General features: G+C 42.3%; 3 protein-coding genes across 4 annotated transcripts; all 3 read right to left on the reverse strand.

Moving 5' to 3' along the window:
- Window positions 1-11,493: 11,493 nt before the first annotated feature.
- HGO (homogentisate 1,2-dioxygenase) lies at window positions 11,494-62,968 on the reverse strand. Its single transcript, XM_087390823.1, has 9 exons — window positions 62,586-62,968; window positions 61,308-61,541; window positions 39,716-39,795; window positions 39,404-39,571; window positions 38,518-38,693; window positions 37,925-37,994; window positions 37,639-37,793; window positions 37,448-37,531; window positions 11,494-11,869 (listed from the first exon to the last, which is right to left on the reverse strand). The coding sequence occupies exons 1-9, from the start codon at window positions 62,786-62,788 to the stop codon at window positions 11,663-11,665; spliced, it is 1,377 nt and encodes a 458-aa protein (XP_087246949.1). The 5' UTR covers window positions 62,789-62,968; the 3' UTR covers window positions 11,494-11,662.
- A 29,258-nt stretch (window positions 62,969-92,226) lies between these two features.
- Window positions 92,227-93,622, reverse strand: LOC147905178 (uncharacterized). The gene is made up of 4 exons (XM_087397400.1): window positions 93,456-93,622; window positions 92,917-93,321; window positions 92,707-92,809; window positions 92,227-92,498 (listed from the first exon to the last, which is right to left on the reverse strand). Exons 2-4 carry the CDS (start codon window positions 93,153-93,155, stop codon window positions 92,445-92,447), a joined length of 396 nt encoding a protein of 131 aa, XP_087253526.1. The 5' UTR covers window positions 93,156-93,321; window positions 93,456-93,622; the 3' UTR covers window positions 92,227-92,444.
- Window positions 93,623-134,820: 41,198 nt separating this feature from the next.
- LOC147905179 (uncharacterized) lies at window positions 134,821-136,646 on the reverse strand. Of its 2 annotated transcripts, none has more exons than XM_087390838.1 (2): window positions 135,845-136,020; window positions 134,821-135,718 (listed from the first exon to the last, which is right to left on the reverse strand). In XM_087390838.1, exons 1-2 carry the CDS (start codon window positions 135,876-135,878, stop codon window positions 135,252-135,254), a joined length of 501 nt encoding a protein of 166 aa, XP_087246964.1. In that variant the 5' UTR covers window positions 135,879-136,020; the 3' UTR covers window positions 134,821-135,251. The 2 variants fall into 2 exon arrangements, 1 of the variants encoding a protein (XP_087246964.1); XR_015542765.1 differs by having other exon boundaries at window positions 135,579-135,718; window positions 135,845-136,646.
- Between the last annotated feature and the right edge of the window lie 7,533 nt (window positions 136,647-144,179).

The raw sequence follows: 144,179 nt of genomic DNA on the forward strand, positions 1-144,179 counted from the left end.
TAAACAAGTGAAAAATAAGAAATCATAAGGGATTAAAGTTGTTAAAATGTGTATACTTACATAAGATAAATCACTTTGATCTAATTGACAATGTTTGCAGTAGTTGAAAAGATAGGACTATGAGCACAAGATAACCAATGGAAATTATTAAAGAAATTAGAATTACTAGTGTAGAATAGATGAAAAATATTCAAGCAAGTTTCAATGATGAGGATTCCAAATCAAAACAAATATAGATGCTGATGATAACATAAATACTTGAAAATATAGTGATGTATGGAGTTTTTCTAAAAGAAAGGAGGTTCCTTTATACCTAAACACACTACCAAAAACATAATACATGGACAACACAATACAAAAAATTTGAGAAAAGACATCACACTATGAATACTTTCTCCAATGTTTAAACCAACAAGAAAAAACACGACTGGAGAAAATTACTAACTACAAAATTTGAATTTTTGAGCTGAGTATAAAAATATTAATAATGCAAGTATGCAATGGTAATGAAGCAAATAGTTAAATGTATTTTTTCCAAATACACATCACTTGTGGAAGTAAGCCTTTTAGCATAGAAACAACCACTTAGTCATTTTTTCAATTGTAAGGATAAGCTTCAATCAATGTGAGAACCTAAATCTACATGGGTAAATAATTAAGCAGTGTTTGGGTAAGCCTTCATTAGAGAGTGCCATTAGTATTATCAAGTTAGATAAACCTCTAGTTGTGAGAACCACACTCACTTAGGGCAAGCTTCCATAAGTTAGAACCTCTAGGAAAAGAATGGCTAAGACTCCAAGAGTGAACGCCATTGTCATTAATCATGGGTAGTTTTGATAAGCCTTTAGTAAGAAGCAACATCAATTATGTAATACCCTTGCCAAGAGGATTGCAATTAATAGCTGGGAATCATTGATAGATGATATTCCAATTCAAATCATTGGTATCTTTGATATGCCATGCCTAGCAACATGAACAACATCAGATTTGGAACGATAAAAATTTCTTGATATTAATCAAGAAACATAGTTTGATAACATATGGAGAAACTCCAATATAACAATCAAACAGGTATCCAACAATAATCTGAAGATACACACCTACATCAAATGTTAAGAGAGATTTAAAAAACATTTTGAAGCCACAAAGGATGAAAATTTCTAACAAGCAAAAGTATTCAAAAGGGACAACCAATGTTATAATTACATCAAGGGGATTAATTGCATAAAAAGATTCTAGCTTAGATGAACACAATTTTAGACACAATCACTAGGCACACTGGCATGCAATATTCACTCAAATTTTCAAAATCATGAAATACTCAATGCAATAGATAATGCACTATTAGAAGTTGCACAAGACCCAAATTTCTAGCAAGTTAGAATTCTTCAAAAGACATGGTCAACCTTATAGTCACATCAAGGGGATTTGCTACATAAAGATATTTCATCTCATATGAAGATAATTTTGACAAGTCATTAACATTGCACTGGTGTGCAATATTCATTTATATTCTTCAAATCATGAAGTACCTAATGCAGCATATCATAAGTGTTCATGTTTATTTAAAACCCCATAGCTCATGCTCATTTCCAATTAGCAAGGATATTTTTCATAATGATGAGGTTGATGTCTCCCCCCAAAGCATGGTACAGATCAATTCTAAGGATTGATGGTAGGTTTTCTTCTTGCTATAAGGTGCCATCTTGTGCACTTCACTCTCCCCCCAATCCTCCAACATGTTATCACATCCGCTCATGCTCTATCCTTTGTGAGAGACTGTAACCCCTTGCTTCAATCAATTATTGAGGTATCTTCTCCATATGTTTTCTCATCCTTTAGAGCTCAATATCCTCTTTGTTTTGCCATAGGAAGTTCGTCAACCTAAGGTTTTGAACCTTCTTGAGTATTATAGTGTTCATGAGTTTATGAGAGAGTTCGAGTATCTTATGAGAAATAGTTCTCTAGGTTTTCTCTTTGAAATTTGTTCATCTCAAGATTTTCTCAAGTGTCTAATTCTATGGTATGTGCTTTTCAACCTTGTGGACTGTGATTGTAGCCAAGAAGGATCATGGTGCATCATGCCCCCTTGCTAACTGTTGAGCCCTAGTTGAGATTTTTTCCACAACTAGTGACTAGACCTACAAATTAAAAGCTTAGAGAAACAAAGAGAGAGATAGCCAGGTATTCAAAGTCTAGCTATGCTCTAGATGGATAGCAAGGAATGCAAGCAAACAAGATGACTAGGTGCATGGCAAGTCTAGAAAATCCTACAGCTAACCACAACAAAGCAACTAATTGAGTGAAGACAAACTTTAGCCTCAACACATGCCTTAGCCATAGAGCAAGCAAAGAAAATGTAGAAGACCAATGCGATTTTCAATATGATCATGAACACAACGCAAAAGCGGAAAAGATAGCTCAATTGGTAATGAATGAGGCAGTAATGAACACAAAGCCAAGCTACCTAACCAAATACAACAAAGATCAGAGAGCATAACAAAAGGGTCAAGAACACCAACTATAAGACAAGCTATGAGCAAATCCAACAACAGATGAAGACTCAATACCACACCATCATTGACACCTCAAACTATGACATCATAAGACACGTGGTAGTTCCATATATCTATGGCCATGTCAACAACCACATCATTATCCAATTTGGCAATTAACATGTCATGCCACATAATAGTACCATATTAACATGGTAAGTCATAACGCCACATCATGTGCACGAAGCATATTGTGCTCCACAAGAACAATTTGGCATGCAGGGTATGCACGTAGAGTGCCACATTACCATGCATGCTACGTGAACATTTGATTGTTCCATGGACAAAGATTGACAAATTTCCAAGTGGCCATAACTTTTGATTCTTAAGGAATTTTGTAGTGCTGTAAAAAGAAAAAATGTTCAACAACTCATGCTCTACATGAGAATTAATTTTTAACTTACACAAAGTTCATAATTATTCAATCCTAAAAATAAAAACAACCTCTTAAACCATTTTAGCCTCTTCAAACTAGCACATTAAATGAGCTACTATAAAACCTTTTACTACATTTTAGGTATTGGCATATAGTCTAGTTGTAGACTAGCATAGCCTTAGAGGAGATCAAAACCCACCAATCCAAGTGATCCGTGGATTGATGAACCACCCAATTTGTTTCCACCAATGTCAGTCCCCTTAGCTCTATCATTGGTACTCATATTCACAGATCTTATATACCACCTCAGTACATTTGGCAATGTACATCTCATCATAATAAAGATACACTTGGTAGATTGATCTTGTTTTAGATTTAGGATAGCTGCACACGTTGGCACATAGCTCATCATATCAAAGATACACTCGGTAGAGTGACCTTCCTTTAGATCTAGGATAGTTTTGAAGGACAAATTGATATGATGGGGTGTACCTGGGGGTACAAGGTTTGTGTGTGTCACCACATGGTGGTTAGTGTATCCCAAGTCCCTCACTATTATCAATATGCAAAGGACCTTGGCTTTTTATTTCATTGCTTGTAACATGCATCTATGTGGTGATGGTTCTTTTTGAATTGTAAGGGACTAGACACTGCCACATCAGTGGTAAGACCTTCCCTATGGCCTCCAAAATCAAGATAGATAAGTTTGAGGGAGAGGGTTTTCATACTTGGCAGACCAAACTGAAATTTATTCTCATGAAAAAGGGGATCTGGAATGTGGCTAATGGAAAAGAAAAGAAACCAACCACTAGGGAAGGAGAAGCTTTATGGCTCCCTAAGGATGAAAAAGCACTAGCCATAATTGCTGTTGGATTAAGTGAATCTTTTATCCACCACATTGGTGGCTGTGAGAGTGCTCATTCTACATGGAATCATCTTGAGCTTGTCTTTAGAGCACAGGAAAGGTTCCAAGTTTAGCTTGCTCATCAAATTCTTTGATCTGAAATTGGATAGAGGAGAATCCATCTCTTCACATTTAAACTCCATGAAGATCATACTAACTCAGTTATCTGGCATCAAGTTTAATCTTGATGATGACATTGTAATTGCTATCTTACTCAGAAGCCTAATTGAGGAATATGGCACTATTGTCACTACTCTCACCAATACACCAAAGATTAGTTTGGTGGAAATTGAGGCATCCCTCTTGGAAGAGGAAAGGAAAATCAAACAAAGGAATGACTACAAAGAACATGGGGCATATTTGGCCAAAAGCAACTTCAAGAGCAAGAGCAAGATGAAGTGCAACTTTTGTGGAAAACTTGGACATTTTGAGAAAGAGTGCTATGCAAAGAAGAAATGTTCAGCAAACCTTGTGGAAGAAGCAGAGATAGGAGAAGAAGAAGATGTTCAAGCTCTCACAATAATGGTTTTCTGCCATGGATAGTCCATCCTTAAATGATTGTTAGTCTTTTGTTTGAGGTTTTACCTTGTTGGACCCATGGGGATTTCCATACATAGTCATTGTCTAACCCTCCAATTGTAAACCAAGAGTCCTAGGAGTGAGTCACAGGTTGGGGCCATGTGCGTTGCCACATGATGGTGGGCAAGCATCCCACGTACTACTGCTGAGGGATGAGGTCATCAATTTGTGGGGAGGATGAAGGACAAATTGATGTAATGGGGTGTACCTAGGGGTACAACGTTTGTGTGTGTCACCACATGGTGGTTAGTGTGACCAGGTTAGCTGGTAGAAGATTCTAGTAGGTGTGTTGAGAGATTCATGGGCTTGATTGAGAAATCAATGGAGTGATTTGTGGATCTAGATGCTCTACTGAGATCACATATGATGTCACTCTTGGATGTAACTTATGCCTATATATTGGGCATATCTCTCATGAATAAACTCCTCCATTTGCTTCATTTGCTAAATCCTTCTTGCTACTTCAACAAGTTTCACACATTTTCACACATATGCTACCCTTGTAAAGCTACTTTTGTAGACTATTTTTGGCATGGATTCCTAAACACATGCGTTGCCTTGTAAAACCTCTTGGCTCTTCCCAACACATTGTTGCGATATCACATGCTTGATATTTGGCACTCTTTGTTCCACTCCTCTCACATTTACTAAGCACTCCTCTCACATCCATGTAGGTTGGGTCATGTCTACAAAGCACCTTGTTTTGAGAGGGAGCATTAGAGCCTTTGTTTAGGTTTAGCATAAAATCCACACAATGGGGAAGCTCATAGCAGAAGACCCATACTGAAATGTGGCAGACACTCTTAATAGAGCATAGGTAAGTCTTTGGCACAAAGCACTAGACGATCTCAGCATGGACTTATTCACGTTCATTAGTGATGGCATATCAATCATGACTCCAAATGAGATTCGTGAATGAAAAGAGGACTACTTGGATCTTTTCTTACCAAAGGGTATGTATTGATGTACAGTTTTGATTCAAACCTCAAGGTGTGAATAGACTTAAAACAAAGTATCACATGCTTGCATGGATCAGCCTGCACATTCTAACCATGCACATTTATATCAAATCTTTCCACCTCGTTCGAAGAAGTCCCTTCCCTTTTCTATTTCCGAGTCTTCATTTATTGATTGAGGGAAGGGTTTGGCCTCTGCTTCCTCTCCATTAGCATAGGCAGAGATTCTTAGCACTCTGATGCCCTTCTGGAGGATCAGAGGAACTCTTTCTCTTCTCTAGTTGATCTTGGAGAGACTGAGTTTGGACATTCTATAAGTTTTGGGCATTTTGATTAACAGGGTGTCTCCTTCCATGGGTGTGAGATCTTTGTCTATTGTGGATTTTCCTCCTTTTCAAAGCTATTCCAGGAGACCTTTGGCACAAGAGATAGTCATTTTTGCCACGAGGTCAGGCAAGGCATCCCATCCTAAATTCTCTCGCCAATTAAGAGGATTATTAGCTAGAACATATAGGGCTTGGGTATTGTGCCTCATGCCACCGGAGGCGATTGATTTATAATTAGCTTCGTCCATGTGTCACTGGGAGACCTATTAACATTCTCTTTATCCAAGAACACAAATTGGGTTCTAGAGTCTTCTCAAAGTTAGGTACAATACTTTTAGGTCCTACTTTTGGACACCCTAGAGGTGGAACTTGCAGTTTAGTGTGTAATGTTGAGTTAGTAATACATTAACTGTTATGAAAACCTCAATAACAAACATAGGTTCAAGATTCAACATAGCTGAGAGGGAGACTTCCCCCATATTTCTAGAGATGATGATTAAAATACTGAAGGTTCATGCCATTTGAAAGACGAAAGGGTTGAACAATGTCAAGCAAGTTTGCACATTTGTACGATTGTTGCGTTTCTATTGGAGGCTCATGAAGCAGCTAATTGGAATGGTTGAAACTAGTGCACATCATCTCACAAGGCAAGAAATAAAGTTTGAATGGAACAATGAATAAGGGTTGATTTTGATTGAACTTGGAGAGAGCATGGATTTCCCAACCTCTATGCTTTCAATTGCAGAGAACAATTACTCTGCAATTGAGGGAAGCACTATGAATGGTGTATGATTGAGGGAAGCACTGGCACATAAGGATTACTCCTCTATTGAGGCAAGTACTATGAATGGTGTACAATGTTTAAAAGTTTTGTTACTAGCTAGGCAACCCTTTCGTGACCTTTGTGGCGACAAAGCATTCCTATACTTGATTAACAAAACAATCATGAAACTCAGATTGATAAGGTCGCTTCTATTGCAAGAGTTTTATTTCAAGATAATTTATGACCCTGGTTTGTCTCATTGTAAGGCGTATTATTTGTCTTGCATTGCAAATCAAAGATCCAAATAGGTGATGGATGATGAGCTACCTCAATGGTGTAACCTAGGTTTGGTTAGGAGGAAGCACTAAAGAAGAAGCTTGACAACTGATGAATTGTATCTGAGGACAACCTAATTGCACACCCATTAGGAAAAGACGGAGCTCATTTTGGGGCCTTTTATGTTAGACAAAAATAAAGATTGAGAGAGAGGCCAACGTTACATTGAAAATGCTTTTCTTATTTCAAAAAAATGGACTTTATCTCTCTAGAGACTCTTGTCACACTGACATTTTGAAGTTCCCACTCTTGTTTTCTAGTATATCATAAATGCTACACCAAATCCCAAAACAAATAAACTGACATTTTGAAGTTCCCGCTTGAGCGTTTTTTACTATGTCATAAATGTCATCCTAGAGAGGTCAAAATGACCGAATTAAGTGCTTGACAAGAATGTGCTTAAGAAAGAGATTTGGGCACTTGGCCCAAATCACTTTCTTAAGCACAATCTTGTCACGCCCCTATTTTGGTCATTCTAACCCCTCTTAGAGGCCAAATTTAGTGATTTAAATGTCATTTTGGGGGTTTCCTCCTGCTTCGGACACAATGGTGATGCTAAAACCACCAAATTCTACATCAAAATGGTAAAAACCCATTTGGGTCCTTGGACATAGCATTTATGACACACTAAAGAACACTGGAGCGGGAACTTTAAAATGTCAACTTATTTGTTTCGCAATTTATATCTCCAATTGAATGCTCAACCGTAAATTTTTTATTTTGAGCCAAGAAATTTAGAAAATCACAAATTTCTTACAGGGCCTCAAAATGAGCTCTGCTTTTTCCTAATGATAATTCAGAGGGGGAGGAAGGGTTGCATGAATGAGACATCAAACTGAAGAAATTCATAAAGGCATTTTTCTCTTACTCTATAGTGCTAAGCTAAGGGCTAAGAAACAAAGTCTTCATCAATTGTGGATCGGGCTGTATAAGGTCAAACAATATGGGAGAGTGATCCTTGAAGATTTGAAGGGGAAAATTTTACCAAAACCAATAATGGCATGAAGATCAAATAGTACTGACCCAAAGCATACTATGTTGCATTAGACTAGGAGGGACCCATGATAATTAACTGGATTGGGAACAATAGGCTAATAGTTGTTACATGTTAAATCAAGTCCAATGAGATGAAGGGAATTGATCATAAATGAAATTTTATCTTGCTCTATAAGGCTCTAAAAGAAACAAAATCTACATCAATTCTGGATCAGGCCATATAAGATCCAATGCTATCATGATAATGGGAGAGTGATCCTTGACACTTTGGAGGGAAAAATTTTAGCAAAACCAGTTAATGGCATGAAGATCAAAGAGTACTTGCCTAAAGCACAATATATTAAATTAGAGTGGGAGGGACTCATGGTAGCAATTGGATTGGAATACTAGGCTAGAGCCTAGCGGTTGTTACATGTTTAATCAGGTTTACTCAGACAAAGGCAAATGATTATGAAAAAATGAGGAGTTCAATATGGGCAAGATTCCTTAAAAGATAGGAGCATTAAATGGGACATGATGCCATAGTAGATGACATTCCATGATGAAGATGACATCACAAATTTTAATTGGTAGTGACTTGGCATGACAATTTGATGTATAATCATGGGGAGGCAGCTTAAATCCCCCATAATTTGGAGGGGAAATTTTTTGTAAAACCAATAAATGGCATGAAGATCAAAGAGTACTCACCCAACACACACTATATTACATTAGAGTAGGAGGGACCCTTGGTAATTAATTGGATTGGAATAGTAGGCTAGCAATTGTTACATGTCAAATCAAGTCTACTCAGATGAAGGGAAGTGATCATGAAAAAATAAGGGATTAAATATGGCCAAGATTCCTTAAAAGATAGAAGCATTAAATAGATATGATGCCATAGTAGGACATTCCATGATGAAAATGACATCACAAAGTTTAATTGGTAGTGACTTGACATGACAATTTGATGTATAATCATGGGGAGGTAGCTTAAATCCCCCACTATTTATATTTACGACAATTGGATGCGTTCTTTTACAAAACCATAGTGCTCAACATACACATTCCCCCTCCTTGTATTCACCACCTTGCTTCCATAGCTTAGCAATTCTTTCACATATAGATTTCAAGTCACAAATTTCCCGTAAGAGTTTTGTGTGCATTGCAAGGACTAACGATGTAGGTGGAAAAGCAAAAGAGGCAATAACAAAGATCATGGTAAACATTCCATCTAGCAAGAGATTCATCATTGTCTCTGAAGAAATCAAAGACATAAGAGAGCCAAAGGGGATCAACATCCAAGGGTTGCTATGTGCCACATTATTGCTAAGGAATCACATACATAGGAGAGCCAAAGGGACCACACCACCACATTGGTGCTATGAGCATAGTGATCCGAGTATTGCAGCATAAAAGTAGGGGCCAAGGTGCAAGAATGGTGCTATGTTCTACTAAAAGGCATCGCAAAATTGACAAGGCATGAGAACTTGTGAAACTTTTGTGCTCAACTATCATGACTTGTTGTGCAAGACGTGCCCTGGCTGCGTAGGTCATTGTGAAGATTGGCCCCACAAAGACTGTCCCTAAGTAGGTGTAGGACTATACGATCTCCACTGGCTTTGGTGAAGCTATGCCAACGAAGTGCTACCCATGAGGTGTTAAAAATCATAACCTTGGCCTTGTCAAGGTTAACTGTCAAAAATCTCTCTGCAAAACATCTCTAGGGCATCTAGGTGTCATTGTAATCCTACTCCTAAGGAGGATAGAAGGACTATGTCATCTATGTAAAATAGTATTTATATCATCAAATCAGCCTACCACAATCCCTCACCTGCCAAGCAATCAATGAATGTCATGATCTCATCAATATATAACCCAGATAGTGTTGGTGAGAGGGGGCATCCCTATGTCACCTCTATTGTGCTCTCGATCCAACGTAAGCATGGTAGAGAGGAGGGGGGGCACACGCGAGAGAGAGAGAGAGAGAGAGAGAGAGAGAGAGAGAGAGAGAGCATGGAGAGTCATAGAGAGAGCATGGAGAGTGGTAGAGAGAAAGCATGGAGAGATAGCATGGTAGGAAGAAGATGGAAAGAGAAGGGAGAAAAAGGGGGGTGAAGGCGAGTGGGGAGAGAGAGTTGTTGCATCATTTCCATACATGTGCTTTAGACTTTGCAACTTGAAATAGATCTTCAAGTTTTGTCCAAATGCCTAATCTCCGCACACAACAAAAAGAGCTTGAAATTTGAAACCACCTCAATCTGAGATATGCATCAAAAGTATGTCCATTGAAGTTCTATCTATGTATATGTGAAAGGGCACCCCCTACCCCTCTAGAAGAACAAAAGGACCACATGGCATTTCCCCTTGACTGCATGACATTTCGACCATCGAAATGCCACATGGCCCTTTCGTGTTGTTTTTATGGGGGGAGGGGACTTTCTTATTACTCAAAACTTCAAAGGATCATAGCTTAACTCAAATTAAAGTGGTTCAAAAGAAAAAACTACTCAAAATTTCAAGCTTTTTCTTCTTATGCTAAGTATTAAGGTCTATTTCAAGCTGCAAGTTTTAAACGTGTGTGTGGGAATGATGCACAAGCACTTAAAAGAGGGGTATTAAGCATAAAATACTTTACGGTGGCTGCATTACTGTTGGGAATAAATTAAACCTATTTCCCTGAAGGTAGAATCATTATAAAAGTGTAAATCCTATTAATCACATATAGGGAACTTGCATTCGATAGATCATAATTGTCTACACGCAATTCATATGGTGATGGTCCAAGGATAAAGGTGTTTCAAAGGTTTTGAGAATTAGATGCGTTTGGTTCTCATACTTTGTATTTGATGCCATTAATAGAGAGAGAGAGAGAGAGAGGGGAGGGGGGGAGAGTCATAGAGAGAACAGCACAGCCAAAAAATTGCACCCATATATATATATATATATATATATATATATAGAGAGAGAGAGAGAGAGAGAGAGAGCTGCCCAAGGAGAAGAGGAAAGGGAAGGGATAGGTTGAAGGAAACACAGGCTGCCCAGCAGCCTGTAGAAGCTGAGAATTGCAGGAACGAGGGAGGAAGGAGCTGCAAGGCAGCCTGAAAGGGCTGCAAGGAAGGAGGATGGAGCTGCATGGCAGCACAAAAGGCTGCCCACTGCTAGGGAGGGCTGCAAAATGCAGCAAGGGAGGAGGGAGCTGTGTGGCAGCCTAGAAAGGCTGTGACATGCAGCAAGGAGGGAGGAGAGAGCTGCAAGGATGCAAAATGCAGCAAGGAGGGAGAAGGGAGCTACAAAGAGCATACACACAGCTAGGGAGGGCTGCCCAAGGCAGCCTAGAGGGAGCAGAGAAGCAAATCGAGAGGTAGGGGCTAGGAAAGGCCAAGGGGATGGAGGGGGGAGGGAGCGGAGAGGGAGAGGGAGAGGAGGCTGAGAGACAGGGAGAAGAAGACTGCAATGCAGCTTGGGGGAAGGGGAGGGGGAGGAAAGGTGGGGCGGGGGAGGAGGGCGGAGGGCAGAGGGAGGGAGAGGGAGGGGAGGGCTGTTTTAGCAGAGGGAGTGGCAGGGAGCCACAGGGAGCTGATGCATGTAACTTTCAGCGATAGCCATTGGAAGCAAAGACTCTGGAATCAAACAGGATGCTAGTCCCTGTGTGATTTTGATGGCAAACTCCCTAGTCCTCTCATCGATCAAGACACAACCCCACACAATTTACCACTTCCAAATACACGTGCCATAAAAAGTTCAGATTAATGATTCAATACATATACACGACACTATACAATCTTGTTCTTTGCTAATTATAAACATGCTGGAAAACCCTTGTGCCATATTCAACTGAATGGCCTGTACATAATTTGGGTTTGACACCTGGTGAACGAGTACCTCTGGATCAGCCTCTAGCATGCGCATTCCCATTAATACTTTCATCGTGGAAATGTGACTTCAGTCCAACCCAGCCCTTGTAGTAATCTTTATCAAGGTGAGGGCTATCAAGGGACCATGTCGTAACCTTGGGAATGAGGGAGGATTCAAACATGAAGGCCAATGTTTCTTCTGAAATTTTGGTTGGACCTCCACAACCTTTGGAAACAGCATTCTGTTATAGCACAAGAGAGAAGCCCAACAATCAGCATGCAAGCATATTTACGATCCATTCATTTATGGTATCTCAAATTGAATTCGCCTTTACTTTATTGCCCAATTTAGTATTCCCCAAGTTTGTAACTATCAAAATCATGCAGCCCCCTGCCTCTGCACCCCTTTGCTCCTCCTCTCTACCCTTTCCCCTTTCTCTTTCTCTCTGCTCAGCTTAGCTCTCTGCTCTCCCCCTCGCTTAGCTCCCCCTATCCCTCAGCTTCCCAATAAACGCGCCGCTTGTGGGGCCATCAGCACTTGCAGGCAGATCACCTCTCCAACCGCTTGTCCCTCCGCTCGAACAGCTCCACTCAGTTCTGCTTCAGCTCTGCTCTAAATTGGGCTCTCCCCCGGGCCGGTTCTGGGGGATAGTTTCAGCAAAAACCGTCATATTGGCAGGCAGCAAGACAAGATGCAGAGTAAGGCAGCCTCTAAGTTATCCTCAATGCCCCAAGGGGCCAACCACATCGACAGTCCACACAAGCAGATCGACGATACACACAAATATATGCAGCAATGACACCCTCCAGGTTGCTCGCCCCTTCCCGCAATCATATAAGTGCAATATAAGTCTACTTAATATGCAAGAACACATTTTTTCACAAAAGCAAGAGATTGCAAGGCTCAAAGCACGTCTGCAACAAATGGCAAAATATTGAAAGAGACAGATAACATAGCTAGAAAAGAAGTAATCCATGGAGTGATCCAAGAATGCATTTCCTCCCCGGCACCTCAAGTGATGTCCACTTTGAGTGAGTCAGCCAATATACAGGTTACTCAAACCCAAGGGAAAGTAATAGATGCAGTTCATGAGAAAATGATTGATGTGACTCACAAGGATGTGAAATTGAAGATACACAAGGAAATTAAGGAAGATGCGGAGACAAGGAAAAAAGCACTCAATGTTAGGATGGGGGGCCTCCCAAAGGATGACTGGTACTGTGAAGGCTGCTTCCACACTTGTCTTACAAATCTAAAGGAAACCATACCAGAGTATGGCGCTCTATTTAGATGGCCAGCATTGACAACATTGGAAGGCATGCCATTGTTACTTTTGAATCACCTAAGGGAAAATGTGAGTTTCTCAAGCAAGGCCAGGGATTGAAAGGTACAAAGATCTAGACAACAGTCAAAGAAGCTAGGAAAGCAGGGAAATGGGCTGTCTACAGGGATGGAAGACAATAATCAGAGAGTCCGTCTAAAACTGATATATGGTCCTAGTATGTTGTCTCAATGATAGAATGTTGTTAGACCTTAGGGGTGCTATAGGCAACTCTAGCTCCCCTGAGAGGAATCCAGTTGCTGGTTTTCTTTCTTGGTTTCTCTCTCTCTCTCAGCCAAAAGATGCAACACCTTCCCAAATAGCAAGAGAGCCATTGCAACTTTCAAGCATTGAGCAGACTTGAGTGAAATTCAAAGAGAAAACAGCCTTCAATGATAGGGAATTATATCCTATGCACGTTTTATAGAGTAAGGATACTTACAGAAGATTTTTTTATGTTTCAAACGCACCTTGTATCCCAGGTCGCATGGTGAATGTTGAAAGCACTAGATAAAGAGGGATTAACCAAGACGACAGGACTTGTAAAATGTGCAGTTTCCAAGAGATTCGCTATGGATGATATACACAGTTAAGGTATTAATGAGGTCAGAAACTTGACCCAAGAGTCGTCTTAACCTCTTGGAAACAGCTTAGGAGCTACATTCAAGATGTCTTCAATCCTGGAAAAAGATACCCAATTTGTTGCCTCGTTTGTCACTTTCTCTCTAGCTAGGGGGCAGCCAGATATATTTCTGATAAACTAAGTAGGCAGTTCGTACCTTTTCTACAGCAATTTTTGTCATTGTATATGTGACTCTGTTCCATAGATATTGATAGTCTTTAGTGGGCATTAGCCTCTCTCTCTCTTCCCCCCCCCCCCCTCCTATATATGTGTGTGTGTGTGTGTGTGTGCGCGCGCGCGCGTGGGAGTCCAAGAACATGCCCAAACTCATCCTCTAAAAACACAATAGTGCAGTTTCAATCTCATAATAGTCACTCATAAGGTTGAAAACCATAAACTCCATCACGCATAGCAAGGACTAGCTACTATGATATCCCCACCCACACATACTTGAGTATCCATTTATACAAAGTCTTCGTACTGAGTTTCTATCAACACTCCAGAGGTAAAGGGAAGACTCAGCCATGACAAAGGCTAGCACTAAAGGAGAAGCCTAATCAAAAGGTAGTCCAAAATCTCTTCATTCAAGCTACAGCTGCTTGTGAAGACTAAACGATTTCATTTTAGTCTCTCCCAAACGAACATCTCTCTCTCTCTCTCTCTCTCTCTCGGCAAAATGTACCTTTTCTATAGCAATTTTTGCCATTATATATGTGATTGTTGTTCTATAGATCTTGATAGTATTTAGTAGAGATGTGACTATTGATGTGGCCCACCGGATACAGAGAGCCCGGAGACCATGCCCCAAACCACGGCTTGAGATGACTAGACAGGTATAGATACGAAACATTTTTGCAGATCACAGAGGGCCACCTTCTGACTTCTACTCTGAGACTCTGAGACCGAGTCTAGCTATTAGTCCCTAGTTTTGGACTTGTGGATGAAAAGAAGATGAAACTTCAATGTAGTGCCCATATTCATAAAGAACCCTCACCAAAACAGACTCGTCATGCGCGGATCTCTGTCACTCACGATAGATTGAGGCATCCCATGATATTTAAAGATGTTCTACATGAACAATCTTGTCATGTGATCCGTTGTAACTTTCTTCCTCCCCGGAGTGAAATGTGCCTACTTGTTGAACCAGCATATAATCGTCCAAAGGCCATCATTTCCCGTAGGTTTCCTAGGAAGATCAAATATAAAATCCATGGGAATGCTCTCCCACGGTCTATCTGGGATTGGCAATGGCTGCAACAATTAGTTGTCTTCTTTCAGTCAAACATGACCTGATAGATGATGCATGTTCTAAACAAGGCATCCACATCTGGTCTCAAAGCTTGCCAATAGACAAATTGCTTGTCACGGGGGCGTGAAATTCTAAGTACTTTAATGTACTTCAAGACCGTGACAACTTTGGTTTTAAAAGTCCAAGCATGGGCTTAATAATGTGTAATTAAACGCGGCATGGTGCCTAGCACATAAGCGTAATTAATCCCTAGGCCCAAAGGCATTCCAAGGAATTAAAAGAGTGGTTGTTGGGAAATGATGATGGCATTTTTAATGGGTCCCCTAGAGGGCCATGTACCTTCAGTGGCCCCCCTAGAGTTCCAAGTGGCTCTAGTGCCTTCTACATGCTCCTTTGCCATTCATGGACCTTCCTGGGCCTTCTAAGCTTCACATGTATGGTTTTCTCTCTCATCTTCTCCCTTTGTTGAGATTTTGGACTAATTTTTCAGCCTCCTTCAGCTGAATTCCGTTTTTCTTCATAACTCCTCACCCGTTTGGATTCCTGGACTTCCGTTTGGCCCGATGACTTCCCCTCTGCCTCCCCTTCGCAGTGATATGCTTTTCCCTCCGTGTGTTTGGTAGAACGGGCAAAGCTGAGCACTTCTTTTGCTGGTCGAATTTGCAAAAGTGTCTTTTTTTGGACCTTTTCGCTTCTACAGCCTCCTGGGCCTCTCCTCTTGCAAAGCTACAACTTTCTGTTGAATTTCGAGTGATCCACGTGCTGGTTGACTGGTTTTTCTCAATTTTGGAGGACTTTCCGACGATGAAACTTCTCCAAAACCTTCTCAATGCATTCCTCTCTGAAGCACGCTTCTTTTGAGCCCAAGAACTCCTACTTCTTCACGACAGAAGTGCTTCTTTTCACATTTTTCAGTGGAATTCTTGTTGGTCGGCTCTTGTAAATGCTCTTTCTTCATGCCTTTGCACTCCTCTTTGGCTGAGAATGCAATTGGGCATTGGCTACTATGTCCTCTTGGCGATTGAGGACTTGGTTCAAGTTTTCAGGGCTTGATGAGTTGTGATTTTGCTGCTGCAATTTCTTTTTGCCATAAGCTATTGGTTGGCCTCGTGTGCTGTCTCTTTCTTGGTTCACAGGTGCCCAGGCCACTAGTGCTACATGAGTCATTCTTTGGTTGGGTACTTTGCTGATTTTATTTTGGAGCTTTGAAAAGCTTTGTGAATGCCATCTGGAAACCACTAAAAGAGAGTGCAGCTGGGTGCAGTGTGATTGCATCTAGACAATCAATGGAATTGCACTCGGAAAAGAGAATGCCTTTGGGTTGAGCCTATGGGTTAAGTGCACTTATGTGATGGTGTTCTATGCTTGAAAGCCTTGCGAAGGCTCAGTGAATTGGGACTGCGTGCTCAGTTTTAGGGAAGGTCTCCTAGATGCAACTTGTAATCATTTCACTATGAAATATGAAGAAATACCGAAAGTGGCACCACGGTGTTTGGGGCCAATCGGGTGCATTTGTCTATGTTTGTTGAGCAGGGGCATTCTAGCCTCCATCCCTTTTTCAATGGTTTTGTTTGTGAACAAATGGGTAAATGCCAAATGGTGATCATGCAATGGTTAATGGTTGTGATATATGCTTTGTTAGCTGTAAATAAGTGCTAAAGTGATTAAAGGTTTAGTTCCACTGCCCTCTGAGTGATTAGAGGCCGGTTTCATTGGTTCCATTGCCGGGATACCACACACTCTTTCTCAAGAGGTGGGCCTCAGTAGTTTGGTGGAAGGATATCTTTGCTGCACTTTTTGACAGCTGAATATTACAACCATAAACATGGTGAGTACCCATGAGCAAGAGAGCTCCACAACTCCTCAAAGGAGAAGGCAAGAAAGCCTCAATGATCCAGCTAGTGTACAATTGCAAGGAGCACAAAAAATGCCTTCTGAGCAAGCCACACATGAAGCTACAACTGAGCTCAACGGTGATACTAGTTCTAGCAATGAGTCACATGATGCTACTATGTTGAATGCACAACTTGCAAGTGCAGTGACTGCTTTGACTCAGCTGACTCAAAATTTGGCTCAGATTATGCAAACAACTACCAAGAAGAAGAAGAAATCAAGAAAGCACAAGCACGGAAAGAGTGAGTATACACATGCATCAGCTTCTCATGGCAGACAGCACACTCATGCATCAGTTTCCCATGAGGGACAGCCATAAAAAATGACTCCAAAAGTAACTTTCAACAGAGAGGAATCCCCCAAAAGAGCACTTGAGAAAGAGGTACAAAAAGTACAACCAGTGCAACAGTATGAGCAGCCAGCACAAGGCCTTGGTTTTGGTACTTCTACTCCTCAAAATAATAATGTGCAGTCCATAAATGTGGCTCAGCCACCTCAGCCATATTTGAGGCAGCAACCTAAATATTTTGGTACAGATTCTATGTTTGATGCTATGTTGATTTCACCGCCAACTGGGCATAGAAAGCAAGCCATGTATGACAATGTGGGAATGCAGCCGCCTATGCAAGCCACAGCATATGCTCCCATGCCTAATGTTCAGCCAAGCATGGCTCTCCCTAGTGAAGGGAATGCTGCAAAAATACAGCCATCTTTGGGACAGCCAATATCAAATGTATATAAAGAATTTAAGGATGGCAGTTCTCATGTCAAGTTTGAGACATATAATGGAGTATAGGACTGTAACCGTCCTTCAGTTTCCTAAAGGGCAGTAGACCATAACTTGCATTGCACTTTCATTATTCACAACCACATCGCATCATTTCCAACCACTTAACTTTAAACAATACCACTTAGAAATGCAATACACTGCCCCTCTGGCACTCTCCCAGGCACACCGTTTGTAACTGAGTGTCTGCTTAAGCCTGTAAGGTCCAGAGGAAACTCCAAACAACAAACGGAACAACAACAAGCTTTAAAAAAATCACCACATGCAATCACATGAAAGGGATAGTGACAAGAGAACTCAAACCAGCTTCAGACAACTTCAATCCAGCCCCAGATCAGCTCCGAGGAACTCCAATCCGCCGGTCTAGGAAACCTCCATGGGCAACAGATCCAATGTGCAGGCTAACAGGAGGCAATGACAGCTTGGAGAGGGGAGGGAAGAGAGAGATAACGGGCTGGCATCTGAAAAAGAGAAAGAGCAAGAGGATCACGGGCAGAAGAGAGAAGGAGAGCAGCTAGCCATGAGCGTTGGGGAGTCTAAATGGGCCGTACAAACAGCCAAAACAGCCTTGGGCTGTGTGAAAACAGTCCGTACAGCAATAGCCACACCTTGGGATGTGTACTAACTGATCCGTACAGCAGCGATGAATACTCCATACAATCAGCCTTGGGGTGTGTACCTCTCCCGTACAGCCAGCAATGAATGCAATTCAGCCACCTTGGCTCACGTGCCAATCAAAAGTTCTGTCTGTACAGCAGGCTAGCAATCCGTACAGCAGCATTGAAAGCACCGTACAGCAGCACTTATGGAATCCATGCAGCAGCCTGTACACTTGCAGCCAGCCTCGATCAGCAGCCTGTACAGCAGTACGGCTGCTTCGAATCACCAGCAGCAGGTCCATACAGCCGTACGGTGACCTCGAGGAGCGTGCAATAGCCGTACAGCATGCAGCGTGCGTAGGATTCCGTACAGCCAACGATCAAAGCGCCTTGGGATTCGTGCCAAAAATGCGAGCAAAGGAGCAGCCTCCAAAATCGTGCAACAGCCAGTAACGTGGGGAAAAGGCGATCTCCCCAAAAGAATGCATGAAAAATGAATCCCCCCCATAGAAAACGTACGTTGGCCTTGGAAGGAGAGGAAGAGGGTAGGTATGCATGAGGAAATGCCACGTGGCCCCCTCATTAAAGCTCTAACCCTTGCAAACCAATGGAACATTGGTTTGCCCCTCACAATAAAATCCTAACCCCTTCTAACCAATGAAACATTGGTTTCCTTGGGCCTAACTTTAAGACCCCTCTAAACCTTGCCTTGCCCCTAGCAAGTAGGCCTAGTGTGTGCACCTAGGGACTTCTGGGACGTGTCTCTTCCCTTGGGCTAGCCCCCTAAGCCAAAGTAAGTCACGGTTCCTAACTTCACGTCCCCGTGACATACCCTCCTCTTGAAACAACAAACTATCAAGTTTGCTGCTATAAACAAAAACCACCAGCAATGATGATATGGTCTAGGAGAGCGCGCGTGTCCGTCCATATATCAATGCATCATCCGTGTGGAGTGACTAGTACACTCATCATAGAAGTCCCGTAGCAGATGTATTGTCAGCAAACAACACCTCGGGTGAGACATACAATGTCACCAAGCGACTTCTAGATATCGTGAGCCTGTCTGTTGACAAGGGGGTGGAGGAACTACCCCCTTGAGCATCAGGCAATGCTCCAGACCTATGCTTTGCTGAGCCTAAAGGAGCTACAACCGAAGTCAGCTCAAAGCACAACAACTGAGTGGACTAGACCACTCTGAAAGAAAGAAAGAAAGAAAGTTTATTAAAGTCTTCGGAAGACCGATGGGTCTATGAGACTGTGAAAATCCTGATACAACGAGCTGTGGTAGTGGAGCTACTAAACGAGCGTCCATACCAATGCAAAATGCAAAATGCCAAAATGTAGAGTGGCAGTACTAAGTCCTATGTACAACATAGTGATGTCGGTGGTCGACTATATATCAATCTCAGCATCATCATCAATATCATCATCATCATCATCCCCAGCAATAGCAAGATATCAGGATGGATGACGCAGTGGAGGCATGAAGTCAGCAATAGAGTGCTGTCGGCCACTCAGAGGTGCGGTCCTGGCACGTCTCTTGGTCGTAGCCCTACGTCTAACCAAGGCTACTGTGACCCCCGTCAGTCGGGCTCCAACTCTAAATAAGGAGGGGATGTCTCCAAGTGTGATCTGTGTGTCGACCCTCTGTCTGAGCTGTCGGGTCACGGGTTCCGGGTCACGGTCATGTCGAGGCCTCGTCTCGTTGGGATCCATGTGATCTAGCTGAAAGAACTCCGTGATAGAGCTCTGAGAGGGATCAACCGAGGAAGAAGTCTGCTCCTGTCTCCGTGCTCGGAGTATCCTTTCGCGGTGTCTAAGTGCCTCATGAGTGAAATCTGCTAGTTCACTCGCCTCCAATAACTTGAACCACACACGCATGGCAATAATGGAACATAGATCCTTTTAGACTTGCATCACCACAAGCTGAATCAGTTCAGCCGATCTATGCTAGACTTGGATCCTTGTACTCGATATCCTTTCAGACTTGCATCACCACAAGCTGAATCGGTTCAGCCGATCTATGCTAGACTTGGATCCTTGTCTCATGGTTCAAATCAAAAACCAACTAGCATGTACTAGATGGATTTACTGCTCGAGCCATGCCGGGCAACAAAAGCATCCAAAACAGGCATGTGATACATGGATGTGCTGCTCTAGCCATGCCGGGCAACAAGAGCAATCCAACAGTAACAAGGACTACTTATTCTGCAATTTACCATTCAGCCTAGAAGAGGAGACTCTCCATCTTCTGACTGATACAAAAATCAACAAAACTAGCAAGGAAGAACCTTCCTGCAAATTACCATGCAAAGCTAGCAGGGAATAAACATCCTGCAAATAACAAAGCAGCCTAGAAAGAGGAGACTCTCCAATTTCTGGCTGTTACAAATATTCATACCAATATTACTGCTTTTTACCAAAGGAAAACAAATCTCCTAGCGCGCGTGGCTGTCCTTTTTCGCTTCTTGTGCTCCCATAGGTTGTTTCCGTTTACGATTGGGGCAATCTTTGGCCTGATGGCCCTCTTCTTTGCAAAGGAAACACTTTCCAGCTTCAAATAGGGCTTGCCGTTCCTCAGGAGACAATCTCTCTTTGGTATTGGGCTTACTATTAGGTCGCTGGTCCACATCAAACTTGACTTTGGTTGTCTTGGCAAATTTCCTTTTCGTGAAAGAGTCATCTTGCTGCTTACCTTTGAATCCTGGGGTCATCCCTTGCATGAGAGCATAGGCTGTAGTAGCATTCTCAATCAGCTGAGAGATGTTGGAGACCTTTGTCTTGGTGCAATAGTCACGTAGCTCCTTTGGCAGCCCACAACAATACTTTTCCACCTGCTCAGACAATGATACGGTCCTATACGAACTGACTGGTAATAAGGCCTCCCAGAAATAAGGCCTCCCAGAACTTTTTGCTATACTCTTCAAGATTCTTATAGTTTGCGGCATCCAGCTTATGCCATGCTGTCATTATATCCACTTCAAAAGCGGTGGTGAGCCAAGCAGATGAGAAAACTTGCTTGAACTCAATCCAAGTGTTAGGGGCTTTACCCTGCAAAAGCAAATTGGTCCACCATTGGAGTGTGTTACCCTTCAAGAAGGTGGCTGCCTTTCGTACCTTGGAAGACTCTGTGAAATGACCACCGGAATAGGCAGCATCAAACTGTTGCACAAATGTCAGAGCCTTCAATCTATCCTGCATCCCATTGAAGGTTTCAAACTTCATAGCTGCCCTCCCTCCTTATAATCTTTCAGCTTACCTTTGGGAGTAAGATTATCATAAACTGGGGGCTGTAAATATGGTGGAGGCATCGTGGATCCCATATTCTGTACCATATCGCCTGTGCCCATGGTGGGGTTGACCATTCCAGATCCCATTCCTTGCATCTGTGGCACACTCCAAGTGTTGCTTATCATTCCTGGCATCCCTGTCTGCATACCAGGCTGCATCCCTATGTTTGCATACATCATATTGGCATTTGCAGGGGGCATTCCACCCTCCATATGCTGCTGCAAATTCTGCATTCCTGGCTGGAAACTACCCAAGTATGTACCAGGCTGTCCTTGATTAACTGAATGAAAAGTATTGACATTACCCATTACAGGGGTGACTGTGGACATCTCTGGTGGCTGTCCACCAGAATAAGCTTGCATAATCTCCAAGAAAGTCTATTGCAACTGTGACAGGGCTCCCACTGCACTTTGCATTTGTAACTGAAAAAGGGCATTGGGATCAAGCTCCTCTGTCTCATCCACCTCGTCTTGCGAATCCTCAGTGGCATGCTCAAGAGAAACATGCTGTCCCTCATCATTTTGCTCTTCTTCACCCTCACTGGTATTGTGCGCCTCGTCAAAGCTGTCTGTTTCCTGCTCGGAGTTAGTCAGTGATCTCTCGCGGTGTGACATGATTCTTGATGATATGGCTGTAACAAAAAATGCAATGGGGCTTTCTTCACCCAACACTCCTAGGGCTCACCTTTGTAGGAAGATGGTGATATCCCAGCAATGGAACCACTGTAACTGGCCTTCATTTTCCTAAAGGGCAGTAGACCATAACTTGCATTGCACTTTCATTATTCACAGCCACATTGCATCATTTCCAACCACTTAACTTTAAACAATACCACTTAGAAACAACTTGAGAAATAACTGGATGGAGGCTAGAGTGCCCCTAGTACAAGACACCACACTGGCCCCAAACACTTGGTGCCCCTTCCGGTATTTACTTATTTATTTAGGAATGAAATTGGTACATACAACAAGGGCTCTCCCTTGTGCTCTGCCCCACAGGCAATTCCACTGTCCAAGCCAAACCTTGGCTATAAACTGCATTCCATCCTAGTGCACACACTAGCACCCAAGTGCCAAGGCAAAGCTAAGGCATTCACCATTTGTCCATGGCCAACTATAAAAGTAGCCAAGCATTCCACAAAGACTGTAACCAACTGTTAATGACCAGGCATCCAGACACTTCCCGAAATGCTCTAGCAGCCGCAAGGATTCCAAATGCAGTACACTGCCCCTCTGCACTCTCCCAGGCACACCCTCTGTAACTGAGTGTCTGCTTAAGCCTGTAAGGTCCAGAGGAAACTCCAAACAACAAACGGAACAACAACAAGCTTTAAAAAAATCACCACATGCAATCACATGAAAGGGATAGTGACAAGAGAACTCAAACCAGCTTCAGACAACTTCAATCCAGCCCCAGATCAGCTCCGAGGAACTCCAATCCGGTCTAGGAAACCTCCATGGGCAATAGATCCAATGTGGAGGCTAACAGGAGGCAATGACAGCTTGGAGAGGGGAGGGAAGAGAGAGATAACGGGCTGGAATCTGAGAGAGAGAAAGAGCAAGAGGATCACTGGCAGAAGAGAGAAGGAGAGCAGCTAGCCATGAGCGTTGGGGAGTCTAAATGGGCCGTACAAACAGCCAAAACAGCCTTGGGCTGTGTGAAAACAGTCCGTACAGCAATAGCCACACCTTGGGATGCGTACTAACTGATCCGTATAGCAGGCCCGTTCCGTACAGCAGCGATGAATACTCCGTACAATCAGCCTTGGGGTGTGTACCTCTCCCGTACAGCCAGCAATGAATGCAATTCAGCCACCTTGGCTCACGTGCCAATCAAAAGTTCTGTCTGTACAGCAGGCTAGCAATCCGTACAGCAGCGTTGAAAGCACCGTACAGCAGCACTTATGGAATCCGTGCAGCAGCCTGTACACTTGCAGCCAGCCTCAATCACCAGCCTGTACAGCAGTACGGCTCGAATCACCAGCAGCAGGTCCGTACAGCCGTACGGTGACCTCGAGGAGCGTGCAATAGCCGTACATCATGCAACGTGCGTAGGATTCCGTACAGCCAACGATCAAAGCGCCTTGGGATTCGTGCCAAAAATGCGAGCAAAGGAGCAGCCTCCAAAATCGTGCAACAGCCAATAACGTGGGGAAAAGGTGATCTCCCCAAAAGAATGCGTGAAAAATGAATCCCCCCCATAGGAAACGTACGTTGGCCTTGGAAGGAGAGGAAGAGGGTAGGTATGCATGAGGAAATGCCACGTGGCCCCCTCATTAAAGCTCTAACCCTTGCAAACCAATGGAACATTGGTTTGCCCCTCACATTAAAATCCTAACCCCTCCTAACCAATGAAACATTGGTTTCCTTGGGCCTAACTTTATGACCCCTCTAAGCCTTGCCTTGCCCCTAGCAAGTAGGCCTAGTGTGTGCACCTAGGGACTTCTGGGAAGTGTCTCTTCCCCTGGGCTAGCCCCCTAAGCCAAAGTAAGTCACGGTTCCTAACTTCACGTCCCCGTGACATGGACAGGTACAAAGCTCTCACATTCCTTCAACAGTTTGATGCTGCATTTCTCCAAGATGAGGAAGGTTGCCACATTTTCGAAAGGCAATGCACTTAAGTGGTACACCAACCTTATGCTTCATGGAGATGCACCTGCTACTTGGCTAGAATTTAAGCAAGTGTTCTCTTCTACTTGGCTTACTCCAACTTTTCAAGTTGAAGTAATTTCACACTGGCATGACTTATCATACAAACTTTGCAAGAATCTTGATGATTATACACAGAGGTTTTGGGATGTTTTACTGCCATTGAGCTCTTACAAGCATGTTTCTTTGAAAAAGCAAATAGAGAGGTACTGTTGTGGATTGCCTAGTGAGCTACCTGATTATTGCATCAAAACCAAGGTGGGTTCTATGACTCAATTAATTGAGAATGCAAGGACAGCATATGCATGGACGCAGGAGAAGAATTTGGGCTTTATGGACAGCAAGAAAGAAGACAACAAACGGGCTGCCAAACACCAAGATAAGGACATCAAATCTGAAAATAAGAATTATGGCAAACGACCGTTTCAAAAGGGAGGAAAAGCCCAATTCAAAGTTGGTCAAAGACGTGGACAGCCTAATAAACAGCCCCCTACCAAGTTATCTGATGAAGAGAAAAAGTCACTCATGGAGCAAAACAAATGTTTTATATCCAAAGGAGAGAAGGGCAAAAGGCCTAAACCTTCCGCAGACTTCTTCCAGATGTGATTGGGAGTTTGCCACATGCACATGATGAAGAGGAAATGAAAAAGATTGAGATGTGTAGAGCATGGGGCAAAATCAGAAATCAGAATTGCTTGTTTTTCTTTGATTTTGGGACAAAGGCAAATTTCATAACTCCTGATATGGCAGGAAGGCTTGACATCAAGCCTGAGGAAATGGGGCATCCGGCATGTGTGATATGGCCAACCCTGAACTCAACACACCTGTCACTCCTATCATTGGCAAGTTAAGGATGCATATCCAGGGATATCAGGATGCAGAGGACTTCTACATTATGCCTTTGCCAGAGTGTGATGCTTTGCTTGGGATGCCTTGGATGTACAGGGTGGGGGCTGATGTGCAGATGAGAAACAAGAAGATTTCTTTAACTCATAGAGGCAAAAATCATGTACTTGATGTAAAGTTGAAAGGGGAGTCCATCCCTGTAGTTTCAGCTTCTTGTATTTCCAATGTAATAAAGCGTCATATTTCAGCGTACTTGATTTTTATCAAAGAGGACAGCCAACCAATTCAGGAAGGCTCTACTCTTTCTGCTTTAGATAGAGAAAGGTCTGCTTTTATTTCAGATTTTCAGGATTGTTTCTCAAATGCACTTCCTCAAGAATTACTTCCCAAGAGGCCCGAGGATCATCAAATTGATATAATTCCAAGAAGCTCACCGCCTAATATACCTCCCTATTACAACTGTTTTTTGACATTTTGAGGTCCGATTTCGACGTTTTTTGACATTTCAATGATTGGATGGGTATGTTCTCAGCTGAGGACAAGCTCAATGGACCCAATTATCCCATGTGGTCATACATGGTGAAACATTTGCTGGTTACCAAAAAATTTTGGGGTATTGTCTGAGGATCGGATCTTTGACCTTCCTCTATGGCATCCATTTCTGCTCTGCTATAGTTGGTGTAGCTGCTACAGCCACTTCTGGATCTACTGCCACCGCTGGTGTAGCTGTTACAGCCACCTCTGTTATAGGGCTTTGAATAAAGTCACAATTAAGAACCGTTTTCCAATTCCACGCATTGATAATATATTGGATCGGTTGGAAGGTTCCTCAATGTTCGGTCGTATAGACCTTAAAAGTGAATACCATCAGATAAGGATACGGCCTGAAGATGTCTACAGGACTGCCTTCCGCACTTCATTTGGCTTATATGAGTTCCTTGTGATGCCTTTTGGTTTGACTAATGTACCTGCCACTTTCAATAGAATCATGGACATAATTTTTAGAGCACACAAAAAGTCTGTGGGCACTTTCATCGATCACATCATTGTGTTCTCTAAAAATGAGCAGGAGCACAAGAAACACCTCACTATTGTGTTTCAAGAATTGAAAAGACACAAGCTATTAATAAACACCTAGAAAAGTGAGTTCTTTATGCATGAGATTCATTTTCTCGGTCATATAGTGTCAAAGGATGTGGATCCTAGAAAAGTTGAGGCCATAAGGAGTTGGCCAATTCTGAAAAATCTGCATGAAGTCAGAAGCTTCCTTGGGTTGTGTTCATACTATCGGAGGTTTATAAAGTACTTCGCAGAAATTCCTTCTCCCTTGCATGCTTTACAAAAGAAAGCTATACCGTTTCGGTGGGGACCAAAGGAAAATGCAGCTTTTGAAGAGTTGAAGCAAAAGTTGTGTTCTGAACCCGTTATTATCTTGCTAGATCTTGCAAAACCCTTTGTTGTAACTTGCGATGCATGCGGGAACAGCATAGGAGGCACTTTGATGCACGATGGCAGAGTGGTTGCATATGAGAGTAGAGTTCTCAAAGATGCTGAATTGTACTTGTAGACATACGAGAAGGAAATGTCAGCAGTGATACATGCTTTGACCACATGGAAACATTACCTTCTTGGAGCTGATTTTTATGTGCAAACAGATCATCAGTCACTTAGATATTTTCTCACGCAGAGAAAATTATCTGAAAAGCACATGAGATGGGCTCACTTCCTCTCAATGTTTCATTTTCAAATTGTACATGTGCCGAGTAACAAAAATGTTGTTGCTGATGCACTTTCCAGGAAACCACAGCCTGAAGCAATCTCCAAGAAACCCAGTGTGAAATATAAAGAAATTACCGAAAGGGGCGCCACAGCGTTTGGGGCCAATCGGATGCACTTGTCTATGTTTGTTGAGTAGAGGCATTCTAGCCTCCATTCCTTTTTCACTGGTTTTGTTTATGAACAAATGGGTGAATGCCAAATGGTGATCATGCAATAATTAATGGTTGTGATATGCCATCTGGAAACCACTCAAAGAGAGTGCAACTGGGGTGCAGTGTGATTGCATTTAGACAGCCAATGGAATTGCACTCGGAAAAGAGAATGCCTTTGGGTTGAGCCTATGGGTTAAGTGCACTTATGTGATGGTGTTCTATGCTTGAAAGCCTTGCGAAGGCTCAGTGAATTGGGGCTGCGTGCTCAGTTGCAAGGAAGGTCTCCCAGATGCAACTTGTAATCATTTCACTGTAAAATATAAAGAAATGCCGAAAGGGACGCCACGGTGTTTGGGGCCAATCGGGTGCACTTGTCTATGTTTGTTGAGCAAGGGCATTCTAGCCTCCATCCCTTTTTTAGTGGTTTTGTTTGTGAACAAATAGGTAAATGCCAAATGGTGATCATGCAATAATTAATGGTTGTGATATATGCCTTGTGAGCTGTAAATAAGTGCTGTAGTGATTAAAGGTTTAGTTCCACTGCCCTCTGAGTGATTAGAGGCTGGTTTCAATGCTCCACTGCCTTCACCATGGCATCAATGCCTGTATGCCCTACGTATAGTGAAGCATGACTTTCTATCATAACCTTTGACCCCTGCTTTGTGACACAAAGGCGACCATGCATCATAAGAAAGCCATCTCTGAGAGTATAATGCTCATTACGCTAAGTATTAGAAAGCTGGTCATAAATCCTTGAGAAATCCTCATCCTGAGCATACTGGTCCTTCATTGCATCCAACTCACCGTGGTAGGCAATGGTTATTGCGAAAACCTTAACAATGCATTAGCCACTACATTCTTTTTTCCCTCCACATGCACTATCTAAAAGTGAAATATGGATAAGGAATTGGCCCAACGCATATGCTTCTCAGATAACTTCGCTTGAGTGAGGAAATATCTCAAAGACTGATGATCTATCTGCACTGTGCAATCAGTCCCAAGTAAATAGCGCTTTCATGTAGCAAGGGCATGAATTACAGCCAGCAATTCCTTCTCATAAATGCCTAGATGTTTTTCATCATCATGCAAAATCCTACTCCCAAAGGCCACCACCCGTCCATCTTGCATAATGATTGCTCCAAGGCCATTCTTCCACGTGCATCTACTTGGACAGCAAAAGCTTTTCACAAATTTGGTAGGATCAATACTAGATCCGAAGTAAGATTTTCCTTTAGCATCTCACATGCTGTAATCTGATTTTCAGCCCATATAAAAGATGCTCCCTTCTTCTGCATTGCATAGAGGGGTGAAGCAATTTCAGCAAAGTGGCATATGAACCGCCTATAGTACAAGCATAAGCCCAAAAAGCTTCGTACTTCACGCAAATTTGTCAACTGAGGCCAATTGTGGATTGCTTCAATCTTAGCGAGGTCCATGTGCACTCCGTCCTTAAAGACAATGTGTCCCAGAAAGTGAATCTCAGGCATAAAGAAATTACATCTTCTTTGCATTTACGATCAAGGAGTTGTCCAATATACTTGGACTGAGACATCATGATACCCCCCTCAACATGAGCAAACTGAATGCCCAAATAATAGTGGAGCTGTCCCATGTCTGACATTTCAAAAACCTGCTGCAAATCAGCCTTGAAAAATGCAATTTGCTGAGTATCTGGGCCCGTGATGAGCATATCATCCACATATAAAATCAGCACTAAAAAATCAGATCCACTCCCGCAGACATAAAGAGTGGGTTCTGTGGGGCTATTCTGAAAACCAAGGGATAGTAAGTGTGCATGAATTTTGGCATACCACGCCCTGGGTGCCTACTTCAAACCATAAAGGGCTTTTCTAAGCCGGCATACCTTATTTTCAGAATTAACAACCTCAAAGCCAGGAGGTTGTGTGACATATACTTCTTCCTGCAGATCCCCATGAAGAAAAGCAGTCTTGATGTCAAGTTGGTGCACTTGCCAATGATGATGGGCTGCAATGGCAATGACACATCTAATGGTAGTAATCTTGGATGTGGGAGCAAATGTCTCCTCAAAGTCAATGCCTTGTTGTTGGGCATACCCTTTTGCAACAAGACGGGCTTTGTATCGATCTATACTGCCATCAGATTTCCTTTTTAATTTGTAGACCCACCGGGTTCCAATGGCATGCTTGCCGGGAGGGAGATCTACTAATTCCCATGTGTCATTTTTAGCAATGGAATGTAACTCAACTCTCATTGCATCCATCCACTCTTTGCTGTCAAAAGCATCTTTATGGCACAGAGGCTCTTCATTGCAAGCTATAGCAAGGAGTGCAAACTCAAGAAAGTGACCATGCTGTCTATTCCCTGATCTTGTCCGGGCAGCAAAAGGCTGATCTTGTTTGCTGTCCCTGTATCAAGAAGCCATCTAGAAACTTGCCTTTGCTGTCTATTGACAGCTCTTTCTTCAATGATTGCATCATGAATAGTGGGATCATTTTGTGCCGGAAGAGAAACCTGCAAATCAGCATGAGGTAGTGGCTGATTATTGCTTGGTGGAGGGCCTGCAGGAGGCTCATGTTGCTGGTCAAAGTCCTCTTCTGAGGATGGCAGAGGTAACCAAGATTCAAAGGCATCAAACATGTCAACATCTGGCTTAGCTTTGCAATCCACAAGAGGAGAAGCTGAATGTTCAGCAAAGATTACATCTCTACTGACAATAATCTTCCCAGTATTTGGTTGGTATAACCGATACCCTCTGCTCTCCTGGCTGTAACCAATATATATGCATTTGATTGCCTTGTCATCAAGCTTATGTCTTAGCTGAGATGGTACATGAACATATGCAAGAGACCCAAAAACTCTCATGTGTGACAGTGAAGGCTTCCTGCCTTTCCATGCTTCATAAGGTGTAACAGTCTTCAATGCTTGTGTAGGTGATCTATTCAGCACATAGTTGGCACACATCACTGCATCAAGCCAAATTTTATTGGGCAAAGACTTGGCCTTAAGCATGCATCTGGCCATCTCCATTGTGGACCTGTTTTTCCTTTCAAAAACAGGATTCTGTTGAGGAGTGTAAGGAGTAGTACATGAGTGAATAAAGACAGAAATGCATCAAACTCCTTTGACATATACTCTCCCCCCCTATCTGTGTTGAGGGTGACAAGCTTGCATCCTGATTCATTCTCAACCATATTCAGCCATCTCTGAAAGCATAAGAAAACTTCAGATTTGGCTTTTAAAGGATATATCCAGCAATATCTTGTGAAATCATCAATGAGAGTCATGAAATACTTGTACCCCCCAATGGCATTTGTCCTCATTGGGCCACAGACATCACTGTGCACTAGCTGCAATTTCCTTTGTGAGAGTTTTGAACAATTCTTTTGAAAAGGAAATCGATGCATCTTACCCAAAAGACAACCCTCACACACATGTTTGGAAACTGTGTGAGTTTGAGGTACATCATTTGCCATCTGCTGTGAATGTAGCTTTGCAAGAGCTCTATAATTGAGATGACCCATTCTCTCATGCCAAAGATGAGTTTTAGCAAGCTGTGAATCTGAAATAGCAAATGCTTCAATAGAAAGTGCAGCTAAGTGATGATCAAGGTGATAAAGCCCCTTTTGCAAAGTGCTAGTGAGAACTATGGCATTGTCATCACGAAGATCATAAACTAGGCATCTGTAGCCATCAAAAATCACTCTGAGACCTGAAGTAACAATTGCTGAAATTGAGATCAGGTTGACTTCAATTCCAGGCACAAAGAGAACATTTGTCAAAGTGACAGGATGACTTGAAATAGATGTGAGCTGCACATCTCCAATTCCTTTTACAGCATATGAAGCATTATTAGCACATGTGACAGTCCCCCCTCGAGGTGCGTCAGCTAAAGAGTGAAACAACTGTCTGCAAGATGTGACATGCTTGGAAGCACCACTATCAAAGTACCAGGACTGAGCATCATTAGCAGTAAAGAGTGCATCAGCTTTAGAGGGGTCAAATGAGCAATGGACAGCCCATGCCCAATCATCCTGAAGAGCATGTGCATGAGAAGCATCTACTGACTCATGGGATTCAATAGCATGTGAGGCATTAACTGTCAATCCTGCTTTCTTTTTCTCCACAGCAACGCGCGTCCTCCATTCTGAAATGTCATGTCCAGGCTTGCGACAATAGTTGCATCTTTTCTTCTTTGACTTATCTGCTGTACTTTTAGATGCATGAGAGGAATCGCAGCTGCTATGCGCAGATTTTGGCTTGCCCATAGGCTTGGAAGCCTTGCCTCTTCATGTTTGCTGTGAAGCAAATGCATAATCAGGAATAATGGCTTGTCTATTAGCTCTACTTTGCTCTTCCTGCAAAAGCAAAGTAACTAGCTGATCAAAAGAATAGTGGTCTGGATTACCCATGGCCACTAATCGAAGGGTTGTAGCAAACCCTTGATATGTATCTGGCAGTCCATTCAATGTGGTACTGACAAGCTGTGAATTTGGCACCACCTCATCAATGTTGACAAGTTGTTCCATGAGGTCCTTGACCTTTGTCAGGTATGCATCCATAGAGTCACCTTCATTCATGCTGACTTCCTGTAATTGCCTTCTCAAATATGCAACACGTGCCTCATTGCGAATCTGATAGAGAGAAGCAAATTTATCCCAAGCATCCTTTGCTGTCCTGCAAGACCGGATGTGTGGAATAATGATTCTCTTGCATGATAAAGCAATACATGAATGTGCATTTGCGTCTCTTGCATCCCATCTTGATTGTTCCTGAGTTGGAAGAGCAGTAGCAGGAGTGCTAGAGGATGAGGCATCAGGAGTAGTACCCCCTGCAGAGGGACCAGCAGTAGAGGCAACCAGTGTGGCATTGGCTGGCCTCAGATCAACCCCAGAAACAATATTCCACAAATGCTTTGCAACAAGAATACGTTTCATGAGATAAGACCACATCGGATAGTTGGTGCCATCCAACTTATCATCTTCACGAAGAACACCAAATAAATCTTGATTGTTCCCAGCCATAGCAAATGTGATACCCTGAAAGAGACCTGAAAACCCAAAAGCCTCAAGGCTATCACTGCAAAAAGCTGGCTGTCCAAAAATGACAGCAAATATATGCAAATTTCCGACCCAAATCAAAGGGCAAATGTAGATCTGACCCAAATGTGACTGTGGCAGGCAATGTTCACTGCAAAAACAGCAAATCTGGCAAAAGCCCCAAATTTATTGAGGGCAAATAGGCCAAAAAGAGGGCAAATGCAGAAAAGCCCCAAATTTTGCTGAGATGTTTGCAAATGTGACCCGATGTACGATAATCTGACTCAATGTCCTGCAGAAAAGACTCAATGTCTAATAATCAGACCCGATGTATAGCCTCAAGGCTTTAAACTGCAAAAGTATGATTTACTGTCCCAAACACCAGTTGAAATTGAGCTCCCAACACAAAAGCCCCAAATTTTGTTGACCTGAGTGATGACATGGCACAATGTGACAGTCCTAAACCTGAAATTAACTGAAAACTTCAATTTTTGGAAGGATTTCAGTTGTCAACCTTGTCCAAAGTATTGTATTGATAGGTTGAAGGTCCAGATGTCAAAAGCCCTAAATTTTCTGTTGGAAATTAGGGTTTGACAGTAAAAACTGTCAAAAACAGTAAAAGACTGCAAACATTGCTTGTGAATCAGCATCTGGTCCTCTGAACTTAAAGCTGAGACTTAAAAGACCTCTGTAGGTAGATTATAACAGACCACGGAGCTGCTGCAGCAGGTCAAAGTGCAAAAAACGGCTTGCTGCCCTGATTAACTCGCCACCAGGATCATAAATAGATTGCTGCAATGGAGCACCCGTACATTAGGCATTACTTAAGGCTGTCCATTGAATGGCATGGAACCACGAGAATCCTTCTAAGCCCCACTAGTTTCCGCTGGATGTGAATGACTCTTTTTCTTTTTACACTTAAAAGGACTCGGCAAACCTTGGGTCCTGCATGAGATAAGCAAGTTCTCCCACTGCACTTAATAACTGTGCTTTAAACAATGCATCAGCCTCCTCTACATCCTAAGCATCATTAGACCCTCCAGGCTGTGTTTCATTCCTGAGAAGTTTCCCTGTGCATCCTGCTCATACTAAGAGGACTCCTCTTCCATATCCCAATCATCATCTATAAGAGATATACTTGCTGTGTTTCCCTTTCGACAACTAACCAGCCAATGCTTATACCTAGATGAATCCAGGAACATTCCCAAACTCATCCTCTAAAAACACAACATAGTGCAGTTTCAATCTCACAATAATCACTCATAAGATTTAAAACCATAAACTCCATCACGCATAGCAGGGACTAGCTACTATGAGATCCCCACAAAGGGAGGGGGCTGCCACATGGGCAGGACCTCACAGCCAAGAGAGAGGAAAAGGGGCTGCCATGTGGGCAGCACAGCAGCCTGGCAGAGGGCTGACAGAGGCGCAACACGAGCAGTCTGGAACATGCCTCTGATAGAGGCGCATAGGGACGGAATAAAGCTGGCACATTGCACAGCATGGTGGGCCAAAGGGTGCCTGCAAAGGGCTACAAAAGGCGAGGGTATTGGGCAAGCAAATGGCCTGCATGAGGCTCCTGCAGTGGTAGAAGCAGCATCCCAAAAGGGCCTGGCAAAGGCCCTTTTATAGGGCTGTTGGACCAGCCAACCTAGTCGGTTTTTACACACAGTCTGGTCAGTTCTAGTCAACAGCCCTTGGGGTCTATAAAATGAGCCCTCATTAGTCATTCTCTGGAGCAGCCTTCACACAAGAGGCAGGAGCAGTCTTCTCACACATACAAATCCACACACCCACACATACTTGAGCATCCATTTATACAAAGTCTTCATACTAAGTTTCTGTCGGCACTCCGGAGGTGAAGGGCAAACTCAGCCATGACGAAAGCTAGCACTAAAGGAGAAAGCTAATCAAAAAGTAGTCCAAATCTCTTCATTCAAGCTACAACTGCTTGTGAAGTCTAAACGATTTCATTTTAGTCTCTCCCAAACGCAAACGACATCTAAATCTAAATCTAGCTGACAGGACAACGCACCAATTAAGATAGAAAGAATTATCGCAATACCAGTAGGCCGCAACTTGGACGAAAACTTCACAAGGTGAAATTTGCATGTCCGTTAATACGGCAAAAGCATATACCTAGATGAATCCAAGAACATTCCCAAACTCATCCTCTAAAAACACAACATAGTGCAGTTTCAATCTCACGATAGTCACTCATAACATTTAAAACCATAAACTCCATCACGCATAGCAAGGACTAGCTACTATGACATCCCCACTGACGTCATCAGCGCCCAATAGTGGGTGTAGACCATAGTATAAAAGTATGCGAAGTCTAAACGATTTCATTTTAGTCTCTCCCAAACGCAAACGAGCATCTAAATCTAAATCTAGCTGATAGGGCAACGCACCATTTAAGATAAAAAGAATTATCGCAATACCAGCAGGCCGCAACTTAGACGAAAACTTCACAAGGTGAAATTTGCATGTCCGCTAATACGGCAGAAGCATATACCTAGATGAATCTAGGAGCATTGCCAAACTCATCCTCTAAAAACACAACATACTGCAGTTTCAATCTCACGATAGTCACTCATAAGATTTAAAACCATAAACTCCATCACGCATAGCAGGGACTAGCTACTATGACATCCCCACTGACATCATCAGCACCCAACAATGGGTGTAGACCATAGTATAAAAGTATGCTCTCACACATACAAATCCACACACCCACACATACTTGAGCATCCATTTATACAAAGTCGTCATACTGAGTTTCTGTCGGCACTCCGGAGGTGAAGGGCAATATTCTCAGCAAATATCCCAAGCACAAATTGGGAGCTAGAGTGCTCTTGCTCAAGAACAAGGACACAAATTGACCCCAAACATTGGCGCCCCTTATGGTATTTCTTATTAATTGGAGAAACCAGCAAAAGATACACAGTGAATTCAATCTCACTTGCATTCAATGCATTTCCCACTTTCAGAAGGCATCAGTATCCCAAGAAATAACCCTGCTGGGTTCTGCTCTCACACCGCAAACGGAATAGGCATCCACACCCTATCTCAAACACCTGCGTTGTTGCTAGCAGCCCACGTGGGGTTACCCAACTTCCCTCACTGCCACAAGTGTCCACGGGTTCACTGAAATACCCAAGCAATGGGCGAGAGCATAACCACAACCTCGAGAAGAAGAACCTGAACTGCAAGTATCCACTGTCAACCACCCTGCCAACTAAGTCTCTCTAAAACATCTCACAGCCAAAAGCCATCACTATGAAGCAAATGTGAACTCTTAATCAGCTTGGGAGCTCAAGCCTCAAACCCAACTCATTCATGAGCTAATGCATACCTTGCAGGCTGAACCACTTCTCACGCTGCCACGCTAGCAACATCCCCGTACAGCCCACATCCATACAGCTGATCAGATCCGTTCAGCTCCATACACCACTGAGCACCCCAGTCCATACACAGAAGGGATTCTGTACTGCACGGCAGCCTCCAATTCCATCCATACAGCAAGCTCGTACTAGTCCGTACACAGCATACGGCTAGCCCGTACACCAATTTGCCCATACCATACAGCAATAGAATTTCATACCTTCCTGTGCCAAGCGATCTGTACAGCCACTGCAATCCGGACCAGCCTCCACGACGTGAATGAGTTCTTGGTTTCTTCTGTCGTCATCAACTAGCAGTTACATGCAAAATCCTTAGATCCCTCCATAGGCAACCTTGCTAATTCCATCGAGGCATGGGAAATGCCACGTGGCATCCCCCTCTTCATTTGGCCCCATTGTCACCTCTAGTGGAGCAATTTTAAGGGCCTTACCAATGGCCCAACTTACAAACATTAGGGCCCTTTGCCCCCTCTTTGGAGTCTGGACCAATTCACTAATTCACCCCCAAGGCACCAATCCCTGTGGGGGATTTTGCATACCCACACCCTATGGCCTTGCCCACTCAGTTTTCCAGGGCCCTGTCCACATGCAAGTTCAAACTGATGCCCTCGTTACAGTTGCCAACCTCAAGTTCAACTACACTTGAATTCATGGATCAAATCGGATCTCTAGATCCATCTTATTTAGATTGTCAGCGACCCCAAGTTAGACAACGCTCGAATTCATGGATCAAATCACATCCCTAGACCCATCTTATTAGAGGAGGTGGGAGTGAGTGAGCGGAGAGGAGATCTCAAATACTAATTGTACACTACATTATAATGAAGATGATGAATATATACAGCTTCACCCCTTAGGGTTAGAGTTGCCCTTTTATTGTCCTCCTAAATTAGTATTCTTGACACCTCCTCTTAAAATACATTCGATAAGTAGAGGGTGCGTGTACAAGGTATCTTGTTGGATTCTCCATACAATAGCAACCAAGAGTGAAAAAGGAAAAACTGAAAATATCATAGCATATATGCTTGAGCACAATGACTCTACAACGGAAATCTGTACATTGAGTACATCTTGTACAACTTAACCTCACTCCTCTTCAATTCTAGCTGACAAAGACCAAGCTGTTGCCAAAAATATGAGAAGAAAGTGGCTTTATGACGCTATCTGCTACTGATCTTGTGTTGGACAGTGAACAAAGTGTATTTCTTCTTTGCTCGGATGAACTGGTAATGCACTTCAGAATTTCAATCTGTGATAAATGCCTTCTGAACCAAACTACTTCACAGGCATCATTGGTAGATCCTCAATATTCTACTTCTATTGAGGATGAGGCCACTACCCAGTAAAATCTCCGTGCAGTCTCCAATCTGGTTGTGATAAATCACCCGCCCGAATCCAGTAGGACTTGTGCTAATTGATAAGAACTCCCGAAGCAAGGCAAAACACAAACAAATGCCTGGAAGTCGTCTACTCCATCAAAATATACTGCCTTATCATCTGCAAACTTTGCATCAAGAATCTGCTCCAAAGCTGCAATGGGCATCTTGGTACCACGAATACCTGCACCTCTGTCTCTCTGAAAACTGCTCATAGCTGAAAAGGGGCCAAGGGACATCCTTCACTGATTTGGCTATATGAAATCTGTCCCCTCCTCAGGAGGGTCTCCCCTGACTAAAATTTGGCTATGCACCAAGGAGTAGAGTGGTGAAACCCCTGCCATTCACTATCTTGGGAAGCCCATCCTATCCAGAGTTCCCTCAAGAAACTCTCAATCCACCCTCTCATACACCTTCTCAAAGTCAAGAACAAAACCACTTAAAACTCGTGGCGGAACCATGCCAACACTATGGCCTCCCCTAAAAATGCAATAGTCCTGTACAAAGCCTGAAAGAGGAACGGACATTGACAGTGATCGCCTGGCAATGTTAATGCCTAACTTATCCAAATGCCTTTCAGAAAAAAATTGTGTTATTCAAGCCACAAAAATATCTGAAACGCATTTGGATCAGTTAGGCATAAGGACTGCCAATTGATCCACTAGCCACTGGCCATTCCTCTTTCAGCCCCTTGAAATCAAACACAGACTTTAACTACTTGACAACTCTTCAATGACTCTTTGTTAGACTGATTAATACTTCACTGATTGCATAACATCAAGCATAAACTGTCTTTATCTTCATCACAGCATCTGCCTTGGTCAGGCTTACCTCATAAGTGATAGTATCAACACCATGTGGAGTCATGCAATTATGCAAACTTGAACCCCCAGGCACAAAGCCTTCTGCTTTACCCTGCATGCACATTTTTATAGCTGAAGAGTATTATACATGTTCAGCCCTGCAGAAATTTAATCATAAGTTTAAGAAATTGGACAGCGCAGCATTGGAAAGTCTTCCACCTCATAAACACCATAGATAAGACCCATGAACTCGCTCATACAGTTCCGATGGAAATAGGGGGGGCGAAACGTATGTTCTGCTGTCAACCACCGTGGTGGGAATACCACTAAATCAATAACCGCAACCCCAGGCTTCTCTGATGGAACCGTTAGGACTGCATAACAAGTATAATGATATGAGATAACGCTGGTGTAAATGAGCAGAACATCACAATTGACAAACGAAACCAATCAGCCATATGCCATTTGAGATTTCGGCAATTCGCTTGTTCCCAAAAAATGATACCTGTATTGATGGAGGGATCTGCATGGTCGAAAAGGACAGTGCTGAAGGGGCAAAACTTCCTTAAATCATACTGCAAACCTCAGGAGAATTTAAAAAGTCATTTTCACCCTTCCAACACATGGAACTGCATGCATGTAGAACTCCTGCAAATAATATCTAGCTAAAACCCAGAATATTACAGACTTATAATGAAAAAAGATAAGTTAAAAATTTTGCAATTGTTAATCTTGTGATAGTAAACCAATAAGTTACGAATTATATCAAATCAATCATGTATAGCTACTATGGGTACCACACGAAGTCAGCTCTGCTCAAGGGTAGGTGTGAAATTATTGATAAACACATCCACATGCACATCCCCTCCCCCACACACACCCCCACAACATGTACTTGGAGTTTAGCTTAATCCCTATTTGGTTCATTTGTGAAACAAATAATGGAGAATCATAAACGATCAGCTTCATCCTTCGTAAGTGTAGTCGAGTCCCTATCCCATTAGAAAATGTATTTTCACAATTGCTAATAGATTGCGTCCAGAAGGACATTAATATTGGAATACTTGAGACTGTAGATTACACCTCAAAAATATCTACCTTATAGGGAGCGTAGTTTCCATGCCATGCCACCACATTGAAAGGAGAAAAGTCCTGTTTGGCTTCAAAGAGCTCTCCTCCAAACTTCTGAACAATTTTATAATCAGAGTAATGGGAGTCGTCAAACCAAGAAACTGGAATTAAAAAGTCTCGAGGTGCAGCAAGACCATTTGCACCTGTACACAATGCTTCAAGATTAACCCACAATACAGTTTTTTTATTTGCATTTTTTTCTTCATTTTATTTATTTATTTTGGGAGGAGCAGGACACCAAAAGTTTGTGAAACATGAAGAACATTTGGTAAAAATGAAACATAACAAATGCCCAATACTTCGAAGCAGACGAGGAGACAGGAACCCAACAACAAAAAATTTGCCTTGCCATGTATAAGAATCCAGGTCAGTACCAATTACAGAATCATAAAATTCGCAATCAAGAGACTAATTACTGAGACTCACTCAATGACAAAAGAAGTCCCTTTCTACATCACCATTGAATAGACATGCAAATGTACATTCTTTTCAAAGACGGAAAGATTACAGAACTTCAGATTTGATATATAAGTCTTTTGCCATTATAGACTCCACAATTGCAATCAAGAAACATTCAATCAACAAGAACCCCTTTTTATAGTGCCAAAGAATAAACACACAATGCAAATCCCAGAAAGCTTAGAGAGTTAGAGACGTGACACATAAGCCCTTGCCACAGGAAAACAAGTATCTCTTTTCTCTTCTCTTGTCTAAAGAAGCACACACTCACATTAACAAATGCTAAAACTGGGCTACAAACCTCTTCTCAGAGCATGGAAACACATTTATGAGTGACATCAAACAAAGTTTTGTCACCTTTATCAAAGAAACTAGTAAGTAAAAGAAACTGCACCAATGGGGCCAAGTTCAGGAAGTTGGAAATGGCCACTAAAGACTTCTGCAACATATCCTCGTGAGGGTCCATCTGGTAAGCTGACAGTAAACCTGAAACCCTGCTGTAGAACCACTACTTCACCAGGGGAGACTTGCAACTTTCCAAACTCTGTTTTTATTAGCAACCCTGCCAAGCACAAAACATATTTGCAAGTATCATTGGCATAGACTACTATAATGATATATTTATTTACTAAGATAGGTCCCCCTGCAGATGGCAGTTGTGTGGCATGTAAACAGAGCCCAAAATAGTAAGTCAATTGAATCTTACGCCCTTCCTGTGGAACAATTAAAAAGTCCCCATCGGCATTTGCAAATGCATAGTTTTCCATAGACTTGTTGGCAGCATACCTGTAAATTGAACATTGACATGACTGTTGAACTCTTCATTTACGGCTCTCCTACAACTTAGAGACCATACAGGTTGAACTTTACCAATCCATCCACAATTACTTCAAAACGGATCTCTCCACGAATATTAAAGTAGAATTGTAACCCAAATTTCACAAATGCCACAACCATTGGTCCCCACCACACACATCACAATTCATACATCTACGCTTCTTCAAGAAAATGGTAAAAATAAAAACATATGAAGTACTAACGGAAAAGTCAGAGTTTGTAAAGGACCAGAAAGACAAAGCCTAAACTTGATGCCTTTTAGAAGAACACAAGCATGCATCTCTTTTATTTACAATGTTCTAAGTGAATAGCAACTAAAGTACACTCAGAGGGGTAGAACACAATTAATAAGTTAAGTGCAATGGTAAGTGGACTTGAGTTAAAATAAACCTAATCACAAGTCTCATGTCTCTACATCCTCCACGCAGTAAACCCGATCTCTAAAAGTTACAATCGTTTGAGGCTGATAAAAAGGCTTCAATTTGATAGCATCTTTACTTCCACTTTGCCTGCATGATAGATACATGACGACACATAGTAGACAGACGTTATGGAAAGTGCATTTCATGCTACAGCAAGAACATGCACCCTATGTTTCAACCATGCATCAGCATTTTATATACACCATGCATGTTTCATGTAGCGCATACCATTGTCCACATGCATCACACATACTCATTGACAAGAAAAGTGCATGCTGCATGAAGCCCACCTCCTCTATGTGCAAGCAAAAACTCAACTCATGTTCAAGCAAGCACTATAATTTAGCATGAAAACTGAACGATTGTGCATGCTGCACATATTTGAGCATGCAGTAAATTATTATACTCTAAAGGAAGTCCTTTCTTCTTTACAAAAAAAAATCATTTTTATTTGCATCCCTACTTTTCTCGTTTTGCTCAAAGCCCTCATTTTATGTCTTAAAGTGAGAGATTTATCTCTTGATCTCATGCCTCATCTTCCCTTTGAGGCAAGGAGAACCACTGGTCCGTGCATCCATGTGTTAGGGTAGCGGAGGGGGATTCGCGCCCAGAGATTTAGGGGAACATCAGAAACTTCCCTCAGTTTATGTGAAACCATGATGCAAGGTGAGTGAAGAGAATGGCCAGTTACCTTCAATCATGGAGTTTAACATCTTCAACCAAAACCATTTTAAGAAGAGAATTTGCATGAGCTCGTCACCTTTTACCTCTCTCACAGGAACAGAAAGGAAGGCCGCACATCTTGTAATGAAGGCTAGAGCAGATATAGGCAGGGGCAAAGGTTAACATGAGTTTTGAAGGAGCACTGCTTAAAGGGGTGGGAAGGTGCTAGCTCTAATGGAGAGAGTAACCGTGTGGACTGATATTTTACTTTTGGTATTCCATCCATGAGTTGCAGAATTTTGCTTTGGAGATCAAAAGACTAAATTTCCCATCTCCACTATTCAAAGCCACGAGAGGGGATCGTGTGTGCATGCACACTACCTAACTTCACATTCCAACCTGCATTTTTTCACAAGCTTGAGGAGCAACTCTGTCCCCTCTGTTTGCAGTCATGACCCCTGCTAGAGCCTTTAAACAGTTTTTGGAAGGCTACAACGTGATTCCAGCACGTGTAGCAGGCCTGCTTCCAGGCCAACCATGCCCAATAGATTTATGAAAGGCTCTATGCAACTTATAACCTCAAGTCTGTGCTCGAGGTGAAGGCCCTACCCTGCTTGGAGGATAACATTCTTCAACATTGTCAACAATTGTCTACAGCACATCATCTCACCGATCCACAGAGGATGTGACCTCCTCAGCCATAGGTGGCAGCTCAGAAAATTTGTACATTCTAACCCACATGCGGTTTCTTAGTGAGGCATTGTAACAGTCATAGATTTTCAAGTGGGTAGTAGCCACATTTCATATGCTACGTGCCGAACTCTCGGGATAATCTTGTAGGGGGCAGGGTTGATATGCACTGCTGAGGGTATTCGACTTAAGGGATGCCAGTCTATGTACAAGCCATATAGCCTACTCAGAAGACAATTTGTGAAGTAGCTGCTATGTACTAAAATCAGAAATGAGCCTAGAAATGAAGACTGGCACTGCATCATGTACTTGCTGAAAGAAGGAAGACAAAACTGAGAAAAAATTAGAGTGCACAGTACAAGGGGATGAGCACACTATTCAAAACCACACCGATAGAAGAAAGATGAGATACTTCAGAAAATTTGAGCAGGAACTATATATATACCTTTTACCACTAGAATATATCCAATCGTACAAATTTAGAAACGAAACCAATTTTGTACTTCAGAAAATTTGAGCAGGAACTAAACCAAAAGGTAAGAGAAGTATAAAGAGAAATTGATAAAGGGCTGAGATGAAGGAAGAAAAGGGGGGAAGAGCCTGGGTAAGAAGATGTACTGCTTGAAGCACAAACAGCCAAAAAAATGCTCACATGGTCAAAACTCTGAATTAAGGAAAAAAGAAATGGAGGGGAAAAGGAAGAATTGGAGAGAGGGGAGAAAAGGGCAGAAGAGAAGACAGGGACAAGTTTGGTAGAAATGAAAGAGATGAGGTGGGCGGGAGAGGGACAGGGTAACAGCAGGGGCAGTAAAGTCAAAGAGCTGCCAAATTCTTACATCTAAGACACTTGAAGGAGGATTTTATGTTTGTCATAGTAGTTACATTACAATCAATGAAATAAGTTACATCATAGTAGTTACATCCAACGAAATAAGTTAAGTTATTTCCTTCAAGTAAATCTGTTCGTTTTGGTCGTGTGTGTCTAATGTTCCTGTTCAAAGGCAAAGTGACTATTTCTGTGATTGTGCCACTAGAATTAAGTTAAAACATGTTGAAATATAAGGGCCTTGTGTGCAACACCGCCCATGGCACCCTCAGACTACGTGAATTAATGAAGAAATGGGAGGCCTGAAGGCCTTGTGGACTCGTGCATCGACACATGGCAGTGTGGCTTGGGGAATAATCCCATAAGCAAAGTGTGGACTATGTGAACTTGGATATAAGTACTTGGTGAACCCCCCCCCCCCCCCTTACATATCTCACCTGGGACTTTTGGCTGTGAGGCGGCTTGTGTGTGGCTATGCCCGCACCCGGCGCACACCTGGGTGACACATGGCATCCTGCCACACTATTCTTCAACTGTGGCGATGACACATGGAAGCCAGGCACGGGAGAGCTGTGTGTAAACTGCAGTTCTTGGCGGCGGATAGTTACAGAGGCCTGCAATAGACTGTGCATTGATGCTGGCCTGCTACGGGCTGTGCATTGATGACTGTGTGAATGCCACAGGATGTGGCAACCTGTGCACACTCTAACTCGCAGTCTGACCTTAGTGATAGCAACTCCATGATTGGATGTGACTGGTGCATTTCACAGGAGGTAGCAGCCTGCGTATGTGATCTGTCTACTCAGTGAATTGACCACGACCTGTGAAACCGGCCTCTAATCACTTAGAGGGCAGTGGAACAAAACCTCTAATCACTTCAGCACTTATTTACAGCTCACAAAGCATATATCACAACCATTAACCATTGCATGATCACCATTTGGCATTTACCCATTTGTTCACAAACAAAACCACTGAAAAAGGGATGGAGGCTAGAATGCCACTGCTCAACAAACATAAACAAGTGCACCTGATTGGCCCCAAACACCGTGGCGCCCCTTTCGGTATTTCTTTATATTTCACAGTGAAATGATTACAAGTTGCATCTGGGAGACCTGTTAGAAACTCACTATGCCCACCTGTGAGCCCCCAATTTGAGGGGTGGTTGCAGCCTGCAACAGCAGGTAAAACAGGGCTTTAGGCCTCACATGGAGGCTCCTGCAGCAGAGCAGACTGGCTGCACAGGGCACCCTTATATAGGGGCCTGTGGCAGGCCAAGTCGGCCCAACCAGGGCCACCGACCAGGGTTGGGGCCACCGACCAGGGCCAACCCTGGTCGGTTTTCTAGGGCCCATATGGTCGGCCACCAGACAGGATACCGACCCTGCTGGTCGGTCAACTCAAGGGGCTTGGGCAGTGCCTGTAAAAGGCCCACTCCTCCATTCATTCCAGCATCCAGTGCAAGACTGAAAGCCCCTCTCCAAGGCTATGTTCAGCACTCAGATCTGGAGCAGGTTGTGAGAGAGAGTCCATCAGTTTTCTCCAGCAGTCTGCTGTGTTTTGTACTACTCCCTTGGAGCTATTTTTCTGCCCACCATCTGGTGGATGAATATACTCTCTTTCTCTCTCCATCCATATTTATTTCTGAGTGAGGGTTTGTTGCATATGTGATCATCTATCTACTTTTGCAAATTCGACCAGCAAAAGAAGTGCACAGCTCTGCCCGTTCTACCAGACGCACGGAGGGAAAAGTATATCACTCCGAAGGGAAGGCAGAGGGGAAGCCATCAAGCCAAACAGAAGTCGAGGAATCCAAACGGGTGAGGAGATATGAAGAAAAACGGAATTCAACTGAAGGAGGCTGAAAAACCAGTCCAAAATCTCAACAAAGGGAGAAGATAAGAGAGAAAACCACACATGTGAAGTTTTGAAGGCCCAGGAAGGTCTAGGAATGGCAAAGGAGCATGTAGAAGGCACCAGAGCCACCTGGAACTCTAGGGGGGCCACTGAAGATACATGGCCCTCTAGGAGGCCCATTAAAAATGCCACGTCATCATTTTCCAACAACCATTCTTTTAATTCCTTGGAATGCCTTTGGGCCTAGGGATTAATTACGCTTATGTGCTAGGCACCATGCCGCATTTAATTACACATTATTAAGCCCACGCTTGCACTTTTAAAACCGAAGTTGTCCACGGTCTTGTAGTACATTAAAGTATTTAGAATTTCACACACCCCATGACATACCCCTCTTTTGAAACAGCAAACCACAATTTGCTGCCACAAAACACAGGAACGAGCATGAAATATAACATGAAAGAGTATACAAGAAAGCCGCAACTATAGTATACAAAGACAGTGAAAATATGGCTAGGAGCGGCATGCATCCATCCATATACACTGCTCAAAATCTATGTGATCCTCGGCGATCAATAGTCAAGATGCATCAATATCATGAAATCTCACAGCACAAATACTCTCAGCTCAATATCTCGGATGAAACATACAATGTCATTAAGCGACCTCATGAAATCACGGTGAGCCCGTCTGTACTGAGGTAGTGGAGGTGCTACTCTTCTCTCGAACACTAGGTAACACTCCAGACGCTCGCTCTGCTGAACTATCTGTAGGAGCCCGGATCGCAGTCCGCTCTAACTGAAAAGCATCAAGGTAAAGCTGCAATATCCAAGGTGAATCTGCTAGTTCACCTTCCTCCATCCATTTCGCATTGAGTGATGGGTAATTTTAAAATTTTACCAAGTAGCGACAGATAACTTTACTCTTGAGCTTTCTATCTCTGTGTGCCAGAATCTGCTCTAGGACCAGAAGTTCATCCTGTTCTTTCACTTTAGGCTGTACCTCATCAGGTAAATCCTCGGGAACATCTCCATGATATTGCTTTAACAAACTCACATAAAAGGCATTATGTATCTTCCAATGCGGAGGCAACTTCAACCTGTAAGCTACCTCGTTTATCTTTTCAGAAACCTAAAAGGACCATAGTAACGCATGTTCAGCTTTGTGTACAACCTTTCCTTGACTTTCTTATTTTTCAGCCTTGCCTTCTGAAAACGCAGCAAAACCCAATCACCTTCTGTGAATACCGATTCCCTGCAATGCTTATCTGCTGCTCTTTTCTGCTTGTCCTGACTTCTTTGCAAGGCATATTTGATCTTCTTGTAAGCCTCTTCAAGGCTTTTCACAAAACGATCAGCTTCGAAGATTTTCTCTTTTGTATGCAAAATGGGAGGTATCTTCTTGGCACCTTCCACTATTTCAAAGGGTGCTTTACCTGTGGATGTGTGCACCGTTTTATTGTAAGCATATTCCAGCAAAGGCAAATAATGCTCCCATTTGCTTTTGTGGTTTGAGACATAGCACTTAAACATATCCAAGATGGTAGAGTTTTCCTACTCCGATTGTCCATCAGACTGAGGGTGAAAAGATGACGAAAAATTCAGCGTAGTGCCCATATTTTCAAACAGCCCTCTCCAAAAGAGGTTGGTCATCCTCGGATCTCTATCACTGATTATGGATTCAGGCATCCCATGATACTTGAAGACATGATGCAGAAACAATTTGGCCATTTGATCTGCGGTAATTTGAAGACATGATGCAGAAACAATTTGGCCATTTGATCTGCTGTAATTTTCTTTCTTACTGACACAAAGTGGGCTTGTTTGCTAAACCTGCAAATTATTGTCCACAATCCATCATGTCCAATAGGAGTACGTGGAAGATCAAACACAAAATCCATAGCTATGCTTTGCCATGGTCTATCCGGAATTGGCAAAGGGTGCAACAACCCAGGTGCCTTCTGCCTGTCAAACTTTGCTTTCTGACAAACCATGCATGTTCTCACATATTCTTCCACATTTTTCCTCAAAGATGGCCAATAAAAGTATTGCTCCACTGCTGTAATTGTTGCTGTAATTCCCCTATGTCCTACATATGGAGGAGCATGACTTTCCATTATGACTTTTTGTCGCATCTGATCAGTGACACAAAGTCGTCCATGCATCAACATGAAACCCTCTTTCAACATATAGTGATCATGCCTTTGACCATCAGAAAGCTGATCATAAATAGTTGAAAAATCAGCATCATTAACATACTAATCTTTCATCACATCTAACACATTGTTGTAATCAATGCTCACTGCTGAAACACTGTGTTTCTTGGAGACTGCTTCAGGCTGTGGTTTCCTGGAAAGTGCATCAGCAACGACAGTTTTGTTACCCAGCACATGTACAATTTGAAAATGAAACACTGAGAGGAAGTTAGCCCATCTCATGTGCTTTTCAGATAATTTTCTCTACGTGAGAAAATATCTAAGTGACTGATGATCTGTCTACACATAAAAATCAGCTCCAAGAAGGTAATGTTTCCATGTGGTCAAAGCATGTATCCCTGCTAACATTTCCTTCTCGTATGTCTGCAAGTACAATTCAGCATCTTTGAGAACTCTACTCTCATATGCAACCACTCTGCCAATTATGTGACCAGGGAATGGCAGAAACTGAAGAACACATGGTAATGATATGCCCTTACTATACTCACATCCGGAAAGCATTTAGCTCTCTTCTCGAGGGACATAACAGACTGGCTGATATGCTACATAGCGGGTCACCCCCAGCTTTAGGAACGTTTGTCTATAAGCTTTTCAAGCACAGGAACTCACCTAAGACATAAAGGCAGTTTCTCTTAATACCCTCCCCTCCAAGGGAGGAGTCTTTGTGTACGAGGATTTTGTATTGCTCAGGTCCCATAGGCCGATTTTGGGTCTTCAGAGGACGATAATATATTATTCTTCTTCTTCTTCTTCTGCCATCCTGCATCAGAGTGCCTCCTATGCTGTTCCCACATGCATCACAAGTTACAGCAAAGGGTTTTGCAAGATCTGGCAAGATAATAACGGGTTCAGAACACAACTTTTGCTTCAGCTCTTCAAAAGCTGCATTTTCCTTTGGTCCCCACCAAAACAGTACAGCTTTCTTCTGTAAAGCATGCAAGAGCGAAGCAATTTCTGCAAAGTACTTTATAAACCTCTGATAGTATGAACACAACCCAAGGAAGCTTCTGACTTCATGCAGATTTTTCAGAATTGGCCAACTCCTTATGGCCTCAACTTTTGCAGGATCCATCTTGACTCCATTCTTCGACACTATATGACCGAGAAAATGAATCTCATGCATAAAGAACTCACTTTTTCTTGGTGTTTATTAACAGCTTGTGTCTTTTCAACTCTTGAAACACAATAGTGTAGTGTTTCCTGTGCTCCTGCTCATTTTAGAGAACACAATGATGTCATCGAAGAAAGTGCCCACAAACTTTCTGTGTGCTCTAAAAATTATGTCCATCATTCTATTGAAAGTGGTAGGTGCATTAGTCAAACCAAAAGGCATCATAAGGAACTCATATAAGCCAAATGAAGTGCGAAAGGCAGTCTTGTAGACATCTTCAGGCCGTATCCTTATCTGATGATATCCACTTTTAAGGTCAATACGACTAAACATTGAGGAACCTTCCAACCAATCCAATATATCATCAATGCGTGGAATTGAAAAACAGTTCTTAATTGTGACTTTATTCAAAGTCCTATAATCAATACACATTCTCCAACTGCCATCCTTCTTTTGCACAAGCAATACAAGGGAATAGTAAGGAGAATTACTTCGCTATATTAATCCCTTTTCCAAGAGTTCCTTCACTTGTGACATCATCTCTTCCTATTGTGCCTTACTGACACGATAGGGAGGTATATTAGGCGGTGAGCTTCCTGGAATTATATCAATTTGATGATCCTCGAGCCTCTTGGGAGGTAATTCTTGAGGAAGTGCATCTGAGAAACAATCCTGAAAATCTGAAATAAAAGCAGCCCTTTCTCTATCTAAAGCAGAAAGAGTAGAGCCTTCCTGAACTAGTTGGCTGTCCTCTTTAACAAAAATCAAGTACGCTGAAATATGACGCTTTATTACATTGGAAATACAAGAAGCTGAAACTACAGGGATGGACTTCCCTTTCAACTTTACATCAAGTACATGATTTTTGCCTCTATGAGTTAAAGAAATCTTCTTGTTTCTCATCTGCACATCAGCCCCCACCCTGTACATCCAAGGCATCCCAAGCAAGGCATCACACTCTGGCAAAGGCATAATGTAGAGGTCCTCTGCATCCTGATATCCCTAGATATGCATCCTCAACTTACCAATGATAGGAGTGACAAGTGTGTTGAGTTTAGGGTTGGCCATATCACACATGCCGGATGGCCCCATTTCCTCAGGCTTGATGCCAAGCCTTCCTGCCATATCAGGAGTTATGAAATTCGCCTTTGCCCCAAAATCAAAGAAAAACAAACAATTCTGATTTCTGATTTTTTTCAATGCTCTGCACATCTCAGTCTTTTTCGTTTCCTCTTCATCATGTGCATGTGGCAAACTCCCAATCACATTTGAAAGAAGTCCTGCCCAGTCAAGCCTTGTTTTGCATGTGTGTCTTCAGGGACTCGTGGCTATTCTTGCATGACTCCTTTACTTCAGATTACATCTCAAGGAGTCCTTGTTGAGCTCCCTAATTGCAAGCTTGGCCCTCCTTGCTTCTTTCCATAATGGGGCTGGTTCCTTCCTGCGGGGACCCAGCCCCTTCCTTCATGCCGCTTTCCCTTTCCTTGATTTGAGCTTCTCGGTTGTGCAGGCTCGGCCCTTCTTGCTCCTTTCCTGAAGGGGGCTTGAGGGCTGGTTCCTCCCTTCACGCTCTTTTTCCTTGCAGTTAGGCTCGGTCTTGGGCCTTATCTTTTGTATCTTTTTGTAGCAGGCAGGCACATTTGATTCCTCCATGACATGGGCAATGGCAAATGGCATTCTCTACACGGCGATTTTGTATGCACAAACACCCCAAAGCAAAAAACGTGCATAAGGTGGTAGCATACAGGCCATTGGATACAGCAGTCATCTATGATGGGTATGGCAGACCATGCATTTCAGACCCTGCTACATAGCAGAATAGGCATCCAATTTAACTATTACGGCCGTCAACATCATAGTCTTGCTCTATACACGATGAAGTTGCTTCTTGATTTCTTCCTCCTTCATCCTATAAGGCTACGAATGTTCTCCTTCATCTCCTCCCCTTTTGACTCATTCTGTGCAACAGCTTCATCTGAATCCCTCAGCATCTGTTGAAGCTACGTAAATTGCTGAAAAACATCTTCATGGGACGTTTTTTAGACTTCCACTCTAGTTTCGAAATCTCTCAGGACGACGGACTGCTTTTCATAACTGTCAAAAGCCACAGCAAGCTCGTACACACATCTATCGTGATCTTCTTGCAAGGTCTTGTAGCTTACTCTTTGGACTTCCAACAGTGTTTCGAAAAAACAACCCTCACCGTGGCTTAGTATTGTTTCCTTTCTTTAAATTGCACATAAGTAAAATAGAGATTGCAAAGATTAAAGCATAATAATATTTTTATTTCCAAATTGCATGTAAGTGAATTTGAAATTGTAAAGACAAAGTCACAGATTGCAAATGATGTGGGAAAAATGTAACTTCATTATATAAAAAGAAGCCAAATACAAGATTGAGGTCATCGAAGGTAGAATACACACATCAAACCTAACTACTATCACCCAAGGCATAGTATAGCAAAAAAACCTAGGTATCTTTGGCTTGCCTAGGACATACAATTATTTGCATATCCTTTGTGGTCACGGTGACCTGGCTGTTGTGGATGGCAGCCATCTGGACATCATCCATGAGGTCTACCAAGTAGGCCTTAGCTGCATGCTTTAGGGCAGCCACTATATGCCAAGGCCATCCTAGTACTGATTTAGGCCTTTTGCCCTTCCGATCAGCCTGTTTATCATCATCTGACCTGTCTCTTTTCTTGAATGGGCAATCATAAGAGCGATGTCCCTCTCCTTTGCATATAAAACATTTGTTTTGCTCCATGAGTGACTTTTTCTCTTCATCAAATACTTGGTACAGGGCTGTTTATTAGGCTGTCCACACCTTTGACCAGCTTTGAATTGGGCTTTTCCTCCCTTTTGAAACGATCATTTGCCATAATTTTTATTTTTAGATTTGATGTCCTCCTTATCTTGGTGTTTGGCAACCCGTTTGCTGTCTTCTTTCTTGCTGTCCATAAAGCCCAAATTCTTCTCCTGCATCCATGCATATGCTGTCCTTGCATTCTCAATTAATTGAGTCATAGAACCCACCTTGGTTTTGATGCAATAATCACGTAGCTCACTAGGCAATCCACAACAGTACCTCTCTATTTGCTCTTTCAAAGAAACATGCGTGCAAGAGCTCAATGGCAGCAAAACATCCCAAAACCTCTGGGTGTAATCATCAAGATTCTTGCAAAGTTTGTATGACAAGTCATCCCAGTGTGAAAGTACTTCAACTTCAAAAGTTGGAGTAAGCCAAGTAGAAGAGAACACTTGCTTAAATTCCAGCCAAGTAGCAGGTGCTGCATCTCCATGAAGCATAAGGTTGGTGTGCCACTTACGTGCATTGCCTTTCAAAAATGTGGCAACCTTCCTCATCTTGGATGCTTCTGTAAACAAACCCCCAAGAAATGCAGCATCAAACTGTTGAAGGAATGTGAGGGCTTTGTACATGTCCTGTACTCCATTATATGTCTCAAACTTGACATGAGAACCACCATCCTTAAATTCTTTATATACATTTAATGTTGGCTGTCCCAAAGATGGCTGTATTTTTGCAGCATTCCCTTCACTAGGGAGAGCCATGCTTGGCTGAACATTAGGCATGGGAGCATGTGCTGTGGCTTGCATGCTTGGCTGCATTCCCACATTGTCATACATGGCTTGCTTTCTATGCCCAATTGGCGGTGAAATCAACATAGCATCAAAGATAGAATCTGTACCAAAATATTCAGGTTGCTGCCTCAAATATGGCTGAGGTGAATAAGCCACATTTATGGACTGCACATTATTATTTTAAGGAGTAGAAGTATCGAAACCAAGGCCTTGTGCTGGCTGCTCATACTGTTGCACTGGCTGTACTTTTTGTACCTCTTTCTCAAGTGCTCTTTTGGGGGATTCCTCTCTTTTGGAAGTCACTTTCTGAGTCATTTTTTATGGCTGTCCCTCATGGGAAACTGATGCATGAGTGTGCTGTCTGCCATGACAAGCTGATGCATGTGTGTACTCACTCTTTCCATGCTTGTGCTTTCTTGATCTGGCATTTGTTTGCACAATCTGAGCCAAGTTTTGAGTTAGTTGAGTCAAAGCAGTCACTGCACTTGCAAGCTGTGCATTCAACATAGTGGCATCATCTGACTCGCTGCTAGAACTAGTATCACCGTTGAGCTAAGTTGTAGCTTCATGTGTGGACTGCTCAAAAGGCATTTGTTGTGCTCCCTGCAGCTGTACACTAACTGGATCATTAAGGCTTTCCTGCCTTCTTCTTGAGGAGTTGCGGAGCTCTCTTGCTCATGGGTACTCACCATGTTTATGGTTGTAATATTCAGTTGTCAAAAAGTGCAACAAAGATATCCTTCCACCAAACTACCAAGGCCCACCTCTTGAGGAAGAGTGTGGGGACAATGGAACCGATGAAACCAGCCTCTAATCACTCAAAGGACAATGAAACTAAACCTTTAATCACTTCAGCACTTATTTACAGCCCACAGCATGTATCACAACCATTAACCATTGCATGACCACCATTTGGCATTTACCCATTTGTTCACAAACAAAACCACTGAAAAAGGAATGGAGGCTAGAATGCCCCTACTCAACAAACATAGACAAGTGCACCCGATTGGCCCCAAACACCGTGGCACCCCTTTCGGTATTTCTTTATATTTCACAATGAAATGATTACAAGTTGCATCTGGGAGACCTTCCCTACATGCGAAAAGAAGCACTTCTATTGCGAAGAAGTAGGAGTTCTTGGGCTTAAAAGAAGCGTGCTTCAGAGAGGAATGCATTGAGAAGGTTTTAGAGAAGTTTCATCATCGGAAAACTAAGAAAAAACAGTCAACCAGCGAGTGGGACCACTTGAAATTCAACAAAAAGCTGTAGCTTTGCAAAAGGAGAGACCCAGGAGGCTGTAGAAGCAAAAAGATCCAGAAAAAGCCACTTTTGCAAATTCGACCAGCAAAAGAAGTGCTCAGCTCTGCCCGTTCTACCAAACGCACGGAGGGAAAAGCATATCACTGCGAAGGGGAGGCAGAGGGGAAGCCATTGGGCCAAACGAAAGTCGAGGAATCCAAATGGGTGAGAAAAACGGAATTCAACTGAAAGAGGCTGAAAAACAGGTCCAAAATCTCAACAAAGGGAGAAGATGAGAGAGAAAACCACACATGTGAAGTTTTGAAGGCCCAGGAAGGTCCAAGAATGGCAAAGGAGCATGTAGAAGACACTAGAGCTACCTGGAACTCTAGGGGAGCCACTGAAGGTACATGGCCCTCTAGGGGGCCCATTAAAAATGCCACGTCATCATTTCCCAACAACCACTCTTTTAATTCCTTGGAATGCCCTTGGGCCTATCGATTAATTACGCTTATGTGCTAGGCACCATGCCGCATTTAATTACACATTATTAAGGCCACACTTTGACTTTTTAAAAGCAAAGTTATCACGGTCTTGTAGCACATTAAAGTACTTAGAATTTCACGCCCCCGTGACAACCTGACTTGACACTCTTGTGTGTGGCACCTAATTGGCGGCTCTTCATGAGTGGTCCAGTTGTTTGCTGACTCTGTACTGCATAAGGTGGTCTAGTATTGATTGGCTCTCTGGTTGGCGTTTGGTTTGGTCAAGTCAATGTATGCTCGTGGTGTTAAGACCAAGGAGGGGTGTTGAAATATAAGGGCCTTGTGTGGTCCTAACGGCCCCCATGGCACCCTAGGACTACATGAATTAATGGAGAAATGGGAGGCATGAAAGCCTTGCGGACTAGTGCATCAACACGTGGCAGTGTGGCTGGGGGGATAATCCCATAAGCAAATGTGTGAACGATGTGACCTTGGATACAAGTACTTGGTGAAGACCCTCCTCATATCCCACCCAGGGCTTTTGGGTGTGAGGAGGCTTGCGCATAGCTATGGGGTGGGGAGTGGGACCCCCACGGCACACCTAGATGACACGTGGTAGCCTGACACACCATTCTTCAACAAAAAAAAGGGTATAAGAAGTAATGAGCAGATCTGAATTTGATTCACCACTTCATTGTTTCATACGCTGCAACAGGACTGCTCCTAACTGATAGTAAACACACCCAAATTTGGTAGAATATGCAGGAAGGTTAGAATACAGTAGTACCTTATGTTTTAGGAAAAAGGTAGGGGTAGAAGGTCATGGGCTGGACCTGCAACAGAGACTTGTGAGGGGCTGCACAAGGACAGGAGGAAATCAATCCTTTTTAGAATTCAGCTGAGTATTGAACTCTTGCTGTAAGTTCTATTTCAGTAATGAAGTACAAGTCATGAATTGCCTTGCCAAGTACAACTAGAGCCTTTATATAGGTATGGCCCAGGGCAGCACAAAGCAGTATTGCTTATGGGATTACCTCCTAGGATGCCACGTGGCAACTTATGGTATCCCCTAAAAAAAGAAAAGAACACTTACAAGCCAATGAAGGCCTTTCTACTAACATTTAGCCTAAGTTGAGCCTAAGTAAAAAGTAACCATATGTTACAATCCTCCCTCCTCAAATTTGAAAAGGATGTAACCTGGACATACAATGCTCCTTGTAAACCTAAACAGCTCAATTCTGGTCATATCAGCTGAACAATGAAGTTTCTTAGTCAAATACCCTGTAGGCATGCTGATCTGTAAATGGATCATATAATATTCCCAAGAAATCAAGCAATCAGGCGGAAGAGTTATGCTGTCCAACATAAGAGATCTGATCATATGATCCAGTGAGAGACATGCTGATCTGAGAAAGGATAGTGAATGCTGGCTGCAGCATGTCCATATACGCCATATAGCAAGAGAAAATCAAATCTGCTCATAAAGACTCAATTTTGGCCATAGAATTCAGCTAAGCAATTGAGGGTACTGCTCCACAATTGTAGATGGCTGCCAAGAAGACTCCTCATCAGGTAGACCTCTCCATTTGATAAGATATTCCATGTAGGACTTGTTCCTCAGCACATGATCTCTAAATCCAAGGATCTTTTCAGGAATATACTCAATTTGGCCCTCTTCATCCATAGGAGGTAGCTCTTCCATAACTTGCTCCTTGGGTCCCAAATACTTCTTGAGCAGTGATACATGGAATACTTTGTGTATTCTAGAGGATGGTGGAAGCTCCAACTCATAAGCCACTTCCCCAACTTTCCTCAAAACCTTGTAAGCTCCATAATACCTATGAGCAAGTTTAACATTGGTATTACCTTTCAAGGAAGCATGCCTAGACTTATGTAATCTGAGAAATACATAATCCTCTTCTTCAAAATAAAGCTCTCTCCTATGCTCATCAGCATAATCCTTCATCCTTGCTTGGGCCCTTACCATATTATCTTTACATTGCTGTAATAGAGCAGTCATGTGAGCCAAATCATCCTTGGCTTGCTGGCTTGTCAATGGTTGATCAATAATGGTTGATGGAACATGAGCTTTACAGCCAAACATGGCTTCAAAAGGGCTCATGCCAATTGAAGTATGCTTGGTGGTATTATAACAAAATTCAGCTAGATGCAACCATTGATCCCACGATGCTTGGGTATCAAAGCAAAAATGCCTTAGATACTCTTCCAACCAGCGGTTAACCCTCTCTGTTTGCCCATCAGTTTGAGGGTGATCTGCTGTACTTGGGGTAAGAAGTGTTCCCATAGAACTGAAAAGCTCTTGCCAAAAATGCCCCATGAACTTAGCATCACGATCACTCACAATTTCCTGAGGGAGTCCATGTAATTTAAACACATTCTCCATGAATTGCTTAGCCACCTTGGAAGCTGTAAATTGGGTCTTAGTAGGAATGAAGTGGGCAGCTTTGGTAAGTCTATCAACAACCACAAAGATACTGTTCCAACCCTTAGAGGTCACTGGTAGGCCTGTAATAAAGTCCATGCTGATATGTGTCCATTTACCTTGAGGTATAGGTAGAGGTTGTAGTAGACTAGCTGGCCTCAAATTCAACTCCCTGTTTTGTTGACAGGGCTTACAGCTTTGAACATAAGCAAGAACATCCTTCCAAAGTCCCTTCCAGTAAAAACTCTATTTTACCTAATCATACATCTTGTTGAGGCCTATATGCCCAGCCATAGGAGATGAGTGAAATTCCTGTAAGATTAGCAGCTTATAGGAGGAATTTTCAGTAAGAAATATTCTATCATTATACCACAAGAGCCCATTGTGCAACTTGAAATTGAGATATTGCTGACAGTCAGGATCTTGCAGGTCTTGGAACATAGCAGCTGCTTGAGGATCATTGAGATACTCTTCTTGAATGCCATGGATCCAATCTTTATAAACCTCACTAATAGATGATAAAGTACAAGTCCATATCCTGGAAAGAGAATCTGCCACAATATTTTCTTTGCCCATCTTGTAATCTATGTCAAAGTCATAGTTTTGCACAATGGATAGCCATCTCCTTTGCTTGGGTGATAGAGAAGACTGAGATAGAAAATATCTGAGAGTCTTATGATTAGTCTTGACCTTGAAATGGCTGCCATAAATGTAGTGGTGCCACTTTTTGATTGCATGAAGTATTGCCAACTTCTCTTGGTCATAAATGTGGAAACTTGACTCCTTGTCATCCAATTTCCGACTTTCAAAGGCAATAACTCCATGACTCTGCTTTAGGACAGCTCCAATGCCCCTTCCACTAGCATCAGCCTCAATTATAAAAGGTTAAGAGAAGTCAGGACAAACCAAGATAGGCACTGAAGTTAATGCCTCCTTTAATGCTTCAAAGCTCTTATTGGCACTGTCAGACCATTGGAAAGCATTCTTTTTTAGGAGATCAGTGAGAGGAGCTGCCAATTTGGCAAAATGCCTTATAAACCTTCTATAAAATGATGCTAGACCAAGGAACCCTCTCAGCTGGGTGATATTCTGAGGTATAGGCCAATCCTTTACACACTTCACCTTGCTGGGATCCACCTTAATGCCAGTACTGCTGACAATATGGCCCAAATATTCCACTTCTTTAGCCATGAAAGTGCATTTACTTGATTTGGCATACAACTGGTGTGTCCTCAATACTTCCAATACTTGTTGGACATGCAATAAATGTTCTTCTTTCGTTTTGCTGTAGATCAATATATCATCAAAGAATACCAACACAAATTTATAGAGGAAAGGCTGCAATACCTTGTTCATTAGGGCCTGGAAAGTTGCAGGTGCATTGGTTAGACCAAATGCCATCACTTTGAATTGATAAAGCCCACATTCTATCCTGAAGGCAGTTTTATGTTCATCTCCCTCCTTCATCCTTATTGACCTTAAGTCAATCTTTGTGAAGTACTTTGCCCCTCTAAGCTCATCCAGTAGATCATCAATTCTAGGGATACGAAACCTATTCTTAACTGTCATTTTGTTCAAATCCCTGTAATCAATACACATTCTAAATGAGCCATCCTTCTTCTTGACCAATAACACAGGAGAGGCAAAGGGTGACTGACTGTGTGTAATAAATTCCTTGTCAAGGAGTTCCTTTATTTGCCTTGCCACCTCTTCCCTTTCAGCTCGAAAGTCTATATGGAGCCTTGTTGATTGGCTTAGATCCTGGCTCCAACACAATTGCATGATCCACATCTCTCATGGGAGGGAGATGGTTAGGAAGATCAGCAAATACATCAGAGTATTGCTGTAATAGGGACTGCAAGTCTTTATCCTCCACTAACAACCCATTACCTTCTTGAGACTTGGTCAACTGAATAGCATAGACTCCAAACACTTTTAAGGTCTCTGGTCATTCTTCTTGCAGAAATTAAGAACAATTTAGGAGATTAGTGACCCATCAAAGTGATGTGCTTACCTTCATGCATAAACTTCATATATAGCCTGTCAAGGTCCATAGAGAATTCTCCCAAGGTTCTCAACTATTCACAACCAAGGACAATGTCAATAGGTCCCATTTCCAAGACAAATAGATCTCCATGAAAAGTATAGTCTTGAGAAAGTTGCACTTGAGCAGCCTGACAATATTGCTTACTGTGGGAATGCTGACCATTAGCCACCTCAACTTTGATCCCATGATCCAAAGTGGATGGGCATAACCTCATTGTTTGAAGTGTCTTTGCATTGATGAAGTTATGAGTGCTCCCACTGTCAACCAAAATGTGGACTGGTCTGTTATTGATTGTTCCTTTTAACCTAAGGGTTTGAGAGTCCTTGCAGCCCATAAAAACATCTGGAGATATGCTGTACACAACTAATTGTGTATCCCAATATACTTCATCATCATCAACAGCATCATTTTCATCAGAATTTCTGATCTCATCCTCATAATCTTCAACAACTTCAATGTTCCATTGTCTAGATCTATTTGAGCACCTTGGTAAACTATCATCCCTAAGCATGGTGTCAAACATGGATAACCCACTTGGATCAAAGGGAAAGATGGTCCCCTTTTTGGAACTATGATCCTCATCATCATCAAGGCCTTCATTCACACAGTCCTGATATTCATGAAATTCAGATTCTGCTGCAGATGTATTAGGAGATAAATCCTCATCAACCTCTAGAATCAAGCTCAACTTTGCTCCTATTTTTGCTTTGCACACATTCCTATGTTCAGGGGTCCACTTCTCACCACAAAGGTAGCACAAATTCTTCTTCTTCCTGTCATCAACAATTGGTAGCCTTGTAAGCCTTAGGTTGTCCCATGCCACTGCCATACACTGTGGGAAACCTAGAAATAGAAGAAGTTGTAGTAGGTGCAAAAAATTTGCTTTCATCATTGGAAACCCCTTTGACCATAGGCTTAGTTCCAAAGTGACCAATACCCAAAGTCTTCTCCTTCCCATTGTATTTGGGTTCATACAGCTCTGCCAACTGCATGGCCTCTTTAAGAGAATTGGGCTTTTGAGCTGCAACATCTGAAGCAATACTAGGGTGCACACCATGGATGAACTTGAGCATTCTAACTCTTTCATCAATACCATGAACAAACAGAGCTAATTTTCAAAACTGTTTGATATAATTTTTCACTGATCCTTGCTGAGTAAGATCATACCACTTACAAATATATTGATCCCTATTAAAAGCAGATATAAAAGTTTTAAGCATTTCAGCCTTGAATTCATCCCAAGCATTAAAAGTACTCCACCAAGAGTGGGCATAATCTTCCAAATGAAGAACAGCAAATCTGATTTTACCTTGATCACCCTTTGGATATAGAAGGAAGTAGTCATCCATCTTGCTGAGCCATTCCTCTAATTCCTCAAGATAGGTAGAATCACCTTTGAACTTTGGAAGTATAATCTTGTCTTTCATATCTTTGTCTTGATGAACAGGTCCTTTTGGTTCAATAGATTTAACTGTTTGTATATATTGTTCGAATGTCATTGCTGCCCTAAGGTCTGCTGGTAGCAACTTATATTCATGGAATTTTTGACACAACTCTTCAGTTGCTGAACTGTTATTATTAGGAGTCTTACCATGTGCTGAATCCTTATCCATATGAGCTGTAACTCCACTAGAGTGATAGGTCCTTCGGGCAGAAGCCATAAAACCAACCGGTTCAGTTACATGTATAAGATGATGATCATCATCATCATCATCTGAACCTGAGTCTCCATCAATTTGGGGATCCACAGGTCTCTTCCCATCATAAATTTGGCTTCTCTTGAACTAATCCAACCTTTTATTAAAAGTGGCAGACATGTTCTGCATCCTTTAGTCAATCCTCTGATTATTGGTCTTAATCTCATTAGTTAGCTCCTTGAATATCTGTAGCATTGGGTCCACAATTCTTTATGATCAGCTCTTGGTTAAGGGATGTTTGTACTTGAGGAGGTGCTGCCAAATCCCCTTGAACATTGCCAACATGAGGATCAGTGGTTCAAAAACTACAGTCTGATCATCAATTGCTTCCTTCTCTGAGATGGAATCAAGGATACCCATTGTCTGCTTACTAGCTTGACCTGTTGTAGACCTCTTTACAGGCATCTTTAATGACTCGAATCAAGAGTAAATGCACTGTCTTAAGCCCTAATCAAAAACCAGTACCAAAAGCCCCAAATGCTAGTTTTGCCCTAATTTCGCAGGTCAAATTTTTTAGAAAAAACTTGAAATTTCCCACTTGATGAGGCGATCCTTATGCTAAGAATGAACCATAGAGCCAATCAGAAGTAGAAAATCGTAACATTGCACCTGGATTGCAAGAAATTGCTAGAACATTTGGCAAATAACTGTCCTCCGCTAGCTGTTGCAACTGAATTTCGAGTTTCTCAGTAACAAAAAATCAGATCACTATCAAACTTTATCAGCTGCATCCATGGAGCTGGGCGACCATATGCACTAAGGCTGACTCAAAATGGAGTTATAAATCTGAAATTTCACAGCATTTCTTCTGTTCCGGCCAGTCGAATTTGCTCATAGCTCCTCCCAATAGTCTCAGATCACCACCAGACTTAGGGAGCAGCCTTATGAGGTTAGGGCGAACAGAACAAGCCAAGAATGTCCTAATTTGTTGCAGGAAAACAGCAGATCGTCGCTTTCTTCACTTTCTTGCGCCAGAGTGAAAAAAACGTCAATGTTGACTCAATCCTCCTTCCTTTTAGGAATCTCACACATAGAAATGATCAGGGAAGCAAGGGCTTTCCACTGATATAAGAAGCCCCAAATTCTAAGCATTTCGAAAATCAGGGTTTCTCAGAGCCTGCCATGTGGCAGCTCACAACAGAGAGCACTTATGGCGCTGAATTTTTGCAGAGAGGTAGGCTCTAGGCTCAAGAGTAGATGCTCCAAATTTCAAAGTGATTGGACAAAGAATTTCCCACCAATTCCCACGAAAAGTGCTCTAATACCAATGCAACAGGACTGCTCCTAACTGATAGTAAACACACCCAAATTTGGTAGAATATGCAGGAAGGTTGGAATACAGTAGTACCTTATGTTTTAGGAAAAAGGTAGGGGTAGAAGGTCATGGGCTGGACCTGCAACAGAGACTTGTGAGGGGCTGCACAAGGACAGGAGGAAATCAATCCTTTTTAGAATTCAGCTGAGTATTGAACTCTTGCTGTAAGTTCTATTTCAGTAATGAAGTACAAGTCATGAATTGCCTTGCCAAGTACAACTAGAGCCTTTATATAGGTATGGCCCAGGGCAGCACAAAGCAGTATTGCTTATGGGATTACCTCCTAGGATGCCACGTGGCAACTTATGGTATCCCCTAAAAAAAGAATAGAACACTTACAAGCCAATGAAGGCCTTTCTACTAACTTTTAGCCTAAGTTTAGCCTAAGTGAAAAGTAACCATCTGTTACATACGCGACGGAATAGATTGGTCTCTTCAAACCTCTCTGCATTGCGAATTATTTGTGCATATTTTCCAGAATGTGACAGAGGCAGAAAAACTCTCCAGGTTATCTTCGGATATTCCCAAACCATGCAACTGACTTAAATTTTCCTTCTTGATAACGATCATGAAGATTTTGGAACGTGAAATATTGGTATGTTCGTGTGCTTCTGTCCCCCTAATTCAATGGGGGGCATGCATAGATCAGCTTCATCACACCTTCATAGAAATGGAATGAAGAAGCGGTCCTTTTTCCCGTCCACATTCATCAATCAATTTGTAAATTCTAGCTACAAGCGGCAATATCAAACATGCCTACAATAGGTCCAATAAGACTTTATAAGAGACCCTAGTTTAAAACCATGGGTAGCAAAAAGAGTAAACCCTGCACTTTTGTCAGAATCTTACAGGTGAACTGCATAACCATGTCGAAGAAAAGGACTTCCTGCTCCGCAAACTGTGAACAACCCATCTATGAAATCTGTGGGAGCATCTGGAATCTTCTTTGGTGCCCAGCGCAGTTGTGAAGGTGTGACCATGGCACTCTCCGATGTGCTAAAGTCTCCAACCAAAAATTCATGATCAGGAATTCGGCGTTTGAAAGGTTCATGTGTTACTGACGGTTTTATCCGATACAGCCAACTATAAGCAACAAGGCAATGTGACACGAGTTAGGACCCAAGCTAAATATCTCTTTAAAATAAAACCTAAGCCATTGCTGTGAATGAATCACTTTCTACTCCAACCAATGCTTACCATAATGTCTACTACACCCAAAGTACAAAGTTCCATGTATACAAGATATCAGCAGTGAATGCATTCACACTAGTTCAATTGCAAAAAAATATGTTGGCATCCAGTATGTATATATACCTTTGTAAGACTATCAGATATTTGTTGTTCTAAAGACCAAAATTCTACAATGAAAATAAAAGAGAAAACGAAAGAGAAGAAAAATGAGCTGTATCCAGCATAATTTGAATATCTATAGCCTTCCATAACTGCTCCATCCAGTCCTGTACACACAAGCACGCCTGGCCAGAAACCCGGAGCATCATGAAAAAAGTGTCCATTGCAGCATTCACGTAACCCATCGTTATAGAACTGGACAGACGTCACCATTTAAAACAATGCGTACTATCATCATAAAGACACCCCCAACAATTAAATTATCTTTAATTTTAAGTGACAAGATGAAATTTTGATACAATTTTCACTTCTTTCCGGGGAATTATATATCTGAATTAAAAAACCCAACAACAAGGACTTCCATATGCAACGATTAAGATAAGGATGAGGGAGATTCACTCCACAATCCCACCACTACCTAACCTTTTTGTGTGTTTGCGAGTGAATGAAGCCATATGGCCTAACAGCAGGCACTTTTTGCAAGCACTCCCCTTAGTACTTTTGCATTGGAGGAGTGAAAGATCCATTATTAACGAGTAAATCAATGTATGTTTTACTCCTCCGGAAGTCTACCCACAATTTATTTACAACCATAGAATTTATTCGAGTAAAGGCGCTTATTCACTTAGCGGCCACATAACTTGGGTTAGCATACATATCAGCAGCCGCTTATCTGAGATTCATGCTGTGATTGTTGGGTACAAAGCGGCTCCGCAGCGATCTGTACTCTACGTTATAAAACCTCCAGAAGGCCAAAATCCCTCATTTAATTCTCACCTTCTCAGATTGGAATTTCGAGGAGCTGTGAAGGCAGTACCAGATATCTGCTCAGCGTAAAGCCCGTAACTACACGTCAGGGGATTATTCTGTCCAACTGGCAAAGCTCCAGGCAACGCCTCTGAGGCGAAATGGTTCCCAAAACCACTTTGGTATTGCAAATCTGCAAATTCTTCCTCGGGAGAAGGACAGTTTGGTGCCATCGCTGTGAAAGGGAAAATCGTTCGTGGAAAGCCGATCGTGAGGATTAGTGTTAACGATGATGAAGATGCGTGAGAGATGTGTATAATTGCTCTCACCCACCACGTGGCAAGTACGGTCCACGTAGGAATTCGTTCCTATCTTTGTGTGTGACGTGGATCGCGTTCAGACATTCCATGTCCGCACACAAAATAAGGGGGGGTTCACACTAGTCCGCAGACGGGTGAAGCTCCCAATGTCCATGTCCGCCTTGAATAGACTCCTTCGTCTCGGAGTGTTTTCATACCAAGGTGGACATGTTATCTTAATATAATAAATGTTGCACATGAGTGTTAGTAAATAAAGCTTGTTTGGTTGGTCGAGACATGGGATCATGAGTAGGTGGTCATGGGTTCTAATCTTGGACAAATATTTTGATTGGCTATGTGAAGGTGGATGCTGACTTGGGCGCCGCGACTAGGCCGCCCAAGAATTTGTGTGTGCTCGGGCGTGATTAGGAGTACACGTCACTTTTTTTTAATTCACGAGCGGAGGGGTGTGAAGGCGTTTAATAGGCAACGTGCATTTTGATTGGGGCTCACACCATCCGCCTACTTGCAGGCGGACAGGTATAAACCCCCCCTAAGAGTGCACGAGATGTGCATGCTTGTTTTTTTCCTGTTCTTTTTATTGTGAAAGACTCTTTTTGGCCTGCCCTTACAGGGTAGCCTTAGCAATGGTTCTTTGGCGTGCCCTTACAGGGTAGCTTAGCAATGGTTTTATTTTGACAAAGCTAAAATAGGGGAGTTTTCTAATTTCATATTTTTCTCATTGGCCTTTGTTAAAGCTGTCAGGCCAATTTGGCCTGCCCTCCGGGTAGCCTTAGCAACGCTTTCAAATTTGGCAAGGCAGAAATTAGGCATTTTTAGAATTTTTGGAAGTGCATTTTTCCTATTAGACAATATGTTGACTCTTCTTCATTGGAGTTGAATGGAGACTTTAAAGTGGTTGACTCTCTCTCTCTCTCTCTCTCTCTCTCTCTCTCTCTCTCTCTCTCCGCTTCTTTATCTTCTCAAGTCTTCTTACACACCATCTCCTCCCTCTCGCCCCCCCCCCTCCTCTCTCTCTCTCTCCCCATTATCCTTCCTCCACACTATTTTGCTTTTTTTATCTTAGGTAGGCCTTATGAATGATTAAAAATCATTCACCTTATTTATTTTCAAAAAATCAGATTTTTATTGACCCACTTCCTATTTTTCCCTCTAGAAATCCTCCACATCTTTAGCATCTCTCTCTCTCTCTCTCTCTCTCTCTCTCTCTCTCTCTCTCTCTCTCTCTCTCTCTCTCTCTCTCTCTCTCTCTCTCTCTCTCTCTCTCTCTCTCTCTCTCTCTCTTCTCTCTCTCTCTCTCTCTCTGTCTCCCTCATCGCTTTCAATTCATCATCTCCGCCCTCTTTCGCTATTTAGATCTCAGGCAGGCCTTATGAATGATTTATTATCATTCACCTTGTCTAACATTTCCAAATATGGAAGTTATTCCCAGGGAACTCAAGAGTATCTAGCACACAAAATTTCCCCATTGATGTCACCTTTGTGATGGTATGTTGTGGAGGCCTTTGAGAGGCAGGTTGTATGCATATCATGAGAGCTTCAGCACCTAAAGAGACTCAGTAGACATAAAGCCAAGAACTAGTTTTGCAATGCCATTAAAATTGTATAAGCCCTTGCAAAAGTGGAAAGCACTCTACAAACCCATAGCTAAAAAGGCCGGCAAAGCATAGGAAGAGAGCCTTCGGCCAATGAGCAATGAAGGAGCAAAGTAACAATTTAGGTGGTAGATTCCTGGTTTTTTTACTTGATGCTTTTGTGCAAGCTGTGTTTACTACCAACTTATTGTTCCTCCTCTTATTTGATGATGTTGCTTGCACAAATTGTGCTTTCTACTAATTTACCACTTAGGGATTGGGACCCCTCTTGCCTCTTATTTGATTAGATTCACAACAGTTACCCCATATGAGATTACCTCGTTTCTCAATAATGAGAGCTTACTATCTGAATATTTCATGTCACCATTTTTTGATTTCTTTATTGACTCCTAGGTGTTAATGCTATTAAAGTTGAAATTGGACACCATCCTCAAGCATTAATGGCCTTTCCTAGCGCTTTTTACTTCTGTAGAGCAATTTCTCACTAAGTTGACTCGTGGAGTATGTGATAAGATGAAGGGGTTAGACAAATGCAAGCACTCGTTCCTTCATGTCATTAAGCTTACCCCAAGGAGTTTTAGACACTTGAATCCACTTCCGCCCAGAACGCAAACATTGGACAAAGAAGCATGGCAAGACTTCAAAATAAAGTGCATGGCTACAAGTTTGTTCTTCTGTAGTATCTATGCACGAGAAGGGAACAAGAAAGATACTCCCTTGCTATCTCTAATTCTGCCATCCCTAGACAATGCATCCTATCCAACTCCACCCACCATATCCTAAACTATAGCCTCTTTGCAATTGTGGAGAGGGGCTATAAAATTTGAAGTGTGCTAACGTACCTTTGTGGAAATTATGTCTTATGCATTGCACAATAGCCGTAAGAGGTATCTCTAGTGTCGACCATTTATGGAAGAAGTACTTCATAGATCCCCCTGCGCCATGACAAATGGAATAGCCATGTAGGTGTATCATGCATTTGAATTAAACAAATTTTACACTAATACCACTCTATTTCATCTTCCAAATGTTAAAAGGATGTCTAAAGAGCAACATTTTTTATGTAGTTGAAATGCGAACGTTTGGGCATATTTTTAGCAATCTTGCAATTATTCAATCATGTAATTTTGAAGCCAATTCACTTGTTGTTCTCTTTGCAAAAAAATCATTCATCAATTCTGCCATTTGAAGCTTCAAGAATGGCCTAATTCATACCTATTTGTGCCATGAAGGGATGCGATGGAAAAGTCATGAGGGACGAAAGGGGTGAAAGGGCCCGCACCTTGTGAATGTGGCTTCAAAACCTATCCCTATTGTTTTTTTATGCTTTGAATGGACAATGAAATTTCCCAAGATACAGGGAGGGCTATAGAATTCCAAACCAAAACGTGGTGAAGGTTGTTTCCACGTTGATGGTATGATAGATTTCAAGATGGGACGACAAATCTCATCACTCAATGTTGACAAGCCTAGCAATCCTCCATTGATAATGAGCAATCAAATGTTGAAATTTAATCATGCAAGAGCACTTATGAAAACAAGATGCACCTATAGCTATAGAATCGTGGTATGGCTAAAAGATCTGAATAAAGGAGGGGCCAACCAATCGCAGCATTTTTTGCAAAATTGCTAGCAATATTAGACAAAGGGGGAAATTTGAGAGATGTTGCAGCCTAGTAGGCTTCAGTTGTTTTGACGTGACTCCTTTGTATGGGTGCATTAGTCCAAAGATGGTGGATTTGTGATTTGTAAGTTGTGGTTGTGTTTTGTTCACTAGATACAGGTGGTTTTGTTCCATGAGCTTTGCTAGTTGTGTTTTCTTTAGTGAATCTTGTAGCATGTCAATGTTCAAATATTCTATTTAGGAATGCCAGGTAACATGTCTTTTGGTTCAATATTTGTTGTATATATTGTAAGAATGTACTAAGATTGCACGCTTCAGTGAGATATACTACTACTATCAACATTGATTACTGTCTATCTGCTTGAAAATGTGATGGGACTACCTCAAGTGCTAGATTAGTGATTGTTGTTCGTGAAGTTAGGCAAAGTTAGGCTTATATAGTAGTGATGTGCCCATTTTATTCGATTGTTGTGATTATGGAACATGTCAATGTATATGCTAGGATCCATTGTTCTAGTTTAAAAAAGGCAATGTAGGTCTAATGCTTGGAGGTTGTCTCCATCTAGTTCAATGTGGTTTGGGAGTGCAGACCAGTTTGTATGATTGTATGAGTTTAAAACCATTTTTGCAAGTGTGACACCTCAAATTGCCAAGCTATTGCAATAAGGAGCCTATCCATTTTGTCTTTGACATATGTGTATGTGAAATTGACTAGTTTTCAATGGTTTGACAAGGTAAAAAAATTGTGTTGCATACCCTTAAGAGTGCTATGTATATGATCCCATGTTGTGGTAGGTTGGTTGGATCCAAGTATAGTGTTTTCAGTGTTAACCCTTGTGTGCAATGGCAAACATTCTTCTTGATGCTGGTTATATTGGGTATTGTGTTCTTGTAACTGTCTAGGTGCTAATTTTCCCTATTTGTATTTATTAGTAATTGAGAGTATTGTTGTCCAAGATTTATTGACTTGGTCTTCATAGAAGTATCTTGTTTGTTGATGTGTACAAGCACCACTATTATTACTAGACAACTGTATCTAGACAATTGTGAGTGATTGAGATTTTTGTGGCTTTGAATTGTCCATAAACTCCATTTATGAGCCTATTGTAGTTCTTTTGCATATCTCAATGAGCATGTTTTGTTTAAATCTTGTTTCTTTATAAAGCCCAGCAATATTGCCTTGGTCATCTAGCAAGAACAAAGTTGTGGGGCATTTTCTTTGTCGTTTGTCTATATCATGGAAAGTGCAAGTCTCTCTGTTTTTTCTAGAAAAAGATGCTCATTATGTGCACAAGTTGCTTTGTTCATTCAGAATAGGAGTGGCAATGTTAAAGTTTGGTAGTGTAGGTCAACATCATATGGCATTAATTGCATTGCTATAATTGCACTTGAATTGAGTGATCCCTATATTCATCACATTGATGATTGTGACACATCACATGCTACATGGAGTCATCTTGAGATTGTCTTTGGAGCACAAGGGAAGTGTTCCAAGTATAGTTTGCTCATCAAGTTTTTTGATCTGAAGTTGGATATAGGAGAATCAATCTCTTCACATTTAAACTTGTTGGCTCTTTCCCACGGCTTCCGCAGGAAAAGCAGGGTATTCTCAGTATGCAAGGTTCGGAGGCTTTTTGTCACCTAGAGATATATTGGGGTTGTCGTTTGTAGTATACGTGTAGCTTAGGACCTTGAGTCGTATTTCGGTGAGAGACATAGGCTTAAGTGTGGTAAGCAAACATAGTGCATGCATGTGTGAAAGGAATGTGCATCATCATGGTTGAGGTAATGAAGGCTTGCACCTTCATTAGGGTTGAAGGGTTTAGGAGGAGGTTCAAGGTTTAGAAGGAGGTTCCAAGCTTTAGAGAGAGGTTTCAAAGTTTAGAAGAGGTTCAAGGGTTAGAAGGAGGATCCAAGGTTCATGGTAGAGTACATGGTGGAGAGCTCGTCTCCCTCGTAGATCATGGAGGTTAAGGGTTGAGGAACTAAGGGTTTAGGGGGAGCATAGGAGTGGGAGAGGAAGAAGGTATAAGAGCATGGAGGAGGGAGGAGGAGGAGGAGAATGGAAGAGGAGGAGGAGAAGGGAGGAGGAGGAGGTAGGAGGAGAGGGAGAGGATGGGTTGCAAGGTTTGAGGAGAGGGGAGGAGGAGTTGCAAGGTTAGGACATGCTTTTGGACGTGGAGTGCAAGGAAGCATGGACACTTGAGACAATTGCTTGGAATACCAAAGTAGAACTCAACACAATGCCCCAAAGAGTGTGGGCTTCATTCCATTATGGGGTATTTATACAAGTTGGAGAACTTCTCTCTCTGCATGTAGGAATTGTAAGACATTCTCTCTCTACATGTAGAACTTGCATATAGAAGTTGCATGTAGGAGTTGCATGTAGAACTCCCATGTTGCATGTAGGAGTTACATGTAGAACTCACATGTAGACCATGCATGTAGGAATCGCATGTAGGACTTGCATGTAGGAGTTGCAAGTAGAAGTTGCAAGTAGAACATGCATGTAGGAATCGCATGTAGAACTTGTATGTAGGAATCGCAAGTAGAATTGCATGTTGAGGATTCCTAAGAGAGATTATTCCTAGCCTTATGCAAGTACAAGTGGAGCTTTGCTGCTACTCTACACACACATTCTGTACTACTTAAGTCCATGTTGGCACAGAGACAACAAAACTCCATGAAAATCATACTGACTCAGCTAGCTAGCATCAAGTTTAATCTTAATGATGACATTGTAATTGCTATCTTGCTTAAAAGTCTACCTGATGAATATGGCACAATTGTAACTACCCTCACCAATCTACCAAAGATCAATTTGGTGGAAATAAAGGCATCCCACTTGGAAGAGGAAAGGAAGATTAAACTGAGGAATGACTACAAAGAAAATGAGGCATATTTGGTCAAAGGCAACTTCAAGGGATCAACCAGCAAGAGCAAGATGCATTGCAACTTTTGTTGAAAGCTTGGACACTTTGAGAAAGAGTGTTATACAAAGAACAAAATTTCAGCAAATCTGGTGGAAGAAGCAGAGAAAGAAGAAGAAGAAGAACTAGAGGATGTTAAAGCTCTCACTACTTTCACCACCCAAGTCAATCTTGATGAGGGTGATGATCCATATTTCTTCTAAAATTGTTTTGTGTGTGTGGTCAATAAGGGTTCTCTACCCTAGGATGGACCCCTTAAATTATTGTTAGTCTTATGTTTGAGTTATTACCTTGTTAGAACCATGGGTATTTCCCATGCATAGTCATTGTCCATTCTCCCTCTCCCAGTTGTAAACCAAGAGCCATAACCAGAGTGAGTCACAGGTTGGGGTCATGAATGTTGTTACTAGGTGTGAACAAACCATGAAGCTTCCCATGTACTATTGCTGGGGTGAGCAATCATTCCAACCGAGGAAGATTTCAAGGACGAGGGAATGCATCCACCAACGTGTTAAACATTCAGTGCAACTACTGTCACAAGTTAGGACACCATGAAAGAGATTGCCGCAAGAAGTAGTATGACCAAGGCAGTCAATCCAGCACTAATTGAGAAAATTTCCAAGGCAGAGGAAATCATCGTGGTGGACATTCTAGTCATAGTCATTTTGCAAATGAACATGGAAATATGTTTCTTGCAAGCGAGGAAATGCATCAGACTGATACAGTGTACCTAGACATTGATTTATTACAGCTATCAAGTCGACCAAGTGGAACAGGATCCTTGGTACATCGATAGCGGTGCATCATCTCACATGACAAATCATCAGGAATGGTTCACAGAAATGAAACCATTAGAAGGTCAGAAAAATGTCATCTACATAGTAGACAATACACCGAATCCAGTTCAAGGGCAGCAGGTGTTAGCCCTATGAACAATTTCACCGGTACGAAAGCATTGGTGAAAGATGTGCTCTATGTTTCGAAGCTTAGCAAGAACCTTTTGTCAGTAGGTCAAATGATGGAACATAACTACAGAGTCATCTTCGACGGAGATGAATGCACTATTAGAGATAAATCCAAAAGATGTCAGCTAGTAGCAAAAGGTGTCAAGGAAGGACGCTTATATAGAATGCTAGCTATAGTACCAGATAAGCATGCCATGTCAGCTCAACCGCAACAGATGCCACTATCTGCAAAATGGCACAAGAGATATGGTAATGTCAACTTCAAGTACTTGTTAGATCTCAGGAATCAGAATATGGCAATTGGGATTCCAAAGCTACAGTTTCTTGGAAAAGTTTGTGAAGCATGCTGCTTCGGCAAACAAAAGCGAACCAACTTTGGTAGAAGTACCTCTCATGTACGAGGTATTCTTGATTTAATTCATACAAATGTATGGGGTTATGCCCAGACCCGCAGCATCAATGGTTCACTTTACTACTTGACTTTCATACAAAGCCAGACTAGTTGCAAAAGGATTTATATAGCAATATGATCAAGATTATGATGAGACTTATGCTCTAGTAGCAAAGATGGATTCCATATGGTTCTTGATATCTCTAACGACACTCAATAGGTGGAATGTGTACCAGCTCGATGTCAAGAATGCATTTCTCAATGGTTACCTAGACGAGGAAGTTACATGTAACAACCAGCAGGTTATGTTGAACCAGGAAAGGAGAATAAGGTTTGTCACCTCAAGAAAAGTCTCTACGGCTTAAAGCAAGCACCCAGAAGTTGGTACAACAAAATTGATCAGTATTTTGCTAATCTGGGATACATGAAGTCCAATGCAGATCATACTCTCTACTACAAAGTTCACGAGGAAGACATTACTATTGCACTTTTGTACGTAGATGATCTGATTGTGACAGGAAGCAAGGATAGCTTCATTAGAAAATTGAAACAAGACTTATCTGCAGAGTTCGACATGAAAGATCTTGGACTTATGCACTATTGTCTTGGAATTGAGTTCTGGAGAGATTCAGATAGCACATTCATGAGTCAACTCAAGTATGTTGACAGTCTCCTAAAGAAGTTTCATATGGCAGATTGCAAGATTGCAGCCACTCCCATGGAATAGAGTTTGAAACTTACTAAAGATTCAGAAAAGCCTATAGTCAATGACAGATACTACAGGCAGCTCATCGGATCCCTTATATATCTGGCAATCACACGACCAGATATTTGTTATGCAGTAAGCTCACTAGCACAGTTTTTGGCAAATCCAAAATAGTCTCACTAGAATGCAGCCAAAAGAGTCTTGAGATACATCAAAGGTACAAGATAGTTTGGGATAGAATATAGAGGGAGTCATCCACGATTGCATGGGATACTATGACAGTGACTATGCCGGAGATCATGAGACCAGGAGATTGACACATGGATATGCATTTTTCCTTGGTCAAGGTGCTATATCATGGTTGTCAAACAAACAACTAATTGTTTCTTTGTCTTCGACTAAAGCAGAATATAGAGCACTCACTACAGGTGCATGTGAGGCTATATGGCTCAGAAGACTATTATCATAAATAGATTACTTTGATGAGTCAAAGCCAACAACAATATCCTATGATAATCAATCAGCTCAAGCATTGGCCAAGAATTTAGTATATCATGCCAGGACAAAGCACATTGATGTGAAAGAGCACTTCATCAGAGAAAGAGTGTTACTTGGTGACATCATATTGCAGCATTGTGATAGCAAAGAAAATGTTGAAGACATCTTTACCAAACCACTCGATAAAGAGCTATTCGAGAAACACCAACTAGCTCTTGGTTTGACCTAGAGGAAGGACATTCCCATTAAAGGGGTTTGATGGAATGTAATGCTCAGTCCTTCTTCGATTTCCCAGAATCATCATCTTGAGGGAAGTCCTACTTCATGATGTTGATCTTGAGGGAAGGTGCTAAGAGTTCACGCTCAACATCATGTGATCATGTGTGCATAGCACCATCACGTGATCATATGTGCATAGCCTCCAACAAAATTTTTAGGTAATCAATATATTTTGGGTGCCATTGACTATTGTACAAAATGGGTTGAAGCTGTAGCACTCAAAACATGCAAAGTTAGAGATGTAGCACATTTCCTTTATCACAATATTTTCTTGGTGTTTCTATTGAAATAGTGTTAGACAGAGGAACACATTTCCTCAACAAAACTATTAGGAAGATGACTAAGATGCACATGATGTTGCATAAAAAGTCTACAACCTATTATCCACAAGCCAATGGGCAAGCTGAGAGCTCTAATAAACTGATGAAAAAGGTCTACAGAAGAACAGTTGCTAATCACTCTAAGGATTGAGATCAACACTTGGATTCAGTGCTATGGGGACCTAGAACAACACACAAGGTTGCAATTGGGTTAACATCTTTCAGGTTGTTATATGGCTGTCAAGCGGCTGTCAAGCAGTAGTACCTATGGAATTTCTAGCAGGTAGCCTGAGAGTGGCAATAGATAATAAATTATCTCTAGAATATTCAATAAATGCAAGATTAGAGCAACTTCTGCAATTGGATGAGGATAGGCTCACAAGTTCACATATTGCTGATATAATTCAAAAAAGGAGGGCAGCATGGATAAACAGAAACATAAAGTTCAAATTGTTCAAAAAAGGTGATTTAGTGTTAATGTTTAACACAAAATTCCAGGAAAGTTCAAGCTCAAATGTGATGGTTCCTGATCCCACTTGAGCAAAAATCAACACAATCTCTCTGCAACTCTGCAAAAATCGCAATCGCGATCCTATATATGTTACAGCTATTTAGATTGACAAATTTATCTTTAACAGCTTCCAACACCAGTCCGACAAGCACACACGAAACGTGTTGTTTCATCAACAGCAACATTCAGGTAGCTCTAATCTAGACTAACCCAATTCAATCACTGATGTAGGTAGCTCTAATCCAGACTAGCCCAATTCAATCAGTGATGTAGGTATGCCAAACTTCAAAGAAGCACGCATAGTGGTGAGCCTGGCCTTAGCAATACTCTAACAACCGTCAGATACAAGAAAACACTTGACTCCGACTTCTCCGACTCCCATCCACACAACACGTGCAACGTCACTCCCCCCCTCCGACCTCACTCCGACTCTCATTCGACTCCAACACCCGCTCTCGCTCTGCTTCATGTCAAAGGGGACATTGACCCGACTCCTTTTTTGCCATCCGGCTCTGTTTCGACATCCGACAGCCCTCCGACCCTGCTCCACCAACAAGGAAATCTGTCTCATGCATACCTAATTCTCCGTACCAATGAGACAGCTAACAAACGTACATGGTATGAATCGAGACATTATCAAGACAAGCCTCTTCACTCGAATGAGTCTCACACCTCCACATTAGCCATTCTCGCCGACCTCTCCTTGACGATGAACTTTATCATCATAAATACATCCCATAGTGCTAAACGCAAGCTGATAAGTAGTCCCTGACACGTCGAAAATCACTGGCAGACTACAATTTGTTGCATGTGAAACTAATGAACGGTCCCTTGAACCACAAGATCGACATAAGCTTTTCCCATGAACCCCCTCTACATATGGTACCAAAACGCGGCCATTGCCTCACATTTCCTAGCACATTGGAAAGAGCCCGAGCCCAATCTTCACCTCTTGACCACAGCAGTGCTCTTGGATGTAGGCATGGCCCCTAAGCGATCCGTAATGCCCACTCAAAAAAGTCCATGCCAATTCCTAGCCGCGGAGAAGATCGTGGACATACTCAATCTAGAGGAGACTGCCGATGACGAGCCACCTCTCCCACCACAGAATAAACCAATGCTCACAACAAGCTTCACCAATTTTAAGGTATCCTTGGACTTATCAAAGCATTGGCTAAAAAAGATTGGCTTGTTGCCATATGCAAGTCTACACTGGGCATCCCGGAAAGCTTTCCCACAATCTCTTACATAGTATGAAAGTTTCCAATGAAGTGGAGGTATGCTCGCTGGCAATGTCATGCTTTCCCTGGAGATTATTGCATAGGTTTTTTAGCTCCCAATTATAAATGAGGAGGTAGTCTACAAAAAAGACATCAACTCTGACATGCAGGAGTTTGCCCCCCCCCCCGGAGATGCTCAATACTCATCAGAGGAAGCATCTATGGCGGTCTATGGCCAATCCCTAGCAAAGCGATTGTGGGATATGCCCCTTGCAGGGGAAGAGTTTCTACCCTCACCATCTGAGCAGAAATCTTCAAAGAAGATCAAGCTAAATCTTCGGTCTAAGTCCGTGCTTCCAAAGCCCGAGAGCTGGAGCAAACCAGACGATAACATTGCTAGCATTCTACTGACAACACCTCCCAAGAGGTATTTAGAACAATTCTCCCTTGTTCACAGCATGGCCGACTTGCCCGACATCACCAAAGCAAAAGCAAAAGATTCCGACTATAGAAGGAGTATAGGACAGCAGAGATCCAGAACATGCATTGAAAGTTTTATAGAACTATGTTGATGAACAAAGAACAATTCAGCTACAGCTGCGACAGTGAGTACAAGAATTAACTGAAGACAAGAGGGCTGGCCATGAGTACATGTTGAACCAAGCCAACATGCAAAAGAAGCTACATGCTACATAGCTAGAGCTCGAGGAGGTCAAGAGAGAATATGCACAGTATAGAACCATGCAAGAGAAAAACGTCTCCAAGCTCACTCCCTAAGTGCGAGTCCAAAAAGAATGCTTACCTACTGTCAAGAATTGGTTGGAGGAAATGAAGACAAAGTTTTTCCTATAGTTGGATCAAATGGGTGCAACCCATTCCGATTTAATCTGTTACTCAAAGAACGGATTAATGCTTTAGAAGGAGTTGACCAGAAACTCAGGGAAATGGTAGAGGAGATTGATGGTATTTTCTTAAGTTCCTCTGATCTCACATAAATGAAGACGTAGCTAGTCAAAGCATCTCAGGACCTATGGTCAAATCTTAAGCACGGCTTGTTTGTTATTGCACAGTGACCATATGAGGCATTTGCCTCTACTGCGTATGCCTATGAGATTATGGCATAGGAATTGGAAGCCCTTAAAGTTGCAGCTCAGAATGCTAAATAGAATCAAATGCCATTGGATGGTGACACAGAAATTTTAGAGCTACCAATAGATCCTGGGAAACCATGTGAAATAGAGCAAGGCCATAGTCTACGCAATTGTCTACTGAACATGCTCCTTTTAAAGATGACAAATATCATGATACATAATTCATTGCTCTCCCTAACCAGCAGGCCTCAGCCCCTATTGTAGATTTTGAAGAGGCAGAGACCAAAATGGAAGAGGAACCGTAGCTGCATGACAGCTGTAAGGAAGAAACAGAGGAAGCAAATCCCATTGCTGCCAAGGCACCAGTCATCGATCTAAACTCAACACATACTATTAAGGTCCACTTGATGGACTATTTCCAGTAAGGGTTCGACTCTTCCACTTTTTGACAAGTTTTACCACCGGGAGTGCCAAGTGTTAAGGGTGAATTCAACACACGTGGGCTTCACCCAAGGAGGGTTAGTACACCCCTAGTAATGGGAAGATACATTAGGGAGTAGTGGATAATTTTGTAATTGTAGGGACAGTTATAACTGTCCCTAACAGCCAGTAGTAGTGGCCTTATCCACCACATCATGTTTTGAACTATTGTATGTTTTTGACTGTTAGCCAACTGAAGTAAGATGATGTTATAAGCTGATCTTCACGTCCTGTATGAGGTTTGTTGTTGTGATCTACTGGAATGCAAACTACTAGTAACATTTCTATAGTATACACAATGATCTTAGTTCTTTCTATGTTTTGAGTTATCTTTGCATATTTTTATTTATGTTTTACTTTTGAATTTAAATGTTCCCTCCTTACATTTACATACCATAGTCATATTAGATAAGAACTTTTTGAACACCCTTCTATCCTTGTAAATGGCCCATAAGTCCCCCAAATTTAATAATCCCCTTCCATGAATGAACCTACAGTCTTACATACTATAGAATGACCACCTTGGGGTGGAAGATAAGCTACAAGCTACGAGCTAAGATGGAAGAGAAGCTAGAAGAGCTATACGAGAAGCTAGTGCAGAGAAGTGGGAAGCTACAAGTTACAATGCACAAGAAGTTGTAAGAGAACATGAGGTGCAAAAGAACCTGGAAGAGAAGCTAGCTATGGTGCACAAGAAGATGGAAGAGAGAAGTTGGACGAGAAGCAAGAAGAGAATGCAAGCTACATGCATGAGTGCATGAGAGGGGTGACTGGTAGTTTGCATATGCTTGAACATGAAACTCAAAGTTCTAATATGTGTGAGTGTTGTCTAATGAGTAGAACTGTTTGTCCCTTTTATTGTTATAATATAATATTCACATGCTATCAAGCAACAAGCCAAAATAGATTTGAAAGGTGCTTTGATTTTCATGCCTTGAAGGCACAAAAAGACACATATTCATGATTCTACCCACAAGTGAAGATGATTTTCTCTTTCCAATTCAAATTTCAATTCCTCCTTTTATTGCACACTATTGTTATTCATCATCATGGCTTATCTATAGACAAGAGAGAAGCAAAGATCTCAACAATATGAGACAGCATTCTTTCTAAGTGTGAGTCCTTCATTAGTGATGCAAAAATGGTGTATTTCATCGTAGCATACTACCAAGTGATCCCCCTAGTTTTTGAGTTGTTTGTGCTTAATAGCACAATGAACCATGCTATAGATGAATAGGGTCATCTTCAGGTAGGTGTTTGTGTACGATTTTTGAGCTATGTATACTTTTTGTCCTACACTACAATAGGTGATAGTATCTAAATCTTTTGATCTTTTAGTATGTGGATAGTGAAATGGGCGTGAAATCACCATTGAGCACATCAACGCTTTTAATTTTTTGTGTGCTGTCTCAAGCACATCTGTATTTTCTTCCAAGAAATTTTGCTTGATCTCTTACTGCAATATTATGTGCTTTCAAGCACATTGATTTTCTTTTTCAGGGAGTTATATCCCATGGAAGTTTCTGGTGATTGTTTCACGAAGGGTAGGAGACCAGCTACAACACAAAGAGGGGGGCTTCCCATCAAGCATTCATATAGTAGTATTGCATCAGCCTTTAATCGTATGAGATTTGCATGCAGTGAGAGACAGAACACATTCTTCTCGTCTTCATCCATCTGTTGGCATAGATCTCAAAGAGACTTTGTGCTTACTAGCCTTGTCCACAATCAAGACCAGATATGGCATCTAACATCTTGATTTGCAAGAGTTCCATGGTATGCATTTTCTTCCTTCAAGGTGATCCTCTTGCTGAAGGATTGCAACAAGCTCTTGGTATGATGTAGTGATGCCCTATAGCAAAAGATATTGTGCTGACCCCTCTGCTTCATCATCGGCTTGACCTAGTAGTTGAAGTTACAATTTGGAAATTATTGCCTTTTGATTTTGCCACTCTATGCACTTTTCTTTATATTTATCCATTATTGAGGTGTATGCAAGCTTTAGACTATTGAATTGGTGAGCTGCTTTTGGATGCCCTGGAAATTGATCATTAAGCACACAGAGTTGGATTATCTCTTGCTCTTGAGTGCCTAGTTCTTCTTTGGTGTTCACAAGTGTCTCCCTTGATACCATGCATTCCTTCTCTAGTGCTTGAATTTGATGTTTACCTTGTTTGAGGCTATTATGCAACTCATTTTTTGTGTCTATTATGGCATGGAGTTGAACCTCTTTAAGTAGTAATCTTTCATTTAAGTGTACCATTTCCTTGTTCAGATCATTAGAAGTGACTTGCATTTGGGAGAGGGATAACTCGACCTCTTCCTTTCTATTCAAGGCATCAGATAGCTATAGGTGTTTTTCTTAGAGAGAAACTGTGGCTTGTAGGGCATCCTTTCTACTTTCTCTACTAGAGCATTTTGTGCAAGGAGCTGTTGGTGCATTTGTTCTTCCATGCTTTCCTTGAGCTTATGAATTTCAGTTTTGGCATGTTGCAACTTAGTTTGGAGTGATGGGAGCATCTGCCTTTCCATTTCTCTTTCCTGCTCATCTGATGCCATGGTAGCAAATAATTGTGACCATTGTTGTAACTGCTAATTGTGATGCTGTATTATCTGGAATGTGCTATGGCCTTGCTTGTATTGGACATACAGTTGACTCACATGTGCCCATGTGGAATTTTTATATATTCCTTGAACAACAGTCTATTGTATGGTACCACTAGAGACATTTGGGGGTTGTGACTCTAGAGTCGTGGAGTCGTCAACATTGGTGACTTGTGCTTCTTGAAGAGGCATGCTATTTGGCTCACTTGCAAAGTCATTATGTGGCATGGTCTCCTCTTGGATTTCCACGCTCAAGTCCTTTTGTTGTGGTAACAATACTAAACTGAGTTGCAAGATTCTTTGGCAGAGTTGCACACTGTCATTCTTTGGAATCTGTTCGAATTGCCACCCATCCATGTTATCCACATTGAGAGTAGGTGGAGGATTTAATTCCCATTTTGGCAATAAAATCAATGTTTCAAAGTCCTCTATATCTTGTGTTGAGAGAGGTGTAGAGTCATCCTCTTCCTCTATTGCAAACCCAATTATAATGGCCAATAGATGGGCAATATAGCTTTTGCCCATTATGTGTAGTGGATACATAATTGGTTAGCACAACAAGGATATGTATTGAGCCCAGTCTTGTAGTTTTGATCTACAAAGGAGTGTAAGAGTTTTACTGACATATAATTTTTTCTCACTCCCGTATGATTAAAAATGTCAGCCAAAAACTTAGCTGCCTCTTTGCATATGGGATTCAAAATCATATCATGATGTATTCCCCCTATTTGTGACTTTGTGTTAGGTGGGAATAAATCCTGAATCTCAGAGAATCTTGCATCCAAATGCATACAACTTCAGGATGCAAGGTTCTTGTATGCATTTAGTTTCTCTACCCAATCAGAACACTTTGGTTATACTACCTTGGTGAGGACAATGCATAGTATTTTGTTGGTGGAATCGGCTTGTCCATTCCCTTGGGGGTAGTAAGGTTTGCTCTTTCTATGGATTACCATAAAGCTAGACAAGAGTTCTTGGATGACCTCATTGACAAAATATGTGCCTCTATCTGACACAATTTCAATGGGACATCCGAATCGGGTGATCATATTCTCGTACAAGAACCTTGCTGTGCTCTTTCTATGGATTACCATAAAGCCAGACAAGAGTTCTTGGATGACCTCATTGACAAAATGTGTGCCTCTATCTGACACAATTTCAATGGGACATATGAATCGGGTGATCACATTCTCGTACGAGAGAGAGAGAGAGAGAGAGAGAGAGAGAGAGAGAGAGAGAGAGAGAGAGAAGGGGGGGGGGGGGGAGGGGGGGTGGGGGGAAGGCCCCATGGATGAGCACCCCATTTTGAGCTAGCTACAAATCCCATAGAAGCATGGTCCCCCCAACTACGATAAGCACCCTACAGATGGACTTACATGAATATGAGAGAGAGAGAGAGAGAGAGAGAGAGAGAGAGAGAGAGAGAGAGAGAGCTATAACAAAAATAATGCCCCTAATGCTCACTTACATGCAGGCACCAATTGTGTAGTCTCTAGCGATGACTCACGTGTCATGGGGATCTTGCAAGAACACCAATGAAGTACTCCTCCAAGATTCTTGGTTGAGAGCAATGCATGCAAATACATCCACTAGTGTCACTCTAGCAACTCACAGCTTGTTGTGCAATCGTGAATCCATAAGGAGAAAAAGAGGTTGAGTAGAGGGAAGTGGACAAGGGAGAGGAGGCAAAGAGGAAGGGAAGGAGAGAAGAGAGCATTGCATTCATGAAAGGCACTATGAGGCACAAGTCCAAAGAAGAGGAGGAGAGCTTGCATTCCAATGTGTGCAACCAACAAGGAGAGCTTGTATTCCAATGTCTACAACCAACAAGTGAAGACCAAAGTCAACCATTTGGCCTTTTATAGATGCCACCTTTAGAATGGAGGGACAACCCTAATCTCTTTATATCACTCTCTTTCCTCATTCTTTACAAATGACATCCTCAAGTAATGTAGTTAGCATGCCCCCCTTCCTATTCTCAATCTAGACTTCCCCTGGATCGTGCCAAGGTCATGGTTGTTGGAGCATTGTCAATGAATATCATTCCTAGGATGCATTGTGGACTTTTTGTGTTTGCAGTGCTTCATAAGCCTTAACTGGATCCTTTGTTATGAAATTCTCACTAGGAGGATGGATATATCATTTGGTAGCATTGGATTCTACTATAAATCTCATGGCATGGCATGAGTGATTCCAATGTCTAAACATTGGGTGGATGAATTGGAGATGAGTACTTGTGACCTTTCAAAAGAAGAAAAAGAAAGAGAAGAATCTAAGGCATAAGTTAGTAGGAATATGGTGTTAGTAGGGTTGATGTAATATCATAGTGGTGTTAGTGTTAGAAAAGGAAGTAAAGTGTATTCTCATGCTCCATCCCATATTTTATTTGAGTGGGAATATTGTTGGATTCTCATCAGACTATGTCTTTGAGATGCCGTGTTTGTACATGCAAACTTTGGCATGGAATTTTGTCTTGCTTCTTAGCTTTGAATTTCTTTCAAAATACATTTTATTGGAAGTCCATTGGGGGCTTTTCTTGGAAGTTTTTGACCCAATAAGGTTATAGCACCATTTGGAGCTTTATTTGTCTGAGTCATTAAATCAAGAGGAATCTGATAATATACCATACAAACTCCTAAAATGAGGACTATGGATGAAGAGGTTTATAGCATATTGATTCTAGGTAAGTCCTCTAAATTCAAATTGATATTACATTGGGAGGCTCAAAGGGTTAATTGGGTACTAGTGTTAAGCATAAAATTAGAAGAAATAAAAAGAGAAGGGAGAGTTAGAGTTGGCTAATGAATGGTGGGGTTAGTAAATGAAAGTGAAGACAAACCTTTGAGGATCACAAGAAATCACATTCACCCTGCAACAATCAAACTCATTCTATAGATCTGCTAGTGTAGGATCACTTGTTGTTCCATATCTAGAGTACTGCCTTGGGATACCGAGGCTTGATGTGTCTTTGGCTGGCCCTAGAACTTGATGAATTAATTAGGGTTGTGTACCCTTGTTGGTGATGATTTTCCTTCCATGGTAGTAACACTTTGTTAAGTCTCTGGTACCTTCCGCACTGTACTTGGATCTACTCCATCTTTAGGAGTAGGTTCTTGTGGGTTGATTGCTATGGAGTTGGATTGAGAATGCTCAACTAAAGGAGTGGTTTTGTATTTCCTTATGGGAAAACTGATATAGGCATGGAACAATCATTGCCATGCTCTTTATGGACCTTGTAGTAGGTTCTTGTGTTACTACTCCCTTTTTAGGAGGAGTTTCTTGTGTACCTACTATCGATGAATGCTTCATTGTTGGTGTTTTACAATCAAACCTTTTAGGTCCCTCGTTTGACTTTTGTGGGTCTAGAGGGGTGAAGTTGACTGTGATACAAGCATGAGAAGGTGGGCTGCCTTGTTGATGATGCTTAGGGATCCACATTGCCTTCATGAGATCCTTGAGCTTCCAATAGTTCCTTCTTGATCCTATCTTTTTGGTGCCTTTGTCAATTACATCCTCTAGCCTATTCAACTTCCATTGTCTCACCGTAATAAAGTGATATATGTCCGTTTGATCAAATGTGAGTAGGACCATAGTGTCTTGGATATCTTCTATTTTTGTTAAGTCCAAGTTGCTTCTTAGAAAGTTGGTAGGCTTGAATTTGATGTTCGCCTCTCATTTGTTGTTGATGATGATTTTAAAGGCTTTGGCCTCCTATCTTTCTTGTGTGCTTTATTGAGCACATTCTCATCACTACTTGAAGATGATGGAGGTGGTCTTGTTGCATTAATTACCTTGGGAACCCAAATATAAGTGTTACCAAGGTAATATCCTTTGGCCTCTAGTAACATTGTGGAAACCCAACAATGTTGTACCTTCCTTGTTGGATGCCGTCATTTTGTTTTTCAATGTTGGGGTTTCAATGTTTACATACTAAGGTGGATTTGATGTTGAGGTTTTGTTGGAACCTAAATGTATGATTCACCTTCAAAGTACCCTTGGGTCCCTAGTAGATTTTTTTGGACCCACACTTGCTTGGTTGCTCTTCTTCTTTGCTTTCTTTGTTGGTGAGGTGCTTGTTGAGCTTGAGAAGTGGAAGTGGATGTTGATGCTTGAATAATGGGCCAGTTGGTAGTTCTTGTCACATCTTGATGGGTTGAATCATCACCAAACAACTCTTTGTAAGTGTCTTAGATCCAGGTTTTACCAAGAATCGTGGTTTTCATTAAGGTGCCTGCAGGAGTTACGAAAGACTTTCAAGGCATAGCATGATTGTCCATGGAAACATTCAACATTAAAGAGCCGACAACCTTAATTAAGGTACCTCCTATGGATTGAATTTCAAAATCACAGACTTCAAGGAGTACCTAGTCGAGATGTTTTAATGTCTCCGAGGAGATAATGTTGTTGCTTGCTCAAGCATCTACCAAGGCTTGTATCTAGCATGTTGCACATGTTGATGCCAGCTATACCCAAAGTTGCAATGGAGGTATATCTATCTCCTTAAGATCAATGGAATTATTGATTATAGGTTCTTTGACTAGGTAGTACTCTCTTATGGTGTAAAAAGGTGTAACACGGTAGATTTATCATTCTAAAGGTCCATAAATTGAGTTCCTTTAGCAATTGGTGGATCCATTGCGGGCAACCTATGTATCCAATTTACTGAGTCTTCAAAATCTGGTAAAGGAGAATAACTAGAGTCTTTAGGACTCTTTCTATTGTCCTCTTCCTTATAAGCATTGAATAAATTTAGTGATGTTGACCTATTGGTGGTGTAAATTTAGCTGTGCTACAAATAGATTCCTTGACATAAGTGACCCTCCAAGTTTGGAGATCCACCCTCATGATTTGCTCATCTTTACATTGATATATTCTATTTGAGCTCTAGTCGTTGACCAATCCTGTAGTTCAAATGAAAGTTCTACCCAATATAATGTCATAGCCATCTGGTTGGTTGGGAAAGTCCATTACAACAAATCACACTTAGTAGGTCAGACCAAAGGTCTTAATTGTGATGTCTCTTAGAACTCCTATCGGTTCGACTATTGCTCCATTAGCCAATTTGACTATGAGGTTTGTGTTGTCCATCTTAGGTAGTCTCCACTTGTCCTAGCATTGCTTAGTGGTGGCTATGCTTACTCTTGCTCCCCATCCAAGATTGTCATTACTTGTTTATCATGGTATGATATGGATAGTGTTGCATTTTTTTCGTCACTCTCAAAGTACTAGCCCAATTTGTTGATGGGTACCTTAGGAAAGTGTTGGGGGTCAATTAGGGGTTTGATTATCTCAGAATCACTAGACTCAGGAGCTACTATTTGCCCATTCATCAAATTTGAGAGGTCTCTCCATAGAGTGGGATTAGCCCGTAATAGTGTGCATCTTGATCTTAGTGGATAGGAATGCTGCTAGAACAAACATCTTAGGGTTGTGCAATAGGTTCACCACCAATCGACTGAACCTCTTCAAACCCATAAAAGGACATATTGTCCTTTTCTCTTACTTGGTGGCATGCAGGGTCCTCTTCAAGCATCTTATGCCTTAGGAGTGAACGTCCTGCCGATGAACCTTGTGATTGTTCCTCATCTAATATTTCAAATATGGGAGAGGCTTTAGGGGCTCTATTGAAGGTCCAGTAGTTAGGATGGATGGTTTCTAGCCCCTTGCTTTCCTTGAGCTATTGCTCAAATTTTTCTTGGTAGTCATGTACCAATTGTTGTGACTCGGTGAGGCATTGTTTCTCAGTGATAGGGTCTGGGTGTTCACCTTGACCTTTGGGGGTCATAGGTTTTGTATGATTCAACACTCCCAAAGTGTCATCCCCTCCTTTTGGTGGTTGATTGAATTGCTTACTAGCTAAGGGAGTATGACTAGAAGAAGATGAGGTGGAAAAGGTGGTTGTATCTAGATCGGATCCATTTTGGATAATGACCTTGTTAGAACCTTTTCCCAGCTTAACTGCACCCTTGTTTACCTCTCTAGGTTGGGATGTATTGGCCTTATCTTACGTAGCTCTTTATTGAAGGCCTTGGCTTGGGCCCTTGTAATTACATTTCATAACGCTCATCAACATAGGAGACTAGGTCTCCTTTCCCTAATAACTTGGTGGGATTAACTTAGAGATCATGACAGGTTTAATTCTAGAACGAATTTTGTCTCTACCCATAATTGTTGGAGGCATGGAACCCTTCCTAGTGCTTGCATTAGGATCCTCATTGTCTCATCAGTAAAAGTACCATTTGCGGAGTAGGCAAAGCTTGACAATATGGTGACCCTGCTCTGTATATTGGCAATCCTGATGGAGGGTTCTTTGCATTTGGTTGCTATACAAATGTATGATTTGAGGATCCTAACCCACTAGGCATTTGCATTGTAACTTGGGATTGGTTGGGCCTATTAGGCTAGGCTGGAGGTCTTCTAGGAGGGAGCGGCATGTTCACCCCAAGCATAGGCATATAGGTCGATTGTTGGGTATGTTCTATGGCCATCTAAGAAATGAAGGGAGTTTGTATGTGTGGTGTCTTATTTGTGGACCGTATGGATTACTCTGTTGTCCACTTTGTTTTGACATTTGAAACTCTTGGGGGAGCCTGGGGCCAAATTCACCCCTATATGATTGGCTTTCATTAAATATGGATGTGTGGTGATGGGTTGCCAGTAGATACAATGGGACTTGGTTCCCTAATTTCTTTGGGCATCGATGGTTGGGCCGACACATGAGGTTCCACTGGCACTCCATTCTCCCTAGCAAATGGTTTTAGCATATCTATTGGTTCTATAAGTCAAAGCCTATCCATAATATTAGAAAAGGTTTCCCTTAATCTAGCTATTATAGATGAGGTAGGAGACTAGGATCATTAGGTTGGTGCTTGGAGCCACTGAGGCTCCGACATTGGCAGGTTTTTTCTTGTCTCTATCTAGGTGTATGGACTCTTTTGAGCTAGGCATGTCGCATTATGGTGCTTCGTGTAAGGCATAAGAACGAACTTTTAAGCTTGCTAGCCCTAAGGACGTACAGCTAGGTGGGTAGGTTGACAAGAGGGTATTTGAGGCACTATCCTCAGACTCAAGGTTAGCTTGTATGAATTTTCCTGATCTCAAGTGCATGTGTTGACGAGCACAGTAAGTTGATTCTTTTTCGACACGGGGTCAACTATTGGCAGCCCCTTGTCAGTATGCAAATTTCATCATTTTTATCTAAATCTAGCTAGACAAGTACCTATTTTTAGTCACTGCATTAACGCTTATGTAGTGACGTGAGTCAATAATGCAGTGGGTCAATAATGCAGTGGGTCAATAACGCAATGGGTCAACTACCAATTTTTGGTTGCTGTTGTTGCATTAATGCTAATGCAGTGAGTCAATAACACAATAGGTTAGATATAGCAGTGACTTCTTACTGCGATGACTTGCTAACATAGGGATCAACTAATTAATGCATCAAATATGGCTAACACAACACGTTTGGCTAATGCACAATTGGCTAACGTAGTGATGATTGGCTAATGCGGCGATCTCTGATGCGTTAAGCTTAATGCAGTGACACACAGACATGAAGTTTTATCAATTTGTTTTTTTGAATTTCTTTGATTTTGAAGTTTCTATTCAAGATGTTTTGTATGTGGGGGGTGCTATACTACCTGATTACCTACTCAATGCAAAAAGAAAAAAGAAAAAACAAATTTAGAAGGACAAATGGGGTGTTTTGCAAAAAGTGACAGTTTTTCCCATTCAAACCACTTTGAAAATCACTCCTAGCATAATTTATTAGTGTTTTTGTTACGATTTGCTATCATACACACCTTAGCAATCACTCGATCTACCTTTTGAGAAACTTTCGATACTAAAAAAACACCAAAATCACTTTAAAATCACTCCAAATGACTTTCAAACCTATCTTTTACTCACACATTTGTATACACCAAAACCAACATATTTTCTCTACAATACTCAGCATTGAGAAATGGATGGGTAACAAGAGAAGCAAATGCAATGCAAAAGTGCACTTGGAACTCCTCAACAGTGGTGCCAAAAATGTGGTCTCCATCAGTAAATCATGTGTCATGGGGATCTTGTAGGAACACCGATGGAGTATTCGTCCAAGCTACTCTGGGTTGAGAGATGCATGCAAATGCCATCCACTATTGTCACTCTAGCAACTCCCAGCTTGTCATAATCGTGAATTTATAAGGAGAAGAAGAGGGAGGGAAGAGGGAAGTGAGAAGAGAGAGGAGGAGAGGAGAGCATGGCATTCACAAAAGGCACTATGAGGGAACAAGAGACAACTCCAGATAAGAGGAAGAGAGTTTGTATTCCAATGTGTGCGACCAAAGAGTGAAGAACAAAGTCAACCATTTGGCCTTTTATACATTCCACCTTTTGAAGGGAGGGCCAACCCTAATCTCTTCTTTATACCACTCTCTTTCGTCATTCTTTACAAACAACTTGGGCCTATTTGGCTCCAAGGCATGACACTATAAATAACTCCTTTTTAACAATGTAGACCTTTCCATATAACATAAACTCCATTTCATGTATTGCAAACAAATTTTGTGTATTATATTTAAAGCATTGTATGTAACTAAAGTATTAATGTAAGCTCATAGTGTTTATTTGTCACAATTGTATTTATCAAAGTAAGTATCAAAAGAGCAAGCTATAATCTAAATTGATGATCAAATGTGTGCCAACCGAGTATTAAGAAGAGACCTGACATGGATCAAAATCGAAACTTAATTATTGCAACAATTAAAAGAGAAAGACAAACTTCAAATTCTACAAAATTATTGAAGAACCATTGCTTAAGGCTTCTATGAGCTCATTGAGGTTTGCAATCCACAGCATAGAGCAAGATTCATATTGAATTTGGGGTTAGAGAAGTGAAATGAAATGAAATGCTTGTATTAAAGTCCATGAGAGGCCCATTAGGATCTATTGGACTAGAAATGAAGCAAGTATAAAATACAAGGTCTAGAGAGTTCTAGACATAACTACACTAGAAATAAAAAATAATAACAATCATCTCTAGATAAGTAAACAATCTGCCCTAGGTAAATAAATGTACCCGTCATTCTAAATATACCAAGACAATGAAACAAAAATTGTGGAACTAAAGATGAGGAAATTATTAACAAAGAGTATCGACATATATGGTCCTAGAAAGGGTTGCATATCCCTATGAGCCACCCAGTCTCTAATGAAAGACTATAGAGGATCACTATGATCCCCCTTTAGTGGTTAATTCTTGTCCCTAGATGCCAAGATTGTTCCTATACATTATCATCTAGAACAATGTAGCTCTAAACTACTCTAATTGGGAGTCAAGGAGGGCATTCAATCCAATGGTACCATTGTGTGCATATCAAATTGGCACCGAGTATGCCTGAAATTCCCATATAAAGTGATGTCCATCCTCACACAAATCGTCCTCAGATTTTACAAAGCCTCTTTTTCCCTAGGTTGTTTGTCATTGACTAGTCTCTACCTCTAAGTCATAGGACCTAATTCTAAATCTATAAGTGGGCTCTCTCTTCTACATGGGGATATTGTGCTTGAGGTCCTGCTTCTCATTGTATGTTAACATGGAGTTGATCTCTTTCTTGTAAAACTCCATTTTCCCCTCACACCTCTCCACAAAGTGTCCACCTACTGCTTAAAGTCCCTTATGGCCCTTTTAGCTCAGATAAACCTTGGCTTGGGTATACTACCTTTCCAACCAATTTGTGCCTCTTTGAAAAATCCTTTTTCTCTTTTTGCTTCCATCGATTTGTAAGGTATTCTCTTGCTATGTATTTTTTTAAGTTTTACTAAAAAAGAGATCAAGAGACATTATTACTTCATCGAAGAGAGAGAGAGAGAGAGAGAGAGAGAGAGAGAGAGAGAGAGCGAGAGAGAGAGAGAGAGAGAGAAAGAGGGAGGGAGGGAGGGAGGTAGGGAGGGAGGGAGGCAGAGAGAGAGAGAGAGAGAGAGAGAGAGAGAGAGAGAGAGAGAGAGAGAGAGAGAGAGAGAGAGAGAGAGAGAAAGAGGGAGGGAGGGAGGGAGGTAGGGAGGGAGGGAGGCACACAGAGAGAGAGAGAGAGAGAGAGAGAGAGAGAGAGAGAGTATCTATGACTAATTCCTAACACTCCTTGAATTTGTTACAAGTTGCATGTATGACTCGCAAATTCTTAAAGTCAAATTTACTCATCTAGCTCATGATCTTCTTAAATATTATTTTTTGTGTAGCTCAGCTCATTGCATTATGACACGCAAGCATCTAGCAATAATCTTTTGAGGTCCCAAGACCCATTATTATGTTAATAACCTTATTCTCTTGTACAATTCATACATTCACCCCATGAAATCTTAATAGCATTATTTTATGTTAGTAACATCATCTTTCTTGTACAAAGTAAATATCTCACCTTTGATTTTATTTTGTACATATGACTACAAAACACATGTTCTTTGGATGGCTTTTCCAATGATTTTGTTTTGTGAATGACCTTGTTCAAATTATTAACTTGTCATCCCTACTTTTCTTAAAGACAAAATTAATGTGATAAAGGCTTTGCTACTCGACATCTTAGGTGCCTATTTTAGGCACCTTTCATGAATTTAGAGATGTGTGTGGCTATGAAGGACCTTTCATATTTTAGGCACCTTTCATGAATTTAGAGATATTTTAGGCACCTTTCATGAAATTAGAGATGTGTGTGGCTATGAAGGACCTCCTAGTGTAGAAATGCCTAAGAGAGGATGGTATGTTTTGAGTCTTCTTCATACAACATTGGAAATTGATCAATGACTCTCTCCCATGGCCCCATGGTACATCTTTGGCTCAAGATAGATGCCCACAATCCTCTCCCATGAGTGCATTTATTCGATCCCCAAGGAGGGGGCGGGTGGGATAAATATATGTAAAGTGGAGGTCCATCACCTAGTTAGACATTGCCTACAAGACGTTAACTAAGGTCTTAAGTTTACATCCACATCTCCCTGACATCATTCACTTCTAGTTTTGTTCAAGAGAGGAGCATCCTAGACAACACTTTCTCTTTCTACGAGGTCAATGGGTGAGTTGTGTCACAACCCCTTGTGTTCTTTCTTTTGGATTTTGAGAAGGCTTATTTCAAAGTGGATTGGGACTCCTTGTAGGGCATCATGCATTTCTAGCACAATGACTATGCAAGATCTTTGCTTAATATGCCACATCAAAAAAGCCCTTCTCCCTCACATCCTTAATGAAGAAGGATTGCCCACGATCTCATTTCCTATTTCTTGGGATGGAGGCCCTTGTGTATTATCTATGCTCTTAGGGCTTCCCTTTACTAATTAAGGACCTAGTTCTTTCGCATTTTAGTCAAATCTCTGCCCAAACTTATAGTAGAATCTAGTTTGACTGTGTGTTTGTTGACATGGGGTCTACTAGGTTAGATCTCGTGTGGCATCATGATGTGGTAGTGATCATGGATCAGATGATGTGGCATTAGATTTGGGTTTCTATTGTGTTTGTTGACTCTCAAGATTTTAGAGTTGGACCTTGAGGATTGACACCGATCGATCAAGACATATTGAGGACCCAAATCCAAAGGCCATCCAAAGATCTAATTTTTTCAGACCTTAAGAAATTGTAGCACATAGACATGTGGATTCAATGGAAATCCATAGTCGATACATTTTTTATATGAGCTTTATAGCTCTCTAGGGGAGGATGGCTTCTTGGAGAGGATGTAACTTCTATTGGATGCTTGGCTTCTTGAACCAAGATGACCTAGTAGAAGTTTGTTGATTTTACTTAGTGACGCAAAGGAGCATCGTGCTTGTAGAGACTGTCAAATTTGCTGGATTTTGAGGGGTGTAACTATGAGATATCTTGGTTGCCAAGATGGTATTAGTATGTCTTGTCAGGTAGTACAAGTGCATTTATCCAAATGTAAATCAAAGAGGGTTGAAATGCAATCCTTAATCAAATAGGATATAAATTCAATGCCAAATTCTTTGTAAACACATCTAGCCTAGTGATTTTCATACAAAAGAGGGACTTGTAGTATACATGCCCATGAAATATAAATTGAGGTATACATGTTGGTGTGATGGCAAACATGGCTTGGTGCTCAGTTTACCTCAAGATTGGACAGTGATCTTTGTTTAATATTGGATCTACAAGTTTTCCCAAAGGGGGATTTGAAGGAAAAGAAACTAATCGAAGAAAAAGCGAGGTTTTTTTCTTTTTTGGTTCTCACTTGCTAGCCACTCATGTGGTTGCTATAATCATCGCGCTTTCCACTTAACATTATTTTTTGCATAATCTCTATTCCATTTTGTTCCACTCGAGTCCAAACTCCACTAGGGAGGTCCATACCTAAGCTTTGAAACCAAGGATAGGGGTCAGTGAGGATGCCATGGTTAGAAAACTAGGGCCAAGCAAGGGGTGAAGGTTCAAAAGGAGCATGGGGGTTGCGGGGGTTGAGACGACAAGGTGTAGGGGGAAGATGACAAGCCATTACTGAAGCCTAGGAAAGGGATCCAAAGATGAGAACTTTATAGAAAGTTCAATGAACAAGGGGTGAAGGTTCAGAAGGAGCATGGGGGGTTGCGGGGGTTGAGACGACAAGGTGTATGGGGAAGATGACCAGCCATTACTGAAGCCTAGGAAAGGGATCCAAAGATGAGACCTTTATAGAAAGTTCATTGAACTCCTCCTAATCCCAAGAATTGATTCTCTAGGCGGGTTTACGCTCACTTGCTAGCCACTCTCATGTGGTTGCTATAATCACTACACTGTCCACTTAACATTATTTTTTTGCATAATCTCGCTTCCATTTTTGTCCACTCAAGTCCAAACTCCATTAGGGAGGTCCATATTTAGGCTTTGAGACCAAGGATAGGCCTATGGTGGTTGGTGAGGATGCCATGTTCATTTAGGAAACTAGAGCGGAGCAAGGGCCTCAAGTATAGATCCTCCACAATAGTATAGATCAAGTTGAGGGGAGAGAATAGATCCTCCACAATCAAGTGCATTTTTGGTACTTCATTTGATGTACCAAAGCTATTGACACTAGGGCCTCAAGTATTGTAGCAATACAAGCTCCAATGAACTAGAGGATGTGGGTGTGCTCTCATAATGAAGAGACTAGAAAATAAGAGTGGACAATAATCTGGGAAGCTGTGGGCAACAACACCTCGGATAAGGAAGAGGCCTCCCCCATAGTTTATGACCTCTTTGATATGGTTGCCTTAAATAATTGAACTTACCTGTATCCAATATCGGACTTAGCATCTAGCAGGCATTAAGAAAAAAAATGCATCCTTTTCAATTCATGTCATGACTGCACTACTTGCTGCTGAATCTGTTGCGAGCTTGATGGAGGTGGGAGCTAATGCAAACCTGTTGATGCGAGCTTGATGGAGGTGGGAGCTGAGGATACTTCCATTAGAGGTAAAAAGAGAGGTCCATAGGCTAGACAAGAGGCCTTGCCCCTAGGCCTAAGAACTTTTTCCCTTAGAAGAGGGAACGGGTGAAGAAAAAATCCCAAGAAGGGATGCAAATAGAGATGTTGGTCAAATGAAGAAAAAAATAATGAATATTGGGGGCTTGTGAATGGTGGTGGGCAGAGAAGGGGCTGACCTCAATGTCTCAAGGTCTATTGCAACAGCAGCAACGTATTAGGTTGCTAAGGCTCTCCAACCCATTCTGCGAAAGGAAAAGTTTACCCAAGCTCTCTTGAGGAACATGTTTGGTTCTCATCTACTCGTTCCTAGAGATTGAATGTACCTCATTAGATGGTGCCAAAGCTTTGTTAAAATATATGCATGTAAAAATATATATGTATCTCATTGGAGGTTTCGTTTACTACATGACTACATGAGTGCCAAACTCTTTCCCTTCGAAGCAGTTGGAGAAATTTAAGGGTTTGTAATTCTCAAGTAAGAATGAATGGAGCTCAGCAAGCACGGCACGTATTGAGTAGCCAATCTTAGAGCTTCAATGAAATTTAGAATAATACTTTTCACTTGAACTGTCAACATATTTAATCTGTGTACAAGTAGCAGCCTGGAAGGCATACACGTGAATCAGGAAAACTTGACAGAAAATCCTTTCATCATCTATCCTCTGTACCAAACTATGTACAACAATACAACTGGCAAATGAGACATTTTCATGACTACCGATTCAAAGCTACAAGAATGTAGCTTCGGAGCCGAGATCAGATCCAGCCGAGAATACAGACCTTGGTTCTCATTGAGTAAAAATCCACACACAAAACGTTTCTTCATGATACTCCAACCCGACAAAGAGCGTCAAAGCATGACACAAGGTCCGCTCAACATATCTATCCAGAAGGTACAGATCAGCCTATGATTGATCTCAAACTAAAGAGCATTAGAATCTGAAGGCTCTGCATCCTGAAACGTATTGTCCAGGGCCTGCATGCAAAATAATTATACATTCCGTGAGTGGAGAGGCCACACCAATTTAAAGCGCTCAATGTCAGATTTAATTTTTGAAAGCATTACAGAATAGGCTGCGATTGCTCTGGAAAGCAAGACTCTTCCAGACTCAAGATCCTCTTCTAGCCATGTTGTCGATCCTGGTACGCATGCAATACCGCGGTTGAAGTGGAGCGATCCTTACCTTGGGAGGAGCAAGAAATTGTGCTGGCTTCATGGACCTCCTGCTTCTGGCTAGCAAATTCCTGGATATAGGCGACATAATGCTATCCGTGGGACTCATGTACCTGCAAGACCCACGGCGTTACTACAGCCCGTTTTACATACAATACATGCTTAGCATTCACAACTATACTGAAGATTGAAATCGTCAACTCATGAGATAATCCCGAACCTTCCAGCCGGAAACCCTAAAATCTTATTGGGCGGTTGGTTGACCGGAGGTACAAGATTCGGAGGGGTTAGCCTCTTCTCTTGCTTTCGCAGCTTGAGCAGGACCGGAGAAATCATCTTGTTCTCCCTGTTTCTTTCGGTTAGCACAGGCGGAGTACATGTTTTGTTCTCCGGGGGAGTCTTGTCACCCGGCTGGTCTACATTCTTGGCGTTCTGATGGGCTTCTGAGACCTTCTCCATGCTTGTTGCGACCCTTTACAGAGGAACTGAGCTGAGCTCAGATACAGAGAGGATTATCCAACGATCGCTAACACCAGGACCTTAAATGTTTCCTTGTGTGCTAAATGTAGTTCGGAAGGCGCCCTCCTCTGTCGCTTCTTCGTCTCCAATCAGTTCCACGATATCCCTGTCACCAAACACGTCCGAAACTTGACAAGCATCCAATGCACAGCGAAACACCCAAATTAAAGCCGATACAGCAGCTATTGAGCAGTTTTACGTGCCACATCGAGTAGAGGTTTCAAAATTGAGAATCTCTACCACAGATGAGGCTAGCATTCCAAGTCTGATCTCTTCTGGGTGATGTGAATTCAATGCATCCACACTGCACAGAGCACCTTCTGCGGCCGATTAAAGAAGGGAGGGGGGAGGAATGGCGGGACTCGCTGATGCCAGCGATGCCTGATCGTTAGAAACCCACAAAAAAACAGAGACGTTGGCGTCCAACGGCTATGCACTCATTCGCCTAGTCAACATTCGGTTTGACTTTGATTAACGGAAATTTCCAAAGGGATTTCTCACATGGCCTTAGAGGACCTCCCCGCTTCCTCCTCAACGCTAGGGAAGGGTTCAAATGAAATTTGTGTCGCCCCTTGTCCTTTCTTGTTCCACCGGCTAGAACTTGCTCGAGACAGGTTTTGATTGGCAGGAGATAGCTCATTGAAGGCTTGTGACCTGCTATCCCAGTCCAACATTGGAATGTTGCGCTAGAATCCTCATTTTCAGCTCATGCTGGTGGGCTGGCATTTGACAGTCAAAGCTCACAGCTGCGCCATCATCCTTTTATCATGGGGCCTCATTTTGAGCCTGCTAGTGGAGCTTCCCCAGAGCCACTAGCCGACGCAAGGAAGCTAAGAGAGAGAGAGATTTAACCAAAACCTAGAATTTTATTCCGAGGATCTCAATTTCCAACTTGAGACCTGATGAAGGTTGGTCCCCGCATCATGACAGGCCAGGCTACTTGTAGTCTGGAAAGGAGTGTATGTTGATGAAATTGTAATGCCATGGCCATGCCTCTGAAGCTCCCACTTTACCATTTCTATTGTTTGATTCGATCACACAGATGTAGCAATATCTTGTTGCTTCTTCTATTATTGATGTTGCGTCCCTTCCTACCTCCCCTCCCTGCCTGCTGAATCCCAGTAGTTGAAGAAGGAAAAAAAACCCCACTTTTCTCCCTATCCCAACTTACTATGGGTTGATTTTTCCACTCATCATTCAAGTCCCACTATCTCGCGTAAGTCCCACTCATCTTTCAAGTCTTGTGGGCTTGGTGGAGCTTTTAGTGACTATAGAAGTGTCGCAAACCAGTTCGATTGTGAATGTGCAAACTAACTCTCCACCAACACAAAACGTGTTAAACCCATTATCCTCATCCCAATGCAATTCATGCCAAACATCCAATCAGCTTTGGAGCAATGCAAGAGCTGGAGACACATATAATTCCTTGGAAGGATCGGATACAAATAAAGGTTGCTAATTGCAAAGCTAATGATGAAAAGCGCAACTGATTGCTCCTACATAACCAGCATGGTGGTTGCGTATGTGCAATACGAAGATAAAACTACAAACAATCCAAGCGATAGAGATAGAGATTGAGGGCTTATGCCAACATTTCATTGATAAGATCGATCCAAACACAAATTAAATAAAAACATTGCACTTATAAGATCTGTCAATGAGCACAGAAAGCCAAAAATGGATTGGACCAAGTCATCCAAAAGTGCTTCTAAGGGGGGCCTTAACTCAGTCCAACCTAGCTCCCCAATTGGATGAGAACTCGTGGTGTATTGTAACAGCAACCACATATTTCAATGAGTGACGATCTGTCTTCACCTTCCATACCCCTGGATCATCCATTGGTGCCCTCAAGATGTTTATCGTGTTTAGGGGAACTATAGTCCTTGGCACCTTGGGATCATAGGCCGCCACTTTTATTCTTATCTTATTGACTACGTCAATGGTCGCTAGGACATGCATCCAGTTCTAAGAGAATTCAGAGGCTCTAGTAGCGGAGCATATTAGCGTACATCTTAGTCCTCTCCCATGTCCTCATTACAGGCTTGGAGCACATTAATGGAGGCAATTCTTTGCATAGTGTCTGACTCGGCCAGCAAATAAGTTAGCGATGGGTGGGCTTTCCATGTCTGTAGGTTGACCCTCACAATTTGTTCATCCTGTTGGAAATACAGGATAGAATCACTCACACCTCACACGCCCAATCTAGCTCATACAACACTCAAAGAGACAGAGAGAGAGAGATAGCAAACTCAGATATATTCCTCCAGAATATTGGGCAGACAAATGCTCAAGAGATGAGCGTATACAATAGCCAACAGATGCTGTCCAAGATGCTGAGCCTACTCCTCTCCCTATGCGCTTGCCTGTGCAAGGCTTGTCTATGCAGGTGACTCAGAAAAGTGTGGGGGGGGGGGAGGGGTTTTATATAGGAGGGCAGTCAACCCCTAGAACTGGCCGACTTTTCCAGTCGGTTCAGTTTGTAGAAACTGACCTCCAGAAGGGCCTAGATGGCTGCCTTCTGGTTGGTTTTCTAGGCCAACCTTTTGCCTATATAAGGCCCCATATGTAGGGCCTTTTGGGTTGTTGTTGGTTTCTATTGATGTGCATTAGATGCCTCCACATAGGCCTGGCACAATCCTCCACGCAGATTGTTGTACCCTTAGCCCTTTTCCCCTGTAGTCTCCTGCCCCCTTGTCCCCTCTAATCGGGGGTTCACATGTGGGACAGTGACATTTCTAACACCCCCTCTCAATGACACAACTGTGGGCCAATCCCCATGCATTGAATGAGGTGTTCGATTTGCTCCCTGGGAAGCGGCCTTCGTGAAGACATCTGGGATGTTGTCGTTGGTCGGGCAGTACATCAACTCTATGACTTCTAATTTATGTTTGAGAAATTCCCTGCAATATTTCTCCTGTGAAATAAAGACACAGCTCTTTCCCTGCTTCACCTCAATCCCAAGAAAGTAGTGAAGTATGCCTAAGTCAATCATCTGGAACTCCTCCATGAGAAGTCTCTTGACCTGAACAATCTTCTTCATATGATCCCTTGTAATGATGAGGTCATCCATGTATAGAATCAATACCCACCGCAAATCCCCCTCTGTGTCGAGATAAAGATTTGCCTCTGATGGACTCTATTGAAGCCTGATCTTTTGAAAGAAAACATGTATCCACTGGTACCAAGCTCTGGGGTCCTGTTTCAGCCCTAAGGCCTTCTTCAGTTTGCAGACTTTTGATGGGGATCCTAGAATCTAAAATCCTATTGACTGTGCCACATATACCTCCTCCTCTAGGGTTTCATTAAAAAATGCAAACTTGACGTCCATCTAAAAAATAGGCCAACTGTGATGAGCAGCCAAGGCAGCAATGACTGTTTGAATAGTCACCATCCTAGCTGTGGGGGCAAAGGTCTTGTCGAAGTCCTTCTGGCTGTGCATAGCCTTTTACCACCAATCTTGCTTTGTACTTGTCCAAGTTCCCATCTGACTTGAACTTAAGCTTGTACACCTATTTAGTGCCAATGACCTTCCGCTTGGTCGGTTTGGGCACTAAATCCCAGGTGTCATTTTTCAAAATGGCATCCATCTTTGCCTGCATGGCTTCCTGCCATTCTGGAATATCCTTCGCTTCTTGGAAGGAATGAGGCTCCGCAAGCTGAGCCACTAAAGCGTAGTTCATGGAGGGAGTCTTTATGTTGCCTTGAGACCGCCGCACTTCGAAACTGCTCTTGGGAATGTCCATGACCCTTGAGTCTTCTAACGTCTTCAAATACCATTGAGGTAGATTCTTCTCCAATGGAGGTTCCTTTGATGGAGTTGCCTTGGGAGCTGGCTCTGGAATGGCATGCTCCTCCTCCTCCTCCTCCTCCTCCTCCTCAGGGTCTTCAGTTGTCTCCACCTCTTGGATGGTGACCTTGGGTGGGGGTAATGCTAAAAGTTCAAGAACCTCTTTTGCAAGCTATGGCTCGGACTCCTTAAAGATCACATCCATGTTGATAAGGATCTTCTTCTTTTCCAGGTCAAAAAGGTGATAGGCCTTGGATTCTTCACTGTATTCCACAAAGATACATCTTCGGCTATGGAATCAAGTTTCATAAGCTCCACTTTATGCACATAAACAAATGCATTAGAACGGAAAACCCATAAATGAGATATCATTGGCTTCTTACCATAGTAAGCTTCATATGAGTCTTGTCATCAGCAGCCTTGGTCTTGGTTCTATTGAGGATGTGAACGGCAGTAAGCTTTCAAGAGCTTCCTCCCCCGCAACATGGTCAACCCTGTCTCTGTGAGACGGTCCAGTGCTTCCTCTCAGTAGCTCCATTCGATTGAGATGTGCAAGCTGTAGTGAGCTGTCTCTTGATCCCAGGCTTCTTGCAAAATCCATTGGACTCAGTAGAAGTGAACTCTCCCCCTCTATTGGTGCGGAATGCTTTGACTACCTCCCCACTCTCCTTCTCTACCCGGGCCTTCCAGTCTTTGAATTTGTCATAAGCCTGAGACTTCTTGGCCAGGCAGAATACCCACGTCATGCGACTGAAATCATCCACAAATACAAGAGAATACTGTGAATCTGCAAATGAATTTGTTGACATTGGGCCGCAAATGTTAGCGTGAACCAACTCGAGTGGCTTCTTGTCCTGTGATGAGGCCTCCTATGGGAACTTGTCCCTATGTTGCTTGCCCTCCAAGCAAGCCCTGCAAACACGATCATTGCCTGCAATTGTTTGGTGGAAGTCCATCCACCATCTTTGTCTTCTACATCTCAGCGAGAGTGCCATAGTTGACGTGACCGAACTGCTCATGCCACAATTTGGATCTGCCATGGTCCCCGTGCACCAATAGAGCATTGAGTCGATATAGCCCATGCTCCTCGACCCCTTGAGCCACCACCTTTCCGTTTGCCTTGGATGTGATAGTGGCTTTTGTTGAGATATCAAGCTCTACCCCCGATATATCTCCTAGATGACTATCATTTATGTCACCGCCTATGTTAGTTGTACTCATGGTGTAGTTAGACTACCACGTATGTTTTTGGTTTGGGTTCACATATGAACCACGTATTCTAGGGTTTGACATATAGGGTATTTCCCTCTTCTATTGTATTGTTGTTGTGTGCAAAAGTGAAGAAAGGCTTCACCCTCCAACCTTGTGTCCTCTCTCTTTTGTGTGTTGTGAAGAAAGCTGCACTTGAGTCTCCTATCTCTCTCCCTTATTCTTTACATGGTATCAGAGCCTTGTTCGTGGTAAGGAGCTCAAGAAAGCAAGCCAAGTTTGTGGTGTCCTGGTAAGAGGACCAGTGTTGCTTTTCTATTTCGAGTTTGGGAGCAAATCTCTGCAGGTAGCACAGCCAGAAGTGCAGGAGTGCACTGTTTCAGATTGAGAGGCCCTTCGCGGTGTGGCGAGAGCGCAGTATATGCTGCGAGACAAGGCCAAGCCCTTGGTGACTTTATTTTTTTGATTTGAGGCCGTTTCGGGGCCCGTTTTGAAGGCGGAAGTTCTTCGCAGGCACTCAGAAAAAGGCCCTGTTTTTTGCTGTGCGACCACTACGCGGCTAGTCGGTGGAAAGGTGCCATAGAAATTGCATCGTATGCCTGTGTGCAGAGATAGTGGGAGTTGCAGATTCATGCCTGTTGCCCGTTGATGCAAAATCGTCACTAGGAAGTGATTGTGTGGTGAAATACCACTTTCGTCAGTGTTGCGGATCTGCCCCTGTGAGGCTGTTTGCAGAAGTTTTGCTATTTGCCCTTGTGAGGCATTTGCTGTGTTTACAGGTTGCTGTTGCAATTCCTGATTTGTAAAATGTCTGAGAATCTGTCTACCATTGTCAGTGAGAAGCTTGACAAGAACAACTTCCAAGCATGGAAGTTCAGGATGACAAACTTCCTTATGGGAAAGGGAGTTTGGGATTACATCAGTGGTGAAACTGCAGAACCAGTTTTGGGTGCTGCTTCCACTCCTGCTGAATTGAAGGCCTTTAAAGAATGGCATGAAAAAGCCAGAAAATGCTTGTATTGGCTGTCTGTTAGCATTTCAGATTCTATGATTGTGCATATACAGGATGTAGAGACGCCTAAGGAGGCATGGGATACATTGGTGAAGCTGTATAGCACAAATACCAATGCACGAAAGATGCAGCTAAAGCAGGAGTTGCACAATGTGCAAAGGAAAAATCTGAATATAAATGAGTATTCCTTGAAGGTGAAAGGCCTTGCAGATTCTCTTGCCTCCATTGGAGCACCTGTTGATGATGAGGACTTAGTGTCCGTGACCTTGAATGGTCTTGGGAAAGATTATGCACAGTTTCGGACATCCATTGGAGTCCGTGAAACATTTCCTGATTTTCAGGAACTTATTGCTCTCTTGCTGAGTGAAGAGCAAAGGAATGGTGGTTCAGCCACCTCAACTTCTCAAGAGACTGCTTTCTACTCGAATACAGGTAGAGGCAGGGGTAGAGGAAGAGGCCGTTTTGGTGGCCATGCAGGAAATCAGAACCAACAGCAACAACAGGAAAACCAGTCCTATGGAGGAGGACGTGGTAGTTCTAGAGGCAGGGGGAGCCAAAGAGGCCGTGGTTCATGGCAAAGGAACCAGCAAGTAAATAGCAGCACAGAATGCTATTATTGTTTGGAAAGCCTGGACACAAGGAGAATACATGCTATAAAAAGCAGAATGACATCAAAAGTGGGAAGTTGCAGCAAAGCAACTATGCATCATCAAGTGGGCATGGTGACGACAGAAATGAGCACCTTTTTGTGATGCAGCATATGGTTAACTCCATGACAGGAGATGCTGCAGCTTGCAATGATGTTTGGTATGTTGATTCAGGTGCCTCTAACCACATGACCAGTCATGGTGAGTGGTTTCATGATGTTAGAAATTTGGATAAGCCAGGTTATGTTGAAACAGGTGATGATACTGCGCACCCAATTACGTAGGTTGGTAAAGTGCCATTGGCTATGCAGGATGGCAAAACGAAGTACTTGGCAGATGTACTTCATGTTCCAAAAATCACTAAGAACCTGGTTTCAGTTGGCCAGATGGTTGAGCAAGGTCTGCAGGTTAGATTTAATCCTGATGGATGCTTTGTTGAGGACTTGAAAAATAAGTGCCGCTTGGTTGCAAAAGGCAACAACAATGGCAGAATGTTCACCTTGGATGTTGATATGCCTGAGGTGAAAGCTGCTATGTTTGCGCATGGGAGAGGTGTCATTGCAGATATTGAGATATGGCACAAGCGCATTGGGCACGTGAATATACAAAGGCTGAAATCTATGCAAACGAAAAACATTGTTGCAGGTTTGCCTAAATTCAGAGTTGAGGGAATGCAAAAGGTATGTGAAGCATGCCAAATGGGTAAGCAGGCCAGACATGCATTTCCCAAAAATGCTAAGGTGAGCAGAAGACCTTTGGAAGTGATCCATTCAGATGTTTGGACAACCAAAGCTGCTTCTATTGGTGGATGCCATTATTATGTGACGTTTATTGATGACTACACTAGGAAGGTGTGGATTTATTTTATGAAGCTGGGTGTGCATTACAGGTACATGGATACACAGATGCTGACTGGGCTGGTAGTGTCTCAGACAGGAGATCTACTAGTGGTTTTATGTTTTCCCTTAGGAGTGGTGCCATCAGTTGGAGCAGCAAGAAGCAGCCAACAGTTGCCTTGTTGAGCACAGAGGCTGAGTACAGGGGTGCAGCAATGGCTGCATGTGAGGTAGCTTGGTTACGGAAGCTACTTGCAGATATGGGACAGTCAATTCATGCAGCAGTTGTCATTCATTGTGACAACATTAGCAGCATCATGCTTGCTAATAACCTAGTTTATCATGCTAGAACGAAGCACATTGAGGTGCATTATCACTTTGTGAGAGAGAAGGTTCTAGCTGGTGAGATTGATCTTGTCTATGTCAGCACTGAGGAGCAGGTGGCTGATATTTTTACGAAGGCATTGGGTACCGAGAAGCTTCGCAGATTTAGGAGCTTGCTTGGTGTACGTGAGATGGATTTGAGCTTGAGGGGGAGTGTTGAGATATCAAGCTCTACCCCCGATATATCTCCTGGATGACTATCATTTATGTCACCGCCTATGTTAGTTGTACTCGTGGTGTAGTTAGACTACCACATATGTTTTTGGTTTGGGTTCACATATGAACCACGTATTCTAGGGTTTGACATATAGGGTATTTCCCTCTTCTATTGTATTGTTGTTGTGTGCAAAAGTGAAGAAAGGCTTCACCCTCCAACCTTGTGTCCTCTCTCTTTTGTGTGTTGTGAAGAAAGCTGCACTTGAGTCTCCTATCTCTCTCCCTGATTCTTTACAGCTTTTCCGTTGTCGAATAAGACTGACATATTGTGCTTGTCCATCTAACTGACAGACAAAAGTTCTTGCACAAGGTTGATACATACAATACACTGAAAATCAGCTCCTTGTTTCCTATAGTCATGATGAATGGAATACTACCAACACCCTTCATAGGGCATGATCGATTATCCCCCACAGTGACCTTGGAATTGGGATGTGTACCTTCCATGGTTTTGAACCACTCCTTCTTGTTGGACATGTGCTTTGAAGCTCCACTATCCACATACCAACCTTCCTCTCCTTCACTGTCTTGAGATCTGCCTTCTTCTTGTGGCACTCTTTAGCAAAATGGCCAAGCTTCTCACAATAGAAGCACTTCATCTACCTCTTTTTCTCTACATCCTCAGTCTTGCTGTTCTTCTTGGAGCCTTTGAACTTACCCTTGTGCATATAGATTCTATTAGAGTCCATCACAACAAACCAGACCTGATAAGTAAGACCAAAGGTCTTGATCTTTATGTCTTTTATGACTCCCACTAGGTGGGTTGTCACACCATCAGCTAATTTTACGATTAGGTTGGTGCTTTCCATTTTAGGCTTTCTCCATTTAGCCTAGCACATCTTAGGTACATTGCTAACACCCGCTCCACCATCCAGTATTACTGTGGCCTTTTTATTTTGGTAGGAAATCGGGAGCACAACATTCATATCGTCACTCTTGAAGTATTGGCCCAGCTTGTTGACCGATATCTTCAGCAAATTCGTGTCTTTTGCAGGGGCTTCAACTACCTTAGTGGCCACTTCCTCCAAAGTGACTATTTGTCCATTCATCCAGTCGAAGAGTCTCTCCAAAATATGGGGTTCCCCCTCAACAAGGCTACTATAGGCATTTTCACCTCTGTCGACAAGAATGTGGTGAGCCCTGCCACATCTTGAGGCTAACCGATCAGTTCTTGGCCTTTAGACTGTGGTTCTTCAAACCCATAAAAGGAACCAAGGTCCTCATGCACAGCCTAGTGCCAGATAGGATCCTCTTCGAACACCTTATGGTGAAGGAGCAATCGTCCCGTTGATGTGCTATTTGAGACTATCTCATCCACCTTTTCCATGGTAGGCAAGGGTTTGAGAGCTCTTTTTAGGGCCTGATGGTTCGGATAGATGGTATCCATGCCCTTGTTAGTCTTGAGCCTTTGCTTAAATCTCTTATGATACTCACAGACTAATTGTTGTGCCTCCGTAGGGCATTGCTTCCCAATTATAGGTCAGGGTATTCATTATGGCTGACTAGGCTTAAGTCCCATCTACATTTCTATGTTTCACCTACCCTATTCTTTTCCTCAGGCCATAATGCAGTAGTATCTAAGGTTGCTCGGGAAAGTCCCAAAGAGGTGGATGAGGAGACCATAGCAGTCTCTTCATCCGAGCCACTCTCATTGATGACATAATCTAAGTCCTTTCCCACCTTAATCACACTCGTGCGGCCTTTACCCTTAGACTGAGATCTGGCTGGTTTTTCTCTCTTAGCCTATTTACGGAGCTCTTTATTCATGGCTTTAGCTTGGGCCCTCATGATCACATTTAATGACACTAAGGACACTTGGCCTCTCTCAATACTCAAAAAATTAATGCTAGTTTTAGAGTCAAGGGCCATTTTGGGTGCTCTCGTCATGGGACAGTCCTTGTATAGATGGTCCACCCCCCACAACCCAAACATACTAGAGCGTATGAGTTAGTTGCACGTGTTCAAGGCATGGGTTGGTCATCCTTGTAGGGATAGTCCTTAAGGTATTGAGGTCCCTGGCACTTATAACAGGCTATAGGCTAATTGATTGACAGTTGCCTTGTAAGGACACTCACTTGCTTGATGTGGGCCTTGACAAGTGTAACATTGGATAGCCGACCTACAATTCACGGTGGTGATATCCCTAGCATATTGCATAGTGGGACCAGTCTAATAGACCAAAATATATTGTTTGTCCTACATGACATAGTGGCTTATGTGACTACTCTGATACATAGGGTTTTCATAAGGTGAGGAATCAGATGCCGGTATGGCATAGTCAGGATCCTCCCACTTACTTGGTGGTTCTTCAATAATATCAGGATCCTTCCACTCACTCAGTGGTTCTTCAATAATAACCTGACCTATGGGAGTAATCTGTGATCTTATGATAGGTGGTGGCAATTGTAGGTTTTGAGCCCTAAGTGGCCTTTGGTTGGCCAAGGGCACTCCGTGTATAGCTAACTAGCCTTGGTTATATTGATTTGGTGGTGCAGGCAATGACAATGGTCGCCTTTGCTGGTACATGTACACGGGCATAGTCTTGGGGTGTTGACATTGAGAAGTCTCATGGTTTCCACATTTTTAACACAATGGGCAAACTAAAGTGCGGGCCTAGCCCAAAGGTGGGGGCACTCATTTGTAGGGTGGTTGCTTGTGCATATCCCACACCATACATTGTCTCATTTTGGAAAAAAGTGTGGATTGTTGGAGCATTCCCTGCTCAACCCTCCCTTGAGCTTTGAGCCATTCTTTTCAGTAAATTCATGGCTATTTCTCCTATAGTTACGCCCGTAGCTAGCGGAGTTGCCTCGTTGGCCTCACCTGTACTAATTATCTTGCCCATGTGGGACACTTTGGATGGAGCTGCAGGAAACTTTTCCAGTTGCGCCATATCCTTCATATTGTCATGTAATAAGTGATGCTACTCTAAGGCCGTTTCCAAGATACAAAGAATGCAAACATAGAACCAGGAGCTCATAGAGAGAAAGATTTCAGGTTGCATATTCAAAGCAAGAGGTTTTAAAGAGAGAGGTTTCAAAAAGAGAAGCAGGACTAGCAGTTACAGCGTCTTTGTTAGTTACACATCATGGACATGGGACGTGGTCTTTATTTTTTAATTTCCACTCCTGACCAGTCTCACAATTAGTTTGAAAGATGATTTTACAAGCACTAAAAAAGCAATGTCCATGGACACTACTTTTTAGTCTAGCCAAAGTGCTACCACCCATAGAGGCTCCCCAATTCTATGAGACATTCCACATTTTTCACAAAATACTTGGAAGAACATCATTGGATCTCATAATAATAATAATTATCTTTGGTAGGTCTGGCCCAAAGATGTCAGGCCTTCTTATTTTCCTCTCATCCAAAGCACCCCCTAACTAGAACTATGCACATGTTTTCCTTCTAGCTCAACCATTTGGTCCACAAGTTTGAATTTTAAATCAGATCTCTCTCTCTCTCTCTCTCTCTCTCTCTCTCTCTCTCTCTCTCTCTCTCTCTCTCTCTCTCTCAAAATGTTTCACCTCTTCGACACACTAAGAAACACATTCTCACCTCCATTTGACAGCGTGCTTCAGACTATTTTCATTTCTCTGGATTCATCGTTTACCCTACTCGTTTTTCTTCCTCTAGCAAGAATATCTTAGAGAAAGCTTCTATTCAATATCTATTCATGCCTCTTCTCTTTTATTTTTCTATCACATCCACTCATTCTTTTACTAATCTCTCTCTTTCTCTCTTAGAGACCAAGAGTGCCACCTATCTTTGGTTAAAAGTAATAGGAACAAGAGATAGAATCAACCACACAAGAATGTGTTATTCTTTTCATATATTCTCTGCCATTTTAGAGTATATATTATAAACTTCACAAGAGGGGACATATATTTTCTAGGTCAAGAAGTGATTTTGCAGTCAAATTATTCTCTTTGTTAAGTAGATAAGTTTTTAAGCTTGTTTCATATCACAAATTTGTCCATATGTATGTTACAAGAGACAGAGAGAGAGAGAGAGAGAGAGAGAGAGAGAGAGAGAGAGATGCACATGTTTTATGGGTTTTTAGAGAGTGATTACCCTCCCTAGGACTATTATTTTGGACTTGACAATCATAAAGTTAGATACTAGGGTTTTTAGAGAGTGATTGCTTGATGAAGCCCACCCTAGAACTATTATTTTAGACTTGACAATAATAAAGTTAGATACTAGGGTGAGCCAAACATTTCTTGTAAGAATTGTTGTCCCCTACATACTCTAGAGATAGTAGAGATGTGATGGCATGGGTTCATATTTTATGAATATTTAAGGTTTTGTTGGATATGGGCTAACCCCCTTGGTATACCCCCTTCCCTCCCTCTCTCTTCACTCTCATGAAATCACTTGAACATAATCCAATAGATGCTTGGGTGACACAAGTGCGAGGATTTTCCATACAAAGCCAAGGAGTTGTTTGGGAGTGGAGACTCCATTGGCATTCTTCCAAGATCCCCACGACACATGAGTCAGCACTGGACTACACATTTTTGGCACCGTTGTCGGGGAGTTCGAGGTATGCTTTTGCTTCGCATAAGTACCATTAACCACCCATTGCACAATGCTTCTAGCTTTACTAGGAGTGTTGTTAGTGGAGTATAGGAGGATGGGATTAAAGGGAGAAAGTGTGTGTTTGAAGTAGGAAAAGTAGAACCTCTCATTTTTGTCCATAGGGTGGTTTTTAATGCATTTGAGCTTGTTTTTTAGTGTTTTTTATTGTCAATTCATACTTATAGCTAGCGTGGGTGATTGCTAAAGTGTTTGTCGTGTCAAATCTCACTCAAAAATACTAAAAAATGAAGTTGAATCAAATTTGGTGGAGGTGGGAGTGAGTACCACCCCCTTCAAAATCTCGCATTTGATGCTTTCAAGTTGTTTTTTGTGATTTTTTGGTTTGAGTACTAGAATAGACAGCATAGCATCCCTTTGTGCTCACAAACCCTCCAAGAAAACTCAAAAGTTCACAAAGAGCACCAATAATTAGTCAGTGACATAGCCAGACTATGAGTCCTACTTTAGGGTTAACATAGTGATGGATTGATTGAGTCGATGCATTCTAATGTAGTGACAACTGACACATGGACTGCTAGTTGGACAACCACCCCATCCACCTCACCTAACACCATGTGCCATGTAATGAACCCATGACTATCACTTCAAAAGTCAACCCACTGCTTTAAGGTTAGTGTAGCGACTCTAAACCTACATCGTTAGAAGTCGCTGCTATAATTGACCTATCGCATTAATTACTTGTTGCGTTACAAGTCGTTACTATACCAGTCATAGTGTTAATTACCCATAGTGTTAGGAGTTACTGCTATAAGTACCCATTGCATTAAGAAGTCACTGTCATAGAGCTAATGTAATGATTGCTGCTATAAGGCTAACACAATGATGATTGATAATGCAACGACTCAAGAAGTCACTACTTTTGGGCTAACGCAACAACTACTACTTTAAGGCCAGAAAGACACAATGACTTCTTTTGGCTGGGCAGCCAGGGTGAGTGGGAAACACATGCACCTGAGGTCTAGGACGGTGATAGGTATTGATCTAGTGCTGGTGTTGTCTTTGTGCCAACATGGACTTAGGTAGCATAGAATGTGTGTGTGGAGTAGCGGCAAAGCTCCACTTGTACTAGCATAAGGCTAGGAATAATCTCTCTTACGAATCCAACATGTACATGCAAGTTCTACATGCGATCCCTACATGCAAGTCCTACATGTGATTCCTACATGCATGTTCTACATGCAAGTCCTACATGCAAGTCCTACATGCAACTCCTACATGCATGTTCTACATGCAAGTCCTACATGCAGTTTCTACATGCAACTCCTACATGCATGTTCTACATGCAAGTCCTACATGCAACATGCAACTTGCAATTCCTACATGTAGCTTGCAATTCCTACATGCAACTTGCAACTCCTACATGCAACTTCTATATGCAAGTTCTACATGTAGAGAGAGAATGTCTTCACAATTCCTACATGCAAAGAGAGAAGCTCTCCAACTTGTATAAATACCCCATAATGGAATGAAGCCCACGCTCTTTGGGGAATTGTGTTGTTCTACTTTGGTATTCTAAGTAATAGTCTCCAAGTGTCCATGCTTCCTTGCACTCCACATCCAAAAGCATGTCCTAACCTTGCCACTCCTCCTCCCCTCTCCTCCAACCTTGCAACTCATCCTCTCCCTCTCCTCCTCCCTCCTCCTCCTCCTCCTCTGCCCTCTTCCTTCTCCCTTCTCCTCCCTCCTCCTCCTCCCTTCTCCACCCTCTCCTCCCTCCTCCTCCTCCCTTCTCCTCCCTCCTCCTCCTCCCTTCTCCACCCTCCTCCTCCTCCCTTCTCCACCCTCTCCTCCTCCCTTCTCCTCCCTCCTCCTCCCTTCTCCACCCTCCACTAGCTTCTTAATCATAAACCTGAGGTCATATTATATTCCCATCTTGTAAGGTCAATTCAATCAAGTTTCCACTAGAAGCCATTGAGGGAGAGAGAAACTTGTACTTTCTATCACTTGAAGAGTACGAGGCTCTCTACAATAGCATGCCTTTGTTAAGATATGTTGCCATGTGCCCATATTAGAGGCTAAGGTATGGTATAGGAATGTATTAAGGTAGCCACCCTAGGATGTGGACTACATGCTGTGAGGATGTGGATCGAGGACATTCACAAGGAGAGATGTGGATCAAAGGATCCCACAGGTGTTGACTATTCAAAGTGCTCTCTCTATATAAGAAGCCTATTATGCACATTGGAATATATTGTTGAGTGTTGCCTACAACTTGTGTCTTCTCTCTCATGGATTTCCTTGTTTGAATTCATCCTCCTTAGCATGTTCACTAATCTTGTTGCCCTAGGCTAGTGGTGGTCCATTTGTGTATTTTATCATGGTATCAGATCTCACGGTTGCCCACTACGTCTAGGTAGATTTGTGAGTGTTTTTATTATGGTTCTTGTATAGAAGAAAAAGAAAATGGCACACTCATAGTATCCTTAGGGAGAGAGTTTTTGTTTTGTTGATTGTGAGATTTCTTATGCTGAAGAATGGTGATGAAAGCTGCCCTGGGCGTCTCCAGCCCTTCCTCATCGTCCCTTTGCAGTAGCTCTTTTCTCTCTAGTTCTACCCCTTTAGCTGCTACTGCTGCTGCTCCCCTTATTGCTATCAGGCCTCTCAAGGTGTAGGCCAAGAAATGTGAGTGGCTTCCTACGAGCTAAGGCAGACTTCTACAACTTCTAAGCCTCAAATGAGCCTATCTACAGCCACCTCTAATGATGGCATCATAGCCTTCAAGCTTCCATCCTCAGCCCTACATGCAAAATGAATGATAAGCTAAGAGTTGCACTGACTCAGTCACCAGCAGGCCTCGACCAACCTCCAACAACACCTCCAAACCCATTGTCTCTAGCAAGCCTCCAAGGTCCAAGCGAGCTCCAGAACTAACTCAACTCCATGACTCTAGCAGTTGCCTCCCAACGTCTCGTCACACAAAAACACGCTGCTCTAAACCCCACACCATTCTCCAGCTTGTTTGCACCAGCGACCTACTTGCAACACCGGTGGTGTTCCACAAGTCTCCAGCCCTCTACAACCGAGGAGCAGCTATTTTGGCAGGGGCCAGAGGCACACAAAGCTGTGAAGCTTGTGGAGTAAACAAACAACCAGCAACCTGTGAGCATGCGCCTCTACACCCAAAATGACCTTTGCTCGGTTTGAGAAGGCATAGATGGTTGGTGCAGCGCTGTTACTATCCCGGCATCCGCATCAAGGAAACTGAGATGGACACAGTGATAGAATCTCTCACCATGCTACACTGCTCCTGTCACCATCGCCATAGGAAAGCTCATTGCAAGCTCATCCTAGCTTTCTGCCACATGGCAGATAAGCCAAGGCTAGGTCAACATGACCTTGGGTTAGGCCTATGGTATATTTTTGGACACATGTCAGGATTAAATTTACCATGGTTAAGTTTCTTTAGGTTTGGTTAAGTCAAGTTGCTACCACGTGGCATAGTGCCACCTAAGCACACAATACCTTGCTAAGCACTGGTTTGTAAGAAGCATGTGACTCCCTGAGCCACCTCATCATGCTCTTTCTTCATAAAAACTTCGACAAGCCATAACTTTCAATCTAAAAAGAATTTGCATGTGCTCCAAAAAGGAAAGGTGATTGCCTTTTCAAGCTCTACATGCTGTCAAGTCATTTTTTTTGTATGCAATTAGACACTTCCAAATAATACACAAATGAGGTATCTCTTGATGCATCAAAAGCTTTTGAAGACTATAAAAGAAGACATACCCCCACTACACAAAATGATGCTTAGAAGGAAAAAGACGAAGCAGCACTATCACTCATTGGTTTGCACTTGGGTCCAAACATAATTCATCATATAGACTCCAAGGATCATGCCAAACATGCATGGGATGAGTTGAACACAGTGCTTGGTGCAAAAGCCAAAAACCAAGGAATTCATCTTAAGATTCAATTGTATGGTTTGCACATGAGCTTCAATGAATCCATGGCACAATTTGTCAACAAAATCAAAAGCATTATGACCCAACTAGAAGGCGTAAATGCAAAAGTAGGGGAAAAAGATGCACTTGCAATTCTCCTTAAAAGCATGCTTACAGAGTATAGCTCACTGACAACCACTTTGAAGAATCTCCCAGATCCAAAGTTTGAGGAATGTGTATCCTCTCTTCTTGAAAAAGAAAGAGAGTTGAAGGCATTGACATCGACATCTACATCAACACCCAGCAACAATATCGGAAGAGCAAGCATTGTTCAGTAAAACATCAACAAAGTGTTACCATTGCAGAAGGATGGGTCACCATCAAAGTGACTATAGACTAAAGAACAAACCAAAGTGTCACCATTGCAAGAAACTAGGATACAAGGAAGAAGATTACACATTGAAGAACCAGCAGGGAAACTACGTGGAGTCATCATCAAGCCATGAGCAGATTGACAAGAACATGTATTGAGAAGCAAAAGCCTTGCCACTTTCTGCCCACACATTTGTAAATCCAACCTGACCACCTAAGAGTAGCCATGTAAGCACCCAAGGGAGGATTTGATCCTGTAAGTCACATCTGGCCACCTTGCAGTAGCCAATAGATCATGGCACCAAGGGGACGTGTTGAGATATGGTGCCATTTGCACATAGTAGAGGCTAAGGTATGGTATAGGAATGTATTAAAGTAGCCACCCTAGGATGTGGACTACATGATTTGAGGATGCGGATCGAGGACATCCACGAGGAGAGATGTGGATCAGAGGATCCCATAGGTGTTGACTATTCAAAGGGATCTCTCTATATAAGAAGCCTATTATGCATGTTGGAATATATTGAAAAGCCATCTCCTTTCAAATTAATGCAACTTTTTCATGTGTTACCCAAATATCAAGGTGTAAAGACATATTTGAAGCTCTGCTAGTGTAGAACACAATCTTGTTAATTTGAATAATTTCTACTTATGGAATATTGTTAAATTCATCTCATACTCAAGATTTTGATAGGTTTTCTTACTAAAGGGAGTTGGCGCTCCAAGTGTTGCCTATAGCTTGTGTCTTCTCTCTCATGGATTTCCTTGTTTGGTTTTATCCTCCTTAGCATGTTCACTAATCTTGTTGCCCTAGTCCATTTGTGTATCTTATCTTGTATTTTATCAGCCTTATGATCTCTAGACCACATTCTAATTAATATATTTCCCACGCTTGCTTTCATTTTCTATGATTGTTTATTTGCTTTTTTTGGCCATTTTCTATGATTGTTTATTTGTCTCCCCCCAAAAAAGAAGCCAAGTATGATTGGATGTACCAAATATGTGAGAAAACATTGTATATACATCAATCAAGTAATGGTCATGATCCAGTAGCAAAAATAATACTTCATGATCCAACCATAGGGCACATGATCCAAGGTACTGATAATATTTGCAAGCAGTTAGAAAGCACTATAGCTAGGCAAGACATGATGTAAGTCACATAGATAAATATAATACGATTATTGTCCAATTGAATAATTACATGGTCTTGTACTATATTCATGATCCAATAGAGCAAAACAATTGTACATGATCCAGTAGCCAAAAACTACACCTCATGAAACAACAACAAGGTACATGACCAAGGTTTCAAGTAGTATTTGCAGTCCTTGAACAATTTCATAGATAACAGCTTGTAAATTATGTCCTCTGCCTTGGTCTAATAAACATGCCATGTGCCCCATAAGCAATCAGCTCCATAATTGGGGCTGTCACCCATCTAGGCTGCACAACATACTTTTCTGCAACTAGCACGCTATCTATATCTTCCCAAGCACCAAAGTAGTCTTCAGATGCAAACTGTTTTGGCGATCCCATGAGTTCAACCATCGCCATAACTAGGTTCCTACATGCTTAACCAGAAAATTGTGCTGCCAATGCTTAGGGACTAAATCTAACTTTGGGAGTACACAAAATGCCCTTATGGATTTCCAATACACTTGTAGAAGATGTCATCTAGAAGCACGATGCTCCACACATCAAAGAAAGGGTATTGCTCCTAGAAATACCACAGGTTCTTGAAAAAAATTGGTTTCCCATCAAAAATGGTGAAATGTGCCCTATCACAATATTCTTGATCCAAAAATCTTTAGATAACATTCTCCAGGCCAGGAAAACACAACTTAAAGCACTGCAACAGGTTGTGACTCCATTGGGAACTCTATATATAAATTTCAAACCATCGAGCAGCCCAACACAAAAAAGTCTGTGCGTCCTCTGGCACCAAAAATGTCAAGTCACCATCAGGCCCTCCATGTAAGTCTCATACTTGCCATGCGTGAAGATGCCATCAGGGCCATAATAGTTACTTTTCATGGTTGTGATGATAAATCAGCACACCATTCATGTCTATCACAAGTGCACGTCATTCTGTATTCTTGCTCTCTTGGATCATGTAATAGTCAGGTCCTAGGGGAGAAAACAAAATCCTACTCTCTATGTTCATGAGGGGTATTGCGATATTGCTGGTATGGTGAATGATCCCTAGCTTTGTAGCATATCTTTTTAGTGCTCTCGTGCTGACCTAGATGCAAATTACATGCTAGCTTTGCACTCATCTTAGGCCGGAGTTTGAAAGGACATTTTGTATACACAACCAATGCAAATATTTGATCACCTATACAAACCACACCATGATCGAGCTTCACCTCTCTCTATCTCTCGCTCTCTCATTAAGTTAACACATGTTTACACACGGGTGCAAATATCTACAACTCCTAATTTTTGAACTGTAATTTTCCTAACATACAATTCCCTACCCAGCTTTTAAGTTAAGTTCTTTGAGGGGAGTGATGAGGTAAGCAATCACAAACCTCAATGCTTGACAGTATAAGATAAATGTATGACAATCAAATTATTTTAAGGTTTATGAACTCTATTTAGATGGAGAGCATGCGTAATAACTGGAAGACATTTAGACTACAATAAGAGACATCACTATACCAATGACTTGATTAAGATGGCATTTCATTACATGGGGCAAACCCAAATTCCAAATCTAAAAATTATAATCTCTTGCACGCCCATGGGCGGTGCATACTTGCTTTCAAGTTAGCTACAGGACTTGCATCCTTCTCAGGAACCTTCTCAGCATTACTTGGTGTTTTAGGTCCTTTTTGCCCTGGTAGTAGGCATCTATACAGTTGATGGACTGTTCTCAACTGCATTGTTTTGCGTGGTCTTGCGCTATGTCAGTACCTTTATCCATTGTTCTACAGTCAACCCATCTAGACTGGTCTCTTGGTTGGGAGTAGCATCTGCTATAGTTGTGGCTACATCTATGAGATCATCCAAACCTGCCTGTGCAAGTACATCACCCATCTGTGTGTCTGTTCCATCTTCTAAGTTAACCACTTTTACAAGACTCTGCATAGACCTTGGGCTACCCAATAAAGGTGTTATCTCATCATCAATAAATGTACAATTAGGTTCTCTTTGAACCTTTTTTGATGACCTCACCTGTTCATTATCAAAAACAACTTTCCAAAAAGGAGAATGGGGCTCAAACCCTGGGCTGAGGCCAAGAATCTTCTCATGGGACATACTACCTAAGAAAGGTGCAGGCTCACTAGTAAACGCATGTGTAGGTCCAAGTACTCTGGGCTTTTCTGATGATCCTGCCTATGAATTATCAACAAAGATTGCATCCATAGAACATGCCAAATTGCAAATGACGATTTTGTCCTGGTGGAAAAAACACATGCAAACTAATGTAGGAACACATTTAGTAATCATGTAGTCATGCACAGACAATGCAGAAACAAAGCACTACCAAAAAATATACAAAACACTCCCTAAAAGCCATTACAAAGCACATGATGCACTTGCAAAGCACATGCAAAAAAGTCCAAAAGTAGAAAGCATTGGTCAAGCAGTCTTAAAGAACATGTAAAGCACTCCATGGATAGGAATCAATGCTAAAGCACTGCCAACTAGTCAAAAAAGCATTGACAAAATCAAGCTTTTTGAAGGAAAGCAAACAAAAATCTAAACCGAGTGCTTAAGCATTGCTAAAACAATCACACAAAAGCACTGACAAAATCAAGCTATCACAAAGCTGTGTCAAAGCATTTTCAAAGTAGTGACTATTTACATGGAAGATAGTTTTAAAAACGAAAGTAGTGGTAAAGCAGTCCCAGGGCACTACTAAGCATTGACAAACACACATACAAAGAAATGCTAAAGCAGTGAGACCCACGAAGTACATGCAGAGTACTTTGCATATTCCATGTAAAGCAGTCTACAAATGCAAAGCAGTAAACGAGCAGTTAAAAAGTAGTGCCAAGCACTACCAAACCAGTATCAAAGCACTATTAAACCAGTGAACAATCAGTTAGAAAGTATTGCCAAAGCACTACCAAACTAGTCACAAGCAATGCTAAAGCATTGCAAAAGCTCTCACAAAAGCAAGCACTCACACTAAAAGCAATGATTGTTTACATGGAAAGTAGTTTTAAAAGAGAAAGTAGTGGGAAATCAATCACAAAGCATTGCTAAGCATTGATAAGCACACATACAAAGCAGTGCTAAAGTAGTGAGACGCACAAAGCACATGTAGAGTACTTTGTATATTCCATGTAAAGTAGTCTATAAATGCAAAGCAGTGAACAAGCAGTCAGAAAGCAGTGCCAAAGCACTACCAAACCACTCACAACTAGTGCTAAAGCACTGCAAAAAGCAAGCAATGCCAAAGCATATTGAAAGCAATGACTATTTACATGGAAATTAGTTTTAAAAGAGAAATCAGTGGTAAAGCAGTCACAAAGCACTACTAAGCATTGACAAGCACACATACAAAGCACTGCTAAAGCAGTGAGACCCACAAAGCACATGTAGAGTACTTTGTATATTCCATGTAAAGCAGTCTACAAATGCAAAGGAGTAAACAAGCAGTCAAAAAACCATGCCAAAGCACTACCAAACCACTCACAAACAATGCAAAAGCAAGAAGTCTCACAAAGCAGGGAAAGCAGTTTTAAAAGAGAAAGCAGTTGTAAAGCACTCAAAAGCATAGACAAGCATACATACAAAGCAGTGCTAAAGCAATGAGACCCACAAAGCACATGTAAAGTACTTTGCATATTCCATGTAAAGCAGTCTACCGAACCACTCACAAGCAGTGCTAAAGCACTGCAAAAGCACTCAAAAAAGCAAGCAGTCATCACAAAGCGGCACCAAAGAATACTGAAAGCAAGGACTATTTACATGGAAAGCAATTTTAAAAGAGAAAGCAGTTGTAAAGCAGCCACAAAGCACTGCTAAGCATTGACAAGCACACATACAAAGCAGTGCTAAAGCAGTGAGACCCACAGAGCACATGTAGAGTACTTTGCATATTCCATGTAAAGAAGCCTACAAATGCAAAGTAGTGAACAAGAAGTCAGAAAGCAATGCCAAAGCACTACCAAACCACTCACAAGCAGTGCTAAAGCATTGCAAAAGCACTCACAAAAGCAAGCAGTCACAAAGCAGTGCCAAAGCATACTGAAAGCAATGACTATTTACATGGAAAGTAGTTTTAAAAGAGAAAGCAGTTGTAAAGCAGTCACAAAGCATTGGTAAAGCATTGTCAAACCACTGAAAATCACATGCAAAGCATCATAGAAATAGAAAAATGGAAAGCAGTGGGTAACCGGTCACAAAGCAGATATGCAATACATAAAAACCAAATAAAACAGGGAGTGAGGCATACCAATTGATGAGCCTAAAACCATTGATTTCACTCCTATGGGAAAAATTTCCAAGCAACCAACCACCCTACAATGTGTGTCTTCCGAACACAGATTTGCAAAAAAAAAACTGGTGGTAAGGATGGCCACACGCAAGCACACACACCACAACAAATTATTTTCTGTCAATAGTAAAGCCACATCCACCACAGGGCTATGCAATCGTAATATACGTTGAACGCTCATCTTCTGTACTGGCAATTGTTGGTGGGTATGGGAAAATACAAAGAGGCTGGTTGGACTGGACTCTCTCTCTCTCTCTCTCTCTCTCTCTCTCTCTCTCTCTCTCTCTCTCTCACACACACACACACACACACACACACACACACACACACACACACGATCATGAAATAAATTTTACTTGCTTAATTGGCTTCTGACCAAACCGATTCAGGGTATGACACCTTATGAAGCATTCATTGGACACAAGCCATGCATTGGGCATTTTCGCATATTTGGTTGCATAACATATGCCCACATACATGATGACCATCGTAGAAAATTGGATGCGAAGTCACGTAAATGCATCATGGTTGGCTACAGTGAAGAAAGCAAAGCATACAAGTTGTATGATCCCATCAACCGAAAGGTCAATATCTCTAGAGATGTAATCTTTGATGAGGAATCAGAATGGAAAACCTCAAACACACAGGATATAGACAAACATATTCCTCAGTCATCTACAAAAAAGGTTGATGAAGAAGAGCAAGAATTTCCAAAAGCACCCCAAGAAGAACCACAATAACTCAGACGGTCTACTAGGGAAAGTAGACCACCAGCCAGATTGACATATGCTCAGAAAGGCAAAGCAATTCAGGTTGAAGCCACCAACTATGATCTTATGACTACCATCATGGCTACAAAAGAGCTAGTGTACTTTGAAGACGTAGTTGACAAGCCAGAATGGGAAACTGCTATGCATGAAGAAATGGAAGCTTTGTAGAAGAATAACACTTGGGAATTATGCAACCTTCCACCAAGAAAAAAGGCCATAACAAACAAATGGGTATACAAAGTGAAGTACAATCCAAATGGAAATATTGAAAGATACAAAGCCAAACTAGTTGCAAAAGGATTTGCACAGCAATACGGTTAAGATTATGATGAGACTTATGCTCCAGTAGGCAAAGATGGATTCCATACGGTTCTTGATATCACTAGCAACACTCAGCAGAGTAGCAGATGGAATGTGTACCAGCTCGATGTCAAGAATTTTTTTCTCAATGGTTATCTAGACGAGGAAGTCTACATGCAACAATCAACAGGTTCTGTTTAACTAGGAAAGGAGAATCAGGTTTGCCATCTCAAGAAAAGTCTTACAGCTTAAAGCAAGCACCCAGAAGTTCATTAGGGGAGAAATGGGGTCTCAAAAGGGCCTCCAATTAGTATTTCCTAATTTCAAGGGATTAGAGAGGGATTTGAGGTGTACCAATGAGAGTGCTAGAAGATGTGGGGCAATGGTATGTTGAGGTGGAGGGTGGGCACCTACAGAAAGCCCCTATTGGTTTCTCCCTTTACACTAGGGACCACCCAAACCATCCCCCCCCCCCCTAACCCATGTTTGACCCTCCTCCCAAGTGCACCTACCCCACATGAGCCCAAATCTGTGCCTTCAATGACATGGTAGGTCCCTTGTGGCAAATTTTTCTTCCCCCCTCCCTCTTTCTATGGCCTCTGATCCCCACTGTTCTGGTCTAGCCTACCATTCCCTCCATTTTTGAAATGTGAGGCTGCCCTCCCTTGCATTTGCCCTCTTCCCTCTCTTTCTCTGCTCCCTCTTGCTCTGGCTTGCTTGCTACAACTCCTCTCTCTCTCTCTCTCTCTCTCTCTCTCTCTCTCTCTCTCTCTCTCTCTCTCTCTCTCTTCCATTTGTTCCTCCCCCCCGCCCCCCTCTCTCTCTCTCTCTCTCTCTCTCTCTCTCTCTCTCTCTCTCTCTCTCTCTCTCTCTCTCTCTCTCTCTCCCTCTCTCCTGTGCCTCTGTTGGTGCTGCTCTGTCCCTCTCCTTCTCCCTCTTTTGTGCCTCTGCAGGAGCTGCATTGCCCTGTGGTGTAGGAGTCCCATTCTCGTTGTTGCAACCTCTGTAAGCATGGTAAGCAGCAAGGCTACAAGATCATGCAATGCTGTGAACTCTTGTGTCTTCCACAACACTAGAAATGCATTGGATGAGTGGATCCCTTGCACCTATAGCTTGAATGACTAGATAGTGATGAAAGGATTGGATAAAGGTCCACATGAGCTTCCCAAGAGCAAGAGAGGTGATATCTTGCATGAGTGGATGGGGCGCATCTTGAAGTTAAACAGTATTAGAAGAAGCCTATCTAAGGAGGTTGCATAAATGGAGGAAGGTACTCTGCAATTATATTGCCCCACTTTGCTGCTATTTTTTTGGTTCAGTTTGACACTGATGCTTGGATGGCATTGAATTATGTATAAACTTATTATTTGCTACAAATTAAAGATAGGTTTAGTGCATGTTTATACCCTACGATTGGTGCAATCTTAACTGATGTTTTTGTAACCTACAATTTGTTTGCTATTATATCAACATTAAGGGTTATGAAAGGATCTTTCCAGGGTGAACAACAAAATGGCGACTTTTACACCACTTTCTTTTGTCATAGTAGTAGGTAAATTTTACTTTAAATAGTTGTATCTTTGCAATGTTTTCCTATTGCTAGCCTTCATGGAGCTGACTATAAGCCTTGAAACATGAAGGTCAAAAGTTTTTCAATGTTATGAGAATTTTAAAAGTTCATAAGTCATGCAAACTTAAAACAGATGGATGTCATCTACTCCTATACAACAAAACATAAGGCTGATCTAGTAAATCTTTATAACTGGGTGAAAAAAAATATTAAATCCTTTCTTTATCTGATTCATCCCACAAAGAAGAACGTGCTCCTATTGATATAGATGGCCAAAGGTGCCAGATATGGATTCAGCATGTTACCAATATCGATCTTCATTCAAGTCCTTTCTGTTATTTTTCAATTCTAGATTTGTGTTTAGTCTTAAGTCTAGTCTAAATTTGAGTAGATTTTGTACTAGGTTTGATTTTGTTATAGTACAATTTGGTTCCAATCCAAATTCAAATTTGTCTAATTTGAATCCGGTCTTATTCGGATTCCAATCTACTCTACCTTACATCTGAGTCCGACTTATTCACAAATCTATTCTAGGTGTGAATAGGTTGGACTAGTTTCACTTTTGTTATGATTTCAATCCAATCTGTTGACAATCTTGTCAATTCAGTGATAGTCTAGTCTGTCTCATTTTTTGTCTAGAGCTAGGTCATATCTACATGGAGTTTAGTTTTGTTACAATCTTGATCTTGTTTTGTCCACATGTAGGGCTAGCTTATTTTGGTTCCCATGTAGTAGCCTTGATCTAGCCTTATCTATTGCCACACCTAGTCTATATCCTTAATCCAAATCAGGCACGAGAGGTCACTACAGTCATTGCCTTATCTAGATCCACACATATTCTGTACCCTAATTGTTAGAGGCATGATCACAAGAGGTCGCTCTAGTCATTCTTCCCTTCTATTGACCACATGAAGATTCCATCAACATGTCTCTGGTCTGTGGCTCAATCTCGATTCGGCTCCAAATTGATCTATTTGGATCCAAATCAAATCTATTCTTAATCCAAAACCACCACATTCAAGCCAGTTTCCTAAAGATCCAAGTTTGGTTTCAAAAGTAAATACTTTAGATATTATGGGTATGGCAGCTCTTGTTTGAATCGAGCACCCTCCAATCATGGACTTTTAGCATGGTGAGTTGAGGGCCTAGGTCCCACATGTTTGGGTCCCCGTATCTTCTCCACTTTCCAATTAGCTATGAAGCAGGGATTCCGTACTTGAGATGGCACCAAAAGCATAAGGTGGGCAGATAGAGTTCTCCATGAGTTGTATGGTGAGTATTAGTGCCTCACACCAAAGAAATTGACACTCTAAACAAAACAAAACCTTTAGTTTTCACAATGTCATAAATGTTATCACTTAGGCCTGGTATGTGCCTTGTAGGTCAGGTCAACTCATAGAGTTGAATTCACTAGTCAACCATATGGTTGCCTTGGGGGCCATATAGGCCACCCCTTTGTATTTTCTCCTTATCCATTTGAGGAGTAGTACATTTTGCTCCATCTTGTTGTTTGCTTCCTACACTCCACTCATGTTCCATTGCTTCCTACACCCAACAGTGGTATCAAAGCTCCTGGTGTCTGCTCCCCTTGTCGTGCTTCATCTTTAGCTTTGTGCCTTCTTCAATCGCTTCTTTTGCTTCCTTTGTGTGGACATGACCGTGATTTTGCACCAATGTTATGCCATCGTTCGGGATTCATCGCCAAACCTTGCTTTACAAATTTTACTAGACCAACGTACACACTGCATCAGATCTGCGCCATCCGACTGAATTGTGCCATACAACGTCCGTATAGCACCTGCCATCATCTATACAAATGTACAGTTGACCATACAACTTTGCAAGTCTAGTCCGTATAGTTTTGTCTTTACAACCTATGCACATCGTACAGCCTATGCTAGTAGATATCCACATGTGCATTCCGAACCGCAAGTCAGTGCCAACGTGCGTACAAGTTCTACGATTCACCCTGTCTATAAAGGTTCTGTCGTACTGGTCAACGCCGACATCCATACACTTGATAATTGGCTATACAGTTGCAAAGTTGTACGCACAGCTTGCAAGCACTGCTATTCGTATAAGCTACCGTACGATATCTTTGATCTGTCATACATGTGCAAAAATCTGCCATACACCTTGCATATGCTTGGATATTTGCAGTACACTTGGTTCAAGAATTCCTTTTGTACAACAACGTACATTTTTGTACAGCCCCTCATTTCATTTCATAGGCCATATTTGCAGATCTAGTCATCTCATTTGACTCTCTAACTGCTTGACGTGTCACAAATTGGGGCATTTCACGTACATTGACAGACATTGCAAGTAGAGTTGGAAATTTGCACATATTTGGGGCTTTTCTTGCTTTTGCCCTCTTTTGTTGCAATTTGCCCTCTAGAAATTGGGTCTTTTCACACTTAGCCTCAATTTTGCAAACTTTGGCAAATTTGCAGGTACTTTTTCCCTTAATTTGAGTGAGAGAATCTAACATTTGCTATCTCTGGCAGTCGGGTTGGTCTACTTTAGAAAATTTGTAGGACATTGTAGGACCATTTGTCACATTTGCTTTACTTTAGCAAGATTTGGGGCTTTTTGTCATTTGCCCCAAATTTGATAGTTTTCCCCTTCCAGAAATTAGGGGTTTTGTCAATTTTGTTGAAATTTGTAGTGACATTGGCTTGGTATAGCCAATTTTGGGCATTTGGTAGACATTGCATGTAGGAACTTTTACATTGGCTTGGAATTACAGCACATTGAGTCACATTTGCAACTTGTAGCACAATTTGGGGCTTTTCCCAATTTGCCCTCTTTTGGGCATATTTGCCCTCTCAAAATTTGGGGCTTTGCCAGATTTGCCGTCCATTGCAGTGACATTTGCTTTATTCAGCTAAATTTGGGTATATTATGCATTTGCCCCTTGATTTGGGCTTGTTGTCTTGTCAGATTTGAGGCACGCAGCCTCCATCTAGGACATTTACAGCTCAATTGATCATTGGATACATTTGCCCCTTATTTTGGGCTGATAATTTTGCAGGACGGCTATCTTTGGCAGGGGGTCCTGTGAATAGATAGATATTGTTTTGCAGGTCATATTTTTGGGGATAGCACATGCATTTACCTCATTGTTTGAGCAGTCAACTTGCTGTCATTTTTGGATAGCCAGCTCATTTTGCAGTAAAAGCCTTGAGGCTACTCTTGAGCATGCATTTTTCCTTTAGGGATTTATTTTTGCAATGGGAAGCAATGATTAGATGGGTATGATCTTTGCTGAGAACAAGCTCGATGGACCTAATTATCCCATGTGGTCATACATGGTGAACCTTCAGTCAAGAGACACATCATTCTTGACATTCGGTCTTCCAAGACATCGAAGGCTGTGTGGGATATCTTGGCTAACCTTTACGAGGTTTGCAATGAGGCACATGTTGCTTTCTTATGCAGGCAATTGGAGAATGTCAAAATGGAAGAGGGGGACAACATGGATGCATACATCATAAAAATCAAGGATTTTCAAGAGCAGCTCATCAATGTGGATGAAATGATTCCAAAGGCTCAAGTAGTGTCCACGACACTCAATGGACTTCCTGAGTCATACTAGGGGTTTACTACTACATAGAGGTTGGTTGCCATGGGCAATCCCAAAACTTATACGTTCGACTAGCTTGTTTCCCTTCTCCTGTAGGAGACGCAGAGTCACACAAATCGTGTTGTCTCTCAAATTGCAAATCATGCTTTTGTCACTAATCACAAAAAATAGGGAAAGAACGGGCAAAATTACAACAAACCAAAGCCTTCTAGAGGCTCATCTACTATTGGACACTCATCTAATTCTGCCCCTCCTGATTCAAAGAAGAAAAACAGTAAACGTTGTAATTATTGTAGGAAGCCATGATCTAATTCTGCCCCTCCTGATTCAAAGAAGAAAAACAGTAAACGTTGTAATTATTGTAGAAAGCCATGACATGACATTTCTGAATGTTGCAAGCGCATCACTTTTGAAAAGAAAAAACAGCAAAAGGGACTTGCACTACTATTATTGTTGCCCCCCATCATGGTCATGAGGCAGAAAACATTGCTCACCATGAGTGGGCTTTCACAATGACATGCCAGTACTATCCAGAGAACCATACTACAACCTTGTCTGTCTTAGATTCTAAGTCAAATTGGTGCTTCGACAGTGGTTCTTCCAAGCACATCACTTCTTGCAGATCACTCTTTCAGACATTGCGGGTTGCTCCACATGGTGGCACAGTGACATGTGCCAACAATGCATCATATCTCGTGAAAGGAATTGGCCAGGTTGAGGTCACTTGAGTTTCAGGTGATACAGTCACACTCATGGAAGTTTTGTTTGTCCCGGGTATCAAGAAGAACCTCATCTCCATTGCAGCCATATCCATGAATGAGGGCACTTTAGTTTCAGTCGAGGCCACTTCACTTTCAGGTGATACAGTCATGCTCATGGACGTTTCGTTTGTCCCACGTATCAAGAAGGACCTCATCTCCATTGCAGCCATATCCATGAATGGCTTTCTAGTTCTCTTTGATGGTTATCGATGTGCCGTGTATGACAACCCATACAATGAAAGCATAGTACTTACTGGGTCACTTTCTTCTGGGTTATATCATCTTGATGTTTATGATAAATAGCCTGCTATAGAGGCAAATTTGTTGGCTCAATCTGTAATTTCAGATTCCCACTTATGGCATGCAAGGTTGGGTCACCTCAACTATAGAAGCTTGGTTTAAATGCATTCACTGGACATGGTGGTTGCTCTCCCACCCATGCATGCACCGGTTAAACATGATTGTGAGGGATGCTTGTTGGGCAAAATGCACCATTTCTCATTTCCAAAGGATGGAAAAATTGGTGCATCCAAGAAGCTTCACCTTGTGCATAGTGATGTGTGCAGGCCCATGCAAATAGCATCTCTTGGGGGCTACCTTTACTTTTGTACCTTCACTTGGATAGATGGCATGAAGGCCAAATCTGATGTGTTTTCATGCTTTAGACATTGTCTTGCCATGGCTGAAAAATGAATCCGGGAACAAGCTCCTTACTCTACGCATTGACAGGGGGGAGTACATGTCCCATCAATTCTTTGATTTTTTGGCAGCTCCGGGTATTATTCATCAACGTATTGTGCCCTATACTCCGTAGCAGAATGGGCTGGCAGAGCGAAAAAATGGATCAGAGATGGAATGAGCTAGTGCATTCTCAAACGGAAGTCTTTGCCAAATAAGTTTTGGCTGGATGCTGTCATGTACTCCAACTATGTGCTACCACAAAGGCATTGAAGACTATCACACCTTATGAGGCAGGACACGGCCACAAACTTGAAATTTCTCATATGCGGGTGTTTGGGTCATTGGCTTATGCTCATGTGCCATCTCATCTGAGGCATAAGCTTGAAGACAAAGCTATAAATGCATATTCATTGGTTACAGCATAGAGAACAAGGATATTAGGTTGTATCAACCCAACACCGGCAAGGTCATTGTCAATATAGGTGTTATATTCGATCACTGAAAATGTACCTTCACCTTGGCTGGAATGAAAAAGACAACCTATGGTTGATGCCTCAGATGTCTTTGATATATTGTTGCCTCTCTTTCGATTGCCCATAGATACAAAGCAGCCAGTGCAGAGTGTTGTGCCATACACTTCTAGTAGTGCCCATCCTCCACCAGTAGCTCCTGCTCAGCCTGGTATGTCTTTAGTTGATGACCATGCTATTGAGCAGGCAATTGCACAAGAGAGTGTCATCAGACAGCAAAAATTAGTCCCAAGATGGCTTTTGGACACACTCAGGGACATCAAACAAGCTGAGCCTTTGCCAACCTGGCGGTGTGCATAAACAAATGCATGGCAACTATTTGGCTATAGCTTTGGTTGCTCAGTGCTTGCAATGAGGAACCTTTATGTCATAAGGATGCCTTTGACAACAAGGAATTGATGGATGCCATGAAGGCTGAGCTTGAATCCATTCATGCAAACAACACTTGGGAGTTGTGTGACTTGCCAGCCGCCGGCAAGCGTGTCAAATAGCACAAAGTGGGTCTACAAGGTGAAAAGGAAAGCTGATGGCAATGTTGATCACCTCAAAGTCTGCTTGGTTGCAAAGGGCTATGCACAACAGCATGACATTGACTTTGACGAGACCTTTGCTCCCACATCACGCATCACTACTATCAGGTGTGTTATTGCTATGGCATCTAATCGACATCGGGAGGTTCATTAGCTGGATATCAAGAACGTCTTCCTTCATGGTGATCTTCAGATGTCATGCAGCCACTTGGTTTTGAACAATTGGGTTTTGAAAATATGGTTTACTGGCTTAGAAAAGCCCTCTATGGATTGAAGCAGGCACCTTGGGCATGGTATGTGAAGATACATGCATTTTTGACAGCCATGGCTTTCAAAACAGCCCAACTGAGGCCACTCTTTATGTCCAAAGGAGTGCATTAGAATTTTTAATTATGAATTTATATGTGGATGACATGCTTATCATTGGGCCAGATATGTATACGATTGCAGAGCATGCATGAATGGCTTGCGTCCTGAGTTCTTCACCAAGTAAAACTAACTGTAGTTCTTCTAGTATTGGAATTTGCCATTGAATAGCAATACTCTGGACTAGGTTCTCGTATCCCTCTCCTAGTCCATTCAAGATGACTTAAACCATTTCTGTGGGATTCATGGTCTCTCCTACTGCTACGAGTTAATTGTTGTAATCCTTGATCCTAAGTACATAAGCATGACTGGTTTGAAGTAGGCACCTTGGGCATGGTATGTGAAGATACATGCATTTTTGACAGCCATGGCTTTCAAAACAGCCCAACTGAGGCCACTCTTTATGTCCAAAAGAGTGCATCAGAATTTTTAATTATGGACATGCTTATCATTGGGCCAGATATGTATACGATTGCAGAGCGTGCATGAATGGCTTGCATCCTGAGTTCTTCACCAAGTAAAACTAACTGTAGTGCTTCTAGTATTGGAATTTGCCATTGAATAGCAATACTCTGGACTAGGTTCTCGTATCCCTCTCCTAGTCCATTCAGGATGACTTAAACCATTTCTGTGGGATTCATGGTCTCTCCTACTGCTACGAGTTAATTGTTGTAATCCTTGATCCTAAGTACATAAGCATGACTGGTTTCATTCTAGTCGCTCCCAAATGAGCATCTAAATCTAGCTCATAGGGCAACGCACCATTTAAGATAGAAAGAATTATCACAATACCACATGTAGGACCTGGAGGCCTACTGCAGCCCCTCATTGGGAGTGACCCTGTGGATGGGAGTCTTGATGGGATACATCACCATGACAGATATGGGCCGATTGCACTATTATTTGGGCATACAGTTTGCATATGTTGAGGGGGGTATAATGTCATCAGTCTAAGTATATTGGACAGCTAAGTTGATCGCTTCCAGTTCCAAGATTGCATGCCAGTTTCTACTCCATTGGAGCCTGGCTTTCATTTCTCCTCCAAGGATGGAAGTCTGCCATTTGATGCATCACTTTATCAGTAGGCTGTTCGTTGGCTTATATATCTTTGTCATACTTGGCCTGATCTTGGATATGCCATTTCCCAGTTGAGCAGGTACATGCACAAGCCTAATACACAGCATTGGCAAGCAATGAAGTGGGTCTTTCTATACTTGAAGGCCACGCGGCATTTGGGTTTACTATATGGTTCAAAGGCCCCAATTATTTTGCATGCATTTATAGAGAGCGACGACTGGGTAGGATGTTATGACATTTACGACAGCAAGACGACTGGGCATTTACAGACATCAACAACTGGGCAGGATGTTATGACACCAGGGTGTCACAAGGCAGCAATTGTTTTATGCTTGGGGCTCCTACAGTTGCAACATCCAGTTGTGAGGCTGCATTCAGAGCAACTTTCACAACTACAGTAGAGTGTGTTTGGCTTCGCAAGTTACTTGCAGATCTTGATATCATTCAACCTGACTCTACTACGATCTACACCGATAGCCAGAGTGCTTTGGCGGTTGCTAGAAGCCCAGTGTTTCATGCACGCACAAATCATATTTAGGTCCACTCGAGAGCGACTGTCTCGTGGAGATATCCAGTTGTCCTATGTTCCCACGGAGGACAACTTGGCAAATCTTTTCACGAAAGCTTTACCACGGTCCAAGTTTGAGGCATTTCAACATGCTTTACACTTGGCTCCTTTTATTATGTGAGGGATCACTCTATACATATCATAGGTTGCTATATCCCTCTGGGACAAATATGTGCAACCATGATGTAGTTTTCAAGTATTCCTGCAATATTTCCACGATACTTCAACCATACCATGGAGGGGGGTTTATTAGCACTTAGCCCTAGTATGTGCCTTGTAGGTCAAGTCAACTCATAGAGTTGACTTCACTCGTTAACCATATGGTTGACTTGGGGGCCATATAGACCACCCCTTTGTATTTTCTCCTTATCCATTTGAGCAGTACAACGTTTTGCTCCAGCTTGTTGTTTGCTTCCCGCACTCCACTCAAATTCCATTGCTTCTGGCACTCAACAATTAATATGTGCTTAACTATATTAATTAAATAAGAACTCTAACATGATGATCCACATCAACATTTGCCAATCACCCATTTGATTGGAATGATTGTTATAAATTACAGTAATACATGTGGACAATTACGAGGCACACTAGGATATCAACCAAGCAAATTCATGACTATTCTGAGTTATTATATATTCAATACGAAGTTGATACATGCCAACGAGAGCGACACCTCGCTCCAATTACCATACTCTTTTTTGTTAGACTCCTACTACTGACTAAGACGAGGTAAATATAGGCCAACAATATTGAGTCATACCCCCTCCCCTCGGGATCAAGTATGGAATGTGGGACTTTAAACAAATTCATAGCTTTGGAAGATGAAATGTCAGAGACCGATATACTCATACGCTTGGAATAATGGGAACATGACACAAATGACCAGAAATTAAGGGACTCTTGAAAACTTCAATATGGAACACAAAAGCACACATACGGAGAGGTAATACCAGGTTGGAAATAGCAGCAAAAGAGGGAAATGTCAAGCTAGTTGGATGTTATTTTACACCCCCACAAGAGTCATCTATCTGGGAAAGACCCATAGCCAGGTTTTCTAAAGTCTGCCGACTGAGAAAAGCTCTCTACGCTCTGAATCAAGCTAGCCGCTCATGGTACCTCAAAATTGATCAATATTTCCTTAGTCACGGATTCAAACGCTGTTACAGCGACTCTAGCCTGTATGTCTCATATCTTTCTAGTTGTTGCCCTTTACGTCGATGATTTGACTGTAGTCTAGTCTGTAATGACCTCCCTCGCCTGCACTCTTCAAGATCGATATCTTTTCCATGACGGATTCTGGGTCATTGCGCTACTGCCTCAGCATACCTCGACCTTGGCACAACCTGGCTTCATCAGAAAAGATACATCCACCACATACATTGCACATTGCTCTCCCGTCAGCACCCCTATGGATCTTCATGTCAAACTCAGCAAAGACATGAGCCCAAGCACCAATGAAGAACCTGCTGCGGTGTCATCCATCCCATATCGCAGCCCTGTGGGATCACTCATGTATGCCATGGTCTGTACACGGCCTGACATATCCATGGCTGTGACACGCCTTGCTCAATTCATGACCAATCCTGGCCTTCAGCATTGGCACGCTGCAAAACGCGTCCTACGCTATATCAAAGGCTCTGCCCATTTCCGGATTTCATATCACGCATACTCTCCAAATTTCATGGGCTTTGCCGATGCCGATTGGGCTGAAGATATCGATGATCGACGTTCAACAACTGGATTTTATGTACCTACTATCTGCTGGCTCGGCCGATGTCATGGACCTCTACCAAGCAGAAGTCCATAGCTCTATCTTCAACAGAGGCGGAATACATTGCCGTCTGTCAAGCAGCAAAGGAGCATGTCTGGCTCATCACACTTTCCCAAGAGATCGGCATTCAACTACCCAACCCGATCCTCTACAACGACAACAATGGTTGCATCTGTCTGAGCAAAAATGGCTGCTTTCACAAACGCAGCAAACACGTCGACCTCTTCGTTCGTGATCTAGTGCAAAGTAGAGCTTTGAATTTACACTACTGCCCTACTCACGACATGCTCGCCGATGTCTTCACCAAAACATTCCCCAAAGATCGATTCGAATTTCTGCCAACTGGCATTGGTTTAACTCCAATTCCTCAGACACTTCATTGAGGGGGGGATTGTGGATAATCAACTTAGTATCTGAGGAATCTCTCACATGAGATCGTGTAATCGTGTGAGTTCAGGTTGTTACAGACGGGCGAGTCTGTTGGACTCGACCCGTTCTTGACATGTAACCTTTTGCAATATATCATCACGGCTGTCAGAGCCAGACTCACTGAGTCTTTGAATTTCAGTCGCTCTTAAGCTTATTTGCTTTCTTGTTCGTCGTCTTTGTGCCTATTCGCTTTCTTGTCTGTTGTCTCCACTTCCTCACAAGGTAAGCTGTCAATGAGGCACAAAGAGAAGGCACAACTATGCAAAACTAAAGGAATATGCTCCACCGAGTCAGCGAAAGGAAGTGAATAATCAATTACACTAACCCATAAACGCATTTCCAATTGGTAAAAATTAGAAAGCTTCGCAAAATTGGAGATCCCGCACAGCCAAGAAAAAAAAATTGTAAGCAACTGAGTGGGTGCTCCTGATGCCTAACTGCCTCATGGATGAAGGTGGCTAGGCATCTCTGATCTGGATAGGAGAGAAAGTGGGAGAGCATAGTCCGAAGCTATCTCTAGAGAGACAGTAGTAGCAACCTCGGATCTCATAGTACACTGGGCACCTAAAGATGAAATGGTCCTCTGACTCGATCTCTTATGTCCCACAGACGTGGTTGAGATTCGATATTTGAGTAAGTTCAGCAGCTATCCTCTCCACATAGACCAAGAAAGTAGTAAAATCTTCTACATGCAACTCCACCTCCGATACTGAGCAACACCCAACATCAAGTGGTAAGGCAAATGGTACGGAGCAACAAAGAGCACAATAGAGGGCAGTAGGAAGAGGGGTAGTTGATGAAGCAAAATGGAAAGGCAGAGGGAAAGGGACATGAAAATCAAAGAGGAGGCAGGGAGAGAAAGAAGTGGCTTCAAAATCGAAGGAGGAGCTAATCATACCTTCATCGCATTTCCATGCAAGGACAAATAGAGAAAGAGATGGGCATTACCAAGCGTAGAGGAGAAGCAAGAGCATGGGCACTGTGTAGACCATGGGCAGTGCTAGAAATGGACGACATGTCAGGTGCTAAAAACAAACGACCTGTCATGCTAAGCTTTGCTCTTAGCCCGATCCACTTTTGGACACATGGAACCCAGCATGGCAAACCGATGCTATAGCACTGCTGTAGGCAGTGCTAACAAAAGGGGGTAAGAGTCTCCTTCCCTCCCACAACCACTCTAGCACTTGCTTCACAAGCCAAAGAAACGTAGAGGGAAAGGGAAAAGAGAAGGGCAGGGGACTATTGATGAGGAAGACGGTTATGGCACCAAGAAATCAAGGTGTGAGCCTGCAAATGAGGAAAGCAACGGAGGTTGACAGCTGCTGTGCATTGGGTATAGGTTGTGCCGCATGTGCACAAATAGGAAGAGTGAAAGGCACTGCCACGTGGCAAGCAATCACTGGTCTTCCTGGAGCAGCCACATTGGTAGAGGATCCGTTGCGAACATGTAGCCATGTTGACTGCCAGCATATGGCCGTTATAGCCAGAAGAGGGTCATCTGCAGGATTAGCCGGTTGGCCCTAGGTCAGGTCACAGACTGACAGACTGGCCAGTCGGCGAAGTTCAGAAGGGTCTCTTCCCCTATAAGAGCACAGCCACATGCAGCCTCCGAAGTCCAAAATTGGGGGGTGAAAGGAGGTGAATGGAGGTTTGGATTCGTTGAAGAGGAGCTGCCAAACTGATTTCTGGCCACATACATACCTCCGAACAGATGCTACCACCTGCAAAATTTGCCAAGAGCAGTGGTCTGAATGAGCGTTTGGATATTTTGGAGGATGAATGGAGGTTTGGAGGGCGGATTTTGCCACCTCGATTGAACATCCAATTATCTGAACAGACCAGAATTTAGCGGGCGTCACATCCATTTCCGTTAATGCATATATGGCCGCACCTCCAAACCTTCAAACATCCGTTTTGCATCCAACCGGCCAGCATGTGGCCGCGCTCTAAAAGGCTCCATCATAGTTTGTTCTAGTCACAGTCCTCGCCCTGTATAGGACTCTACAGTTGCACATACCTATAGCCAGTAGGAGAGTGCATGTGACTGCAGGAGGGAGCAGCAGACGGACCTCACCCTGAAGCAAGCTACTGAAGCCTGCAGAGACGCATCGTGATCCAGGAGGGGTTCTACTGTAGACAGTCAGTAAACAGAGCTCGTGGTGTTGCCAGACCTCATGAGACATATGTTTGCTGCAGCAAGTGGTGGGACACATATTTTGGAGCTTCTTGTGTATTGATTTCTATTCTATACATGAGATCTATCATGGCTGTACATCTTCTTAGTCTATATGCAAGTTCACAGAGCCTTGCACTCTGTCAAATCTTCCACCTATGTACCAAAAAATAGTAACATCATTTGTGGCAAAGCCAGGTACCATACTAAAGGGGGAAGACGTCTTTGCTCCAACAAAGAAAGGCCACTTCAATTCAGAAGGTGTTCGGTGACAGGGAGAAGAGGCTTGCAGTACATGCGAGGTCAGTCAAAATTTCAGGGAATCTACAAGAGTACTCGTGACCATTCGTTTGCCCATTCCAGAGAAGGGGATCCTGGATAGGAATAATTACCAATAATCAATCAAGGTAAGGAGTCACACGGTGATGAGGGAACTCTGGCAGAGTGCTGAGGGTATCAAAGTCAAGCCCAGTGATGAAGGCAGACCTCTCAGCAATGCTGAGGCACTGTCAACGATGATCGAGACGACCACAGATTCGCCATTTCCGTACATTCAATTGGCAGAGATCACAAGTGAGGCCTGGAATATCTAAAAGAATCTGTACGAGATCAACGCCACAGCACGATATTGACTTTCTAGAATCAGTTATTCTCGATGACCTTGGGAGTGGGAGAATCTGTCAATGACCATCCAGTCAAGGTGAAGATTCTCAAAGTTCAACTTGCTGTAGTGGGCCAGAAGATTGATAGCAATCAGCTTGCCATGCTGTTTCTTTGCAAGCTTCCACGCAGCTCCAATGGGCTAGTGACTACCCTAACAAGGTCTAGGCCTCATGGTCGAGGAGCGGTGTCCTCTGTTGCTCCAGGACGAAGCAAGGTTGAAGCTTCGGGACTCGCATGGTGAAGAGAAAAATTTTACTGATTCTTCAGGGGGAGGCAACTCATGTAGCAACAATGGCAAGAAAAAGGGAAGAGCTTACAGTGATCAGCTTGGACGTTCACAATAAGAAGGCGGCAGAGCAAAGAAAAAGGAGAAGCAGCTAAAGAAGAAGGGTCTAAGTAAGATACGTCACGTGCAAGTTGTTCTTGGTGGCTACACCCGAGATTGGGGTCATGGATCCACGGATGAATACGCATGTCCAATGTTTTGAAGTCTATGAGATCCATTAGATGGAGGAATTGGGAGAAGGGGCTGCAATAAATCACTTATTTTCCTCCATATGGATCGATGATGCATACCAAGAGGAAAACAGCAACAGGCATCCGGAAAGGATAACATATTCCCCTGAACATCCACTGCATCATCAATGTAATGAATCCCAAGCTTCATCATATTGTATGCCTGAACTGGTTCCTGTAACCTAGGGCCAACTGGCCCTTCCTGCTGCCGACCCTCTTCTGGACTGTCGACCAGCAAACTTTCCTGGCCTGTAACAGGTGGTGCAGTCTTCTGGCCTTGGACCAACACACCAATCTGCCCATTCTTCAGGGCCTATAGCAGCACCTGTGCAGTCCCGTACAGCAGCCAATGTGGCTGCTCCAGGAAGACCGGCATTGCTGACCATGTAGCATCCTATTCGCTGCCCACATGTAGTCCCTTTCACTCTCCCTATTTGTGCGCATGTAGCATAAACCTACCCACTGTCCAGCACGTGTCAAGCCCAGTTGCTCTCCTCATTTGGGGGCTCACAGATGCTATGCTTCCAACACCCACTCTTGATGACACACCATGGTCCAATACCCACTTTGTCGAAGAACTGCTCTATTAGCTCCCTCGCAGAAGCTCTCAGGAGCAATTAGAGGATGTGTTCATCTTCTGGTCTATCTTTCCATACCTCTAGTATCTCTAGGTCTCGATTTGCATGGTTCGTGATCTGCATCGTACTCGAACAACCGGTTTCTGTGGTAACACTAGTACAATCATCGGTCCAGGTCATGAAAACTCCGGAGCCAAGATACGGAGGTGGCAATAGGTCCATCCAGTCATCCCCCTCAGAGATCAGGAGCAGACCAGATCTGCAAAATACCAGGCATCCTGGGTCTGTTTCAACCTGCAATAGCTGCAACCTCGAACCCTGAAACCTGTGAAGACCCTTGTGGCTGCTCTGCATAGTTCTCCATCAAGTGATCCCACTCCAGAAACTCTGAAAATGTTCCTAGCTGTTTTGGGAACCAAGCTCTCATTGATCTTCACTTCTGAGCCCACCAAGGTAACCTGTAATGTCTCCAGCTACTTGTTCCACATTATGCCAATGATCCAGCTTGAAGAAATCTCCTCGTCACCTGCATCCATCAATATCTCAAATTCCAGAGAGTCCGAAACACTAACATCTTCATATGATGCGGAGATGGCTTCGAATGCCTCTTCGTTGAGAGTAAGTCTAAAAGGTTTTCACCCTCCACTTGGATAAACATTGAGACCAAGGCTTGCATTGGAAATCCATAAACATGCACAAGAGAAAGCATATGTTGGTCTTGACTCTTTTATCTTTCTTGCCTTTAGAGCAAATTAGGTACCTCCCCGATGTTCGTGTTAGAACATCCTCTTTATGAATCTGTGGCCATTCTCCAGCGTGCTCCAACTGCTCCACATTATATCAGCCCTTTGCCCTTTGTCTTCTTCGGCCTTGTTCCCAGCATAATCTGAGCAATGTGCTGTCCCACCTCATATCTGCTACTCTGGGCCTACGCCCACTTTCTTTGCGGGCTATTACTTCTATGAAAGTTTATAGGTTGATTTTGCCTTCTCCATGGATTGCTCAGCATGGGAATACTCTATGGCATCTGCATAAATCTCTTTCTTGGTGGAAGTCAAATCTTCAACCATTATGGAGAAATAAACTGCCTTTACAGCAAAGATTGTTTCTTTGGAGATGTTTGGTGGGTATTTTTTCAGTGGGTGTCACTTTGGCTAAGTGCAAGATTGCAAATCCTCATTGTTTGAGGTGTTTCAGTTCTTCTGAGACTGTTCCACATCTTTTATGGCTTTGTCCTCAGTCCAGAGGACCATATTTCCCACTGTCTTCGACTGCGTTTCCCTGGTCATCGTTTTGGGAAATATATATGGATCTTTGGCAGGCTTACTACAGTACAAGCCCAATACTCTCTCTTTTTTCATTGGGGCAGATTTTGGGCACTGTGGACCATTTGGAAGCAAAGGAATCAGGTGTTCTTGGGGCAACCATTGCTCCAACCTAATGAGTTTTTTAGAGCATCGTTACGGCAATCTCTGTATGATGCTTATCATCATGATGACTTGGATGTATCATCTTTAGAGGTGTTTTCCCACTGCTTTTGATTTTTCAGAATAGTCTTTTCTTTAGAATATTCTCATTGTTAAAACTTTTCTTAATATAAATATAGTGGTTTCACCAAAAAAAAGTGTGTGTCTCCAGGAACATGCCCAAACTCATCCTCTAAAAACACAGCACGTCATGCAGTTTCAATCTCATGATAGACACTCATAAGGATCATGCATAGCAAGGACCAGCTACTATGACATCCCCACCAACGTCATCATTGCACAACGATGGGTGCAGACCATAGTATCAACACATGCTCTCATACATACCAATTCACTCACCCACACATACTTGAGCATCCATTTATCCAAAGGTCTTCATATACCTAGATGAATCCAGAAACATTCCCAAACTTATCCTCTAAAAACTCATATTATTTATCCAAAGGTCTTCATACTGATTTTTTGTCAGCACACCGAAGATGAAGGGCAGACTCAGCCGTGACAAAGGCTAGCACTAAGGAGAAGGCTTATGTCCACATTATCTTCATTCAAGCTACAACTGCTTGTGACGACTATACGATTTCATTTTAGTCTCTCCCAAACCATCATCTAAGTTTAAAAAAATGCTCAGACAATATGAGTCCATGCCAAAGCTCTACTACACGTGAAAGCACTACTTTGGCAAGAACACCAAGAACAATAACCAAATGGAAAGTTGCTCTTTCATTGGCAAGAGTTGTTTAAAATACAGAAATGAGAGAGCCTCACTCTCTTTGAGCACGAAGGCATGTGGGATAATATTCGCACCCATGTGCCAATTGCCATGCTCCAATATTTCCCGAAGAAAACCAAAAAGGCCCTAAAACCCATCTATAAGCACATCCTGTTAGAATTATGTACCTTGAATCAAGTTGTGCACAAAATAAGCAATGGCACTCAATGCTGATTCCCATATAATAATCACATAAAAACTCATGTTTACTTCCTAATGAAGAAATCACTCAGCTTCCATTCACTAAAAGATCCTTTTATACAACATGATTGTTTCCATATTGGAATTATATGGCTAGAAGCACTGGACTGTGTAGAATTGTCCATGGATCCATGCAATCACTGAATCTTACCTTTCAAGCCTTGTCCATCGCTTATCCTAAACATGCGTTGAGTACCACTTCAACACATGTTTTTACAATATAGGCGATGATAATGTTTACAATATAGGCCAACATACTGACTGACCCTATAATGTACACCCCGTTCCTGAATACTTAAACTCTTACCTTGGTACAGCATGCAGCTTGTACTTATTTCCAACTACAGAAATCTCAATCCGCTTACAATCCGCAAGCTGATCACTATCAATGGTGAGCCTAGTATCAATGCTTTTTTTCTTTTTCTTCTTGCCGGAGTCAGGAGGGTTTTTCTGGCCGCCATTGCTACTCCCTTCCCCCTGCCATTGCCCCTCCCGCTCCCCCTCCCCTTCCTCTTCCTCTTCCTCTTGAATCACATACGCCAACATCTTGAAGAAAGTATTCTGCAGAGTGGTCACCTTGATTTCGTCTCTCCCTGGAATCGTGTACCGTGTCGCACCGTAGGCTGGTCCTACCTTATCCCTCAGTACCAGCGTTTTCTCTGTCTTGTTCACCAGCACTGTCGTCTGAGAAGTGCTACCAGCTGTTTCTGGCCGTGCCCATTGATCCTTCTTTTTCTCTACCTTTCGATTGATGTCGTACCCTTGCTTGCCTGCTCGAACAGATCCAAGAAAATCCCCAAAATAGATTACCAAGCTGCGAATGAAGTCTTGGGTATGAAAATTTGAATGTAAAATCTCCATTACTCAATTGGAACTGGGGAGCAAAACCGATTTACCTTTAGACGAGAATAAGCTTAAGAGCTTCTGCATTATCGTTAAGTGGCACTCTCAATCGTTTTAACATAAAATTCTGGGAACGGCTAAAGCTGTAATGGCTGCAAAAGCGATCAATACAAACAATACAGCCCCTGCGTAGCTGTACAACCACACACTCCAAAAATTGGTTAGCTTAGTTTTGATCTCGGCAAATGTTCCTTTGCCAGTGATCTCCTTCTTCGTATAGCCTTCGCTCAGGTCCGGTTGTTCGTTTACGAGATCGAACTCCAGCCCCTTTTCCTTGAGATTTTCGATACTTTTGTGTAATGCCACTTTGACAGCCTTCTCTAAAAGATACTGTTCCTCAAATACGGCCAAATCTTTCAGTTTCTGAACGCTGGCTAGTATAGCCCCGACAGAGGCGATAAGGGAGAGGATGAAAATCAGAAACCAGTTATTGCACTTTAGCAGATTAGACTGAGCTACAGCTGTGAGGATCACTCCCTGGAAGACAAAGAAGAGGCCCAAAATCTGGTAAAGATCAGACTTGGCTCCAGTACAATTGGCGAGCTTACGGTCGAGGTTCCTCTCGCAGGCTTCGAACTGCTTGGTCCAATCGGCAAGGGTGAGTTTGTAGGAAAGCTCGCCCTCGATAGCGGCGAGCTGGGGGGCGCGTTTACTGAACTCGATGCTGTCGTCGGAAGTGGAGGAGAGCTGCATGTGTTGGGAGGCTATGGAGGAAGAGCAGCAAGAGGTAATTTCCATTGGGGTGGGCAGCAAGGAAAAAGGGTGTGTGAGATCGTCATGAATGACAACGATGATGATGATGAGCATTGAGGAACGAGACGACGACGACAAAGTCAAAAGCACGCGCTTGAGGATATCTCAATTTTCTCCTTCTTCACAATAATACAATACAAAGCCATTTCATTTTTTCTCGAGGAAGGTTCATACCCATCGCCTTCTTCACACTTTGGCCTAGTTCTATGATCAATTGCCATAGCCCTTTCCCACGTGAGCGCGATTGCCACGGGGAAAAACGGTTCCCATGCAGCGGTGCTCCATTACCATCTCTAACAACCGATCTCGCATCCCCGACGCCACAATCTTGCCAAAATCCTAGAACAGCAGCAAAGCCAATTTGCCCGGCTAGATTTGCGATGCTTGATCTTGGCATTGTGCCGCATGGAAATGTGTAGGGCTTTAGGAATCAATGGCAATCCCGCTCACGCGGGAAGAAACTTGAAGCCCCATTCCCAAATTTTTGCACATGCTCCCATCAAGCTCAACATGTTTTATTTCACATGTTTAAAATAAACAATGATTTCCAATAGGAGGTTTTGGGCCCAATATTTCCAGTGTCTGCACCTTGGACAACCTTTCTAAGCCACCCAAGATAAATGCCTAGCAAATAGCATTTTGGTTGAAGAAGGCCTATTATGTAGAAGAACGCCCCTTTTCTAGCAAACATCCAAACAAATGTGAATCCTAACTCATCCTCGTGAGGAGGGGCTTCATTAGCCCTCACACTACAAGCCTGCCATCCTACAATTACAAGTCAAGCACACCCCTCACCATCTGCGTCACCCCCATCCAAAGGTGGCCTTCGAAAATTAGATTAACAATGGGTAGGCTAATTTGCACCACAAGAAGCTATCTAGCAAACACCAAAAAGGCCCCCCTAATCAATCAAAGTGGAGCATGCATGCATGTATATGCCATTCTAAAGAGCAAAGGAAGCCGAGTCACCTTGTTCATCCACCTCACCAAGAACATGTCTAGACATCCTCCCTTAGCATGGTGGCCAAACGCCCAATTTCTTAATTTTTCCAAGTCACCAAACCAAATCCAATTTGCTAAACTACAAAGACGGTGGGGCCACACCTTGGCATGTGAGTCAAGGAAGCTACATCTTAGCACATTCCAAGAACTACCCAACGTAGCTTCAATATTGATTGAGGTACTTGGGACCACACCTTTGCATGGAAGTCAAGAAAGCTGCATCTTAGCATATTCCAAGAACTTCCCAACCCCAAATGCTTCAACAAGCTTTCATTCTATGTGAACTTGTTCACTCACACACCAAGTACCTTTTATACAAACGAGTAGCATGACCCATTTACTGCAGGTCACAGACCTGCTCCGTTGGGTCTCAAGGTGGGATTTCTATCATTTTATAAAAATCTGGAAAACTTCTTGAGTTCCAGATTCTGCATCCTACTTGTGCAATTGATTGCACTTTGATCGTGGAGGAAGGACCTACCATGAGCTGAGAAACACCATGTAAGCCATGTTGTAGCACCAAGCTCAGATCCAAGATGTGGGATTAGGCTGAGGGAATGATGATAGAAATAGATGGATTTGCAAAAGGATTGGAAATGTTCTACTAGTTGGAGTGTAGCTCAGTCCTGACCAATCAAGAGCTCCTAACCTGGATGCTTGCCAAGTTCACCAAACGTGGCAACCTAGTGATCACCCTTCATATTGCGGCCTCTTTATTGCATCGAATGCCCATTGAGATTCAATTTTTTTAATCCCTCATGACAATTTGTATGTGCTTGTGGCTGAAGTTTCTTTTCGATTGAGTGCTTCTACATATGAGATCATGTTAATCACTATTGCAATACCCAATCCCATTGTGACCATAGTTGACTATAGTAAGAAAGCTGCCTTTCTCTCATGAAATTCATCAAGATCGCCCGCCAAAATTAAAATTCAGACACCGAAGCCGCCTTTCTCTCATGAAATTCATCAAGATCGCCTGCCAAAATTAAAATTCAGACTCAGCACTTAAGGACTGCTAAAGCATGTTGCCTCATGAAGGAGAAGAGAAAATGTAGGATGCATTGTTAGAGCAGTGCAAAAGTTTAAGCAACTTCAAATAGCATTATTTTGTGGCAAAGATCGATGGTACAGTGAGCATCGCTCTAGTGGTGGCTTGAAGCAAATTAGCAATAAGTGATATAAGTAATATAAGATGTGAGTGAGATTTCTTCCATCCACAATCAAAACCTCAAGCCTTACATAACAACAATTATTAAATGTTCCACATGATTTAAAGTTTCATTTAAAGACGTTCATATACCAAGTGCCTAATGATTGACAGTGGATTGGAATGCTTTTCAAGAAATGAGGATTGCATGGGTGACTTTTTATTTCGATGTTTCAAAAAAATCACAGCGCTTCCTAAGTTTCATATCATGCTTCATGCATCCTACTTTTATGCTTCTATCATGGTGGAGTTGAGCAACACCACACTGCCAAGGCCATTTCTAGAATTCAAAGAGTAGATAGAAGGGCCCAATTTATTGATGAAAGTTTTCCACAACCATAGTTGCCACACTGATGGGATTAAAATAGTTCCAATATTAAAAAAAGGTTTTACATCTATGCCCCAAGCTTTCACATATTTGCATTCTTAGGACCTCATGGTTTCAAAGGATTTAAACTAGTCTCAATTTGATCCTCATATTTGGCATTTACAAAGGGAGAGGTGATTCGTGAAATCCTTGCATCCTACAATTTTTTTCTTTCCAATGTGTAGTTTATTTGTCATTCTACTCTCTTCCAAACTAGTATTCTCAATATATGTGATAAATGGTACGAATGTACTTTGCAAAACCTTTATGAATGGGTGTCTTTGCAATTTGCACATCTAGGTTGTATGGATGGCAAAGGAAAAATCATCCAAACATTTATCAAGCAAGCCCTACGTATTCAAGCTTCTTAAGGTTTGATATTTTATGGACTTTGTAGTCAAGTAAGCTCACAGACAAAAAGTGTAATATAATAACACAAAATGTAAAGTCTCTATTGCATCCAATGCGCATAGAGATTCAAATCCTTTGTCCCTCATGACGATTTGTCTGTGCTTGTGGCTGAAGTTTCTTTTTGACTGAGTGCTTCTATGTATCCTAGAGACCTTCCTTGAGCCACCCTCCATATCTAGTGCTTTGGCAACCATGGCTATTGACACCATATCCTCCTTGCTTGCAACCCCTCACCATGGCCTCCACTACAACCTCCATTGGCATAAACCTAATTCTATCACACCCCATTTCACTAATGACCTCCAAAGCCCATGTCATTGAGTCACAAGTGTTCACAACAATGGTGGGTCACTTTCCACAACAAATTTAACATTCACTCTAGCTCTGCCAATGTCCCCTCCCCTCCCCATGTAGTTTCCATTTGGGTCTTTTGATCCTTGAGATGGGTTGTCCTTCGATTTTCTAATCCTTGTCCACCTCTCCTACAAAGGTGCATACTTTGGCACTAGATCTTTACCACCATTTTATCAAGTCTACCAAATATCATTTACCCTTTGCCATTGTCAAGTTTCTTGCTGCAAGCTCTTTGCCTCATGCTTTCCCACCTAGCAACCCTAGCAAGGTGCCCTTCTCCCTCAATGCTCTCCATTTCATTAAGGTGGCAAAGCTTGCTAGTATAGGCAAGCAAAATGGTATCTCTATAGTTTACTTGTCACATTCTACTCTCTTCCAAATTAGTATTCTCAATATATGTGATAAATAGTAGGAATGTACTTTGCAAAACCTTGTCTTTGAAATTTGCACTTCTAGCTTGTATGGATGGCAAAGAAAAAATCATTCAAATATTTATCAAGAAAGCCCTACGTATTCAAGCTTCTTAAGGTTTGATATTTTATGGATTTCATAGTCAAGCAAGCTCAAAGACAAAAAGTGTAAAATAATAGTACGAAATGTACAGCAAAAGAAATGCTCCACAAATCGAAACATGACTCAAAGGTATTGATCGGACATGGACTTGAACTCACAAATTATTCGCTAATTGACATTTTTATGCCTTCATAGCACCACCACCATAGCATGCACACTCCCGTATCTCACATTGCTAGAGACCTTCCTTGAGTCCACCTTCCAATCTAGTGCTTTGGCAACCATGGTTCTTGACACCAACTCCTCCTTGCTTGCAACCCCTCACCATGCCCTCCACTACAACCTCCATTAAGATAAAACCTAATTCTATCGCATCCATTTCACCAATGACCTCCAAATCCCATGCCATTGTGTAACGTATTCCTTCTTGACCAATTAATAGTGGCGGGTCACTTTCCACCAACAAATTTAACGTCCACTAGTGTCCCATCCCCTCCCCATGTAGTTTCCATTTGGGTTTTTTGATCCTCGACATGGGTTGTTCTTTAATTTTGTAATCCTTGCCCACCTATCCTACAAAGGTGCATCAATTGGCACTGGATCTTTACCATCATTTTATCAAGTCTACCAAACATCATTTTCTCTTTGTCATTGTCAACTTTCTTGTTGCAAGCTCTTTGCCTCATCCTTTCACACCTAGCAACCCTAGCAAGGTGCCTCTCTCAAACCCTTCTCCCTCAATGCCCTCCATTTCATTAAGGTGGCAAAGCTTGCACCACGATGTTAGTATAGGCAAGCAAAATGGTATCTCTCATGGATGGTCAAGGGATGATGAAGCGTCTTTTTTTTTTCTTCACCCTCTAGTTGTTTGGGTAGTTCTTATTGAATGAGTGTGGCTTTGTGTAGCTCTACTTGTGAGACTATGCAACACTTGTAATGCCTTGTGGACGTTTCATGAAAGATGTTTGATGTCATTGATGCCTATTTGGTCTCAAGTTGTAGTTGGTTGCTTGAAGGGCTTGCATTTTACCTTTGAGAGGGCGGAGGTTGGGATTGCTTGAGCATGGCAATTAGCTACCATGAATTTAGGCAAGAATCAAAGTAGGCATGAAGGCCTAAACACGCACATAGATATATATTTTCCTCTCTCTCTCTCTCTCTCTCTCTCTCTATATATATATATATATATATATACTCTCTCTCTCTCTCTCTCTCTCTCTATATATATATATATATATATATATATATAGAGAGAGAGAGAGAGTCCTTCCCCTCGCCCCCCCCCTCTCTCTCTCTCTCTCTCTCTCTCTCTCTCTCTCTCTCTCTCTCTCTCTCGATCGTAGCTGTCTTGGGCAAACATGCAGTTTGTTTGGAGGTGAGCTGGCAGTCTGCGTGTGAACGAGGAGTTTGGCAATCTAGAGCTGGCAGGCAGACGTGGACACGTGGTGTGAGATGGCGCAATAACCTCCCAAGAACACCATAATCAATAATTTGCAATGCTGCAGGCCATGATGTAAATACCTATTTCTACAATATGAGGGTAGCACAACCCCGACCCCAACAATAGCAACAGTCGCCAATCCTAGTATATAGCAACCAGCACTAGCACCCAATGCACAAGTGCCACAGCTCAACCCCCTCCCAATGAGGACACAAGTGCCTCAACTATTGAGAAATCCCAATCCTCCACAATATCCTCGAGGGCCCAATCTTGCTCCAGTAGTTCCAGTGCAACAACTCCAAATTAAAGAGCTAGAACCTCCCCATGAGTATGAAACAAAATACCCTATGTACTACATGGATGGTGCCAAAGGACTCATTCCTGTATATGCAAATCAAGTAAGTCCAACCACATATCGAACACCCATCAAGTGTTTCAGTTGTGGGGGAAATAACCGCATAGTAGAATGCCCACACAAAGGTAGCCCCAATACTTTCCAACCTGTGTGCAGAGATTGTGGAGTTGGGCATGCATGCATGGACTGCCCACTCAGAGCAAAGTCTCACCCAACCAATGAAATAAAACCTGATGTACCCCTAGGGATGATTAGTGTGGAAAATCACAGTGAGCTACACAAAGTGGCGTATCACAGCCAGTCTTAGTCATAACAAGGCATCAGAAAGAAGCGGCATGGAAAAAACTCCTTTCCACTCAAAAAAGAGCCCTCTAGCAAAACAAGCCTCGCCAATCCCACAACTTAGTGAGGGCATGCCCAACACATCTACGGACAATGCCCCCCATGAAGTAAAAGAAGCTTACCCAACACTGAAATTGAAAAAGCTCATTATCAAGCCTTGAAGCAATGGGTATAACAAGAGCAAGAGATGTTTAGGCAGACAAATAGTAGCAGCAGTGGTTAGAGCACTCTCATCACCCAGCGTTGACACAGTTATTGATCCCAACACCTTCAAAAGGGTAATCGAGCAACAGGCAATACATCCCTAATTGGATGGTACCACGCTTGATAAGCTGCCCCATCACGATGCCAATTTGAACCTTACTGAGGAATTTCCCTACAACGTGAGAGACTTTCAAGGGATGGATAGAATCTTCACAATGCTTCCCCCCACCTGAAGAAGAGGAAAAGGTTCTTTTAGTAAAATTCGGTGCTTGGGATGACATAAAAAATGTAACCATCCCGCTGGAACATAGCCTTTAGCCAATACCCTGCAATAGTGGATGGCGGAGCCGGTGTAAACATTTTATCAAGAGATCTTTATAAAGAATGGGTCTTGCCTCCAATGCAAAAGGCTACATTCAACATCGGCCTAGCCGCCCACACTAAAATGAAGCCACTGGGCATCATTGACAATGTGTCAACAAAACTTGTTACAGTCAGGTTCACTCCCCAATTTACTATCTTGGATCTTCCCAAGAGAGCCGCAGCATACCATATATTGTTGGGAAGACCATGACTTCGGGAAGCTTCGATACTCCATGATCGGGGCATTGATCGAATCACAATCCAAAATAGAGGAACCGCTGTCAAGATCAATTTGGGAATAGGGGAAATCAAACTCACTATTCCTATAAATATTGAAGACACTTCTTCCACTACAGCCACCAATCATGCATCCCCTTTACCTATAAATGTACTAAAACCCATAGAAGGGGATACACAAAGTGACATCAACAATTGGATATAGGCATTGGCCACAATAGATGACTCTAAAACAATACATCCAATGTTGCCAGATGTGGATGCGCAAATGATCCAACTAGAAGCACCAATCTGGAATGACGAATCAGAAGTGCCATTCTTCATGGCATGTGTCAAATGGGATGGTGATCCTGAAGAGGCCATAATTGAAGGTTATAGTGCAAACTTTGATTGGGACCTAGAAATAGAAGCTGATAATGCCACACTGGAAGGTCAAGTATTTGACAATGACTTAGCAATCCTGTAGGAACTCATGGCCGTAGAATACCCCAAGATAGACCCTCCAACACTAGCCAATAGCCATCGATCAAGGAAAAAGGAGGGTGTGTAATGCCAAAAGGCCAAGGTAGAGCACTTTAATAAATTTAAAATAATGCAAACTAGAGTGGTGGAATTGTATTTGAGAAAGCCAACAAAAGAACCTAAGTCCCCAAATTTTAAATGGTATCCTAAAGGACTGAAGGTGCATGTATTGTCGAAGAACCGCTCCTCAGGAGTGAGTCTCCTGTTGAAAGTCCATCACTAGTCTCTCATAGCAAAAAACTTTGCAAGTTCAA

The sequence above is a fragment of the Dipteris shenzhenensis genome, chromosome 2 (genome assembly GCF_047967505.1).
Source record: "Dipteris shenzhenensis isolate YYH24624 ecotype China chromosome 2, Dip_SZ_1.0, whole genome shotgun sequence".
In the NCBI taxonomy this organism is placed as follows: domain Eukaryota; kingdom Viridiplantae; phylum Streptophyta; class Polypodiopsida; order Gleicheniales; family Dipteridaceae; genus Dipteris; species Dipteris shenzhenensis.

What these genes read in the sequence shown, in the direction of transcription:
- LOC147905178 (XM_087397400.1), bottom strand. Translation starts at nt 93,155, where the DNA reads ATGGAGAAGGTCTCAGAAGCCCATCAGAACGCCAAGAATGTAGACCAG. An exon ending in TTAGGGTTTCCGGCTGGAAG is followed by an intron (nt 92,810 to 92,916) that starts GTTCGGGATTAT and finishes TGGGTCTTGCAG; the next exon opens with GTACATGAGTCCCACGGATA. An exon ending in AATTTCTTGCTCCTCCCAAG is followed by an intron (nt 92,499 to 92,706) that starts GTAAGGATCGCT and finishes TTTTGCATGCAG; the next exon opens with GCCCTGGACAATACGTTTCA.
- LOC147905179 (XM_087390838.1), bottom strand. Translation starts at nt 135,878, where the DNA reads ATGCAGAAGCTCTTAAGCTTATTCTCGTCTAAAG. An exon ending in AAGCTTATTCTCGTCTAAAG is followed by an intron (nt 135,719 to 135,844) that starts GTAAATCGGTTT and finishes CTGTTCGAGCAG; the next exon opens with GCAAGCAAGGGTACGACATC.
- HGO (XM_087390823.1), bottom strand. Translation starts at nt 62,788, where the DNA reads ATGGCACCAAACTGTCCTTCTCCCGAGGAAGAATTTGCAGATTTGCAA. An exon ending in CATGGTTATGCAGTTCACCT is followed by an intron (nt 39,796 to 61,307) that starts GTAAGATTCTGA and finishes TTCAATTTACAG; the next exon opens with GTATGCTGCCAACAAGTCTA. An exon ending in TTGATACTATCACTTATGAG is followed by an intron (nt 11,870 to 37,447) that starts GTAAGCCTGACC and finishes GTGCTATAACAG; the next exon opens with AATGCTGTTTCCAAAGGTTG.